At 49.9% G+C, this 144,179-nt stretch overlaps 3 protein-coding genes across 3 annotated transcripts; 1 reads left to right on the top strand and 2 right to left on the bottom strand.

The window, feature by feature from the left end:
- Positions 1-29,395: 29,395 nt before the first annotated feature.
- Positions 29,396-74,467, top strand: DDX24 (DEAD-box helicase 24). The gene is made up of 9 exons (XM_075331193.1): positions 29,396-29,521; positions 31,940-32,681; positions 36,603-36,995; positions 37,130-37,283; positions 39,414-39,929; positions 40,095-40,170; positions 40,990-41,178; positions 41,305-41,434; positions 73,922-74,467. Exons 2-9 carry the CDS (start codon positions 31,952-31,954, stop codon positions 74,155-74,157), a joined length of 2,424 nt encoding a protein of 807 aa, XP_075187308.1. The 5' UTR covers positions 29,396-29,521; positions 31,940-31,951; the 3' UTR covers positions 74,158-74,467.
- OTUB2 (OTU deubiquitinase, ubiquitin aldehyde binding 2) lies at positions 73,331-100,124 on the bottom strand. Its single transcript, XM_075331194.1, has 6 exons — positions 100,079-100,124; positions 91,985-92,080; positions 91,724-91,842; positions 91,564-91,648; positions 75,095-75,319; positions 73,331-74,757 (listed from the first exon to the last, which is right to left on the bottom strand). Exons 1-6 carry the CDS (start codon positions 100,079-100,081, stop codon positions 74,542-74,544), a joined length of 744 nt encoding a protein of 247 aa, XP_075187309.1. The 5' UTR covers positions 100,082-100,124; the 3' UTR covers positions 73,331-74,541.
- A 6,471-nt stretch (positions 100,125-106,595) lies between these two features.
- CCDC197 (coiled-coil domain containing 197) lies at positions 106,596-123,276 on the bottom strand (the record flags this gene model as incomplete). Its single annotated transcript, XM_075330621.1, has 9 exons — positions 106,596-107,426; positions 109,578-109,694; positions 110,028-110,138; positions 112,367-112,539; positions 113,941-114,023; positions 114,175-114,332; positions 118,275-118,451; positions 119,017-119,062; positions 123,038-123,276. Coding segments are annotated over 9 exons (1,275 nt in total), but the record flags the coding sequence as incomplete, so codon positions are not given.
- Between the last annotated feature and the right edge of the window lie 20,903 nt (positions 123,277-144,179).

Raw genomic sequence — 144,179 nt, 5'->3', positions numbered from 1 at the left:
GTCCCTGTATAGGGGTTCGCTCTGGTGGTCTCCCTGGGGGAGTCCGGTGCGTGGCCCCGGGAATTCCCTTCGTTCCGTTACGGGAAAGTATTTCGTGTGTTTGTTCTGCTGTGTTTTGTTCCGTTCTGTACCTACCGTGGTTACATATTATAAAACATCTTGTACCAAGAACTCGTCTCTGATTGTCATTGCCCTAACGCTATCGAAATCCTCAGAACATACAATAGTATTACATTATACTCAGGCCACAAGAGGATTTCGCTGGGGCAATGACTGAGACACGAGGAGTAGACCAGCTCTTTTCTATGATTAACTCCTTGCAGCAGGAGATGGAGGCGGTGCAGACTAAACTTAGAGATGTGGAGGCACAGCTGGGCCATGATCACCAGGTACTGGGTCCGGCTATACAGGACTTGCAAGTCAGAGTGGAGGCTCAGGAAGCCGGCCCCACTACGTCCGTACCAGCTGCCGGTATGCCTAGGTTACCCCCATTCCGTTTCAATGGTGATCGTAGTCAGTTTCGTGGATTTGTGAACCAATGTATACTGTTTTTTGATGTACATGCTAATTATTACCTTTCTGACCGGTCCAAAGTGTTATGTATAATCATGTTATTAACCTCACGAGCACTGGCTTGGGCTAATCCTATGATAGAGAATCGGGATATCCGTTTAAATCACCTGGATGACTTTCTGACCGCAATGGCGCAAATGTTTGATGATCCAAATCGCCGTGCTACCGCTGAAGCGGCTCTCCTTTCCTTACGTCAGGGAAAGCGGTCTGTCATTGAATACGCCACTGAGTTCCAGAGGTTAGTGGTAGACACCGACTGGGGAAACAATGCATTATTGTCTGTTTTCAGAAAAGGTTTGTCCGGTACCATCAAGGACGAGTTAGCCCGTTCCGAATCTCCAGGGGAATTTGAACTGTTTCTCCAACACTGTGTGCGTATTGATACCCGCTTGACGGAACGTAGACAGGAAAAATGGGCAGCTGTAAACCGTGTAAACAACTTTGCGTTTCCTTCCAGAGAACCCGCTCTCAGGACGCCACGGGAGGCCGAGGACGTTCCTATGCAAGTGGACTCTCTGCAAAAGCGAGAGACCAACGAACGTCGTGAACACCGGCTCCGTGAGCGTTTGTGTTTCTATTGCGGTCAATCAGACCATTTCTTGATCGACTACCCGAAACGTCCGAATCGCCCAAATAAGGTATTGGCAGCCATGGCAGAGTGTGACAACACGGACGCAGAGTCCGATATCTCTGAGGCAAGTGGACACCTGGATGCGGTATTTCCCTTGACTGTAATGTCCACCTCACCGAAGGACTCAGAAGGGAAATATACCCATTGCTCGCTCCCCATTCAGATCCGGTGGGAGGGACAGCTAATACCTACCTCTGCAATGATAGATTCTGGGGCAGGGGGAAATTTCATGGACTCCTCTTTTGCCAGGAAACACGGTATCCGGACTCAGCAAAGATCCTCACCGGTTACCATGGAGACGGTAGACGGATCTCCGTTAAGCTCTGGACCAGTGGATCGGGAAACAGTACCGCTAGAATGCGTGATGAAGCCAGGTCAGCAGGAGACCCTTGTGTTCATGATAATTTCTTCTCCTCATTTTCCGATTATTTTCGGTATTCCGTGGCTACGGTCTACAAATCCAGTCATCGATTGGGAGACTAAGGAAATATCCTTCCCACCACAGAGTGGTCCGACCATTAGTCCAACTGTTCCGGTTCCAGTAACACCGTCTGCGGAGGGCACTGTACAGGTACCTGTTCTGCCCCCGGTTTATGATGACTTTGCTGACATATGCGACAAAAGAAAAGCCGATCGGCTTCCCCCGCATAGACCGTATGATTGCCCCATAGATTTACTCCCAGGGGCGGAGATTCCGTTTGGCCATGTCTACCCGTTGGCGGCACCTGAGCTAGAAGCATTAAAAGAGTACATTGATGAAAGTCTAGCCAAGGGATTTATTCGCCCGTCTACCTCACCAGCAGGGGCACCCATCTTTTTCGTGAAAAAGAAAGAGGGGACTCTGAGACCCTGTATTGACTACCGGGAACTGAATAAAATAACCATCCGGAACCGGTATCCGTTACCGTTGATTCCTGAGCTATTGGAGAGGGTCCAACAGGCAAAAATATTCACCAAATTGGATCTCCGTGGGGCATATAATCTACTTCGCATACGTCCCGGAGACGAGTGGAAGACCGCGTTCCGATGTCGGTATGGACATTTTGAGTACCTAGTGATGCCTTTTGGACTTTGTAACGCTCCTGCAGATTTCCAACACCTAGTTAACGATATTTTTAGGGATATAATGGACCAATTCATGGTGATCTATCTGGATGATATCCTAATCTTTTCTGATTCCCTACAGGAACACCAGGAGCACGTCAAGACCGTACTTACCCGTCTGAGGGATAACCACCTGTACATTAAACTGGAGAAATGCGAGTTCCATTCCTCACAAATACAATTCTTAGGTTATGTCATCTCTCCTCAAGGACTGAACATGGAGTCTGGCAAGATACAAGCAATTCTAGACTGGCCGGAACCGGGAAACATCAAAGAGGTACAACGCTTTGTCGGTTTTGCCAACTTTTACCGACGCTTTATCTGTAATTTTTCAGAGATCGTTCGTCCCATCACTCTGTTAACCAAGAAAGGACAGAAGTTTGTGTGGTCCGCCCAGGCCCAGGAAGCTTTCCATCGTCTCAAGGTTTGTTTTACCTCAGCGCCTATATTGGTACATCCGAATCCCGCACTTCCCTTTATCGTGGAAGTCGACGCTTCCGACTACGCATTAGGGGCCATCCTTTCTCAAAGGACTGGGGACAAGAGTATCTTCCATCCGTGTGCTTTCTTTTCCCGCCGGTTGTCCCCTGCAGAAAGGAACTATGACATTGCGGACAAGGAATTGTTAGCGATTATTTCAGCTTTCAAGGAATGGAGACACCACTTACAGGGAGCCGCGCAGCAAGTGATAGTACTCACAGATCATCGTAATCTGGAATTTCTTAAGTCTGCCAGGTGCCTGTCTCCACAGCAAGCCCGTTGGAGTTTGTTCCTTAATCAGTTCAATTTTATCGTTACATACCGTCCAGGTTCACGTAATGGGAAAGCCGATGCCTTGTCCCGAATCCATGCCGTGGACTCCGTGCCTGGAACCCCGTCTCAGACCGTGTTATCAGATGCCAATTTCGTTGGAGTAATCCAGGACCAGGACTTGTGGAAGGACATCAAGCTGGCCTATGATGGTGACGTATTTCTTGCTGCCCCCCCGAATGATGTAACTCTTGTTCTTCGGAATGGTGTGTGGTTGAGAGAACGACGCATTTATGTCCCGGAGGCCGTAAGACTTTGGGTTCTCAAGTTGGTCCATGACTCCGTGTTGGCTGGTCATAGAGGGGTACAGAAGACGCAGGAATTTCTAAGCCGTTTTTTCTGGTGGCCTACCTGTGTAAAGGATGTAAAGGACTATGTCCACTCATGTGTGGTTTGTGCCCGGTGCAAGGTCCCTCGTGTGGCTCCTACGGGACTCCTCCAACCGTTACCCGTGCCATCTCGCCCTTGGGGGTCTATCTCAATGGATTTTATTGTGGAGTTGCCAGTCTCAGGCGGTCACAATACCATTTTGGTGGTGGTGGATCGGTTGACTAAAGCTGCTCACTTTATTCCGTGTACCGGTCTTCCCTCAGCCGCAGAGACAGTAGATTTGGTTATCCAGAACGTATTCCGATTGCATGGGGTACCAGACGAGATCATCTCTGACCGGGGCGTGCAGTTCACGTCTAGGTTCTGGAAGGGCTTTTGTACGGCACTCCAGATTGATGTCTGTTTGTCTTCTGCATACCATCCTCAGACGAATGGGCAAACCGAACGGACTAATCAAACCCTGGAACAGTACCTCCGATGTTATGTCAGCCATCTGCAGGACGATTGGTTGAAGATGCTTCCGTTGGCGGAGTTCTCGTATAACAACACTCAGAGCAGCTCCACTAAGGTAACGCCCTTTTTTGCTAACTTGGGTTACCATCCAACTATTTTGCCTAGGTCACCGGTTGCGGTTTCGGTGCCTGCGGTGGAGGACAGATTGACAGAGCTACGACAAAATCTGGAGGTTCTAAAGGACACTGTGGCTACGGCTCAGGAGCGTTACAAGAGGTCGGCAGACACTCACCGGAAACCGGCCCCCATGTATAAGGTAGGGGACTCTGTATGGTTATCCACCAAAAACCTGAGATTGGGTGTCCCTTCGCAGAAGCTGGGACAAAAATTCATCGGTCCATTTAAGATCACCGGGATCGTGAGCCCTGTGGCCTGTCGGCTGCGGTTACCGCACCATCTGAAGGTACACCCGGTCTTTCATGTTTCTCTCCTCAAACCCGTTTCTCCTAATACGTTTCGTGGTCGTGTCGTGCCTCCTCCTCCGCCTGTGATGGTCGACGGCGAGGAGCAGTTCGTGGTTGAGGACATTCTTGACTCCCGGCTCCATCGTCGTCGGCTTCAGTATCTGGTACGTTGGCAGGGGTACGCCCCCGAGGACGATTCCTGGGAACCGGTGGGTAACATTCGGGCACCCCGGAAGATTGCTCAGTTTCATCGACGGTACCCGGACAAACCAGGCCCTGATCCGTCCTGAGGCCGTTTCTGGGGGGGGAGTAATGTCAGGTTTCCGGGTTTTCCAGTTCTCTTTTGAAAGAGCTTGCCCTCAGTTAACATGGAGTTTAATGTTCTGTTGCCCTACTTCCTGTCCAGCTGCTTAAAAGGCCGCCTCTAAGCCTAGTCCAGTGCCTGAGTATACTGCTTGCTGTGTGCTCCTGCTTTACTGCTGCTGCTACTTGGATCCTCCTGAAAATCTACCGACCGACTCTGGACCATACCCGGTTTCTTCAAGCTGTGCCCAGACTCCGTCTGCCGCCTTTGGTCAGCACTTCTGCCCGGTTTCCTCTCGGTTTGTAACCACTCTGGACTTTCATCCCGTACGGACACTCCTGGACTTTTACCACTTGCCCCTTGTGTCCCGGCTGCTGCGCATTTAGGCCTTCCGGGGTGATTGCCGGACAGTCCCTGTATAGGGGTTCGCTCTGGTGGTCTCCCTGGGGGAGTCCGGTGCGTGGCCCCGGGAATCCCCTTCGCTCCGTTTCGGAAAGGTATTTTGTGTGTGTTCTACTGTATTTGTTCCGTTGTGTATCTACCGTGGTTACATGTTATAAACATCTTGTACCAAGAACTCGTCTCTGGTGGTCATTGCCCTAACGCTATCGAAATCCTCAGAACATACAATAGTATTACACTCTCAGTATATGAGACCTCCTAGAACATCAGCACACCCGTCTCCTGAAACACTCTGAGCTGCGGGGAGAACCTGCCCCTCCTCTATATAACTCTCAGTATATGAGACCTCCCAGAACATCGGCACACCCATGTCCTAAAACACTCTGTGCTGCATGGAGAACCTACCCTGTTCTCTATAAAACTTTCGGTATTTGTGATCTCCTAGAACATCAGTACACCCATCTCCTGAAACACTCTGTGCTGCGGGGAGAACCTGCCCCTCCTCTATATAACTCTCAGTATATTTGATCTCCCAGAACATTGGCACACCCGTCTCCTAAAACACTCTGTGCTGCGGGGAGACCCTGCCCCTCCTCTATATAACTCTCAGTATATGTGACCTCCCAGAACATCAGCACACCCGTCTCCTGAAACACTCTGTGCTGCGGGGAGAACCTGCCCCTCCTTTATATAACTCTCAGTATATGTGACCTCCCAGAACATCAGCACACCCGTCTCCTGAAACACTCTGTGCTGCGGGGAGAACCTGCCCCTCCTCTATATAACTCTCAGTATATGAGACCTCCCAGAACATCAGCACACCCGTCTCCTGAAACACTCTGTGCTGCAGGGAGAACCTGCCCCTCCTCTATATAACTCTCAGTATATGAGACCTCCCAGAACATCGGCACACCCATGTCCTAAAACACTCTGAGCTGTGGGGAGACCCTGCCCCTCGTCTATATAACTCTCAGTATATGAGACCTCCCAGAACATCAGCATAGCCATCTCCTGAAACACTCTGTGCTGCGGGGAGACCCTGTTCGTCCTCTATATAACTCTCAGTATATAAGACCTCCCAGAACATCGGCATAGCTGTTTCCTGAAACACTCTGTGCTGCAGGGAGAACCTGCCCCTCCTCTATATAACTCTCAGTATATGTGACCTCCCAGAAAATCGGCACACCCATCTCCTGAAACACTCTGTGCTGCGGGGAGAACCTGCCCCTCCTCTATATAACTCTCAGTATATGAGACCTCCCAGAACATCGGCACACCCATCTCCTGAAACACTCTGTGCTGCGGGGAGAACCTGCCCCTCATCTTATGCATTTCTCAGTCTGTAACCACATATAAAATGAAAACACCCAGATCCTGACATAGGCCGTGCAGTCTCCCCTGTATCCTCTCATCATATTCTGTAATACTCTGTGCTGCTGTGAACAAACTAAATCTTGCATTCAAAGACTTTCCAATGTGCCCTGATTGTCAGCCTCGGTCTGGCCCGTTATATAGCAGTCTCTGGTGGTCCGTACAGACGCAGGGAGGGTCCGACCCATCGATTCGGGTATCGGGCACTCCAGCATTTTAGTGCTCCCTCATTACTCATCCGTACAGACGCAGGGAGCGGCCACAGCTCAGTGATTGTGATGATTTCAGCTCTGCAGATTATAATGGTGGCCGCAGCTCGGTGATTGGGATGATTTCAGCTCTGCAGATTATGATGGTGGCTGCAGCTCGGTGATTGTGATGATTTCAGCTCTGCAGATTATAATGGTGGCCACAGCTCAGTGATTGTGATGATTTCAGCTCTGCAGATTGTAATGGTGGCCGCAGCTCAGTGATTGTGATGATTTCAGCTCTGCAGATTATGATGGTGCCTGCAGCTCGGTGATTGGGATGATTTCAACTCTGCAGATTATGATGGTGGCTGCAGCTCGGTGATTGGGATGATTTCAGCTCTTCAGATTATGATGGCAGCCGCAGCTCGGTGATTGGGATGATTTCAGCTCTTCAGATTATGATGGCAGCCGCAGCTCGGTGATTGGGATGATTTCAGCTCTTCAGATTATTATGGTGGCCGCAGCTCGGTAATTGGGATGATTTCAGCTCTGCAGATTATGATGGTGGCTGCAGCTCGGTGATTGGGATGATTTAAGCTCTGCAGATTATGATGGTGGCTGCAGTTCGGTGATTGGGATGATTTCAGCTCTGCAGATTATGATGGTGGCTGCAGTTCGGTGATTGGGATGATTTCAGCTCTGCAGATTATGATGGTGGCCGCAGCTCGGTGATTGGGATGATTTCAGCTCTGCAGATTATGATGGTGGCCGCAGCGCGGTGATTGGGATGATTTCAGCTCTGCAGATTATAATGGCAGCCGCAGCTCGGTGATTGGGATGATTTCAGCTCTGCAGATTATGATGGTGGCTGCAGCTCGGTGATTGGGATGATTTCAGCTCTGCAGATTATGATGGCAGCCGCAGCTCGGTGATTGGGATGATTTCAGCTCTGCAGATTATGATGGTGGCTGCAGTTCGGTGATTGGGATGATTTCAGCTCTGCAGATTATGATGGCAGCCGCAGCTCGGTGATTGGGATGATTTCAGCTCTTCAGATTATGATGGCAGCCGCAGCTCGGTGATTGGGATGATTTCAGCTCTTCAGATTATTATGGTGGCCGCAGCTCGGTGATTGGGATGATTTCAGCTCTGCAGATTATGATGGTGGCTGCAGCTCGGTGATTGGGATGATTTCAGCTCTGCAGATTATGATGGTGGCTGCAGTTCGGTGATTGGGATGATTTCAGCTCTGCAGATTATGATGGTGGCTGCAGCTCGGTGATTGGGATGATTTCAGCTCTGCAGATTATGATGGTGGCTGCAGTTCGGTGATTGGGATGATTTCAGCTCTGCAGATTATGATGGTGGCTGCAGTTCGGTGATTGGGATGATTTCAGCTCTGCAGATTATGATGGTGGCCGCAGCTCGGTGATTGGGATGATTTCAGCTCTGCAGATTATGATGGTGGCCGCAGCGCGGTGATTGGGATGATTTCAGCTCTGCAGATTATGATGGTGGCTGCAGTTCGGTGATTGGGATGATTTCAGCTCTGCAGATTATGATGGTGGCTGCAGCTCGGTGATTGGGATGATTTCAGCTCTGCAGATTATGATGGTGGCCGCAGCGCGGTGATTGGGATGATTTCAGCTCTGCAGATTATGATGGTGGCTGCAGCTCGGTGATTGGGATGATTTCAGCTCTGCAGATTATAATGGTGGCCGCAGCTCGGTGATTGGGATGATTTCAGCTCTGCAGATTATAATGGTGGCTGCAGCTCGGTGATTGTGATGATTTCAGCTCTGCAGATTATGATGGCAGCCGCAGCTCGGTGATTGGAATGATTTCAACTCTGCAGATTATGATGGCGGCTGCAGCTCGGTGATTGTGATGATTTCAGCTCTGCAGATTATGATGACGGTTGCAGCTCAGTGATTGTGATGATTTCAGCTCTGCAGATTATGATGGTGGCTGCAGCTCGGTGATTGGGATGATTTCAGCTCTGCAGATTATGATGGTGGCCGCAGCGCGGTGATTGGGATGATTTCAGCTCTGCAGATTATGATGGTGGCTGCAGCTCGGTGATTGGGATGATTTCAGCTCTGCAGATTATAATGGTGGCCGCAGCTCGGTGATTGGGATGATTTCAGCTCTGCAGATTATAATGGTGGCTGCAGCTCGGTGATTGGGATGATTTCAGCTCTGCAGATTATGATGGCGGCTGCAGCTCGGTGATTGTGATGATTTCAGCTCTGCAGATTATGATGGCGGCCGCGGCTCTGCTTCTTTTTATAACGCCTCTATATTTAGCAGCGGCGCAGCGATGAATCTCATCAGTGGATTTCTTCGGGATCCTCTCTCCGCAGGAGAAGCAGCAGCAATGTCCTCGGAAGGGCACGAAAACCTAAAAAATAGTTGTAAAACCTTCACACAGACGTGGAGATTCAAGTCCTCACATTTTACAAAACCCCTGCTTCCTGTCAATGAATGGAGACGGAAATCCCAGCCTGGCCTGCTCTTGCATACAGAGCTGGGGTTTTGGCACAATGTGTCAGTGAGAGGTGACTCCAGATGCGTTTATTTCCCAGAGAACTAAAGATAGTTTTCTTAAAGGGAGTGTGTCGGCTAAAATTAGGCACATGGGGTATATTGCACCGCCATTTTACATTCGTATCCTGGTGCAGTGAAGAAGACAGCTCTAATACCGCCTGGTGTAAACAGCTCTAATACTGCCTGGTGCAGTGAAGAAGACAGCTCTAATACCGCCTGGTGCAAACAGCTCTAACACCGCCTGGTGCAAACAGCTCTAATACCGCCTGGTGCAAACAGCTCTAACACCGCCTGGTGCAAACAGCTCTAACACCGCCTGGTGCAAACAGCTCTAACACCGCCTGGTGTAAACAGCTCTAACACCGCCTGGTGTAAACAGCTCTAATACCGCCTGGTGCAAACAGCTCTAACACCGCCTGGTGCAAACAGCTCTAACACCGCCTGGTGCAAACAGCTCTAACACCGCCTGGTGTAAACAGCTCTAACACCGCCTGGTGTAAACAGCTCTAACACCGCCTGGTGCAAACAGCTCTAACACCGCCTGGTGCAAACAGCTCTAACACCGCCTGGTGCAAACAACTCTAATACCGCCTGGTGCAAACAGCTCTAATACCGCCTGGTGCAAACAGCTCTAATACCGCCTGGTGCAAACAGCTCTAATACCGCCTGGTGCAAACAGCTCTAATACCGCCTGGTGCAAACAGCTCTAATACCGCCTGGTGCACACAGCTCTAATACCGCCTGGTGCACACAGCTCTAATACCGCCTGGTGCAAACAGCTCTAATACCGCCTGGTGCAAACAGCTCTAATACCGCCTTGTGTAAACAGCTCTAATACCGCCTGGTGTAAACAGCTCTAATACCGCCTGGTGCACACAGCTCTAATACCGCCTGGTGCACACAGCTCTAATACCGCCTGGTCCAAACAGTTCTAATACCGCCTGGTGCAAACAGCTCTAATATAGCCTGGTCCAAACAGCTCTAATACCGCCTGGTGCAAACAGCTCTAATACCGCCTGGTGCAAACAGCTCTAATACCGTCTGGTGCAAACAGCTCTAATACCGCCTGGTCCAAACAGCTCTAATACCGCCTGGTGCAAACAGCTCTAATACCGCCTGGTCCAAACAGCTCTAATACCGTCTGGTGTAAACAGCTCTAATACCGCCTGGTGCAAACAGCTCTAATACTGCCTGGTGCAAACAGCTCTAATACCGCCTGGTGCAAACAGCTCTAATACCGCCTGGTGCAAACAGCTCTAATACCGCCTGGTGCAAACAGCTCTAATACCGCCTGTTGCAAACAGCTCTAATACCACCTGGTGTAAACAGCTCTAATACCAGCTGGTGCAAACAGCTCTAATACCGCCTGGTGCAAACAGCTCTAATACCGCCTGGTGTAAACAGCTCTAATACCGCCTGGTGCAAACAGCTCTAATACCGCCTGGTGTAAACAGCTCTAATATAGCCTGGTCCAAACAGCTCTAATATCGCCTGATGCAAACAGCTCTAATACTGCCTGGTGCAAACAGCTCTAATACCGCCTGATGCAAACAGCTCTAATACCGCCTGGTGCAAACAGCTCTAATACCGCCTGGTGTAAACAGCTCTAATACCGCCTGGTGTAAACAGCTCTAATACCGCCTGGTGTAAACAGCTCTAATACCGCCTGGTGCAAACAGCTCTAATACCACCTGGTGTAAACAGCTCTAATACCAGCTGGTGCAAACAGCTCTAATACCGCCTGGTGCAAACAGCTCTAATACCACCTGGTGTAAACAGCTCTAATACCGCCTGGTGCAAACAGCTCTAATACCGCCTGGTGTAAACAGCTCTAATATAGCCTGGTCCAAACAGCTCTAATATCGCCTGATGCAAACAGCTCTAATACCGCCTGGTGCAAACAGCTCTAATACCGCCTGATGCAAACAGCTCTAATACCGCCTGGTGCAAACAGCTCTAATACCGCCTGGTGTAAACAGCTCTAATACCGCCTGGTGTAAACAGCTCTAATACCGCCTGGTGTAAACAGCTCTAATACCGCCTGGTGCAAACAGCTCTAATACCGCCTGGTGCAAACAGCTCTAATACCGCCTGTTGTAAACAGCTCTAATACCGCCTGGTGTAAACAGCTCTAATACCGCCTGGTGTAAACAGCTCTAATACCGCCTGGTGCAAACAGCTCTAATACCACCTGGTGCAAACAGCTCTAATACCACCTGGTGTAAACAGCTCTAATACCACCTTGTGTAAACAGCTCTAATACTGCCTGGTGCAAACAGCTCTAATACCGCCTGGTGTAAACAGCTCTAATATAGCCTGGTCCAAACAGCTCTGATACCGCCTGGTGCAAATAGCTCTAATACCGCTTGGTGCGAACAGCTCTAATACCGCCTGGTGCAAACAGCTCTAATACCACCTGGTGCAAACAGCTCTAATACTGCCTGGTGCAAACAGCTCTAATACTGCCTGGTGCAAACAGCTCTAATACCGCCTGGTGTAAACAGCTCTAATACCGCCTGGTGCAAACAGCTCTAATACTGCCTGGTGCAAACAGCTCTAATACCGCCTGGTCCAAACAGCTCTAATACTGCCTGGTGCAAACAGCTCTAATACCGCCTGGTCCAAACAGCTCTAATACCGCCTGGTGTAAACAGCTCTAATACCGCCTGGTCCAAACAGCTCTAATACTGCCTGGTGTAAACAGCTCTAATATAGCCTGGTCCAAACAGCTCTAATACCGCCTGGTGCAAACACCTGGTGCAAACAGCTCTAATATAGCCTGGTCCAAACAGCTCTGATACCGCCTGGTGCAAATAGCTCTAATACCGCCTGGTGCGAACAGCTCTAATACCGCCTGGTGCAAACAGCTCTAATATAGCCTGGTCCAAACAGCTCTGATACCGCCTGGTGCAAATAGCTCTAATACCGCCTGGTGCGAACAGCTCTAATACTGCCTGGTGTAAACAGCTCTAATACCGCCTGGTGCAAACAGCTCGAATACCGCCTGGTGCAAACAGCTCGAATACCGCCTGGTGCAAACAGCTCTAATACCACCTGGTGCAAACAGCTCTAATACCGCCTGGTGCAAACAGCTCTAATACCGCCTGGTGCAAACAGCTCTAATATAGCCTGGTCCAAACAGCTCTGATACCGCCTGGTGCAAATAGCTCTAATACCGCCTGGTGCGAACAGCTCTAATACCGCCTGGTGCGAACAGCTCTAATACTGCCTGGTGTAAACAGCTCTAATACCGCCTGGTGCAAACAGCTCGAATACCGCCTGGTGCAAACAGCTCGAATACCGCCTGGTGCAAACAGCTCTAATACCACCTGGTGCAAACAGCTCTAATACCGCCTGGTGCGAACAGCTCTAATACTGCCTGGTGCAAACAGCTCTAATACCGCCTGGTGCAAACAGCTCTAATACCGCCTGGTGCAAACAGCTCTAATACCGCCTGGTGCGAACAGCTCTAATACTGCCTGGTGCAAACAGCTCTAATACCACCTGGTGCAAACAGCTCTAATACCGCCTGGTGCGAACAGCTCTAATACCGCCTGGTGCGAACAGCTCTAATACTGCCTGGTGCAAACAGCTCTAATACCGCCTGGTGCAAACAGCTCGAATACCGCCTGGTGCAAACAGCTCTAATACCACCTGGTGCAAACAGCTCTAATACCGCCTGGTGCGAACAGCTCTAATACTGCCTGGTGCAAACAGCTCTAATACCACCTGGTGCAAACAGCTCTAATACCGCCTGGTGCGAACAGCCCTAATACCGCCTGGTGCGAACAGCTCTAATACTGCCTGGTGCAAACAGCTCTAATACCGCCTGGTGCAAACAGCTGTAATACCGCCTGGTGCGAATAGCTCTAATACTGCCTGGTGCAAACAGCTCTAATACCACCTGGTGTAAACAGCTCTAATACCGCCTGGTGCAAACAGCTCTAATACCGCCTGGTGCAAACAGCTCTAATACCGCCTGGTGCAAACAGCTCTAATACCGCCTGGTGCAAACAGCTCTAATACCGCCTGGTGCGAACAGCTCTAATACTGCCTGGTGCAAACAGCTCTAATACCGCCTGGTGCAAACAGCTCTAATACTGCCTGGTGCAAACAGCTCTAATACCACCTGGTGTAAACAGCTCTAATACCGCCTGGTGTAAACAGCTCGCCTCTAATACCGCCTGGTGCAAACAGCTCTAATACTGCCTGGTGCAAACAGCTCTAATACCACCTGGTGTAAACAGCTCTAATACCACCTGGTGTAAACAGCTCGCCTCTAATACCGCCTGGTGCAAACAGCTCTAATACTGCCTGGTGCAAACAGCTCTAATACCGCCTGGTGCAAACAGCTCTAATACCGCCTGGTGCATACTGGTGTAATGTAGCCTCGTGCATGTAGTCTAATTCTGCCTCTTCTCTACTTTTATTTTTCTTTCTGTGGGGTAAAACCATGAGGAGAGGATTAAATAGGGGCTGTGGACATGGCCGTGGTGCTGCTGGAGGTGGTGATGGAGCTGCTGCGGGGGGACGTGGTTGATCTGCGACTGTTATGCACCCAAATTAAACACCTTCCTCTGGTGCACGCAGGTGTCAGGACGCTCCTCAGCGCACCACATCATCCAGCAGCACCATCTGATATGCTCAATATTTGCAGGAGTCAGCGTTTTAACAACATGGTGGAAGAGCATGTGTCCTCACATCTCCACGTACGGAGTGATGGGTCATCACCATTTGGGTCCAGTTCCTTCTCTTCGGCTTCCTTCAGCTCCCCTCTTAATCACGGCCCCAACAACAAACAAACTAGAAACCGCGTCCTATCCCATTATTCCTTGCTGTATCATTCAGCCGTGGCTGTCTGCTTTGAACAATATTTTTTCAAACTAAATGCTTTGGGCCCCTGGGATACTCAGTCAAAACATCGGGAAGGCGCCTAAAGGCAAAGTGGCTGGGACTGGCGGTAGAAAGGCTAGCTGGCGGACCTCCAGCTCGATATCAAATCCAACTAAGAGCTTTTTAACTGCAGCAGCTGTAGTGTATCCTACTGGAGTTTAAATTTTGGCTCTGTAGGGGTAAACTCTGAAAACAGGCTCTGTAACAATCTTGACTGTGTAACTGAACTGGGAAAACAGGCTCTGTAGGGGCCTTTTTGAGAATTGTTGCTCTGTAGGAGAGCTCAAACAATCCTGACTATGTGGATGAACTGGGAAAATAGGTTCTGTAGGGGCCTTTTTGAGGATTGTTGCTGTGTGGTGGAACTGTAACAATCATGACTGTGTGGGTGAACAGGCAAAACGGGCCCTATAGGGGCTTTTTGAGAATTATTTCTCTATGGGGGAACTCTAACACTCTTGACTGTGTGAGTAGGCTCTGAACACAGGCTATGGAGGGGCATTTTTTGGGAATTGCTAATCTGTGGGTGAACTCTAACAATCTTGTGTGGGTAAACTGGGAAAACAGGCTCTATAGGGGCCTTTTTGAGAATTGTTGCTCTGTGTGGGAACTAACAATTTTGAATGTGTGGGTGAACTGGGAAAACAGGCTCTATAGGGGCTTTTTGAGAATTGTTGCTCTGTGGGATAACTCTAACAATATTGACTGTGGCTGAAATGGGAAACAAGCTTTCTTGGGGCTTTTTTGAGAATTGTCACTCTGTGAGGAAACTCTAAGGGGGCTTTACACGTTTCGAAATCGCTTCCGAAATATCGTCGGGGTCACGTCGTTAGTGACCCACATCCGGCGCCGGCAACGACCTTGCAACGTGTAAATCCTAGATGCACAGATAAACGATCGCAAAAGCATCGAAAATCGATGATCTGTGTAGCGTCGGTCATTTTCATAATGTCGGGTCGACCGCAGGTACGATGTTGTTTGTCGCTCCTGCGGCAGCACACATCGCTGTGTGTAAACCCGCAGGAGGGACAAACATCTCCTTACCTTACGGCAATGCGGAAGGGAGAAGGTGGGCGGGATGTTATGTCCCGCTCATCTCCGCCCCTCTGCTTCTATTGGCCGGCCGATTAGTGACGTCGCTGTGATGCCGAACGCACCTCCCCCTTGAAGGAGGGATTGTTCGGCGGTCACAGCGACGTCGCCGACCAGGTATGTGCGTGTGAAGCTGCCGTAGCGATAATGTTCGCTACAGCAGCAATCACCATATATCGCATGTGCGACGGGGTCGGGTACTATCGCGCTCGGCATCGCTAGCCGATGCTAGCGATGTCGCAACGTGTAAAGTACCCCTTACAATCTTGAATGTGTGGGTGAATGGGGAAAACAGACTGTCGGGGCCTTTTTAAGAATTGTTGCTCTGTGGAGAACTCTAACATTCTTGAATTTGGGTGAACTGGGAAAAACAGGCTCTATATGGGGCCTTTTGAGCATTGTTGCTCTGGGGGAACTCTAAAAATCTTGACTGTGTGGCTGAACTGTAAAAACATGCTCTATTGGAGCCTTTTTAAGAATTGTTGTTCTGTGGGGGAACTTTAACAATCTTAATTGTGTGGCTAAACTCTGAAAACAGGCTTTGTTGGGGCCTTTTTGAGAATTGTTACTCTGTGGGAGAACTCTAAAGGCCCCGTTACACGGGACGATATATCTAACGATATGTCGGCGGGGTCACGGAGTTTGTGACGCACATCCAGCATCGTTAGAGATATCGTAGCGTGTGACAGATGTGAGCGACTGTGAACGAGCAAAGATACTCACCTTATCATTGCTCGTTGACACGTCGTTCATTTTCATAATATCGTCCCACCTTCTCTGCGACGGTTGTTCATCATTCCCGAGGCAGCACACATCGCTCCGTGTGACACCCCGGGAACGATGAACACAGCTTACCTGCATCCCGCCGGCAATGCGGAAGGAAGGAGGTGGGCGGGATGTTATGTCCCGCTCATCTCCGCCCCTCCGCTTCTATTGGCCGGCCGCTGTGTGACTTCGCTCTGACGCCAAACGTCCCTCCCCCTTCAGGAGGAGGATGTTTGCCGCCCACAGCGACGTTCGGGAGGTAAGTACGTGTAACGGGGATTACCGACTTTGTGCGACACGGGCAACAAATTGCCCGTAACGCACAAATGATGGGGGCAGATGCGATCGCACATATGATCGCACGATAAATCGACAGGTGTAACTGGGCCTTAACATTCTTGAATGTGGGTGAACTGGGAAAACAGGCTCTATATGGGGCCTTGTTGAGCATTGTTGCTCTGGGGGAACTCTAACAATCTTGACTGTGTGGCTGAACTGTATAAACAGGCTATGTTGGGGCCATTTTAAGAATTGTTGCTCTGTGGGGGAATTATAACAATCTTGACAGTGTGGCTGAACTCTGAAAACAGGCTTTATTGGGGCCTTTTTGAGAATTGTTGCTCTGTGAGGGAATTCTAACAATTTTGGCTGTGTGAGTAGACTCTGAACACAAACTATGGAGGGGCCTTTTTTGAGAATTGTTGCTGTATGGGGGAACTCTAACAATCTTGAATTTGTGGGTGAACTGGAAAAACAGGCTCTGTTGGGGCCTTTTTGAGAATTGTTGCTCTGTGGAGCAACTGTGAAATTCATCTCTTTGGAAACACTTTATTTTATTTATGGTGACAGAACCCCTTTAAGTCATTTCCATATCCAAATTTGTTTGCAGGGTTATTGCACTCATTTTGCTTCCTATTGCAACCCCCCAGCTCTTACTACAATCATTTTACAGCACACAAGTTTGGGTCTCCATTGACTTATATAGGGTTCGGCATTCAGGGTCAAGTTCGGATTCTGAACCTGAACATTCACGGGTCCGCTCATCACTATTTATCGCCGCTAGGAAGATCTCACATTAGGATTTCTAATCACTGCTTCCATTTGGCAGAAAAGAAAGTTTAATAAAAAATGCTAATTAGGCTGCTGTGTGGTGCAGACTGGGCGTGGCCAGATGACTCAGCGCACTATCTGGGCCGCCCACTGGTGTTGCCTGTTCCGCCTCCCTCATTGATGAGTGACAGCTTGCCTGATCTTTTTCTGCTCCAGGTAAGCCAGTGCTGTCAATCAAAGTCAGAAGTGTTACGTCACCACCGGAGTCCGCTCCAGCGACTTCTGCTCCGATCGCCAGGTGACGCCGTGTTCCTGCCGTGGACGGTGCTGGTGATGGGAGAGGAGTCGATGCCAGCGGCACCGGTGGGCGCAGGCTCCGATCATCCACTGGGCTGGGTTATCTTGGGATCTGCAGTACCACTGCCTGACTGTAGGTGGCGTGTGTCTTCCAGCTGAAGTTGCCTGCGTTCAGCTACAGCCAATGGGAAGACGCCACACCCTTCTTACTCCCCTTCCTGTCACATGACCTCTGCCAGAGATAGTTCTGATTTCCTGGCTCCTGGTCCGCCCTATTCTGTTTTGTGATTCCTGTGTGCTGACTTCTGCGTGTTTCCTGACTACCCTTCTGCCTGCTGTTTTTGTACCTCGCTGCCCGATCCGGATTTGACCTCTGCTACATTTTCTGACTACGTCCTTGCCTGCCGATTCTGTCCCTGTTCTGCTATTCCTGGTTTGACCCTTCCTGACGACTACTCTCATCGGCCTGCTGCCTTCCACAGGTAGTGATCTCCAGGGCCCTGTATAATCCCAAATCCCTATATAGGGGTTAAAGGGTTTCAGGGTTCTGGGGGTCTTGCTTGGTGAGTGGCTTCCCTCTAGCCTGTCCATTACATCCCATCTGAGTCTGTTGATCCAGGCAGGTGTTACAAGGTGGAACACTGCCAGGAGCCTCTTAGTCATACCCAGGTTGCACTAAGCAAAAAATGGGTTCTCTTAAAGGGGCTGTCCCCATGTATTAGGGTGTGTGGTGAGGGGGTCCAAATGGAACAACCACCTTTAAAGGACCCAAAGTACTAGGTGCTCCCCATGTATTTTGTCCCTAACAGTTGGATAATTCGGCCACTAGGGGTCCCTGGTGCTTTCTTCTGTCTTAGCTTTCCACAATCTCTTGGTTTTGGGGATTTCGGCGTCTTCTTCAGGATCTGGTTCTGTGCTGCATCCAGCAGCGGTGCGGCGTCTTCTTCAGGATCTGGTTCTGTGCTGCATCCAGCAGCGGTGCGGCGTCTTCTTCAGGATCTGGTTCTGTGCTGCATCCAGCAGCGGTGCGGCGTCTTCTTCAGGATCTGGTTTTGTGCTGCATCCAGCAGCGGTGCGGCGTCTTCTTCAGGATCTGGTTCTGTGCTGCATCCAGCAGCGGTGCGGCGTCTTCTTCAGGATCTGGTTCTCTGCAGTATCCAGCAGCGGTGCGGCGTCTTCTTCAGGATCTGGTTCTGTGCTGCATCCAGCAGCGGTGCGGCGTCTTCTTCAGGATCTGGTTCTGTGCTGCATCCAGCAGCGGTGCGGCGTCTTCTTCAGGATCTGGTTCTGTGCTGCATCCAGCAGCGGTGCGGCGTCTTCTTCAGGATCTGGTTCTGTGCTGCATCCAGCAGCGGTGCGGCGTCTTCTTCAGGATCTGGTTCTGTGCTGCATCCAGCAGCGGTGCGGCGTCTTCTTCAGGATCTGGTTCTGTGCTGCATCCAGCAGCGGTGCGGCGTCTTCTTCAGGATCTGGTTCTGTGCTGCATCCAGCAGCGGTGCGGCGTCTTCTTCAGGATCTGGTTCTGTGCTGCATCCAGCAGCGGTGCGGCGTCTTCTTCAGGATCTGGTTTTGTGCTGCATCCAGCAGCGGTGCGGCGTCTTCTTCAGGATCTGGTTCTGTGCTGCATCCAGCAGCGGTGCGGCGTCTTCTTCAGGATCTGGTTCTGTGCTGTATCCAGCAGCGGTGCGGCGTCTTCTTCAGGATCTGGTTCTGTGCTGTATCCAGCAGCGGTGCGGCGTCTTCTTCAGGATCTGGTTCTGTGCTGTATCCAGCAGCGGTGCGGCGTCTTCTTCAGGATCTGGTTCTGTGCTGTATCCAGCAGCGGTGCGGCGTCTTCTTCAGGATCTGGTTCTCTGCAGTATCCAGCAGCGGTGCGGCGTCTTCTTCAGGATCTGGTTCTGTGCTGCATCCAGCAGCGGTGCGGCGTCTTCTTCAGGATCTGGTTCTGTGCTGCATCCAGCAGCGGTGCGGCGTCTTCTTCAGGATCTGGTTCTGTGCTGCATCCAGCAGCGGTGCGGCGTCTTCTTCAGGATCTGGTTCTGTGCTGCATCCAGCAGCGGTGCGGCGTCTTCTTCAGGATCTGGTTCTGTGCTGCATCCAGCAGCGGTGCGGCGTCTTCTTCCGGATCTGGTTCTGTGCTTCATCCAGCAGCGGTGCGGCGTCTTCTTCAGGATCTGGTTCTGTGCTGCATCCAGCAGCGTTGCGGCGTCTTCTTCAGGATCTGGTTCTGTGCTGCATCCAGCAGCGGTGCAGCGTCTTCTTCAGGATCTGATCTGTGCTGCATCCAGCAGCGGTGCGGCGTCTTCTTCAGGATCTGGTTCTGTGCTGTATCCAGCAGCGGTGTGGCGTCTTCTTCAGGATCTGGTTCTGTGCTGCATCCAGCAGCGGTGCGGCGTCTTCTTCAGGATCTGGTTCTGTGCTGTATCCAGCAGCGGTGCGGCGTCTTCTTCAGGATCTGGTTCTGTGCTGTATCCAGCAGCGGTGCGGCGTCTTCTTCAGGATCTGGTTCTGTGCTGTATCCAGCAGCGGTGCGGCGTCTTCTTCAGGATCTGGTTCTGTGCTGTATCCAGCAGCGGTGCGGCGTCTTCTTCAGGATCTGGTTCTGTGCTGTATCCAGCAGCGGTGCGGCGTCTTCTTCAGGATCTGGTTCTGTGCTGCATCCAGCAGCGGTGCGGCGTCTTCTTCAGGATCTGGTTCTGTGCTGTATCCAGCAGCGGTGCGGCGTCTTCTTCAGGATCTGGTTCTGTGCTGTATCCAGCAGCGGTGCGGCGTCTTCTTCAGGATCTGGTTCTGTGCTGCATCCAGCAGCGGTGCGGCGTCTTCTTCAGGATCTGGTTCTGTGCTGCATCCAGCAGTGGTGCGGCGTCTTCTTCAGGATCTGATCTGTGCTGCATCCAGCAGCGGTGCGGCGTCTTCTTCAGGATCTGGTTCTGTGCTGTATCCAGCAGCGGTGCGGCGTCTTCTTCAGGATCTGGTTCTGTGCTGCATCCAGCAGCGGTGCGGCGTCTTCTTCAGGATCTGGTTCTGTGCTGTATCCAGCAGCGGTGCGGCGTCTTCTTCAGGATCTGGTTCTGTGCTGTATCCAGCAGCGGTGCGGCGTCTTCTTCAGGATCTGGTTCTGTGCTGTATCCAGCAGCGGTGCGGCGTCTTCTTCTGGATCTGGTTCTGTGCTGTATCCAGCAGCGGTGCGGTGTCTTCTTCAGGATCTGGTTCTGTGCTGCATCCAGCAGCGGTGCTGCGTCTTCTTCAGGATCTGGTTCTGTGCTGTATCCAGCAGCGGTGCGGCGTCTTCTTCAGGATCTGGTTCTGTGCTGTATCCAGCAGCGGTGCGGCGTCTTCTTCAGGATCTGGTTCTGTGCTGCATCCAGCAGCGGTGCGGCGTCTTCTTCAGGATCTGGTTCTGTGCTGCATCCAGCAGCGGTGCGGCGTCTTCTTCAGGATCTGATCTGTGCTGCATCCAGCAGTAGGCGTCTTCTTCAGGATCTGGTTCTGTGCTGTATCCAGCAGCGGTGCGGCGTCTTCTTCAGGATCTGGTTCTGTGCTGCATCCAGCAGCGGTGCGGCGTCTTCTTCAGGATCTGGTTCTGTGCTGCATCCAGCAGCGGTGCGGCGTCTTCTTCAGGATCTGATCTGTGCTGCATCCAGCAGTAGGCGTCTTCTTCAGGATCTGGTTCTGTGCTGCATCCAGCAGCGGTGCGGCGTCTTCTTCAGGATCTGGTTCTGTGCTGTATCCAGCAGCGGTGTGGCGTCTTCTTCAGGATCTGGTTCTGTGCTGTATCCAGCAGCGGTGCGGCGTCTTCTTCAGGATCTGGTTCTGTGCTGCATCCAGCAGTGGTGCGGCGTCTTCTTCAGGATCTGGTTCTGTGCTGCATCCAGCAGCGGTGCGGCGTCTTCTTCAGATTCTGGTTCTGTGCTGCATCCAGCAGCGGTGCGGCGTCTTCTTCAGGATCTGGTTCTGTGCTGCATCCAGCAGCGGTGCGGCGTCTTCTTCAGGATCTGATCTGTGCTGCATCCAGCAGTAGGCGTCTTCTTCAGGATCTGGTTCTGTGCTGTATCCAGCAGCGGTGCGGCGTCTTCTTCAGGATCTGGTTCTGTGCTGCATCCAGCAGCGGTGCGGCGTCTTCTTCAGGATCTGGTTCTGTGCTGCATCCAGCAGCGGTGCGGCGTCTTCTTCAGGATCTGATCTGTGCTGCATCCAGCAGTAGGCGTCTTCTTCAGGATCTGGTTCTGTGCTGCATCCAGCAGCGGTGCGGCGTCTTCTTCAGGATCTGGTTCTGTGCTGCATCCAGCAGCGGTGCGGCGTCTTCTTCAGGATCTGATCTGTGCTGCATCCAGCAGTAGGCGTCTTCTTCAGGATCTGGTTCTGTGCTGCATCCAGCAGCGGTGCGGCGTCTTCTTCAGGATCTGGTTCTGTGCTGTATCCAGCAGCGGTGTGGCGTCTTCTTCAGGATCTGGTTCTGTGCTGTATCCAGCAGCGGTGCGGCGTCTTCTTCAGGATCTGGTTCTGTGCTGCATCCAGCAGCGGTGCGGCGTCTTCTTCAGGATCTGGTTCTGTGCTGCATCCAGCAGCGGTGCGGCGTCTTCTTCAGGATCTGGTTCTGTGCTGCATCCAGCAGCGGTGCGGCGTCTTCTTCAGATTCTGGTTCTGTGCTGCATCCAGCAGCGGTGCGGCGTCTTCTTCAGGATCTGGTTCTGTGCTGTATCCAGCAGCGGTGCGGCGTCTTCTTCAGGATCTGGTTCTGTGCTGCATCCAGCAGCGGTGCGGCGTCTTCTTCAGGATCTGGTTCTGTGTTGCATCCAGCAGCGGTGCGGCGTCTTCTTCAGGATCTGATCTGTGCTGCATCCAGCAGTAGGCGTCTTCTTCAGGATCTGGTTCTGTGCTGTATCCAGCAGCGGTGCGGCGTCTTCTTCAGGATCTGGTTCTGTGCTGCATCCAGCAGCGGTGCGGCGTCTTCTTCAGGATCTGGTTCTGTGCTGCATCCAGCAGCGGTGCGGCGTCTTCTTCAGGATCTGATCTGTGCTGCATCCAGCAGTAGGCGTCTTCTTCAGGATCTGGTTCTGTGCTGCATCCAGCAGCGGTGCGGCGTCTTCTTCAGGATCTGGTTCTGTGCTGTATCCAGCAGCGGTGTGGCGTCTTCTTCAGGATCTGGTTCTGTGCTGTATCCAGCAGCGGTGCGGCGTCTTCTTCAGGATCTGGTTCTGTGCTGCATCCAGCAGCGGTGCGGCGTCTTCTTCAGGATCTGGTTCTGTGCTGCATCCAGCAGCGGTGCGGCGTCTTCTTCAGGATCTGGTTCTGTGCTGCATCCAGCAGCGGTGCGGCGTCTTCTTCAGGATCTGATCTGTGCTGCATCCAGCAGCGGTGTGGCGTCTTCTTCAGGATCTGGTTCTGTGCTGTATCCAGCAGCGGTGCGGTGTCTTCTTCAGGATCTGGTTCTGTGCTGTATCCAGCAGCGGTGCGGTGTCTTCTTCAGGATCTGGTTCTGTGCTGTATCCAGCAGCGGTGCGGCGTCTTCTTCAGGATCTGGTTCTGTGCTGCATCCAGCAGCGGTGCGGCGTCTTCTTCAGGATCTGGTTCTGTGCTTCATCCAGCAGCGGTGCGGCGTCTTCTTCAGGATCTGATCTGTGCTGCATCCAGCAGCGGTGCGGCGTCTTCTTCAGGATCTGATCTGTGCTGCATCCAGCAGCGGTGCGGCGTCTTCTTCAGGATCTGATTCTGTGCTGTATCCAGCAGCGGTGCGGCGTCTTCTTCAGGATCTGATTCTGTGCTGTATCCAGCAGCGGTGCCGCCGTCCCTACATGTCGCTGCTGATACATATAATTAGGGTCATACGTGGGGCCGGGCTCAGGTCTCCTAGGTGCCTGCTACCAACAAACAGCCGGCATTCTCTGCTCAGATCAGGATATGAAAGGACGGACAATGTCTTATTGTTTGCTCTGTGTCCTATGAAAAGGAGACTCCGACTGATTCTGCCAACAACAGATCATATCTGGCAGCTCCAGAGATCAGAACCCTCCGGACTCCATCACAAGTGCGGCCCCTACCTCTGCTGTATGAGTGGCATATTCATAGCAAGAGCTGCACATTTCTAAGGTCATAACCATCGGGTGGGTGAGAGCAGCGCTCCCTGACGGCCCATACATATGCACGCTCAGCTCGGTTGAGCATGCGTGTGTTTTGTTTTTGACACAGTAGACTTGTGTAAACCACGACCAGAAGCCTCTGTCCCCTCCAGACCTCTCTGGCCCATCCAGACCTCTATGCCCTCCTATAGACCCCTCTATCCTGCTGCACTCTCTTCTGTCTTCTCTAGACTCTTCTGTCCTCTCCAAACTGCTGGGTTTCCTTCTGGCCCCTCCAGACTCCTCTGTCTTCCTCCAGCCACCTTTGTCCTCCTCCAGACATTTCAATTCTCCTCTATACCCTTTTGTCCTCCACCAGGCACCTTCTCTCTTTATCCAGACCCCTTTGTCCTCCTCCAGACCTCTTCATCCTCCTCCAGACCTCTTTGTCTTCCTCCAGACCCCTCTGTCCTCCTCCAGACCTCTTTATCCTCCTCCAGACCCCTTTGTCCTCTTCCAGACCCCTCTGTCCTCCTCCAGACCTCTTTGTCTTCCACCAGACCCCTCTGTCCTCCTCCAGACCTCTTTATCCTCCTCCAGACCCCTCTGTCCTCCTCCAGACCTCTTTATCCTCATCCAGACCTCTTTATCCTCCTCCAGACCCCTCTGTCCTCCTCTAGGCACCTTTGTCTTTTTCCTGACCCCTTTGTCCTTCTTCAAACCATTCTGTCTTCATCCAGACTCTTCTGTCCTCCAAGCACCTTTGTTGTCAACCAGACCCCTTTGTCTTTCTCTTGACCCCTCTGTTCTCCTCCAGACCCCATTGTGCTCTTCCAGGCACCTTTTTCCTCCTCCAGACCCCTCTGTCATCCTCCAGGCACCTTTGTCCTCCTCCAAACCAATCTGTCCTCCGCCAAACACCTTTGTCTTTCTCCTGATCCCTCTGTCCTCCTCAATACCCCTTTGTCCTTGTCCAGGCAGCTTTGTCCTCCTCCTCCAGACCCTGTTGTTATCTGCCACATCCCTCTGTCCTCTCCAGGCTTTAGGGGATCAGGCATGTTTGAAACAATATTTAATCAGGCAGGTCGGACGCTCTGATGGGCTCAACTTGAGTATCGAGCATAATGGAAGTCAATGAGGAACTCAAGCATTTTTCCAGCAGACCCTCCCACGAGGTCTGGGGGGCAGTAAAATTGCTGAAAAGGATGTAAACAGAGCTCAAATAAAATGGGAAGAGCATGGGGAAGACGCATGGATGCATCTCTGACTCCCAAGTTGCTGCCAGGAAGAAAATAAATAGATAATTTTAAAAAAATAACGGGGGATCACCCTCATTTTTGATCACCAGCCAATGTAAAGCAGACAGCTGGGGGCCGGTGTTATCAGGCTGGGAAGGTTTACGGTTGAGTTTAAGCTTTTATTCAAATAAACTATTTTGTCTTGTGTACCTGGTTTATTAACTCTATACTTGCTGGATTAGTATTGGGGGTGTCTGATAGACGCGTCTCCATTACTAACCCATGGGCTTGATGCAGTTGACACTACACAACTGAATTCAACTCCAAAAAGTATTACCCCGATTTCCACCGCAAACGCCAGAATTGGAGCATCTAATGTGATACTCCATTTCTGGGGCGGCTGCGGGCTGCTATTATTTAGGCTGGGAAGGGGACAATAACCATGGGCCTACACACCCTGATAATACCAGCCTCCAGCTGTCTGCTTTACCTTGGCTGGTTATCAAACATAGGGGGGAGATCCCACATGTTTTTGTTTTTTTTTAATTATTTATTTATTAGGGTAAACCAGGCTAAACGCCCTTTAGTGCCACATGAAAGGCAATATAGGGTGCAAGTGTACAAACCCTGCTCTAATCTAAGCTCTCCCTTATACATGAACTCTCCCTGACCTGCAGTGATCCGAGCATCGCACCCCATGGTCTCCTATAAGATCCAGTGACACGATGCAGCTGGCCAATCACAGTAATGCCAGTAGCCAACTTGTCCACAGCATTACCGTGCAAGGCAGGCAATCCCTGCATGTTGACTGGTTGTCAACAGCCACAAACATACAGACAGGGACTCAAGCATGGCGTCCGAGCACCCCGATGTTTGATTGGCTATGAAGCAGTGGCGAGCACGTTCACCTCTAATCACAATGTATTACTGGATCCCTCACAGAACAGGAACCAAAGGTACCGGAGATCTGCGGATCACATGTGACATCAGCACAAGACTTTAATAATCTGTGGCTAAAGTATAATACAGGAGGCAACTCAGGATCAGTAATGTAATGTATGTACACAGTGACTGCACCAGCAGAATAGTGGGTGCAGCTCTGGAGTATAATACAGGAGGCAACTCAGGATCAGTAATGTAATGTATGTACACAGTGACTGCACCAGCAGAATAGTGAGTGCAGCTGTGGAGTATAGTACAGGAGGTAACTCAGGATAAGTAATGTAATGTGTGTACACAGTGTCTGCACCAGCAGAATAGTGAGTGCAGCTCTGGAGTATAATACAGGAGGCAACTCAGGATCAGTAATGTAATGTATGTACACAGTGACTGCACCAGCAGAATAGTGAGTGCAGCTCTGGAGTATAATACAGGAGGTAACTCAGGATCAGTAATGTAATGTGTGTACACAGTGACTGCACCAGCAGAATAGTGAGTACAGCTCTGGAGTATAATACAGGAAGTAACTCAGGATCAGTAATGTATGTACACAGTGACTGCACCAGCAGAATAGTGAGTGCAGCTCTGGAGTATAATACAGGAGGTAACTCAGGATCAGTAATGTAATGTATGTACACAGTGACTGCACCAGCAGAATAGTGAGTGCAGCTCTGGAGTATAATACAGGAGGTAACTCAGGATCAGTAATGTATGTACACAGTGACTGCACCAGCAGAATAGTGAGTGCAGCTCTGGAGTATAACACAGGAGGCAACTCAGGATCAGTAATGTAATGTATGTACACAGTGACTGCACCAGCAGAATAGTAAGTGCAGCTCTGGAGTATAATACAGGAGGTAACTCAGGATCAGTAATGTAATCTATGTACACAGTGACTGCACCAGCAGAATAGTGAGCGCAGCTCTGGAATATAATACAGGAGGTAACTCAGGATCAGTAATGTAATGTATGTACACAGTGACTGCACCAGCAGAATAGTGAGTGCAGCTCTGGAGTATAATACAGGAGGTAACTCAGGATCAGTAATGTATGTACACAGTGACTGCACCAGCAGAATAGTGAGTGCAGCTCTGGAGTATAATACAGGAGGTAACTCAGGATCAGTAATGTAATGTATGTGCACAGTGACTGCACCAGCAGAATAGTGAGTGCAGCTCTGGGGTATAATACAGGAGGTAACTCAGGATCAGTAATGTAATGTATGTACAGAGTGACTGCACCAGCAGAATAGTGACTGCAGCTCTGGAGTATAATACAGGAGGTAACTCAGGATCAGTAATGTAATGTATGTACACAGTGACTGCACCAGCAGAATAGTGAGTGCAGCTCTGGAGTATAATACAGGAGGTAACTCAGGATCAGTAATGTAATGTATGTAGACAGTGACTGCACCAGCAGAATAGTGAGCGCAGCTCTGGAATATAATACAGGAGGTAACTCAGGATCAGTAATGTAATGTATGTGCACAGTGACTGCACCAGCAGAATAGTGAGCGCAGCTCTGGAATATAATACAGGAGGTAACTCAGGATCAGTAATGTAATGTATGTGCACAGTGACTGCACCAGCAGAATAGTGAGTGCAGCTCTGGAGTATAATACAGGAGGTAACTCAGGATCAGTAATGTAATGTGTGTACACAGTGACTGCACCAGCAGAATAGTGAGTACAGCTCTGGAGTATAATACAGGAGGTAACTCAGGATCAGTAATGTATGTACACAGTGACTGCACCAGCAGAATAGTGAGTGCAGCTCTGGAGTATAATACAGGAGGTAACTCAGGATCAGTAATGTAATGTATGTACACAGTGACTGCACCAGCAGAATAGTGAGTGCAGCTCTGGAGTATAATACAGGAGGTAACTCAGGATCAGTAATGTATGTACACAGTGACTGCACCAGCAGAATAGTGAGTGCAGCTCTGGAGTATAACACAGGAGGCAACTCAGGATCAGTAATGTAATGTATGTACACAGTGACTGCACCAGCAGAATAGTAAGTGCAGCTCTGGAGTATAATACAGGAGGTAACTCAGGATCAGTAATGTAATCTATGTACACAGTGACTGCACCAGCAGAATAGTGAGCGCAGCTCTGGAATATAATACAGGAGGTAACTCAGGATCAGTAATGTAATGTATGTACACAGTGACTGCACCAGCAGAATAGTGAGTGCAGCTCTGGAGTATAATACAGGAGGTAACTCAGGATCAGTAATGTATGTACACAGTGACTGCACCAGCAGAATAGTGAGTGCAGCTCTGGAGTATAATACAGGAGGTAACTCAGGATCAGTAATGTAATGTATGTGCACAGTGACTGCACCAGCAGAATAGTGAGTGCAGCTCTGGGGTATAATACAGGAGGTAACTCAGGATCAGTAATGTAATGTATGTACAGAGTGACTGCACCAGCAGAATAGTGACTGCAGCTCTGGAGTATAATACAGGAGGTAACTCAGGATCAGTAATGTAATGTATGTACACAGTGACTGCACCAGCAGAATAGTGAGTGCAGCTCTGGAGTATAATACAGGAGGTAACTCAGGATCAGTAATGTAATGTATGTAGACAGTGACTGCACCAGCAGAATAGTGAGCGCAGCTCTGGAATATAATACAGGAGGTAACTCAGGATCAGTAATGTAATGTATGTGAACAGTGACTGCACCAGCAGAATAGTGAGTGCAGCTCTGGAGTATAATACAGGAGGTAACTCAGGATCAGTAATGTAATGTATGTACACAGTGACTGCACCAGCAGAATAGGAAGTGCAGCTCTGGAGTATAATACAGGAGGGAACTCAGGATCAGTAATGTAATGTAATGTATGTACACAGTGACTGCACCAGCAGAATAGTGAGTGCAGCTCTGGAGTATAATACAGGATGTAACTCAGGATCAGTAATGTATGTACACAGTGACTGCACCAGCAGAATAGTGAGTGCAGCTCTGGAGTATAATACAGGAGGTAAATCAGGATCAGTAATGTAATGTACACAGTGACTGCACCAGCAGAATAGTGAGTGCAGCTCTGGAGTATAATACAGGGGGTAACTCAGGATCAGTAATGTAATGTATGTACACAGTGACTGCAGCAGCAGAATAGTGAGTGCAGCTCTGGAGTATAATACAGGAGGTTACTCAGGATCAGTAATGTAATGTATGTACACAGTGACTGCACCAGCAGAATAGTGAGTGCAGCTCTGGAGTATAATACAGGAGGTAACTCAGGATCAGTAATGTAATGTATGTACACAGTGACTGCCCCAGCAGAATAGTGAGCGCAGCTCTGGAATATAATACAGGAGGTAACTCAGGATCAGTAATGTAATGTATGTACACAGTGACTGCACCAGCAGAATAGTGAGCACAGCTCTGGAGTATAATACAGGAGGTAACTTAGGATCAGTAATGTAATGTATGTACACAGTGACTGCACCAGCAGAATAGTGAGTGCAGCTCTGGAGTATAATACAGGAGGTAACTTAGGATCAGTAATGTAATGTATGTACACAGTGACTGCACCAGCAGAATAGTGAGTGCAGCTCTGGAGTATAATACAGGAGGTAACTCAGGATCAGTAATGTAATGTATGTGCACAGTGACTGCACCAGCAGAATAGTGAGTGCAGCTCTGGAGTATAATGCAGGAGGTAAGTCAGGATCAGTAGTGATGACTTACTCTGCTGTATGTGACCTATAATTTGGTAATTGATCCTCTCTGGATATTTTATAAACAGGTATTTCATACATTTCTCCCTGTTGTAGCTGCAGATTGTGGGGAGATTCGGGAGCGCTGTATGGACAGGAGGCAGGAAGAGCGGCGGTGTCTCTCACTGTCCGGAACTTTTGCTGTTAATAAAGTTTTCTCCGTCCCTTACTGATGACGTCACACAATAATGGCGCCTTCCGTGTGAACAGCGTGTTCAGTGCTGCGGCTTCCTGTAACCTGGTGACCGAGTATTAATGCCGTCACAGCTCAGAGCGGAGGTAAGAATCAGCCAGTGACGGGGCAGAATGGAGGCTGGCGGAACTACAAGTACCAGCATATCGACCCGTCAGTGAATAGTAACCAGGTCACCTCAGGAGGCTTAGACCTGCCCTGAGCCGAGAGGGGGAGACGGCGGGGGGGCTCCGGGTAAACCAAGAGGAGAGACGGCGGGGGGCTCCGGGTGATCCGAGAGGGGAGACGGCGGGGGGCTCAGGGTAAACCGAGAGGGGAGACGGCGGGGGGCTCAGGGTAAGCCCAGAGGGGAGACGGCGGGGGGCTCAGGGTAAGCAAAGAGGGGAGACGGCGGGGGGCTCTGGGTAAGCAAAGAGAGGAGACGGCCGGGGCTCAGGGTAAACCAAGAGGGGAGACGGCGGGGGGCTCAGGGTAAGCCCAGAGGGGAGACGGCGGGGGGCTCAGGGTAAACCGAGAGGGGAGACGGCGGGGGGCTCAGGGTAAGCCCAGAGGGGAGACGGCGGGGGGCTCAGGGTAAGCAAAGAGGGGAGACGGCGGGGGCTCAGGGTAAACCAAGAGGGGAGACGGCGGGGGGCTCAGGGTAAGCAAAGAGGGGAGACGGCGGGGGGCTCAGGGTAAGCAAAGAGGGGAGACGGCGGGGGGCTCAGGGTAAACCAAGAGGGGAGAGGGCGGGGGGCTCAGGGTAAACCAAGAGGGGAGAGGGCGGGGGGCTCAGGGTAAACCAAGAGGGGAGAGGGCGGGGGGCTCAGGGTAAACCGAGAGGGGGAGACGGCGGGGGGGCTCCGGGTGAGCCCAGAGGGGCGGCGGCGGCGGGTGGCTCCGGGTGAGCCCAGAGGGGCGGCGGCGGCGGGTGGCTCCGGGTGAGCCCAGAGGGGCGACGGCGGGTGGCTCCGGGTGAGCCCAGAGGGGCGACGGCGGGTGGCTCCGGGTGAGCCCAGAGGGGCGACGGCGGGTGGCTCCGGGTGAGCCCAGAGGGGCGACGGCGGGTGGCTCCGGGTGAGCCCAGAGGGGTCACAGTGTGGTGCCCAGGCAGATTTGAGAGGGGTCACAGTTGAGAGCTCGGAGTGAGCTGAGAGGGGCAACGGCTGGGGGCTCTGGATGAGCCGAGGGGGCAACGGCTGAGGGCTGGCCTGGCCACAAAATTGGAGCGGGACGAGAATTTTAGAGAGCATAAGAGGTGCTGAATATGGCGGGGAGGGCAGCAGAGGGTGATATTAACCCCGTGCTGTTCTCTGAAGGACGAGTTGTAGTTTTGGATGACGCTGATCATTTTACCATGTAATGTGCAAAAAAATAGGAAGAAAAAATCCTGGTGCAGGGAGGATCCTGTACAAACACGTCATCTCGCCATCAGATTTTTGAAGTTTTGTTTTCTCCAATTTTTTTTGCGCAGTAAAAATGATCTGAAATCCACTTTCTCCCGGTTGCTGCCTTCACGCTCCAGACTTGTACTTTTCTTATTTTAGTGGTTTTGAAAAAAATGTAAAACTTTGTAAAACCAAACAAAATAAATGAATTTTGTTTTATGTCGCCATCATTTGAGTCCCTGAACTTAATTTTCTCCCTCAGTGGAACAGTGTGAGGGCTTTATTTTTTTAATTGCATCTTTTTAGGGATGGTGCATTGACCGAACAAACAGCAACTCTTTCGTTTTGACTTGTTTTTAGTGTTGAGCGGACCCGGACTGGAAAAATCCGGATCCGCGCAGTTTCAGCGGTACATCTGGGTGCACGATCCGGATTCGGCAAATTTTTTTTTTTTTCTCCCTTCCCTGTCCCTTCCCTGTCCCTTCCCTGTCCCTTCCCTGTCCCTTCCCTGTCCCTTCCCTGTCCCTTCCCTCTTCCCGGATTCCTCTTCTCATTGACATATATTGAGCCGGATTCCAGATCGGATCTCGGACCTCCTTGTCAACCCGCCACTGATCCGCCGGACCCGGATTATTACCAATCCGCTCAACTCTACTTGTTTTCTTATTTTTCTCTTTGTTTTTACCTTTATAGGTTTATTAATTTTGAACTTTTATGGATGCGCAGAAACGAATGGTTTTTATTTTTGAACTATGAAAAGTCTGCAGATTTGTAGTTTTCTTTTAATGTCTTTAACTTTTTTTTAACCCTTTCATCACACGTTGTTTCCTTTTTTCATTTTTGGCTGATCAGATCAGCCAACGTGTACAGGTAAAGGAGCGGGTTTAGCGTGTGACCCCCGCAATCAAAAGTAGGGACACCACCCTGGTTAATGTCTTCATAGGGATCTTGAACCTGTGGTCGCCCTATAAAGCTGTTCAGGTCCATGCATAGAATTTGCTGCCCGCTTGCAATGTTCCTTGTTTTGACTTTTGAGCTGAGCCATAAAGTGTCTATCCAGTATGGCGATCTCTCCGCTAACCCTGGGGTCCATCATGGCAATTATTACCCACTTATAGTTTGGTTTTTTTTTTCCAGGTTTGAAGGGAAATGAAGCCTCAGAAATCAAAGAAGAGTGGCCGAGCCCAGACAAAGCTACAGAGAAAAGGCATCAAAATAACCGGAAAATGGAAGCCTGTGGCGCTGGACCCCAGTCTTTTCGCAGAAGAAAACATGGATGAAATCATCTGCTTTGAGGAACTGACTGACTATACATTAGTGAAGACATCCAGCGAGTTGATCAAAGATATGCGAAAACGGAAACGCAGGCCTGACGAGGCGGAAGACGAGGGGGAGGGAAACGTTACCGGGAAGAAGAAAAACAAAAAATGTAAGAAGAACGTCGGAGCCAAGAAAGTGAGAGAAGAGTCAGACGATGAGATGGAGGAAGTAATATTTGGAGAAGAGGAGCAGGAGGATAATGACACGGCTGCTCCTGATGAAGCAGAGGCCGGAGCAGCAGAAGAAGACGACACTCCTAAGCCATCGAAAGCCAAGAAGAGAAAGAAGAAGAAAAAGCCGAAAGTTAAAGAGTCCAAGACGCAAGAAGAGGCTCCAGTTGCCAAACCTGCAAAGAAAATGAAGAACTGGGCAGCCAGGGCATTAACTGGAGCAGCTGGGAAGAACGTGGACATTTCGGCCTGGAAGGACCTCTACGTTCCACCTCCAGTCCTCCAAGCTCTCAGCTATTTAGGGTTTTCCTCTCCGACCCCAATCCAAGCGCTAGCACTGCCCTCTGCCATCCGCGACAAGATGGATGTTTTAGGTGCAGCAGAGACGGGTGAGTGTGCCAGACATATGTTATATCGAAGAGCATTTACAAGGAATATTTGCTGTCAGGGAATAGAAACCCTCTTGTTTACTGATGAAAAAACAATTCAGCAGATCCAGTCCAGATGATCCTCTTTGAGCGCATCGACAGCTGGTTTACCAACGGTTTGTATCAGTCTGAACACAGAGGATCATCTAGACTGGATGCAATTGTAACAAACCCTCAGCTGTAAAGGGTTTTTGTTCTGATAATTACAGTTTATCTGTCTACATTGCAGACTGTATCTCTTTAGAAAATCGTCCAGACCGGATTCAATTGTAAGAAACCCTGGTGTGGTATTAGAGATAATCAGGAATGTTTTATTCATTGACCACAAGCAGAGATCTTGAAAATAGAGATCATTAGCAAGACTAAGCATGCAAAGTGACTACATGGGTATCCCGGTCTGTGACATTATATCCCACCATTGGGACCCACATTTATCCCCATAATGCACATTCAGAAATGGAGGTGTCTGTGGATTTTCCAAAAAAAGGGCCAGATGGGGATAATTCCTTAAGGGTTAAAAAATGTATACTATCCTTAGATTACAGCAAAATGGCAGCATTATACAAAATCAGAGGTGACGTCAATGGTTCCCCGTGGAATAATAATACTATTTATATAGCGCCAACATATTCCGCAGCGCTATACAATTCAGGGGGGACTTGTACAGACAGTATTAGACAATACAAAATAACAACATTAAGATACCAGGAGGAGTGAGGCCCTGCTCGTAAGCTACAGTCTGAGGAAATAGGGGAGACACAAAAGGTGAATGGGGGGAGAAAAGCTTGTCATATATGGTCCAGCCATCGATTTAATAGGGGATTCAAAACCAGCTGCGTGGACCGGTCACCAGCCAGAAGTTATACAGGTACAGAGTGTAAAAAAGTTCATGAAGGAACCAGAAGATACAGGGGACAAGAATTGGAAGTAAATTATGAGGGGCAGAAATGGACTAGATTAGATCAGGGCGGTGAGGTGATAGGCTAGTCTAAAGAAATGGGTTTTTAGGGCCTGCTTAAAGGTGTGGATGTTGGGAATTAATCGGATTGCTCTTGGTAGTGTGTTCCAGAGCATAGGCGCAGCTCATGAGAAAAAGACGGGAGTGGGAGGTTCGAATTGTTGAGGATGTCAGTCTTAGGTCATTAGCAGAACGGAGGGCACGGTGTTGTGAATACATTTTCCAGTTTGGGTCTCCCTCTTGTGGTCAGTGCTGGCGGTGCAGTTGACTTGTTGAATGGGAGCCAGACACCTGTGGAGGACTGGCAATCAGGTCATTCAGATTGGGCCTATATAACTGAGTAGCTTTTTCCATTTCCTTGCCGGTGCTCAATGTATCTCCTGTGTGCTAAGGACATTCTGAAACCAGCTCTTCTCTCTACCAGAACTCCTCTCAGATAAGTGGTCTTTGTACCTCTGCTTATTGTTTCCACTTTCTTGTAGTTTTTTCTGTTTTGGTACTGTTGCTTGATTCCTATTTTGTCTGTGTGGAGTTCTTGGTGGAACTGAATCATTCCCTGCTGGGAGTGTCTGTGTACCTGTACCTTTCTCCATGTTCTGCTATGTATTGTGTTTTGTCATGCTTGGTATTAAATTCAGTTCCTCATCTATATTAGTGTTTTTGGATCCCAGTAACACCAGAGTACTGATTTAGTGGGGGAGAGCCTGTGTAGGCCCAGGGCTTTTCCATATCAGGAGTGCTGAGACTTATTAGGGTTTTTTTATGGCTGCAGACAGTTGCTCTTTCCTGTCCTTTCCTCTAAAGATAGTTTGGGCCTCATCTTTGCTGAATCTGTTTTCTAGCTTTGTATTGTTTTCCTTTTATAACTATCTGTCTTACTATCCTGCTGGTATATGTTGGTGTGCATTTTTCACCACTAGTGCCGTGTCCCCCATGTGTATTATTCCATCCGTCATCTGGGTGGTTCCATTTGATTCATTTTACCTAAATCTATTGTTAATAAAGCAATTTGAAGATTATACTGTGTATATTACTTGTTTTGGCTGTAAGATTGGTGTTATTTCCTTTATCACCGTAGTCTTTACATGTGGGGGACTACCTATCTATCTTTGGGGACTGCTCCAAGGCAGATCAGCTTTTCTTATATTTCTATCTGTGAGAATATTTAGTTCTCTGGCTGTGTCGAGGCGACCAGGTCATCGTAGGCTCGTCCCACGGCTACTTCTAGTTGTGTGTCAGGATTAGATCTGCAGTCCGTTAAGGTTCCAGCCACACTGGTTTCTTTTTGGGTTTCCGCATTTTTGTCCTTTTTTTTTTACTGATCCTCCTCGGTCACTGAATCATAACAGCATGGGTGGGGTGAAAGACGGAGATGTAGGGCGGTGCAGAACTGGGGAGAGGACGGGCAGGCGATAGACAGAGATGAGGAGGAGATGTAGGGCGGTGCAGAACTGGGGAGAGGACGGGCAGGCGATAGACAGAGATGAGGAGGAGATGTAGGGCGGTGCAGCACTGTGGAGAGGAAGGGTAGGGTGGTAGATATGAGGAGGAGATGTAGGGCGGTGCAGCACTGTGGAGAGGAAGGGTAGGGTGGTAGATATGAGGAGGAGATGTAGGGCTGTGCTGCACTGTGGAGAGGATAGGTAGGGTGGTAGATATGAGGAGGAGATGTAGGGCGGTGCTGCACTGTGGAGAGGATAGGTAGGGTGGTAGATATGAGGAGGAGATGTAGGGCGGTGCTGCACTGTGGAGAGGATAGGTAGGGTGGTAGATATGAGGAGGAGATGTAGGGCTGTGCTGCACTGTGGAGAGGATAGGTATTGTGGTAGATATGAGGAGGAGATGTAGGGCTGTGCTGCACTGTGGAGAGGATAGGTAGGGTGGTAGATATGAGGAGGAGATGTAGGGCGGTGCAGCACTGTGGAGAGGATAGGTATTGTGGTAGATATGAGGAGGAGATGTAGGGCAGTGCAGCACTGTGGAGAGGATAGGTAGGGTGGTAGATATGAGGAGGAGATGTAGGGCGGTGCTGCACTGTGGAGAGGACATGCAGGGTGGTAGACAGATGAGGGAGGAGATGTAGGGCAGTGCAGCACTGTGGAGAGGATAGGTAGGGTGGTAGATATGAGGAGGAGATGTAGGGCGGTGCTGCACTGTGGAGAGGACATGCAGGGTGGTAGACAGATGAGGGAGGAGATGTAGGGCTGTGCAGCAGTGTGGAGAGGATGGGTGGGGTGATGGAGATGAGGGGGGAGATGTAGGGCGGTGCTGCACTATGGAGAGGATAGGTAGGGTGGTAGATATGAGGAGGAGATGTAGGGTGGTGTAGAACTGTGGAGAGGACGGGTAGGGTGGTGTAGATCTGTGGAGAGCTTTGTGGGCGAGTGTGACAAGTTTATATTGGACTCTGTAGCGGATAGGCAACCAGTGCAATGACTGGCACAGAGCAGAGGCATCAGTGCAGCGGTTGTAGAGGAAAAGAACCTGGCAGCGGCATTCAGGATGGATTGGAGAGGGGAGAGTTTATGGATTGGAGAGGGGAGAGTTTAGTAACAGGGAGACCAATTAGTAAAGAATTACAATAATCCAGGCGAGAATGAATGAGAGCGACAGGAAGAGTTTTTGCAGAGTCAACGGTAAGAAAAGGCCGAATTCTAGAGATGTTTTTGAGGTGGAAGTGATTGAAGGAATGTGGGGAGCGTTGTGTGAGAACTCCAACCATCAGAAGTGTCTGGGTCTGTTGTGGGACTTTTCCTCTTTTGCTCCTGTCAGTATTTTCCTATAAATAAGCCGTCACCCACGTGTTTCATTGTCGTTCTTCTGCCATAAAATCCGGTGGGCCCTAGTCTTAATAACGGAGATCCAGAGGCCCCGTTACATCTTTTTTCTTCTGACATGAATCCTATGATTTTGTTTCATTTCAGGAAGCGGTAAGACCCTCGCCTTCGCCATCCCCATGATCCACTCTATACTGAAATGGAGGAAAGCTCAGGAAGACGGAGCCTCAGAAGAAGAGAAGGACGAGGAGACGGCGGAGGATGAGGAGACAGAAGTGACTGAGGACCCTGATACAGATGTGAAGGAGAAGACTGGAGAAGTGGACGATGACCATGAGGAGGAGGAGGAGGATGATGAGGATTCCTCCATGGGCTGCGTGAAGGTTGTGAAAGATGTCGATATTAATTTCAACTTTGCTCCCCTGGAAGCCGCCCCCCAGAGCAACACCAAACGACCGCTGCTCGGACTGGTGGTGACCCCGACTAGAGAGCTGGCCGTGCAGGTGAAACATCACATCGACGCCGTGGCGCAGTTTACCGGTGAGAGCTGAGTCTTTATATTCACTACATGTGAGGTCCTCTAAAGCCTTAAAGAATCGCCTCATTAGATAGAAGAAGCATCAAAGCTTTGTATTCTCTGAGACTTTATGACCTGACCCCGCTCCTCCTTCCAGGGATTAAAGCGGCTATAGTGGTCGGGGGGATGGCCCCCCAGAAACAGGAAAGGGTGCTAAATCGGAGGCCGGAGATCGTCATCGCAACCCCGGGGCGTCTGTGGGAGATGATTAAGGAAAGACACCCGCATCTGTGCAACCTGCGGAAGCTCCGGTGAGTGGGGGAGGGGGTTCCAGGTCCGGTCCCATATATTATTATAGCGCCATTTATTCCATGGCACTTTACATGTGAAAAGGGGATACACATAGTAGGGACAAGTACAATAATCATAAACAAAAGAAGTTACAGACTGGTACAGGAGGAGAGAGGACCCTGCCCGCGAGGGCTCACAGTCTACAGGGGGATAGAGATCCCTTCCCGCGAGGGCTCACAGTCTACAGGAGGATAGAGGTCCCTGCCCGCGAGGGCTCACAGTCTACAGGAGGATAGAGGTCCCTGCCCGCGAGGGCTCACAGTCTACAGGAGGATAGAGGTCCCTGCCCGCGAGGGCTCACAGTCTACAGGAGGATAGAGGTCCCTGCCCGCGAGGGCTCACAGTCTACAGGAGGATAGAGGTCCCTGCCCGCGAGGGCTCACAGTCTACAGGAGGATAGAGGTCCCTGCCCGCGAGGGCTCACAGTCTACAGGAGGATAGAGGTCCCTGCCCTCGAGGGCTCACAGTCTACAGGGGGATAGAGATCCCTTCCCGCGAGGGCTCACAGTCTACAGGAGGATAGAGGTCCCTGCCCGCGAGGGCTCACAGTCTACAGGAGGATAGAGATCCCTTCCCGCGAGGGCTCACAGTCTACAGGAGGATAGAGGTCCCTGACAGCGAGGGCTCACAGTCTACGGGGGATAGAGATCCCTTCCCGCAAGGGCTCACAGTCTACAGGGGGATAGAGATCCCTTCCCGCGAGGGCTCACAGTCTACAGGGGGATAGAGATCCCTTCCCGCGAGGGCTCACAGTCTACAGGGGGATAGGGATCCCTTCCCGCGAGGGCTCACAGTCTACAGGGGGATAGAGATCCCTTCTCACGACGACTCACAGTCTACAGGGGGATAGAGATCCCTTCCTGCGACAGCTCACAGTCTACAGGAGGATAGAGGACCCTGCCCGCGAGGGCTCACAGTCTACAGGAGGATAGAGGACCCTGCCTGCGAGGGCTCACAGTCTACAAGGGATAGGTGAGGATACAGTAGGTGAGGCTAGAGCTGATTGTGCGGCGCTGTATCAGACTGAGCGTTACGGCAGATTGTAGGCTTGTCGGAAGAGGTGGGTCTTCAGGTTCCTCTTGAAGCTTGTCAAGGTAGGTGAGAGTCTGATGTGTGGCAGAGCATTCCAGAGTATGGGGGAGGCACGGGAGAAATCTTGTACGCGATTGTGGGAAGAGGAGATGAGAGGGGAGTAGAGAAGGAGATCTTGTGAGGATCTAAGGTTGCGTGCAGGTAAGTACCGGGAGACTAGGTCACAGATGTAGGGAGGAGACAGGTTGTGCATGGCTTTGTATGTCATGGTTAATGTTTTCAACTGGAGTCGTTGGGCAATGGGAAGCCAGTGAAGGGATTGGCGGAGAGGAGAGGTCGGGGAGTAGTGGGGGGAGGGGTGGATGAGTCGGGCAGCATAGTTTAGAATAGATTGTAGGAGTGCGAGACTGTTAGAAGGGAGGCCACAGAGCAGGAGGTTGCAATAGTCCAGGCGGGAGATAATGAGGGCATGTACTAGGGTTTTTGCAGCTTTTTGGCAAAGAAATGTACGGATCCGGGAAATATTGAATGTCTGAAGGCTTCTATTCCCCATCCAGATCCCTGTTATTTAAAGAGCTTGAAAGGTAAAAAGTGCCCCCAATTATTATTATTTTTGATATAAAGCGGAGTAGTAGTAAATGTGGCCTCTGCTGCGGCTTTTGTTCTCCACTGATCGGATATTCTCACCCTGCAATCCCCTTAAAGACTCTTTCTGACATTTGTCAGTTTTGGGGAAAGCTGGGTGAATACGGTATGATGCCTGCACAGTGGGGTGCAGCGCTGCTCCTTTCCACCGCGGCCATGTCATTTCTGCAAATATCTGAGTCACCTGTGCAGTGGGCAGGTCTCGCAATGCCGTGCAGACATGTCACCCGCAGCGCTCGCCTCCTGACGAGGGAGGGATCGACGCCGGGGAACCCCTTAACTGTGGAGAAGGGGGGGTCATGCAGAAACGTTTTGTGTCAGTTGTTTCCTAAGCTGCATAATTATCACTATGGCTGATAGAACATTTCCCGGACGAGTTAGGACCTGAGTTCAGTCTTGTCTTGTCGCTACAGGTGCCTGGTCATCGATGAAGCGGACCGGATGGTGGAGAAGGGGCACTACGCTGAGTTGGCGCAGCTGCTGGAGATGCTGGGCGACTCGCACTACAACCGCAACAGACAGACCTTTGTGTTTTCCGCCACCCTGACCCTCATCCACCAGGCCCCGAGCCGCCTGCTGCAGAAGAAGAACTACAAGAAGATGGACAAGGAAGGCAAGCTGGAGAGTCTGATGGCCAAGATCGGCCTGAAGGGCAAACCCAAGGTGATAGACCTGACCAGGACGCAGGCCACCGTGGAGACCCTGACCGAGACCAAGATCCACTGCAGCAGCGACGAGAAGGACTTCTACCTCTACTACTTCCTGCTGCAGTACCCGGGCAGGACCATGGTGTTCGCCAACAGCATCGACTGCATCAAGAGGCTGACGTCGCTCCTCACCATCATGGAGTGTAACCCCATGCCCCTCCACGCCAACATGCACCAGAAGCAGCGGCTCAAGAACCTGGAGAGATTCGCAGAACGGGAAAGGTGACCATTCTCCGTGTATATATATAATGATTGAGACTAAAATTCACACAGAGGAAGGAGGAGGGTCCACAGCAGCACAGAGGATTGTAACCGACAAGTACGCTGACCTAGTGAGAAGTGACAGGGAAGCCATAATCACAACCTTCTCCTTCTTTCTCCTAACAGCTGTATTCTCCTCACCACCGACGTCGCTGCCCGAGGTCTCGACATTCCCAACGTCCAACATGTCCTGCATTACCAGGTACAGACCCTACACTGCAATATACAGATATTATACTCCAGAGCAGCACTCACTATTCTGCTGGTGCAGTCACTGTGTACATACATTACTGATCCTGAGTTACCTCCTGTATTATACTCCAGAGCTGCACTCACTATTCTGCTGGTGCAGTCACTGTGTACATACATTACATTACTGATCCTGAGTTACCTCCTGTATTATGCTGCAGAGCTGCACTCACTATTCTGCTGGTGCAGTCACTGTGTACATACATTACATTACTGATCCTGAGTTACCTCCTGTATTATACTCCAGAGCTGCACTCACTATTCTGCTGGTGGAGTCACTGTGTACATACATTACATTACTGATCCTGAGTTACCTCCTGTATTCTACTCCAGAGCTGCACTCACTATTCTGCTGGTGCAGTCACTGTGTACATACATTACTGATCCTGAGTTACCTCCTGTATTATACTCCAGAGCTGCACTCACTATTCTGCTGGTGTAGTCACTGTGTACACATATTACATTACATACATAGGCATTTCTAGAAGAAGGTTTTACTTAAAAAAATCTTTGTGGACTCAACAGAGTTTAAAAAAACGGCGTGTGTACATGCTCCACAAAAGTACTGCATAAAAAGCAGAGTCCTTGTGTACATTAATTACACCCATAATAAAACTGCAGAGCTGCACTCACTATTCTGCTGGTGCAGTCACTGTATATATACATTACATTACTGATCCTGTATTATACTCCAGAGCTGCACTCACTATTCTGCTGGTGCGGTCACTGTACATACATTGGGGCTGTATATGTACTGTCACGTCATTTGCAGATCCCCAGGACCTCTGAGACCTATGTGCACCGCAGCGGCCGGACAGCTCGAGCCTCCAGCGATGGCCTCAGTTTGCTTCTGATTGGGCCGGATGATGTGGTGAATTATAGGAAAATCCTCCGGACTCTGGAGAAGGATGACGAGATCCCACTGTTCCCGGTGGAAGAGAAAAGCATGGATGGAATTAAGGTACAGAGGCTGTCATCCATTCTGCAGCCACTGGAGGGCGATGTATCGGTGTGGTGCGTCCAGCATTTCTCCATCCTCTTCGTACGTGCACCCATTAGTGACGGCCGCCATTGCTTCTCTCACCAGGAACGCGTCAGTCTGGCTCGGCAGATCGAGAAGGTCGAGTATTTCAACAGTAAAGCCAAACAGCAGAACTCCTGGATCCAGCAGGCGGCAGAGGCCCTGGAAATGGATCTGGACGATGATGACTTAATAGGTAAAAAAACAAAGTACAGTCACCCCCAGAGCTGCATTCACAATTCTGCTCACTGATACTGGGAATCCCATGTAGGCTTTCCTCTTATTTATTGTACTTATTTATATATCGCCATCCTATAACACAGCGCTGTACAGACATCATCCTCACCACTGTCCCCATTAGGGCTCGCTATCTGCACATGCCTCGAGCTATTTCTTTGAGGGTCATTGGACAGGACTTGAGGAGCGGAGACCTGAGCGCGGGCAATGCGTCCTGACACCGTCCTCTGAGAACCACAGTGTTCTCTGAATGCATTGTCTATGAGCAAAACCTAAATTACATGCGTATCCTGATTGTGTTCCTCATACTGTGCCCCCCATTTTACTCCCCTTTTTCTTCGGCGCTCTATTGGGAGACCCAGACGATTGGGTGTATAGCTACTGCCTCCGGAGGCCACACAAAGCATTACACTAAAAAGTGTAAGGCCCCTCCCCTTCTGGCTATACACCCCCAGTGGGATCACTGGCTCACCAGTTTTCTGCTTTGTGCGAAGGAGGTCAGACATCCATGCATAAGCTCCACTGTTTAGTCAGCAGTAGCTGCTGACCATATCGGATGGAAGAAAAGAGGGCCCATACTAGGGCCCCCAGCATGCTCCCTTCTCACCCCACTTGCGGTTTGTAAGGTTGAGGTACCTATTGCTGGTACGGAGGCTGGAGCCCACATGCTGTTTTCCTTCCCCATCCCCCTGAGGGGCTCTGAGGAAGTGGGATCTTTCCGGCCACCAAGCCCTGAGGCCGGGCTCCATCCACAGACCCATAGAACCTGCTGGATGTGGAGCGGGAGTGCCGTTCAGGGACAAGGCCCTGCAACTTTCAGGTACTCTGTGTCCCCGTATGGCAGGCCACGCACACTCCAGGCTTGCTGGGTGTGCTAGTGCGCCGGGGACTGTAGCGCTGTGCGCTGGGCTTATAGTCCCTGCAGATTACTGGGGGACTTTACGTGTGGGGACCGCCGCGCCGACCGCCCCTGGAGCGGCGGCGCAGCTGCGACTTGTAGTGCGCCGGGGACGCGCCGACCGCGCTTTTACGGCGGCGGCGCTTCTAACTTTAGTCCCCGGCTTTTGCGGCCTAGCGCCGCTTCGTTCCCGCCCCCACCCTGTCACTCAGGGAAAGGGAGAGACGCTGTTCTATAGCAGCGCCGAGGGCTGGAGCCTTATTTGCATTCTCCAGCCCCCTTCACTAGACACAGTGGGCGCCGGGTTCCCGCTCTTGTCTCGGGCACGCCCTCGGCCCGCCCCTCTCCTCTGGACGCCGGCAGCCATTCCGGCACGCAGAGCGGGAAAACGGAGACAAGCGCTGAGCTACCAGCACAGGATTCCGGCGCCACACACCCGCTTTTGTGCGGGCGGTAAACGGCAACTAAAGTGCTGACCCACTAATGCCGAAGTGTCCTGTTGTACTTTTGTACGGTCGCTATTCAGGATGCAGACCTAGAAACAGCAGCAAAAGATCAGGGGTGCTAAAGCACAGACTCTATGTGCTGCTTGTCTTGCATGTGCTGCAGTGTCATGTGTCCTTTATGCTTGTATGCTTTACATTGCACTGTAAGGGCTATTCTTGGCTGTCTACCCGCCTAGATGGCTAGCCAGCGGCAGCAAACAGCAATGGTGCTAAGGCACAAGCTTTCAATGCTGCTTGGATTGCATGTACTGCAGAGTTTATTTTCATGCTTGTACATTCACTGCATGTCGCTATTCTTGGCTAATGCTCCTTGATGACCAGACAACAGCAGCAGAAAAGCAAGGGTGCTAAGGCACAAGCTTTCAATGCTGCTTGGATTGCATGTGCTGCAGTGGTTATTTTCATGCTTGTATGCTATACATTCACTGTATGTCGCTTTTCTTGGCTAATGCTCCTGAATAACTAGACAACGGCAGCAGAAAAGCAAAGGTGCCAAGGCACAGGCTTTCTATGCTCCTTGTACTGCATGTGCTGAAGTGTTTATTGTACTTCATGCTTGTATGCCATACATTGCACTGTACGGTCGCTATTCTTGGCTAATGCTCCTAGATGGCTAGACAGCAACAGCAAAAAAAAAAAAAAAGCATGGGTGCCAAGGCACAGGCTTTCTATGCTGCTTGTACTGCATGCGATACTGTTCCAGGACCCCCAGTGTGTGCAATTACTCAACGGGGTCTCTGCTACAGGTGGCCAAAAGAACCACCTGTGATCCCTGTCCAGGGACAGGGACGGAGTTGCAGTTTCCGCTGATATATTGTCTGTGACTATGACTAACATCTTACAGACTTTGCAGTCCAGACAGACCTTGGGCAATGTTGATTCAATGCCCCTGGCCACCCTGATTTCGAAACAAATCATGGCTCCAGGAGGGTCCCATGCATCCCAGGGTGCAGGCTCTGACACGGACGACAGTCCCAGACGGCCTAAGCGAGCTCCCTAAGAACGGCCCTCGACTTCATCACAGTACTCTCTGTATGATGATGCAGACGTAGCTGTTCAGGACTCTGATCCTGAGACCGCTCTCAATCCGGATACACCGGATGGTGACGCTATAGTGAATAATCTTATAGCGTCCATCAATGGAAGGTTGGGTATTTCTCCCTCAACTCCTCCAGTGGAGGGGTCAGCTTCACAGCAGAAGAAATCCCTATTTCGGTATCTCAAGCGTATATTGAGTACTTTTCTGGTCACTCTGACTCCAGAGAAGCAGTCCAGGAACACCACGCTTATCCCGATAAGCGTTTCTCCAACCGTATTGAGGATACGCGTTGTCTCTTTCCCCCCTGACGTGCTCAAGCGCTCCAAGGGTGGATCCCCCAATCTCCAGGCTTGCGGCTAGATCTATAGTTGCAGTGGAAGATGGGACTTCACTTAAAGATGCCATTGCCAGACAGATAGCCCTATCGGCGGGTCGGTTGCCCCGGCATTCGCAGCCATAGAGGCACTCCAAGCTATTTCAGCTAGTATTGCGCAGAGGGACGCGGTCACATGTACATCTTGGCCGCAGTAGCGTCCTTCACCTCGCAATGTCGGCATTGCGACTCTAGCTGTTTATGCTGTCCTGGACTCTACGAGCCGTACGTCAGTGGCGTCCGCCAACTCCGTGTTGTTACGCTCCTAGTGTTAAGGGATTGGAGCAGATGCTGCTTCCACAAAAGTGCTTAACCAGATTGCCTTTATCTGGTGACAGACTGTTTCGTGAGCGGTTGGATTAAATCATTCAACTGTCCAAGGGTACGGATTCTTCCTTACCCCAGCTATCAAACAAGACCCATCAGGAGAAGGGACAGTCGAGGTTTCGGTCCTTCCCAGGCTCGGGCACGTCCCAATTGCCCTCGTCCAACAGGACTCAAAAGGCTCAGAGGGGCGCAGGTTCCTGGCGGGCTCAATCACGCCCGGAGAAGGCAGCCGGAGGAACCGCTACCAAGGCGGTTTCCTCATGACTTTCAGCCCTCTCTCTCCGCGTCCGCGGTCGGTGGCAGACTCCCCCGCTTTAGCGACATTTAACTGCCACAGGTCAATGGCCGGTGGGTGAGAGACAGTTTGTCGCAAAAAACTTCCTCACCGGCCGAGCCGAGGCTCTTCTGTAGGCAGTAGGAGTCGTAATCCCGGTTCCTCCTCAGGAACAAGAGACACTTTTTACTCCGATCTGGTCGGGGTGACAAAATAGGACGACTCCTTCCGTTCCGTTCTGGACCTTAAACTGCTCAACAAGCACGTGAAAACCAGGCGGTTCCGGATGGAATCCCTCCGCTCCGTCATTGCCTCAATGTCTCAAGGAGATTTCCTAGCATCAATAGACATCAGGATGCTTATCTCCACGTGCCGATTGCTCCAGAGCACCGGCGTTTGCTACGATTCGTTATTGAAGACGAGCATCTTCGGTTCGTAGCCCTACCCTTCGGTCTGGCGACAGCCCCACGGGTTTTCACCAAGTTCATGGCAGCAGTGGGACCACTCCCGCACTCTCAGGGTCACCCTGTGATCCCTTACTTAGACCATCTACTTGTCAAGGCACTCTTTTAAGAGGCATGCCAACACAGCCTGAACATGGCGCTGGAGACTTCCCAGAGTTTCGGGTGGGTCCTCAACTTTTCAAAGTTAAACCCAATCGCTGGCATATCTTAGCTTGGGGTTTCACACTCTCTCAGCGATGGTGAAGCTTCCACTGGACAAACAGCGGTCACTACAGACGGGGGTGCAGTCTCTCCTTCAAGGAGACACCTCATCCAGAGGCAGTCCCTTTCACGCAGTTTCATCTGCGTCCACTTCAATAGAACATTCTTCGCTAATGGGAGGGGAAGTCGATGTCCCTACACAGGAACGTCCCCCTTTCTCAGACGATCAAGGACTCTCTTCAGAGGAGTCCACTCTTCAGATCAATTGTCTGGAGCTCTGGGCAGTGTATATTGCCCTGCAAGACTTCCTGCAGTGGCTGGAAGGCAAACAGATCCGAATTCAGTCGGACAATCCACAGCGGTGGCATACATCAACCACCAAGGCGGACTACGCAGTCGGCGAGCCTCCCAGGAAGTCCGCCGGATTCTGCTAGGGGTGGAAGACAGAGCATACGCCATATCCGCAGTTCACATCCCGGGCGTAGAAAACTGGGAAGCAGACTTCCTCAGTCGCCAGGGCGTGGACGCAGGAGAATGGTCTCTGCACCCGGACGGGTTTCACGAATCGGCACAACAGCAAGGTCCCGGTTTTCATGACGATCAAAGAGCTCTGGCGACAGGCATCTCACGGTCGGTCAACCGTGGGCACTACCAGACCGGCCAGACTTACTGTCCCAAGGGCCGTTTTTCCATCTGAATTCTACGGCCCTGAACCTACTGTGTGGCCATTGCGTCCTAGATCCTAGTGTCCTCAGGATTATCCCAAGGGGTCGTTGCCACCATGAGACAGGCTATGAAGCCCACGTCTGCTAAGATCTACCACGGAAGTGGAAGATTTTCTTTTACTGGTGCTCTGTACAAGGAGTGTCCCCCTGGCCATTGGCATTGCCTACTTTTCTTTCCTTCTTGCAATCTGGGTTGGAAAAGGGCTTGTCGCTCGGCTCCCTTAAAGGGCAAGTCTCGGCGCTATTGGTGTTTTTTCAGAAGCGTCTAGCACGACGTCCGCAGGTACGCACGTTCCTGCAGGGGGTTTGTCATATCGTCCCCCCGTACGAGCGGCCGTTAGATCCATGGGATCTGAACAGGGTACTAGTTGCTCTCCAGAAGCCGCCTTTCGAGTCTCTGACGGATGTTTCACTCTCTCGACTATCACGGAAAGTGGCCTTTCTGGTAGCGATCACGTCTCTTCGGAGAGTGTCTGAGCTAGCAGCGCGGTCATCCAAGGCTCCCTTCCTGGTGGTCCACCAGGACAAGGTAGTGCTGCGCCCCATTCAGGAGTTTCTCCCTAAGGTAGTATCCTCGTTTCATATTAATCAGGATATCTCCTTACCTTCCTTTTGTCCTCATCCGGTTCACCGGTATGAAAAGGATTTACATTTGTTAGATCTGGTGAGAGCACTCAGAATCTACATTTCCCGCACGGCGCCCCTGCGCCGCTCTGATGCACTCTTTGTCCTTGTCGCTGGCCAGCGCAAGGGGTCGCAGGCTTCTAAAGCCACCCTGGCTCGATGGATCAAAGAACCAATTCTGGAAGCCTACCGTTCTGCGGGGCTTCCGGTTCCTTCAGGGCTGAAGGCCCATTCAACCAGAGCCGTGGGTGCGTCCTGGGCATTACGACACCAGGCTTCGGCTCAACAAGTGTGCCAGGCAGCTACCTGGTCGAGTTTGCACACTTTCACCAAACATTATCAGGTGCATACCTATGCTTCGGCGGACGCCAGCCTAGGTAGAAGAGTCCTGCAGGCGGCAGTGGCCTCCTCGTAGAGGAGGGCTGTCTTGCAGCTCTAACTTGAGGTATTTTGTTACCCACCCAGGGACTGCTTTTGGACGTCCCAATCGTCTGGGTCTCCCAATAGAGCGCCGAAGAAGAAGGGAATTTTGTTACTTACCGTAAATTCCTTTTCTTCTAGCTCTTATTGGGAGACCCAGCACCCGCCCTGTTGTCCTTCGGGATTTTTGGTTGTTTGCGGGTACACATGTTGTTCATGTTGAACGGTTTTCAGTTCTCCGATGTTACTCGGAGTGAATTTGTTTAAACCAGTTATTGGCTTTCCTCCTTCTTGCTTTAGCACTAAAACTGAGCAGCCCGTGATCCCACGGGGGGTGTATAGCCAGAAGGGGAGGGGCCTTACACTTTTTAGTGTAATGCTTTGTGTGGCCTCCGGAGGCAGTAGCTATACACCCAATCGTCTGGGTCTCCCAATAAGAGCTAGAAGAAAAGGAATTTACGGTAAGTAACAAAATTCCCTTCTTTTTTTTTAAACTCGTTTTATTGAAAGTTAAGTAAAACATTACATAAAAGAATAAATCAGCAAATTGTTCAGTGAGACAGTGTACATGTAACTGGTTGGTCTTCAGGATAATAAAATAACAACAATCAAATCAGCGTCCATTATTTCAGCATATCCAAAGAGCATCAAACATAGCAAAGGTGTTAGCTCGCGAGATACATCCAATTCAAGGCAAAAGAACTCATATTGTCAAGGAGAGTGCAACCCAAGTTTCGGGGAACTCGTGGTATCCCTGATATAGTGTATCATGAATCACATGTGTCTCCTTTCTGCCTACCGGGCCACTACTGGCTATTATTGCGATAATACTGCCTGTAGGTTATCCGCAAGAGAACCAGGAGATCCGCCAGTCAAGGGCGACCTCATCCATCTACCCCAGATTTTGTCAAATTTAGTTGAGGAGCCTCTTGTCTTGTAAACAAATTGTTCAGACGGGATTATAGCATTTACCAATGCAATCCAAGAGGCTCTAGTTGGGGAATGAGTGCTCATCCAATTTAGTATAATGCCCTTCCGGGCCAGAAAAAGAACCTTCTTTATTAATAGATTCTCATCATGGGACCAGGAGTGTACATCTACCACCCCAAATAGACACAGGACTGGGCACATAGCAACCGCTTTTTGAAATATGGCGGAAAGAGTCGTTACAATCTCACTCCAATAGGAGAGAATGACTCGGCAATCCCATATCATGTGCCAGAAATCAGCACCGTCTCTCCCGCATCTCGGACAGCCCATCCCCACCGAATTATTCAGCTTTTTCATCTTGTTCAGTCTCTGTGGAGTAATATAACTTTGGTGTATTATATATAATTGGATCAGTCTATTGTTAACAGCGGGAGAGACCAATGTGTGGGATTCGACAATGTCGTCCCACACTACATCATCAATTTCAGGGATCCTGGCACTCCACTTCTCACGGACAGAAAGAGGATTATTCATGGCCTTGGCCCGAATGAGGGAGGAATATAGTTTAGAAATAAGACCACCAGGGCCCTGTGATCTAATAATTCCAATGACTGGGAAGGAAGAGAATCTAACCCCACGACCAGAGAACTGAGCTCGAAAGGCGTGCCTAATCTGGAGATACTGAAACCCATGAGATTCCGGCAAATCGAATTCTGTCCGCAGTTGTGCAAAGGGGCGGAGTTCAGCGTCCCGGACCAGTGATCCCAGGGAGATTATTCCGCGATTCCTCCATTCACCAAATCCCGGCAACCCACAAAAATGTGGGAGGTCCAAGTTATCCCATAAGGGCGTCTCAGTTGGTACATCATGGAATCCAAATACGGCTTTAGCCTCTTTCCAGATCCTGGCCCCCAATTTATGTATCGGGAGGACACGACCCTCAGGGGACCTCCTGTGATCCGTCAGTAACGGCCACAGGAGATCCACACCTGTGAACTCTGCCAGGAGCCCCTCCGGAGAACCCCCAACTCGGGGAAGTGTCCATGGACCCAAATATTTCAATTGTCCGGCCAGATAGTAAATATAAAGATCAGGAAGGGCCATACCCCCCATATCCTTGGGTCTTTGTAATTTGGCCAATTGGACCCTTGATCTGGACGAGCCCCAGACAAAGGTAATCATTAGAGATTCCAAGGACCGGAAGAAAGAGCGAGGAATCTGCACGAATACATGCTGGGTAATATAGAGACACTTTGGTTGCACTATCATTTTAAGGAGATTAATCCTTCCCGCCACTGACAGTGGGAGTTGGCTCCATCTATTAAATTTCTCCCCGAAGTACGCTAGTAAGGGGGCTATATTTCTCGCTATCATCTCCGCAGGGCTTCCCGCCAGTATAATTCCGAGATATTTGAAATGATCCACCACCGGAACCCTGCATATGTGGTTGTACACCAGATCCTCTCTGTTCCGAGACAGAAAGAGGAGGTACGATTTTGACCAGTTTATTGACAGACCGGAGAACTCCCCAAATCGATCAATCAATTGCACAGCTCTGGGAATGGAGGAATCCGGATCAGATGCAAACAGTAACAAATCGTCTGCGTACAAAGATAAACGTTCATCTCCCTTACTATGTCTCACCCCCCGGTAGACTGGGTCTGCCCGAATGCGCACCGCCAGCGGTTCCATGGCAAGGGCGAACAGGAGAGGGGATAGGGGACATCCCTGTCTGGTTCCCCTCCCCAAAGGGAAAGTTTCCGACACACCACCGCCCACCTGAATATTAGCAGATGGAGCTTTATATATGATCTCAATCCATCTGATAAATTCGTTGCCGAAACCAAATGCCCGCAGCACCTCCAGCAGGTATGGCCATTCTATAGAGTCGAAGGCTTTGGCTGCATCCAGGGAGACCAAAGCCCAATCCTCCTCTAACTTGGTGCCCATCTGTAAAACCACCTGCGCCCTCCTCAAATTATCCGAGGTACTCCTACCCGGGATGAATCCTGACTGATCCTCATGTACTATAGAGGAGACCACTTTTCTTTGTCGCTCTATTGGGAGACCCAGACAATTGGGTGTATAGCTACTGCCTCCGGAGGCCACACAAAGTATTACACTTAAAAGTGTAAGGCCCCTCCCCTACTGCCTATACACCCCCCGTGGGATCACGGGCTCCTCAGTTTTCATGCTTTGTGCGAAGGAGGCACACATGCACGCATAGCTCCACTGTTTAGTCAGCAGCAGCTGCTGACTTTGTCGGATGGAAGAAAAGAGGGCGCATACTTGGGCCCCCAGCATGCTCCCTTCTCACCCCACTTTTGTCGGCGGTGTTTGTTAAGGTTGAGGTACCCATTGCGGGTACGGAGGCTGGAGCCCACATGCTGCTTTCCTTCCCCATCCCCTTAGGGCTCTGGGTGAAGTGGGATCCTATCGGTCTCCAAGCACAGGAGACCGTGCTCCGTCCACAGCCCCTGGGAATCTGCTGGACATGGAGCTGAGTATCGTCAGGGACAGGGCCCTGCTACATTAAGGTACTCTGGGTCCCCGTACAGATCGCGCACACACACCAGCATTGCTGGGTGTGTTAGTGCGCCGGGGACAGCAGCGCGGCGCGCTGGTGCTTTACTCACTGCAGCTTTGCTGAGTGAGTCTCTGTATTAGGAACTGCCGCGCCGGCCGCGGCTGGCGGTTTTTTACACTGCGCGCGGCTGGGACGTGTGGTGCGCCGGGGAACTTCCGCGCTGGCCGTGCTTATACGACGGCCGCGCTTATAAATCGAGTCCCCAGCTTTTGCGGCCTAGTTCCGTTTCGTTCCCGCCCCCAGGCCTGCCAGTCAGGGGAAGGGCGGGACGCTGGTCAGAACGTCAGCGGTGAGGGCTGGAGTCTGCTTAGCATACTCCAACCCCCCTCACTAGGCACAGTGGGACGCTAGTTTCCCGCACTTTGTCTGGGGCACGCCCACGGCCCGCCCCTCTTCACAGGACTCCGGCAGCCATTCCTGTTTGCAGTCTGAGTGGAGAAGGGACACGAGCTCTGGGAGACCCAGGCACGGGATTCTGGCGGTCACACACCCGCTTTTCAGCGGGCGGTAAGCAGCCCTCGAGGGCTCACCCCACTAGTGCCGCAGTGTTCATTTGTACTTTATGCTTGTATGCTATACATTGCATTGTACGGTCGCTATTCTTGGCTATATACCCTCCTAGATTGCTAGACAACAGCATGTCGTCCGCAAACAGCAAAGGGGCCAAGACACAGGCTTTCTATGCTACTTGTACCGCATGTAAGGCTGTTCTACCTGCAGGTGCCACTGACCCCCATTGTGTGCAATGTTCGGCCCCTGTAACACTTGCTCAGTCGGGGCCTCTGCTAGAGGTGGCCCAAGGAGAACCACCTGTGAACACTGTCCAGGTGACAGGGACGGAGTTTGCAGTTTTTGCTGATAAACTGTCGGTGACTATGTCTAAAATCCTTGAGACTTTGCAGTCCAGACCGGTAACTCAGACCATGGGCACTGTTGATTCAAGGCTCCCTGGTTCCCCTCTTTTGGAACACATCCGTGCTCCGGGGGGGTCCCATGCATCCCGGGGTGATGGCTCTGACACGGACGACAGTCCCAGACAGCCTAAGCGAGCTCGCTATGAGCGACCCTCGACTTCATCACACTGGTCAGGGTCCCAGCAGGAGGACTCTCTGTATGATGAGACAGAGGTTGCTGATCAGGATTCTGATCCTGAGACCGCTCTCAATCTGGATACTCCTGATGGTGACGCCATAGTGAATGATCTTATAGCGTCCATCAATAAAATGTTGGATATTTCTCCCACAGCTCCTCCAGTGGAGGAGTCAGCTTCACAGCAGGAGAAATTCCATTTCAGGTATCCTAAGCGTAAATTGAGTACTTTTCTGGACCACTCTGACTTTAGAGAGTCAGTCCAGAAACACCACGCTTATCCAGATAAGCGTTTCTCCAAACGTCTTAAGGATACACGTTATCCCTTTCCCCCTGACGTGGTCAAAGGCTGGACCCAGTGTCCCAAGGTGGATCCCCCAATCTCCAGGCTTGCGGCTAGATCCATAGTTGCAGTGGAAGATGGGGCTTCACTTAAGGATGCCACTGACAGACAGATGGAGCTCTGGTTGCAATCCATCTATGAAGCTATCGGCGCGTCGTTTGCTCCAGCATTCGCAGCCGTATGGGCACTCCAAGCTATTTCAGCTGGTTTGGCACAGATTGACACTGTCACACGTACATCTGTTCCGCAAGTAGCGTCCTTAACCTCTCAAATGTCTGCATTTGCGTCTTACGCTATTAATGCTGTCCTGGACTCTACGAGCCGTACGGCAGTGGCGTCCGCCAACTCCGTGGTTTTACGCAGAGCCTTGTGGTTAAGGGAATGGAAGGCAGATTCTGCTTCCAAGAAGTGCTTAACCAGTTTGCCTTTTTCTGGTGACAGACTGTTTGGTGAGAGATTGGATGAAATCATTAAACAGTCCAAGGGTAAGGATTCATCCTTACCTCAGCCCAGACCAAATAAACCCCAACAGAGGAAGGGACAGTCGAGGTTTCGGTCCTTTCGAGGCTCGGGCAGGTCCCAATTCTCCTCGTCCAAAAGGACTCAAAAGGATCAGAGGAGCTCAGATTCTTGGCGGGCCCAGTCACGCCCAAAGAAAGCAGCCGGAGGAACCGCTACCAAAGCGGCTTCCTCATGACTTTCGGCCTCCTCTCTCCGCATCCTCGGTCGGTGGCAGGCTCTCCCGCTTTGGCGACATTTGGCTACCACATGTCAAGGACCGTTGGGTGAGAGACATTCTGTCTCACGGGTACAGGATAGAGTTCAGTTCTCGTCCTCCAACTCGATTCTTCAGAACTTCTCCGCCTCCCGGCCGAGCCAATGCTCTTCTGCAGGCGGTGTGCTCTTTAAAGGCAGAAGGAGTGGTGATCCCTGTTCCTCTTCAGGAGCAAGGTCACGGTTTTTACTCCAACTTGTTTGTGGTGCCAAAAAAGGACGGATCTTTCCGTCCTGTTCTGGACCTAAAACTGCTCAACAAGCATGTGAAAACAGGCGGTTCCGGATGGAATCCCTCCGCTCCGTCATCGCCTCAATGTCTCAAGGAGATTTCCTAGCATCAATAGACATCAAAGATGCTTATCTCCACGTGCCGATTGCTCCAGAACACCAGCGTTTTCTACGCTTCGTTATAGGAGACGAACACCTTCAGTTCGTAGCCCTGCCTTTCGGTCTGGCGACAGCCCCAAGGGTCTTCACCAAGGTCATGGCAGCAGTAGTAGCAGTCCTGCACTCTCAAGGTCACTCTGTGATCCCTTACTTGGACGATCTACTTGTCAAGGCACCCTCTCAAGAGGCATGCCAACACAGCCTGAACGTTGCGCTGGAGACTCTCCAGAGTTTCGGGTGGATCATCAACTTTTCAAAGTCAAATCTGACCCCAACCCAATCGATAACATACCTTGGCATGGAGTTTCATACTCTATCAGCGATAGTGATGCTTCCGCTGGACAAACAGCGTTCACTACAGACAGGGGTGCAATCTCTCCTTCAGGGCCAGTCGCATCCCTGGAGACGCCTCATGCACCTCCTGGGGAAGATGGTAGCAGCAATGGAGGCAGTCCCTTTCGCGCAGTTTCATCTGCGTCCATTACAATGGGACATTCTCCGCCAATGGGACGGGAAGTCGAAGTCCCTGGACAGGAACGTCTCCCTTTCTCAGGCGGCCAAGGATTCTCTTCAGTGGTGGCTTCTTCCCACCTCATTGTCAATAGGAAAGTCTTTCCTACCCCCATCCTGGGCGGTGGTCACAACAGACGCGAGTCTATCAGGGTGGGGAGCAGTTTTTCTCCACCACAGGGCTCAAGGTACGTGGACTCAGCAAGAGTCCACCCTTCAGATCAATGTTCTGGAAATCAGAGCAGTGTATCTTGCCCTACAAGCCTTCCAGCAGTGGCTAGAAGGCAAGCAGATCCGAATTCAGTCGGACAACTCCACAGCGGTGGCATACATCAACCACCAAGGAGGGACACGCAGTCGGCAAGCCTTCCAGGAAGTCCGGCGGATTCTGACGTGGGTGGAAGACACGGCATCCACCATATCCGCAGTCCACATCCCGGGCGTAGAAAACTGGGAAGCGGACTTCCTCAGTCGCCAGGGTATGGACGCAGGGGAATGGTCTCTTCACCCGGACGTGTTTCAGGAAATTTGTCGCCGCTGGGGGAGGCCGGACGTCGACCTAATGGCGTCCCGGCACAACAACAAGGTCCCGGCCTTCATGGCACGGTCTCACGATCTCAGAGCTCTGGCGGCGGACGCCTTAGTTCAAGATTGGTCGCAGTTCCGGCTGCCTTATGTGTTCCCACCTCTGGCGCTGTTGCCCAGAGTGCTACGCAAGATCAGGTCCGACTGCCGCCGCGCCATCCTCGTCGCTCCAGACTGGCCAAGGAGGTCGTGGTACCCAGATCTGTGGCATCTCACGGTAGGACAACCGTGGGCAATTCCAGATCGGCCAGACTTGCTGTCTCAAGGGCCGTTTTTCCATCAGAATTCTGCGGCCCTGAGCCTGACTGTGTGGCCATTGAGTCCTGGATCCTAGCGTCTTCAGGACTATCTCAAGAGGTCATTGCCACCATGAGACAGGCTAGGAAACTATCCTCTGCCAAGATCTACCACAGGACGTGGAAGATATTCTTAACTTGGTGCTCTGCTCAGGAAGTTTCTCCCTGGCCATTTGCTTTGCCTACCTTTCTTTCCTTCCTGCAATCCGGGTTGGAAAAAGGTTTGTCGCTCGGCTCCCTTAAGGGACAAGTCTCTGCGCTATCTGTATTTTTTCAGAAGCGCCTAGCACGACTTCCTCAGGTACGCACGTTCCTGCAAGGGGTTTGTCATATCGTCCCTCCTTACAAGCGGCCGTTAGAGCCCTGGGATCTGAACAGGGTTCTAATTGCTCTCCAGAAGCCGCCTTTCGAGCCTTTGAGGGATGTTTCCCTGTCTCGCCTTTCACAGAAAGTGGCCTTTCTAGTAGCGGTCACGTCTCTTCGGAGAGTGTCCGAGCTAGCAGCGCTGTCATGCAAATCTCCCTTCCTGGTGTTTCACCAGGACAAGGTGGTTCTGCGCCCGATTCCGGAGTTTCTCCCTAAGGTGGTATCCCCCTTTCATCTCAATCAGGATATCTCCTTACCTTCTTTGTGTCCTCGTCCAGTTCATCAATGTGAAAAGGATTTGCATTTGTTGGATCTGGTGAGAGCACTCAGAATCTACATTTCCCGCACGGCGCCCCTGCGCCGCTCGGATGCACTTTGTCCTTGTTGCCGGCCAGCGTAAAGGGTTGCAGGCTTCCAAATCTACCCTGGCTCGGTGGATCAAGGAAACAATTCTTGAAAGCTACCGTTCTGCGGGGCTTCCGGTTCCATCAGGGCTGAAGGCCCATTCTACCAGAGCCGTGGGTGCGTCCTGGGCATTACGGCACCAGGCTACGGCTCAGCAAGTGTGCCAGGCGGCTACCTGGTCGAGTCTGCACACTTTTACCAAGCATTATCAGGTGCATACCTATGCTTCGGCGGACGCCAGCCTAGGTAGACAAGTCCTTCAGGCGGCGATTGCTCACCTGTAGGAAAGGGCCGTTTTTTATGGCCCTATCACGAGGTATTCTTTTACCCACCCAGGGATTGCTTTTGGACATCCCAATTGTCTGGGTCTCCCAATAGAGCGACAAAGAAGAAGGGAATTTTGTTTACTTACCGTAAATTCCTTTTCTTCTAGCTCTAATTGGGAGACCCAGCACCCGCCCCTGTTTTTTTGTATACACATGTTGTTCATGTTGAATGGTTTCAGTTCTCCGATATTCCTTCGGATTGAATGTGCTTAAACCAGTTTATTGGCTTTCCTCCTTCTTGCTTTTGCACTAAAACTGAGGAGCCCGTGATCCCACGGGGGGTGTATAGGCAGTAGGGGAGGGGCCTTACACTTTTAAGTGTAATACTTTGTGTGGCCTCCGGAGGCAGTAGCTATACACCCAATTGTCTGGGTCTCCCAATTAGAGCTAGAAGAAAAGGAATTTACGGTAAGTAAACAAAATTCCCTTCTTTTAAGTCTGTTTGCTAGAATTTTGGTGAGAATTTTATAATCTGAGTTCAACAAAGAGATCGGTCTGTACGAGCCACAATCCAATGGGTCCTTATCAGGTTTCAATAGCAGGACAATGGTTGCCTCATAGAAGGAATCAGGCAACCGTCCTTTGCTGAACGAGGCTTCAACCGTTTCCAGGAGGGCTGGGGCCAGCTCCCCCTGATATTTGTCAAAGATCTCAATAGGGAGTCCGTCTGGCCCGGACGCCTTACCCCTATTGAGGGTCTTCATCGCCTCCACCATCTCTTCCATGCTAATGGGCTCATCCAAGGCCGATCTCTGAGCCAAAGTCAACCTGGGAAACTCCAGATCTCGTAAGTACTCAGCAATCTCCTCCCTTGACACGGTCAGCCTGGACTCATACAGGTTCCTATAGAAGTCCAAAAATACCTCCAATATACCATTGACGGAAGTAACTGTTTCTCCACGAGGGTCTCTAATCTTAAGGACAGCAGGTGAGCTATTGGATTGACGCACCAGGAACGCCAGTAAGCTACTGGACTGGTTCCCTTGCTCAAAATACCTCTGGTTCGTGAAGAATACATGTCTCTTAGCCTTGTCTTGCAAATACAATAGATATTTCCTCCCAGCCTGAAGCCAATGAGATCTATTTTCCTCAGAGGGGTCCGAGGTGAATCTATGTTCAAGCACTCTATTTTGGGTGGCCAGTTCCTCCTCCTCCCTGGCCGCCTGTTTCTTGATATAGGAAATAGAGGAGTGACAGCATCCCCTCTGATACGCCTTAAGCGCGTCCCAATAAGCCGAGTGATTCTCTTCCACGGAGTTCATTTCCGTGTATGCCCCAAGCTGATCAGGAATCCTGTCATTGGCTCCAAAGAGCGACAGCCACCAAGGGTTAATTTTCTTTGACAATTTATGAGATTTACATCCTTCCCATTTAATGCCTACCAATACCGGAGAGTGATCTGATACTGATCTGGGGAGATGACATACCGATTGTATATGGGCACAGACTCTTTCATTTCCACAGATATAATCAATTCGAGATAATGAGTTTTTCCCGGGAGTATAACATGTATATTCTCTCAGTGCTGGGTTAAAAAACCGCCACATGTCGTACCATCCCACTTCCTGTAAGAATATACTCAATCTAGTTTGTATCGTGGGGGAGATCGGGACCTGTCGGGTGTTGAATCTGTCCAGTCCCGTGTTATTAATCAAATTGAAGTCCCCCATGCAGAGCACTAAGGCTTGTGGAAATTGTGAGGCGAACTTAGCCGCCTCATATAGAATCGAGATTCCCGTTGCAGGGGGAATGTATATGGCCAAGAACACTATCATGACCCCATCGATGTGAGCCTGGATAAACACATACCTCCCTTCAGTGTCCTTTAAAATTTTACCCGGGTCCCACCGCAGAGCTTTGTGGACCAGTACCGATACTCCCCTAGAATATGAGGAATGAACAGAGTGAGCTGACCATTGAACCCAAGGCTTCTGAAGCACTCTAGTGATATCCAACAATAAATGGGTCTCTTGTAAACATACAATCTGAGCTTTGGATCTTTTGATATGAGCAAATACTGCCGCCCGTTTCCTGGATGTGCCCAGTCCCCGAACATTCCATGTCATCAAGCTTAAAGCCATTAAGATATGCCACTTGCTGAGTTGATAGAAGAATATCAAGAACTTAACCTACAGTAGAACTTGGGTAAACGTACCCTTAAATACAAAATGTCGGTTGCACACACACAATCGACAAGAACTGGTCCAGTAGTGCGACCAGGAAAGATTCACCCTAGCAACGACTAGGGTGAACCAACGTGGCTAGATGGTGTACTTGGTATGGGGGTGTCCTCAAACAAGGACTTGAGCTTCTCCTGCAGTCCAATAAATGACTTACCCTGCAACTTAGCCTTTAATCGTGCATAAGTGAGGGGACCAAGAATAGATGGGAAGGAAGTGAGAGAGAGAGAGGGAGAAGAGAATAGAGAGAGAGAAGCAGAGAAGGGAGAGAGAAGGAGAGAGAAGAAGAGGAGAAAAAGAGAGAAGAAAAAAAAAAGGGGGGGGGGGAGGGAGGAGGAGAAGAGATGGTATGAAGGGAGAAAGAGAAATAATGTAGAAGAGAGAGGAGTGGGATTAGAATAGAAGATAAAGCAGGAACAAGAGAAAGAATATAGAGATATGAGAGGTAGAAAAAGTGGGGGACTGAAGGAAGAGGAGAAAGAACAATGAAGAAGTAAGGGGACGAGGTGAAGAGGGATGAGGAATAAGCTGATAGGGGGTTAGAAGGGGAGAAGAGAAGAGGTGGGAGTGTAAAGAAGATAGAAGAAGGAATGGCAGGAAATCTTAGACTGTAGAATATTATGACATATGGTAACCTCAGAACTTAATATAGCACTAATAGAGCAAAATTCAACATTATGAACTGAAGTGCGTTGCCAAAAACTGCGAGCCCAAAGTAGAGTTCCAATTTGGATCCAAAAAGGTATAGGATAAAACAGGATCGCATGAAGGAGTTCAGAGCGTCGCAACAGCGGTCTGACCCATGTCCCGTCTGATGTCACCTAGGTCCGGTCCCATCAGCGACGAGAAATCCGGAGCACATGCCAGGCTAAGCAAAGATCCCGGAGAACGCAGCAGCCGTCCCATACGCAGGCGCGGCCCCAGGCCACCCGCCTTCGTCGAAGGCCAAACCCGGAGGCCGGATCATTGGGAAACCAATAATGGACGCATCCGGAAACTCTCATGCCTCCAGGAAGGCCACTGGCGCACCAGCGCCTCCAGATGAGATCACTAGCGTCTCAACCGACAGGGACCATAAGATCAGGATCAGGACGCGAACGCAATTGCGGTCCCGCTCCACTCACATGCCAGAAGGGATGAAACAAACAAGAATCTTTCGCGCCTTCAGAATCGAGGGACGCCGAGTACCTGCATAGGATGATCCTGAAGCGATCTCAACAGTGATTTCAAACACAACGTCCCAAGGATTGGAGTCGCGTCACCGACCTTGCTCCAAAGAGACTGAAATAAGTGAATCAGAGCCGCGACGCTATCACAACCGCGACCCGTCAGGCAGCGCCCAGACCGTGACGCATCAGCGTTTCCTCTTCAATGTGTTGATCCAGTCCTCCGCCTCCGCAGGAGAAGTAAAGAACAGGGATCGCTCTTGATGAACCACTCTAAGACGGGCTGGGAAGATCATGGAGTAAACAATTTCATGCTCTCTGAGACGTTTCTTCACCTGAATGAAGGAAGCCCTCGTTTTCTGGAGCGACGCAGAGAAATCAGGGAAGATCAATATGGTGGCGTTGTTGTGTAGGATCGGGCCCTTGCGCCGCGCCGCACCAAGGATCGCATCTCTATCCCTGCTGCTCAACAGTCGGGCCAGGAGAGGTCTAGGCTGCGCTCCCGGGGGAGGAGGTCTGGCCGGTACCCGGTGGGCTCTTTCTATAACGAATGCCGCTGACAGCGTCGCATCAGGGAAAGTTTCGGAGAGCCACTTTTCCATGAACTTACATGGGTCACTCCCTTCTGCCCTCTCCGGCATCCCCAGAATTCTCAAATTATTGCGACGCAGGCGATTTTCCAGGTCGTCAGCCCTCTGCGCCCAGTTGTTTGCCGCGCTTTCCAGAGAGGCCAGTCTGCCCGGCGTCGCTCTTGCGTCGTCTTCCAGCGTGGAGATCCGCTGCTCGGTCTCCTTTACCCGCTCTCTCAGGTTTTGCAAGTCCAGCCGGAGGAGACCCACATCGATCTTAACCTCCTCAATTTTACCCGTCAGCGACACCTTTGAATCCTGGATCGCTGCAAGCAACTGCGACGTAACCTGCTGTAAGGTTAGCTCCTGCGATTCCTTGGATCCGGCCTCCATGCTCTCCTCCTCCTCCGCCTCGCTGGATTCCCGCTCTGCCTGCTTGCCGGCGCCATCTTGCTGGGAGTCCCGGGCAAACTTCTTCAGCTTCTCAGCTGCTGCTGCGCTGCGACCTCTGCTCATGGTACCGATCCAAATGCTCACCGCACCACAGGTAATCCAAAGGTGTATTTAGGCACCAATTTCGGCAGGATTAATAACTTATATCAGCTTTGGACTGCGGAGCTGCTCTCAGATGCGACCGCTCATGCTGCCTGCTGGCCACGCCCCCCCCCATTTTACTCCCCTTTTTATGTATGGGGTCCACATATACACTTTCTCTGAGCACGGTGTGTACATTGGGGTGCATTAGTGGCAATTAGTCCTTTATATCCTTAGGAGCGCACTATATGGCACCAGTATTTGTATCAGTGGGTGAGATTGCGGCAGTCACATTTGGCACCACATTTATCATCCACCTGATGTGGTTTCATTTTTTGCTTTTGTTTTTTTTCTTCTCCCTCCTGGGGTTGCCCGTCCTTATGATGGTGCAGGTGCACACGCTGCTGAGTTTGTTTGCTGATGTGTCCCCATGGTCACGTCATCGCTGTGCCTACTATGACGTGCTCTTTCGGCCTCACGCCGTGACGTCCACCTGTGATGTGATGGGATAACTGCCCCTGTTCCCGCTGTACAGTGACCACCCCCTTAAGATGAAGCGGTTCCACATGTGATACATGCTTGGCGCACCCTGCAGACCTGATATAATAGGATCCTCAGGCGTCTGCACCACATGCGCTATTACTAGACACGTGAACACTAAGCAGCCATTTTTCCTGAGATCCTCTGACCATTGTATCATGTGATTGTCCTGCACTGTTTGGATTTGAGGCTTGTGCATTACTTAGTAAAACAAAAAAAAAAAAAGGCAAGAAAAAGAGGGATAAAATCTTCTCAGCATTTACTTACAGCAAAGAGAGGGCAGCAGTTATAACCTGCCCAGGCCAAGAAACTAATGTACTGGCAGGATGCAGCAAAACCCCTAAAGAGGTGGAGGCGTCTCAGGTGCAAAAGAAGCAAATCACTCACACACTTCCAATTCATGGAGGGGCGATTGCTGGATGATAAAATTGCACATGTGGCTTGTATAGGGTGCCGTTCACACACGTAGGTGCACAGAATCTGGTTAGCAGCCAGTACTATTTAAGTGCACCATACCGGGATGGGAACTCCATAAGGGGCCGGGCTGCATCCTTTATAAAATGTTATGTGCAAAAAACATATATATAATATGAGGTAGTGTAGGGACCCACAAACATGAGGACCCGTGACGTGGGTTATGGCCTACCGTATTTTAGCCATAATACCAACCAATACCTCATATATATTTTATATATGTTTTTTGCACATAACACTTTATACAGATGCAGCCCGGCCCTTTAGGCCATGTGTGCGCTTTGCACTGCAGCGTAAACACATGCGTTCTGCGTCCCCAGAAAAGTCTATGTATCTTGTGCAAATTCTGCACGTTGTGTTTTAGAACGCAGCGATTTTCATGCTGAAATTTGTGGCCGAATTACTGCGTTCTAAAAAGCAACATGTCACTTCTTTTGTGCGTTCCGGATGCTTTTCCCACTCTGTCTGTGGCAGCGCAAGCATCCACAACGCATGAATTCTGCATTCACAATGCATCCAAAACGCAGCTTTTCGGCAGCATTTTGAAACGCACATGCAATGACAAAACGCTGCGGAATATTTGTCACGGCAGAACGCAGACGTGCGCACATAGCCTTAATGTTAGGCCTTGTATATTGGAGTTCCCGTCCCGGTATGGTGCACCTGGATAGTACTGGCAGCTAACCAGTTACTGCGCACCTATGTGTGTGAACGGCGCCCTATACAAGCCACTTGTGTGCAATTTTATCATCCTCCATGGATTGGAAGTGTGTGAGTGATTTTGCTTCTTTTGCACCTGAGACGCCTCCACCTCTTTGGGGGTTTTGCTGCATCCTGCCAGTGCATTAGATCCTTGGCCTGGGCAGGTGATCACTGCTGTCTTGTGCGTTACGTACTATAGGTGCAGGTCTAACTAGAGATATCTATGTTCCCACTGCCCCTGGAATGTGTATAATCGAGTATTTCCCTTCTGTATATATACATTTTGTCCATTAGTTCTGCTGACGGACCCCCCCGTTGCTTGTAGTGTACGTCCCTGTCACTTCTTGTGACGTACACTTATATTTTATGCATTTTCTGACTCGTACGTGTGTATATGTCGTCAGTCTTCTTTTAATTCATATCTAAAAAAATAATTGTTTTTATCTACATAGAAGGGAGATTTCCCTCCTATTATACTGTGTACGTTTGGTGAGAATATACCCAAAAAGTGACCCCATTCTAAAATACTGCATCCAAGAAGTTTATTAACCCTTTAGCTGCTTCACAGGAATTAAAAGCAACATGGAAGGAAAAAATGGAAAAGTTTACTTTTCCCACAAAATTGTTACCTTATCTCCAAATGTTTTCATTTTCACAAGGGTAACAATAGAAAAGGCACCATACAGTTTATTGTGCAACTTCTCCTGAGTACACGGATACCTCATACGTGGTGGAAATCTACTGTTTGGGCGCTCGGCCGGGGTCTGAAGGGAAGGAGCGCCATTTGACTTTTTGAACTCAAAATTAGCTGGAATTATTTGCGGATGCCATGTCTCGTTTGGAGACCCCTGCGGTGCCTAAACAGTGGAGCTCCCCACAAGTGACCCCATTTTGGAAATTAGACCCGTGAACTAATTTATATAGATGTTTGAGCACCTTGAACCCCCAGGGGCTTCACAGAATTTTATCACGTTGAGCCATGAAAATGAAAAAAAACATATTTACTACAAAAATGTCACTTTAACCCCAAATCTGTCATTTTTACAGGGTAAACAGGAGATAATAAACCAGTCAATTAGTTGTGCAATTTCTCCTGAGTACACCAATGCCCCATATGTGGTTGAGAACTACTTTTGAGGCACAGTATAAAGGGAAGAAGAGCGGGAGCGTCATATTGGAGTGCAGATTTAGTTGTAATTGTTTGTGAGTGCCATGTCACATTGGCAGAACCCCTGAGGGGCCAGAACAGCAGAAACCCCCCCACAAGTGACCACATTTCTTCATCGTTCCTTATGGGAGACCCAGACCATGGGTGTATAGCTTCTGCCTCCGGAGGACACACAAAGTACTACACTAAAAAGTGTAGCTCCTCCCTCCGAGCATATACACCCCCTGGATGACCATATCTAGCCAGTTCAATGCTTTGTGTTCAGGAGGTCACACACACACATGCATTCTCATCTGATTTTTGATTTTTGATTTCAAAGAGTTTGAAGAAAAGCGGGTCCAAGCTGGACTCCCGGCATGTCCCTTCTCACCCCAATGTGTCGGCAGTGTTGTTAAGGTTGACTTTACAAGGCTGGAGCCTTACATGCCGCGCTCCTTCACCATCCCTCGAGCTCTGGCTTGAAGTGGGTGCCAGCACGGTTCTCACTGCTTTGCAGGAGACCGGTCTCCATCCACAGCCCTTTCAGGACCCTGCCGGACGGAGCGCTCACCCCTCAGGGACCTGGCCCTGCGTCTCATAAGCTAAGTATTGAGACGTTATTGAGGGGTCCCTTGTACATTTATTGTGGGGAGAGTGTGTTATTTAACTTTGCTGTGATTTCCGGCCGGTTCTCTGGTTTTCTCCTGAGAACCGCGCCGAGGGTGCCTGCTCGTCGGCCGCATGGAAAAATTTAGGCCCCGGCTTCGGCTGCGGCCTACTTTCGGTTTCACTGCCCCTGCATGTCAGTCATGCAGAGGGACAGTGCGGCACCGCCCACTGGCCGTTCAGCACAGGGGAGGACACTCCTCTCTGAGGAGATGTTTCCCTCCCCTGTATTTCTCCTTGGCCCTCCGGTTCCCGCTCTTGGACTAAACCCCGCCCCCCCTCCTCACTCCGGCGCCATTTTATCAGCGTTTACACACTGATCGGCGCTGGCTGCTGCATCTCTGCAACCTGTCTGGGGGTCCGAGCTGTGGAATCTGGAGGGCACACAAGAATCGGTCTGGTAAGCCACAACCTCTGGTTGTGGACTTTCTTGTACACTCTCTGGGGGTCATTCTGAAGGAGTGTGTTCTTTACTGCAGAGCCTCCTCCTCAGCAGCATGTCTCACACTAGGAGCAAGGCTGCAAGGCTTTACTCTATATGCACTGCATGTAAGCTCATACTGCCTGAACCGAGCACATATCCTCATTGTGATGCCTGCTCTAACATGGTGGTGCCTCAGCCTGGAGTCTCCCCAGTGGTCCCTCCGGCTGCTCCAGCCCCGGTGGCTGAACCACCGGCTTGGGTAGCATCGTTTTCTAAAGCTATCTCCCAGTCCTTTGCCGACTCCATGGGACAGCTGTCCCGGACTCTGCTGACCATGCATCAGCCGCCTTCTCAGGGTGCCTCTGCTGTTCCGACTCGCTCTGCAGAGCTCACAGAGGATTTTTCATCTGTTCCCAGACCCCGTCCTCCTAAACGGAGACGCAGGGACTCTTCTCCTTCCTCGTCCCACGGCTCTGATTCACGAGCTGAATCGCAGCGCGAGGAGGATGCCTTTACGGTGGGCTCGGACGCTACCTCTATGTACCCCATTGATTTATCTGAAGGGGATGCGGATGTTAGTGACTTGATTGCGTCCATTAACTCCGTACTGGACCTCAATCCACCAGTGTCAGAGGAACAAGCCTCTCTGGTAGAAAAACACCAGTTTACCTCGCCTAAGAGAGCAAGGAGTATGTTTTTTAACCACTCCAGTTTTCAGGCCGCTGTGACCAAGCCCAGGGCCTGTCCTGACAAACGCTTCCCAAAGCGTGGTTCTGATGACCGTTTTCCCTTTCCACCAGAGGTGGTCAAGGAGTGGGCTCATTTACCAAAGGTAGACCCTCCGGTGTCTAGAATCTCAGCCCGGACAGTTGTATCTGTGGCGGATGGCACCTTACTTAAGGATTTCACTGACCGCCAGGTTGACCTTCTGGCCAAATCTGTATATGAGGCGGCAGGGGCCTCGTTCTCCCCATCTTTTGCGGCAGTGTGGGCTCTCAAAGCCATCTCTGCTTCTCTAGAGGAGATGCATTCCCTCACCAGGGACTCTATGCCCGAAATGGTTGCCTTAACTTCCCAGGCTTCGGCTTTTTCATCCTATGCCATGTCTGCCATGCTGGAGGCTTCTCACCGCACGGCGGTGGCTTCCGCTAATTCCCTCGCGATCCACAGGATCTTGTGGCTTCGAGAGTGGAAAGCAGATGCTTCTTCCAAGAAGTACCTTGCTGGGCTCCCTTTGCTGGGTCCCGGCTATTCGGTGAACAATTGGATGAAATTATTAAGGAAGCTACTGGCGGAAAGAGTACTTCCTTGCCACAAACTAACACCAGGAAACCTGTCCAGGGCAGGAACCAGTCGAGGTTTCGTTCCTTTCGTTCCTCTAACTGGTCGTCCTCTAAGCCCTCGGCCTCGTCCACTAACTCAGCCAAGGATCGAAAACCCAGCTGGCGCACGAAGCCGCGTCCTCAGAAGAACGGAGGAGCCGCTGCCACTAAGGCAGCCTCCTCTTGACTATCTGGCTGCGCCAGCAACGTCCTTAGTCGGTGGCAGGCTCTCCCACTTTGGCGACGTGTGGTTTCAACACGTCTCCGATCAGTGGGTGAGGGATATCATCTCCCACGGCTACAGGATAGAATTTTCTTCCAGCCCGCCAAACAGATTTTTTTGTCCACTCCCCCCTGCGCCAAAGCCGCCGCCTTCTCTCAGGCCGTGGCATCCCTGCAGGCCAACGGAGTAATTGTACCGGTTCCCGCCCGGGAACGGTTCAGAGGTTTCTACTCAAACCTCTTCCTAGTCCCCAAGAAGGACGGTTCCTTCCGGCCCATCCTGGATCTCAAGCTTCTCAACAAGCATGTTCAGGTGCGGCACTTTCACATGGAGTCTCTGCGATCAGTTATTGCCTCTATGACCCAAGGAGATTTTCTGGCATCCATCGACATCAGAGATGCCTATCTGCATGTGCCAATTGCAGTTTCACACCAGCGTTGGCTACGTTTTGCAATCGGAGAGGAACATTTCCAATTCGTGGCTCTCCCCTTCGGGTTAGCCACGGCCCCTCGTGTATTCACTAAGGTCATGGCAGCAGTGGTTGCGGTTCTGCACCTCCAGGGGTTGGCAGTGATTCCTTACCTGGACGACCTTCTAGTCAAGGCTTCATCCAGCGCAGACTGTCAGCGGAGTGTCTCGCTCACTCTCGCCACGCTTGTTCATTTCGGGTGGCTTGTCAATCTGCCCAAGTCCACTCTGACCCCGACCCAGAAACTTACGTACCTAGGGATGCAATTCGAGACTCTGCCGGCACTTGTGAAGCTGCCCTTAGTCAAACAGCAGTCCCTCCATCTGGCGGTGCGCTCTCTGTTGAAGCCCCGCCGTCATTCCATCAGGCACCTCATGCAGGTGCTGGGTCAGATGGTGGCGTCAATGGAAGCGGTTCCCTTTGCCCAGTTCCATCTGCGTCCTCTGCAGCTGGACATTCTCCGCTGTTGGGACAAGCGTCCCTCCTCCTTGCACAGGTTGGTGGCTCTGTCGCCACAGACCAGGAGCTCTCTTTAGTGGTGGCTTCGGCCCCTCTCTCTGTCCCAGGGACGCTCCTTCCTGGCCCCGTCCTGGGTGATCCTCACCACGGACGCCAGTCTATCCGGCTGGGGAGCGGTATGTCTCCACCACCGAGCACAGGGCACTTGGACTCCGTCCGAATCAGCCCTCTCGATGTGCTGGAAATCAGAGCTGTGCTCCTAGCTCTCATAGCCTTTCACCACCTGTTGGCGGGCAGGCACATTCGAGTCCAGTCAGACAACGCGACAGCAGTTGCCTACATCAATCACCAGGGCGGGACTCGCAGCCGCCTGGCAATGTTGGAAGTTCAACGTATCCTTCAGTGGACGGAAGACTCCAAGTCCACCATATCCGCAGTCCACATCCCAGGCGTGGAAAACTGGGAAGCAGATTATCTCAGCCGTCAAACCGTGGACAGCGGCGAGTGGGCCCTGCATCCGGCAGTGTTCCGGTCAATCTGCCGCAAGTGGGGCACTCCGGAAGTGGATCTAATGGCATCCCGGCACAACAACAAGGTTCCGGTTTACGTGGCTCGCTCCCATGATCCTCAAGCCTTTGCAGCGGACGCTCTGGTTCAGGATTTGTCCCAGTTTCGTCTGGCTTACGTGTTTCCCCCTCTAGCTCTCTTGCCCAGAGTCCTGCGCAAGATCAGAAGGAAGGGCCGTCGGGTCATAATCATTGCTCCAGACTGGCCCAGGTGAGCTTGGTACCCAGACCTGCTCCGTCTGTCCGTAGAGGTGCCGTGGCATCTCCCGGACTGCCCAGACCTTCTCTCACAAGGTCCGTTTTTCCGCCAGAATTCTGCGGCTCTCAGATTGACGGCGTGGCTCTTGAGTCCTGGATCCTGACGGCTTCAGGCATTCCTTCCGAGGTCATCTCCACTATGACTCAGGCTCGGAAGTCTTCCTCGGCCAGGATTTACCACAGGACTTGGAGAATTTTCCTGTCCTGGTGTCGCTCTTCCGGCCATGCTCCTTGGCAGTTTTCCTTGCCGACCATCCTGTCCTTTCTACAGTCCGGCCTGCAGCTAGGACTGTCCCTCATTCCCTCAAGGGACAGGTTTCGGCTCTGTCAGTGTTGTTCCAGCGGCGTATCGCCCGACTGGCCCAGGTGCGCACCTTCATGCAGGGCGCATCTCACATCATTCTGCCTTACCGGCGGCCTCTGCATCCCTGGGACCTTAATCTGGTCCTCACGGCCTTACAGAAACCCCCCTTTGAGCCTCTTAGGGAGGTTTCTTTGTTTCGACTTTCACAGAAAGTGGTCTTTCTGGTGGCCATAACCTCTCTCAGGAGAGTCTCTGATTTGGCTGCGCTCTCTTCGGAGTCACCCTTTTTGGTTTTTCACCAAGACAAGGTGGTTCTCCGTCCGACTCCGGACTTTCTGCCTAAGGTGGTGTCTCCTTTCCACCTTAACCAGGACATTTCATTGCCTTCCCTTTGTCCGGCCCCTGTGAATCGCTTTGAGAAAACGTTGCATACTTTAGATTTGGTGCGGGCGCTCCGGATCTATGTGTCACGCACCGCTGCTCTTAGGCGGTGTACCTCTGTTTTTGTGCTGACCACAGGTCAGCGCAAGGGTCTCTCGGCTTCTAAACCGACCCTAGCTCGTTGGTTTAGGTCGGCCATATCCGATGCCTACCAATGTTCTCAGGTGCCTCCCCCGCCGGGGATTAAGGCGCACTCGACCAGAGCTGTCGGTGCCTCTTGGGCTACGGCTCAGCAGGTCTGTCAGGCTGCCACTTGGTCTAGTCTGCACACCCTTTCGAAGCACTACCAAGTGCATGCTCTTGCTTCGGCAGATGCGAGCTTGGGCAGACGCATCCTTCAGGCGGCTGTCGCCCATTTGTGAAGTTAGGTTTTGCCTACTTCTCAGTTTTCTGTTTATTTCCCACCCATGGACTGCTTTGAGACATCCCATGGTCTGGGTCTCCCATAAGGAACGATGAAGAAAAAGAGAATTTTGTTTACTTACCGTAAATTCTTTTTCTTATAGTTCCGACATGGGAGACCCAGCACCCTCCCTGTTGCCTGTTGGCAGTTCTTGTTCCGTGTGTTTTCACCGGCTGTTTTTGTAGTCAGAGGTTCCGGTTATTCCGAGTTTTACTCTATCTCTACTTGTGGGTGGATGTCCTCCTTCAGCTTTTGCACTAAACTGGCTAGATTTGGTCATCCATGGGGTGTATATGCTCGGAGGGAGGAGCTACACTTTTTAGTGTAGTACTTTGTGTGTCCTCCGGAGGCAGTAGCTATACACCCCATGGTCTGGGTCTCCCATAAGGAACTATAAGAAAAAGAATTTACGGTAAGTAAACAAAATTCTCTTTTTTACAAACTGCACCCCTCGAGAATTCATCCAGGGGTGCAGTGAGCATATTGACCCTACAGGTGTGTCTTAAAATGTTATACTATTGGGTGGTGAAGAAAAAATAATCACATTTTTACAACTAAAATGTTGTTTCAGCCCCAGATTTCCAATTTTCACAAGGGGAATAGGTAAAAAGACCCCATAATGTGTTACACAATTTCCTGAACGTGGCAATACCCTACATGTGACTGTACAGCACTGTTTGGCCGCACCTCAGGAGGGAAGGAGCGCCATTTGACTTTTGAAGGACAGATTTTTCTAGAATAGTCTACAGACTCCATTTGCACAGCCCCTAAGTGTGAGAACAGAAGAAACCGCTGCAAGTGACCAATTTTTGGCAATTACACCCCTCTGGGAGTTCATCTATTGGTGTGGGGACAATTTAGTCTCTCGAAAACTTCCATGGTGTCAACCACAGTGAATTATTGCAGAATTAAAAACTGCAAATAATCCCTTGTAGTGCCCAGTACATTGTAGTGCCCATACATTGTGCCCAGCTTGTGCTTCTGTAAACCTGCACCCCGTAAATTAAGCGGGCTCTCAACACTACAGCCATACCATACGTGGATGCTAACTTTCGTTTAGGCACATTGTGGGGCTCAGAAGACAGGGGGACATTTGGATTTGGGAGCACAGATTTTTTTTGAGGGGGGGGAGCCATAGTGGGTTTTTTGAGAGCCTTTGTGATATCAGTAATGTGCAAGCCCCCTATATCTCAGTTAACAGAAGACGGACCTGAGTAGGGACTTGTGTTTTTTTGGGTTGAGGTGAATGCTTTTGTGGTTATTTGGGTACAGAACATTTTGGATCAGGTCACATTTATCCTGTGATCTATGCTGAGCTCTTACATCAGGGTTTCCATCTACATCTCTGAAATATGTGACTCGGGTGAAATTCCCAACGGATCCATTCACTAATGATAGAGCAGTTATACTGGACTCTGTTTGGCCTCAGTTCAGAGGTGTCAGCCTTTAAAAAGGTGAACAAAAAGTGATGACTGCAGTTTTGTGCACTCCCAAAAAGAGGCGTAAAAAGATGCACGCCGCCGGACCACAGGCCAGACGTGAGGACAAAGTGACCCCCTCTGCCTCATTACAGGGAATGTTTTATTGGGAATGTCCGATTCTCGTTTTTCAGAGATTTACATGTAAGCGCCCAGTGTAGAGCGCAGGATAAATGTGATCCGCACCGTACTGCGAGTTTTTAAAGGCAGAAAGAACAAATCAAGAGCAGGTGAAGATTTGGCTTTATTTGTTTTAGGCCGTTCTTCGTGCAGTATAAGTGATTAGGCGGCTTTATTCTGTACAATTACAGCGATACCAGATTTAGTCTATTTAGGTTTGCCGACTCTCAAACTAAAAACACTACAAAGGTTTTTGAAGGCTATATTTTTTTTATTTTTTTTTTTAATTTTTCTACCAATAGTCATGTGGGGGCTTTTTTTTGTGGGATGAATTGGAGTTTTTATTGATATCGTTTTGGGCCACAAGAATTTTATTTTTTTTTTGTTCGCTTTCTATTTTACTTTTTGTGAGGCAGAATCATGAAGAAAAAACAATTCAGGAATAGTTTTGGGTTTTTTTGTTTTGTTTTTTTTTTTTACGCTGTTCACTGTCAAAAAAGTGACCTGACAGCTTTTACTCCTCAGGTCGGTGCGATTACTGGGATACCACATTTATCTGTTTTTGCTACTTTTACACTATAAAACAATATTATAGAAAACAAAACATTTTTTGCATTGCCGTATTCTGAGAGTTATATTGTCTTTTTCGCTGGCGGCTTGTTTTATTGCGAGACCATTTCTATTCATATTTGACTTTTTGATCTTGTTTTATTCTTTTTGTCAGCTGTATGAGGAAAAGACAGTCTTTGATACTTTTATTTTTTTACGGTGTTAACTACTGTGACCGTTGTATAGATTGGATGATACCAAATGTGTGGGGGGGGGGTTGTATATTTTTACATACTGTGCCTTGCGAAAGTATTCAACCCCCTTGAATTTTTCAACCTTTTCCCACATTTCAGGCTTCAAACATAAAGATAAAATGTTAATGTTCTGGTGAAGAATCAACAACAAGTGACACAATTGTGAAGTTGAACGAAATGTATTGCTTATTTTAAACTTTTGTAAAAAATAATTAACTGAAAATTGGGGCAAGCAATATTATTCATCCCCTGTAAGTTAATACTTTGTAGCGCCCCCTTTTGCTGCGATTACAGCACAAGTCTCTTGGGGGATGTGTCTATCAGTTTTGCACATGGAGAGACTGAAATTCTCGCTCATTCTTCCTATGTAAACAGCTGGAGCTGAGTGAGGTTGGATGGAGGCGTTTGTGAACAGCAGTTTTCAGCTCTTTCCACAGATTCTCAATTGGGTTCAGGTCTGGACTGTGACTTGGCCATTCTAACATCTGGATACGTTTATCTGTGAACCATTCCATTGTAGATTTTGCTTTATGTTTGGGATCATTGTCTTGTTGGAAGACAAATCTCCGTCTCAGTCTCAGGTCATTTGCAGACTCCAACATGTTTGACAGTGGGGATGGTGTGTTCAGGGTGATGAGCTGTGTTGCTTTTACGCCAAACATATCATTTGGCATTGTACCCAAATAGTGTGATTTTTGGTTTCCTCTGAGCAGAGCCCCTTCTTCCACATGTTTGGTGTCTCCAGGTGGCTTGTGGCAAACTTTAAACAACACTTTCTGGATATCTTTGAGAAATGGCTTTCTTCTTGCCACTCTTCCATAAAGGCCAGATTTGTGCAGTGTACGACTGATTATTGTCCTATGGACAGACTCTCCCACCTCAGCTGTAGATCTCTGCAGATCATCCAGAGTGATCATGGGCCTCTTGGCTGCATCTCTGATCAGTCTTCTCCTTGTGTGAGATGATAGTTTGGATGGACGGCCGGGTCTTGGTAGATTTGCAGTGGTATGATTCTCCTTCCATTTCAATATGATCGCTTGCACAGTGCTTCTTGGGATGTTTAAAGTTTTGGAAATCTTTTTGTAACCAAATCCGGCTTTAACCTTTTCCACAACAGTATCACGGACCTGCCTGTTGTGTTCCTTGGTCTTCATGATGCTCTCTGCGCTTTACACAGAACCCTGAGACTATCACAGAGCAGGTGCATTTATACGGAGGCTTGATTACACACAGGGGCTTATATTTATCATCATCAGTCATTTAGGACAACATTGGATCATTCAGAGATCCTCAATCAACTTCTGGAGTGAGATTGCTGCACTGAAAGTAAAGGGGGTGAATAATATTGCACGCCCCAATTTCTAATCATTTTTTATAAAGGTTTAAAATAAGGAAATTTCATTCACAATTGTGTCCACTTGTTGTTGATTCTTCACAAGAACATTAACATTTTTATCTTTGTTTGAAGCCTGAAATGTGGGAAGAGGTTGAAAAATTCAAGAGGGCCGAATACTTCCACAAGGCACTGTATATGAATCTATTGGTATAATCACTTTTTTCATTTTTATTTATTGTAAATATTTTTTTTTTTTTTTTTTTTTTCATTTTTAACTTTTTTACTTGCTCCCTATATGGGATGTTACGTGGTATAATGTAAGGCCATGCACCAGTATTGCAGTACATTATATTATATTGGTCAGTGCTGCACTTACAGAAGCCTCGTTGACCCCGCTCCTGGCCTCATCTCAGAGGCTTGCTGAAGCTGGGGGACCTGGAGGTTGCTTTGGCAATGATTGTGTCCCCATTAACATATCACGGGGGTCTCGATCTCTTAGTAGAGGCAGCTCCCTCCCTCTCCATGCCCCTAAATGCTATGATCAGTAATGGTCGCAGCATTTAGGGGGTTGACCAGCCCTGCGTGCTGCGGTGTGGTGCAGCCATTGCTCCTAGCTCTTAGAGCCTGTGCTGAGCAGTCACATAAGCCAAACTCCCGGAGGTGATCGCTTGGACTCAGCCTGTGGCCCCCTCAATCGCCGTGACGTACCCGTGCGTCAGGAATCCCTTCCCAACTGTGACACATGGGTACGTCCTAGACTGAATGGGTTAAAGTAACCTTGTTAATTTTATTTTATTGACATGTTTGAGAACTTTCACCATTTTGATCTTTTTTATCACACGTTAGAGGGAATTGCATCAACAAAATAAAAGAAACTTTGGACGTTGATATTTTTACTCATTTTACTACATTGATAAATTCTGTAAATATTGTTATAAATTAGATACAAAATGTTTTATGGGAACTTCAGATTAGGAAAAACAGGATCATTTTAACTTCCCCTTTTCAATGTTTCAGTTGGTTGTTTTTTTTTTTTTAAATATATAAAAATTAATAAAATATAGTAAAAAAAAAAAATAAAATCCTGGTTTTCTCTAAAGCACACACCGTACTTTATGGGAGACCAAAGCGGATGCTCCATAGTTGCCACAGTAGTGACATGTCCGCAACATTTATTGGACTGTCCACCTTTGATGGTGGCAGAGTGAGCTATCTGAGGATCAGTCAGTGAGCGCATTCTGCACGGAGCGTTTAGAGCTCCGATCTGTGCTTTCTGAGCTCCTCTCTTCTAATTTAGGATACAATAAAGTAGAATGGACTCTGGAAACAAAGAGCCTTGACTGATACATTGTAACAAACCAGCAGGATGAGATGTAATAATTAACTCGTCGCTTTCCTGCTCATTTCTAGGGGGAAAACGGGATGAACAAGAAGATCACCAGCAGCAGAAAGCCCTGAAGATGATGAAGAAGCAGCTGAAGAGACTCTTGTCTCAGCCCATATTCAGGAACGTCATGAAAACCAAGTACCCGACGCAGAGCGGCCGCCTGCCCCTGCCCAGCCTGCCCCTCAGCACTGCGCAGAGCGCCCTGCACACAGTGTCCGAGGCCAGGGCCAAGGAGAAGCCGAAAAAGCACAAATCCTGATGGGAATCCTCCCTGTACAGACACTGCAGCTGCGGGGAGCGGCCACCGGGTGGAGCTGATCCTGCAGAATGGGGGGCAATGGGCAGACTGGACACTTGAGAATTAGTTGGGGGTATGTGGGGGGCTTTGTGCTGCCCCTGCCTCATGCAGATATGTCTGCCCCATCTCATGTAACAATCACTGCGCTTTATACAACCATGGAAAGTAACGTTCAGGCAGGTGGGGACCTAATGAGACCCTCAGAGATGTCCCCTCTCCTCATAGCCAGACCTGGAGGCTAGAGGGTTAATAAATTGAGGTGTAGATTGGATCCCATGGTCACAGTTTTGCGCCATATACACAGATCTACAGACGCCCGAACATTTCAGTCCTGGGCAGTGACCCCTATACCGGGGTGACCCCTTCCTCCTTGTACAGCAGGGTGTAATGGTCGTTGTGGTACAGCATATAGACGCAGGGGTGGGATCCCTCCGGGAACACGTGGCGGGTTATCACAGTGTCTCTGGAGTCCACGTATTCCACCTGCAGCGGGATATCCAGCGCCCGGGTCACAGCCGCGATCTGGATGTGGTCGCACACCGCCGTCATGGGCTCCACCTTCTAGAAGGAAGTGATAAAACATACAAGAGGTTCTGCTACTAGATAATGATTGGATCCCATACACATGCATGCTCATTTTGGCTGAGTGTGCGTGTGATTTTTTTTTTTATTTATTGATTAAAGGGGTAGTGTCCTCTGAGGATAAGCGCAGAGCTGTCTGATTGATGGTTGGATATAGTTATGATAAATTCTGTGCAGGAGAGGGATTGGATTGTCCCTTTAATGGGAAGAGGGAACAAAGGATTGGACATATTGCAGTCTATCTGCCCTGACATCTGCTCTCGGCAAAAAGTAGTGAGACCCCTCCCCCCCCCCCATACATGTAATGAGCCTGGACCTGAGCACAGAAGTCCTCCATGCAGCTGGTGTCCTCCAAAAATGGCAGATAGAAGTCGGCTCTGCTCCGGAGGAAGGCGGAGGTGACGAGTCTCAGGTACTGGATGGCGCTCCCCGAGATGTCCGGATGGTTGAAAGCCGTCATGAGGCTGCCCGCTGCCTCCTTCCCCGCTGCCTCCTTGTCTGCCGCCTCCTTGTCCGCCGCTGTATCTACAAGGCTGAGAAACTGAGATCCAACAAGTCACAATATCAACTGAATTAACATGGCGCGGTGCCCTCAGTATTTGGGGCCGGACGCCCACCATTCCCTAAAATATTGCCATTCTTAAAGGAGCGATTCTAAACGCTAACATTTATGCATCATCTCCCCCCTCCTCTGCCCGCTAGCGCACCCTTAGGGTGTTCCAGATCTCGGTCACTGCGCGGTGCCGGCTTCGGCTCATCCTTACAGACTTTGTTACAATCTCATCTTTTTCAAGGTCACAGAATGTTTCATTACACAAAATGTTACAAAGAAGCCATAATCCGCCCTCGGCAGCCGGAGAGGGGAATTATATTGTACAGAATTAGAAACAGATGTCAGTTTTCTTCCCCAAACAGCGCCACCTCTGGCTACAGGCAGTGTGTGGTATCACAGTCTAGCGCCATTAAAGTGAATAGTACTGAGCTGCCCTCTCACATCCTGTGCACGAGGCGACGCTGATACTGGAAGAAAGCGCTTATGTTACAATTCAGGAAAAACGGTTCAAATGTATATCACCTCTCTATAAACTTCCTGAGGGGGCGGGGCCTTCCTGGTGTGATGTCAGATGGGCTGTGAGTTCTAAGCCAATAAGATCTCCATTCCTCCTGCTGCTCCTCCCCTCTTACAGCATGCAGTCTCACACACAAAAGCTGAAGCTGCATCCCCCTCACCTCCCTCTACTCCTCTCAGGTACGCAGTCACACAGAAGCTGCATCCCCCTCACCTCCCTCTGCTCCTCCTCTCAGGTATGCAGTCACACACAGAAGCTGCATCCCCCTCACCTCCCTCTGCTCCTCCTCTCAGGTGTGAAGTCACACACAGAAGCTGCATCCCCCTCACCTCCCTCTGCTCCTCTCAGGTATGCAGTCACACACAGAAGCTGCATCCCCCTCACCTCCCTCTACTCCTCCTCTCAGGTATGCAGTCACACAGAAGATGCATCCCCCTCACCTCCCTCTACTCCTCCTCTCAGGTATGCAGTCATACACAGAAGCTGCATCCCCCTCTGCTCCTGCTCTCAGGTATGCAGTCACACACAGAAGCTGCATCCCCCTCACCTCCCTCTGCTCCTCCTCTCAGGTATGCAGTCACACACAGAACATGCATCCCCCTCACCTCCCTCTGCTCCTCCTCTCAGGTATACAGTCTCACACGCAGAGAAGCTGAAGCTGCATCCCCCTCACCTCCCTCTGCTCCTCCTCTCAGGTATGCAGTCACACACAGAAGCTGCATCCCCCTCACCTCCCTCTGCTCCTCCTCTCAGGTATGCAGTCACACACAGAAGCTGCATCCCCCTCACCTCCCTCTGCTCCTCCTCTCAGGTATGCAGTCACACACAAGCTGCATCCCCCTCACCTCCCTCTGCTCCTCCTCTCAGGTATGCAGTCTCACACACAAAAGCTGAAGCTGCATCCCCCTCACCTCCCTCTGCTCCTCCTCTCAGGTATGCAGTCACACACAGAAGCTGCATCCCCCTCACCTCCCTCTGCTCCTCCTCTCAGGTATGCAGTCACACTGAAGCTGCATCTCCCTCACCTCCCTCTGCTCCTCCTCTCAGGTATGAAGTCACACACAGAAGCTGCATCCCCCTCACCTCCCTCTGCTCCTCCTCTCAGGTATGCAGTCACACACAGAAGCTGCATCCCCCTCACCTCCCTCTGCTCCTCTCAGGTATGCAGTCACACACAGAAGCTGCATCCCCCTCACCTCCCTCTACTCCTCCTCTCAGGTATGCAGTCATACACAGAAGCTGCATCCCCCTCTGCTCCTGCTCTCAGGTATGCAGTCACACACAACATGCATCCCCCTCACCTCCCTCTGCTCCTCCTCTCAGGTATACACTCTCACACGCAGAGAAGCTGAAGCTGCATCCCCCTCACCTCCCTCTGCTCCTCCTCTCAGGTATGCAGTCACACACAGAAGCTGCATCCCCCTCACCTCCCTCTGCTCCTCCTCTCAGGTATGCAGTCACACACAGAAGCTGCATCCCCCTCACCTCCCTCTGCTCCTCCTCTCAGGTATACAGTCACACACAGAAGCTGCATCCCCCCTCACCTCCCTCTGCTCCTCCTCTCAGGTATACAGTCACACACAGAAGCTGCATCCCCCTCACCTCCCTCTGCTCCTCTCAGGTATGCAGTCACACACAGAAGCTGCATCCCCCTCACCTCCCTCTACTCCTCCTCTCAGGTATGCAGTCACACACAGAAGCTGCATCCCCCTCACCTCCCTCTACTCCTCCTCTCAGGTATGCAGTCACACACAGAAGCTGCATCCCCCTCACCTCCCTCTGCTCCTCCTCTCAGGTATGCAGTCACACACAGAAGCTGCATCCCCCTCACCTCCCTCTGCTCCTCCTCTCAGGTATGCAGTCACACACAGAACATGCATCCTCCTCACCTCCCTCTGCTCCTCCTCTCAGGTATGCAGTCACACACAGAAGCTGCATCCCCCTCACCTCCCTCTACTCCTCCTCTCAGGTATGCAGTCACACACAGAAGCTGCATCCCCCTCACCTCCCTCTACTCCTCCTCTCAGGTATGCAGTCACACGCAGAAGCTGCATCCTCCTCACCGGTATGCAGTCACACACAGAACATGCATCCCCCTCATCTCTCTCTGCTCCTCCTCTCAGGTATGTAGTTTTACACACAGCAGCTGTATCTCCCTCACCTCACTTTGTGCTCCTCTCAGGTATGCAGTCACACACAGAAGCTGCATCCCCCTCACCTCCCTCTGCTCCTGCTCTCAGGTATGCAGTCACACACAGAAGCTGCATATCCCCCTCACCTCCCTCTGCTCCTCCTCTCAGGTATGCAGTCACACACAGAAGCTGCATCCCCCTCACCTCCCTCTGCTCCTCCTCTCAGGTATACAGTCACACACAGAAGCTGCATCACCCTCACCTCCCTCTACTCCTCCTCTCAGGTATGCAGTCACACACAGAAGCTGCATCCCCCTCACCTCCCTCTACTCCTCCTCTCAGGTATGCAGTCACACACAGAAGCTGCATCCCCCTCACCTCCCTCTGCTCCTGCTCTCAGGTATGCAGTCACACACAGAAGCTGCATCCCCCTCACCTCCCTCTGCTCCTCCTCTCAGGTATACAGTCACACACAGAAGCTGCATCCCCCTCACCTCCCTCTACTCCTCCTCTCAGGTATGCAGTCACACACAGAAGCTGCATATCCCCCTCACCTCCCTCTGCTCCTCCTCTCAGGTATGCAGTCACACAAGATGCATCCCCCTCACCTCCTCTCAGGTATGCAGTCACACACAGAAGCTGCATCCCCCTCACCTCCCTCTACTCCTCCTCTCAGGTATGCAGTCACACACAGAAGCTGCATCCCCCTCACCTCCCTCTACTCCTCCTCTCAGGTATGCAGTCACACACAGAAGCTGCATCCCCCTCACCTCCCTCTGCTCCTCCTCTCAGGTATACAGTCACACACAGAAGCTGCATCCCCCCTCACCTCCCTCTGCTCCTCCTCTCAGGTATACAGTCACACACAGAAGCTGCATCCCCCTCACCTCCCTTTGCTCCTCTCAGGTATGCAGTCACACAAGATGCATCCCCCTCACCTCCCTCTGCTCCTCTCAGGTATGCAGTCACACACAGAAGCTGCATCCCCCTCACCTCCCTCTGCTCCTCCTCTCAGGTATGCAGTCACACACAGAACATGCATCCCCCTCATCTCTCTCTGCTCCTCTCAGGTATGCAGTCACACAGAAGATGCATCCCCCTCACCTCCCTCTGCTCCTCCTCTCAGGTATGAAGTCACACACAGAAGATGCATCCCCCTCACCTCCCTCTGCTCCTCCTCTCAGGTATGAAGTCACACACAGAAGCTGCATCCCCCTCACCTCCCTCTGCTCCTCTCAGGTATGCAGTCACACACAGAAGCTGCATCCCCCTCACCTCCCTCTACTCCTCCTCTCAGGTATGCAGTCACACACAGAACATGCATCCCCCTCATCTCTCTCTGCTCCTCTCAGGTATGCAGTCACACAGAAGATGCATCCCCCTCACCTCCCTCTGCTCCTCCTCTCAGGTATGCAGTCACACACAGAAGCTGCATCCCCCTCACCTCCCTCTGCTCCTCCTCTCAGGTATGCAGTCACACACAGAAGCTGCATCCCCCTCACCTCCCTCTGCTCCTCCTCTCAGGTATGCAGTCACACACAGAAGCTGCATCCCCCTCACCTCCCTCTGCTCCTCCTCTCAGGTATGCAGTCACACACAGAAGCTGCATCCCCCTCACCTCCCTCTGCTCCTCCTCTCAGGTATGCAGTCACACACAGAAGCTGCATCCCCCTCACCTCCCTCTGCTCCTCCTCTCAGGTATGCAGTCTTACACACAGAAGATGCATCCCCCTCACCTCCCTCTGCTCCTCCTCTCAGGTATGCAGTCACACACAGAAGCTGCATCCCCCTCACCTCCCTCTGCTCCTGCTCTCAGGTATGCAATCACACACAGAAGCTGCATCCCCCTCACCTCCCTCTGCTCCTCCTCTCAGGTATGCAGTCACACTGAAGCTGCATCCCCCTCACCTCCCTCTACTCCTCCTCTCAGGTATGCAGTCACACACAGAAGCTGCATATCCCCCTCACCTCCCTCTGCTCCTCCTCTCAGGTATGCAGTCTTACACACAGAAACTGCATCCCCCTCACCTCCCTCTGTGCTCCTCCTCTCAGGTATGCAGTCTTACACACACAGAAGATGCATCCACCTCACCTCCTTCTGCTCCTCCTCTCAGGTATGCAGTCACACACACAGAACATGCATCCCCCTCATCTCTCTCTGCTCCTCCTCTCAGGTACGCAGTCACACACAGAAGCTGCATCCCCCTCACCTCCTCCTCTCAGGTATGCAGTCACACAGAAGATGCATCCTCCTCACCGCCTCCTCTCAGGTATGCAGTCACACAGAAGATGCATCCCCCTCACCTCCTCCTCTCAGGTATGCAGTCACACAGAAGATGCATCCCCCTCACCTCCATCTGCTCCTCCTCTCAGGTATGCAGTCACACAGAAGCTGCATCCCCCTCACCTCCCTCTGCTCCTCCTCTCAGGTATGCAGTCACACAGAAGATGCATCCCCCTCACCTCCCTCTGCTCCTCCTCTCAGGTATGCAGTCTCACACAGAAGCTGCATCCCCCTCACCTCCCTCTGCTCCTCTCAGGTATGCAGTCACACACAGAAGCTGCATCCCCCTCACCTCCCTCTGCTCCTCCTCTCAGGTATGCAGTCACACTGAAGCTGCATCCCCCTCACCTCCCTCTGCTCCTCCTCTCAGGTACGCAGTCACACTGAAGCTGCATCCCCCTCACCTCCCTCTGCTCCTCTCAGGTATGCAGTCACACAGAAGCTGCATCCCCCTCACCTCCCTCTGCTCCTCCTCTCAGGTATGCAGTCACACTGAAGCTGCATCCCCCTCACCTCCCTCTGCTCCTCCTCTCAGGTACGCAGTCACACTGAAGCTGCATCCCCCTCACCTCCCTCTGCTCCTCCTCTCAGGTATGAAGTCACACACAGAAGATGCATCCCCCTCACCTCCCTCTGCTCCTCCTCTCAGGTATGCAGTCACACACAGAAGCTGCATCCCCCTCACCTCCCTCTGCTCCTCCTCTCAGGTATGCAGTCTTACACACAGAAGATGCATCCCCCTCACCTCCCTCTGCTCCTCCTCTCAGGTATGCAGTCACACACAGAAGCTGCATCCCCCTCACCTCCCTCTGCTCCTGCTCTCAGGTATGCAATCACACACAGAAGATGCATCCCCCTCACCTCCCTCTACTCCTCCTCTCAGGTATGCAGTCACACACAGAAGCTGCATATCCCCCTCACCTCCCTCTGCTCCTCCTCTCAGGTATGCAGTCTTACACACAGAAACTGCATCCCCCTCACCTCCCTCTGTGCTCCTCCTCTCAGGTATGCAGTCTTACACACACAGAAGATGCATCCCCCTCACCTCCTTCTGCTCCTCCTCTCAGGTATGCAGTCACACACACAGAACATGCATCCCCCTCATCTCTCTCTGCTCCTCTCAGGTACGCAGTCACACACAGAAGCTGCATCCCCCTCACCTCCTCCTCTCAGGTATGCAGTCACACAGAAGATGCATCCCCCTCACCTCCTCCTCTCAGGTATGCAGTCACACAGAAGATGCATCCCCCTCACCTCCATCTGCTCCTCCTCTCAGGTATGCAGTCACACAGAAGCTGCATCCCCCTCACCTCCCTCTGCTCCTCCTCTCAGGTATGCAGTCACACAGAAGATGCATCCCCCTCACCTCCCTCTGCTCCTCCTCTCAGGTATGCAGTCACACACAGAAGCTGCATCCCCCTCACCTCCCTCTGCTCCTCCTCTCAGGTATGCAGTCACACAGAAGATGCATCCCCCTCACCTCCATCTGCTCCTCCTCTCAGGTATGCAGTCACACAGAAGCTGCATCCCCCTCACCTCCCTCTGCTCCTCCTCTCAGGTATGCAGTTACACAGAAGATGCATCCCCCTCACCTCCCTCTGCTCCTCCTCTCAGGTATGCAGTCTCACACAGAAGCTGCATCCCCCTCACCTCCCTCTGCTCCTCCTCTCAGGTATGCAGTCACACACAGAAGCTGCATCCCCCTCACCTCCCTCTGCTCCTCCTCTCAGGTATGCAGTCACACTGAAGCTGCATCCCCCTCACCTCCCTCTGCTCCTCCTCTCAGGTACGCAGTCACACTGAAGCTGCATCCCCCTCACCTCCCTCTGCTCCTCTCAGGTATGCAGTCACACAGAAGCTGCATCCCCCTCACCTCCCTCTGCTCCTCCTCTCAGGTATGCAGTCACACTGAAGCTGCATCCCCCTCACCTCCCTCTGCTCCTCTCAGGTATGCAGTCACACACAGAAGCTGCATCCCCCTCTGCTCCTGCTCTCAGGTATGCAGTCACACACAGAAGCTGCATCCCCCTCACCTCCCTCTGCTCCTCCTCTCAGGTACGCAGTCACACACAGAAGCTGCATCTCCCTCACCTCCATCTGCTCCTCCTCTCAGGTATGCAGTCACACACAGAAGCTGCATCCCCCTCTGCTCCTCCTCTCAGGTATGCAGTCACACACAGAAGCTGCATCCCCCTCTGCTCCTCCTCTCAGGTATGCAGTCACACACAGAAGCTGCATCCCCCTCTGCTCCTGCTCTCAGGTATGCAGTCACACACAGAAGCTGCATCCCCCTCACCTCCCTCTGCTCCTCTCAGGTATGCAGTCACACACAGAAGCTGCATCCCCCTCTGCTCCTCCTCTCAGGTATGCAGTCACACACAGAAGCTGCATCCCCCTCACCTCCCTCTGCTCCTCCTCTCAGGTATGCAGTCACACACAGAAGCTGCATCCCCCTCACCTCCCTCTACTCCTCTCAGGTATGCAGTCACACACAGAAGCTGCATCCCCCTCACCTCCCTCTACTCCTCTCAGGTATGCAGTCACACACAGAAGCTGCATCCCCCTCTGCTCCTCCTCTCAGGTATGCAGTCACACACAGAAGCTGCATCCCCCTCACCTCCCTCTGCTCCTCCTCTCAGGTATGCAGTCACACACAGAAGCTGCATCCCCCTCTGCTCCTCCTCTCAGGTATGCAGTCACACACAGAAGCTGCATCCCCCTCACCTCCCTCTACTCCTCCTCTCAGGTATGCAGTCACACACAGAAGCTGCATCCTCCTCACCGGTATGCAGTCACACACAGAACATGCATCCCCCTCATCTCTCTCTGCTCCTCTCAGGTATGCAGTCACACAGAAGATGCATCCCCCTCACCTCCCTCTACTCCTCCTCTCAGGTATGCAGTCACACACAGAAGCTGCATCCCCCTCACCTCCCTCTACTCCTCTCAGGTATGCAGTCACACACAGAAGCTGCATCCCCCTCTGCTCCTCCTCTCAGGTATGCAGTCACACACAGAAGATGCATCCCCCTCACCTCCCTCTGCTCCTCCTCTCAGGTATGCAGTCACACACAGAAGCTGCATCCCCCTCACCTCCCTCTGCTCCTCCTCTCAGGTATGCAGCCTTACACACAGAAGCTGCATCCCCCTCACCTCCCTCTGCTCCTCCTCTCAGGTATGAAGTCACACACAGAAGATGCATCCCCCTCACCTCCCTCTGCTCCTCCTCTCAGGTATGCAGTCACACACAGAAGCTGCATCCCCCTCACCTCCCTCTGCTCCTCCTCTCAGGTATGCAGTCACACACAGAAGCTGCATCCCCCTCACCTCCCTCTGCTCCTCCTCTCAGGTATGCAGTCACACACAGAAGCTGCATCCCCCTCACCTCCCTCTGCTCCTCCTCTCAGGTATGCAGTCTTACACACAGAAACTGCATCCCCCTCACCTCCCTCTGCTCCTCCTCTCAGGTATGCAGTCTTACACACACAGAAGATGCATCCCCCTCACCTCCTTCTGCTCCTCCTCTCAGGTATGCAGTCACACACACAGAACATGCATCCCTCTCATCTCTCTCTGCTCCTCCTCTCAGGTACGCAGTCACACACAGAAGCTGCATCCCCCTCACCTCCTCCTCTCAGGTATGCAGTCACACAGAAGATGCATCCCCCTCACCTCCTCCTCTCAGGTATGCAGTCACACAGAAGATGCATCCCCCTCACCTCCTCCTCTCAGGTATGCAGTCACACACAGAAGCTGCATCCCCCTCACCTCCCTCTGCTCCTCCTCTCAGGTATGCAGTCACACAGAAGATGCATCCCCCTCACCTCCCTCTGCTCCTCCTCTCAGGTATGCAGTCTCACACAGAAGCTGCATCCCCCTCACCTCCCTCTGCTCCTCCTCTCAGGTATGCAGTCACACACAGAAGCTGCATCCCCCTCACCTCCCTCTGCTCCTCCTCTCAGGTATGCAGTCACACTGAAGCTGCATCCCCCTCACCTCCCTCTGCTCCTCCTCTCAGGTACGCAGTCACACTGAAGCTGCATCCCCCTCACCTCCCTCTGCTCCTCTCAGGTATGCAGTTACACACAGAAGCTGCATCCCCCTCACCTCCCTCTGCTCAACTCAGGTATGAAGTCACACACAGAAGCTGCATCCCCCTCACCTCCCTCTGCTCAACTCAGGTATGAAGTCACACACAGAAGCTGCATCCCCCTCACCTCCCTCTGCTCCTCCTCTCAGGTATGCAGTCACACACAGAAGCTGCATCCCCCTCTGCTCCTGCTCTCAGGTATGCAGTCACACACAGAAGCTGCATCCCCCTCTCCTCCCTCTGCTCCTCCTCTCAGGTACGCAGTCACACACAGAAGCTGCATCCCCCTCACCTCCCTCTGCTCCTCCTCTCAGGTATGCAGTCACACACAGAAGCTGCATCCCCCTCTGCTCCTCCTCTCAGGTATGCAGTCACACACAGAAGCTGCATCCCCCTCTGCTCCTCCTCTCAGGTATGCAGTCACACACAGAAGCTGCATCCCCCTCACCTCCCTCTACTCCTCCTCTCAGGTATGCAGTCACACACAGAAGCTGCATCCCCCTCACCTCCCTCTACTCCTCCTCTCAGGTATGCAGTCACACACAGAAGCTGCATCCCCCTCACCTCCCTCTACTCCTCCTCTCAGGTATGCAGTCACACACAGAAGCTGCATCCCCCTCTGCTCCTCCTCTCAGGTATGCAGTCACACACAGAAGCTGCATCCCCCTCTGCTCCTCCTCTCAGGTATGCAGTCACACACAGAAGCTGCATCCCCCTCACCTCCCTCTACTCCTCCTCTCAGGTATGCAGTCACACACAGAAGCTGCATCCCCCTCACCTCCCTCTACTCCTCCTCTCAGGTATGCAGTCACACACAGAAGCTGCATCCCCCTCTGCTCCTGCTCTCAGGTATGCAGTCACACACAGAAGCTGCATCCCCCTCTGCTCCTGCTCTCAGGTATGCAGTCACACACAGAAGCTGCATCCCCCTCACCTCCCTCTGCTCCTCCTCTCAGGTATGCAGTCACACACAGAAGCTGCATCCCCCTCTGCTCCTGCTCTCAGGTATGCAGTCACACACAGAAGCTGCATCCCCCTCTCCTCCCTCTGCTCCTCCTCTCAGGTACGCAGTCACACACAGAAGCTGCATCCCCCTCACCTCCCTCTACTCCTCCTCTCAGGTATGCAGTTACACACAGAAGCTGCATCCCCCTCTGCTCCTCCTCTCAGGTATGCAGTCACACACAGAAGCTGCATCCCCCTCTGCTCCTCCTCTCAGGTATGCAGTCACACACAGAAGCTGCATCCCCCTCACCTCCCTCTACTCCTCCTCTCAGGTATGCAGTCACACACAGAAGCTGCATCCCCCTCACCTCCCTCTACTCCTCCTCTCAGGTATGCAGTCACACACAGAAGCTGCATCCCCCTCTGCTCCTGCTCTCAGGTATGCAGTCACACACAGAAGCTGCATCCCCCTCACCTCCCTCTACTCCTCTCAGGTATGCAGTCACACACAGAAGCTGCATCCCCCTCTGCTCCTCCTCTCAGGTATGCAGTCACACACAGAAGCTGCATCCCCCTCACCTCCCTCTACTCCTCCTCTCAGGTATGCAGTCACACACAGAAGCTGCATCCTCCTCACCGGTATGCAGTCACACACAGAACATGCATCCCCCTCATCTCTCTCTGCTCCTCTCAGGTATGCAGTCACACAGAAGATGCATCCCCCTCACCTCCCTCTGCTCCTCCTCTCAGGTATGCAGTCACACACAGAAGATGCATACCCCTCACCTCCCTCTGCTCCTCCTCTCAGGTATGCAGTCACACACAGAAGCTGCATCCCCCTCACCTCCCTCTGCTCCTCCTCTCAGGTATGCAGTCTTACACACAGAAGATGCATCCCCCTCACCTCCCTCTGCTCCTCCTCTCAGGTATGTAGTTTTACACACAGAAGCTGCATCCCCCTCTGCTCCTCCTCTCAGGTATGCAGTCACACACAGAAGCTGCATCCCCCTCACCTCCCTCTACTCCTCCTCTCAGGTATGCAGTCACACACAGAACATGCATCCCCCTCATCTCTCTCTGCTCCTCTCAGGTATGCAGTCACACAGAAGATGCATCCCCCTCACCTCCATCTGCTCCTCCTCTCAGGTATGCAGTCACACACAGAAGCTGCATCCCCCTCACCTCCCTCTGCTCCTCCTCTCAGGTATGCAGTCACACACAGAAGCTGCATCCCCCTCACCTCCCTCTGCTCCTCCTCTCAGGTATGCAGTCACACTGAAGCTGCATCCCCCTCACCTCCCTCTGCTCCTCCTCTCAGGTACGCAGTCACACTGAAGCTGCATCCCCCTCACCTCCCTCTGCTCCTCTCAGGTATGCAGTTACACACAGAAGCTGCATCCCCCTCACCTCCCTCTGCTCAACTCAGGTATGAAGTCACACACAGAAGCTGCATCCCCCTCACCTCCCTCTGCTCCTCCTCTCAGGTATGCAGTCACACACAGAAGCTGCATCCCCCTCTGCTCCTGCTCTCAGGTATGCAGTCACACACAGAAGCTGCATCCCCCTCTCCTCCCTCTGCTCCTCCTCTCAGGTACGCAGTCACACACAGAAGCTGCATCCCCCTCACCTCCCTCTGCTCCTCCTCTCAGGTATGCAGTCACACACAGAAGCTGCATCCCCCTCTGCTCCTCCTCTCAGGTATGCAGTCACACATAGAAGCTGCATCCCCCTCTGCTCCTCCTCTCAGGTATGCAGTCACACACAGAAGCTGCATCCCCCTCACCTCCCTCTACTCCTCCTCTCAGGTATGCAGTCACACACAGAAGCTGCATCCCCCTCACCTCCCTCTACTCCTCCTCTCAGGTATGCAGTCACACACAGAAGCTGCATCCCCCTCACCGGTATGCAGTCACACACAGAAGCTGCATCCTCCTCACCGGTATGCAGTCACACACAGAAGCTGCATCCCCCTCACCTCCCTCTACTCCTCCTCTCAGGTATGCAGTCACACACAGAAGCTGCATCCCCCTCTGCTCCTCCTCTCAGGTATGCAGTCACACACAGAAGCTGCATCCCCCTCTGCTCCTCCTCTCAGGTATGCAGTCACACACAGAAGCTGCATCCCCCTCACCTCCCTCTACTCCTCCTCTCAGGTATGCAGTCACACACAGAAGCTGCATCCCCCTCACCTCCCTCTACTCCTCCTCTCAGGTATGCAGTCACACACAGAAGCTGCATCCCCCTCTGCTCCTGCTCTCAGGTATGCAGTCACACACAGAAGCTGCATCCCCCTCACCTCCCTCTGCTCCTCCTCTCAGGTATGCAGTCACACACAGAAGCTGCATCCCCCTCTGCTCCTGCTCTCAGGTATGCAGTCACACACAGAAGCTGCATCCCCCTCTCCTCCCTCTGCTCCTCCTCTCAGGTACGCAGTCACACACAGAAGCTGCATCCCCCTCACCTCCCTCTACTCCTCCTCTCAGGTATGCAGTCACACACAGAAGCTGCATCCCCCTCTGCTCCTCCTCTCAGGTATGCAGTCACACACAGAAGCTGCATCCCCCTCTGCTCCTCCTCTCAGGTATGCAGTCACACACAGAAGCTGCATCCCCCTCACCTCCCTCTACTCCTCCTCTCAGGTATGCAGTCACACACAGAAGCTGCATCCCCCTCACCTCCCTCTACTCCTCCTCTCAGGTATGCAGTCACACACAGAAGCTGCATCCCCCTCTGCTCCTGCTCTCAGGTATGCAGTCACACACAGAAGCTGCATCCCCCTCACCTCCCTCTACTCCTCTCAGGTATGCAGTCACACACAGAAGCTGAATCCCCCTCTGCTCCTCCTCTCAGGTATGCAGTCACACACAGAAGCTGCATCCCCCTCACCTCCCTCTACTCCTCCTCTCAGGTATGCAGTCACACACAGAAGCTGCATCCTCCTCACCGGTATGCAGTCACACACAGAACATGCATCCCCCTCATCTCTCTCTGCTCCTCTCAGGTATGCAGTCACACAGAAGATGCATCCCCCTCACCTCCCTCTGCTCCTCCTCTCAGGTATGCAGTCACACACAGAAGATGCATCCCCCTCACCTCCCTCTGCTCCTCCTCTCAGGTATGCAGTCACACACAGAAGCTGCATCCCCCTCACCTCCCTCTGCTCCTCCTCTCAGGTATGCAGTCTTACACACAGAAGATGCATCCCCCTCACCTCCCTCTGCTCCTCCTCTCAGGTATGTAGTTTTACACACAGAAGCTGCATCCCCCTCTGCTCCTCCTCTCAGGTATGCAGTCACACACAGAAGCTGCATCCCCCTCACCTCCCTCTGCTCCTCCTCTCAGGTATGCAGTCTTACACACAGCAGCTGTATCTCCCTCACCTCACTTTGTGCTCCTCTCAGGTATGCAGTCTTACACACAGAAGCTGCACCCCCCTCACCTCCCTCTGTGCTCCTCCTCTCAGGCATACAGTCACACACAGAAGATGCATCCCCCTCACCTCCCTCTGCTCCTTCTCTCAGGTATGCAGTCTTACACACAGAAGATGCATCCCCCTCACCTCCCTCTGCTCCTTCTCTCAGGTATGCAGTGTTACACACAGAAACTGCATCCCCCTCACCTCCCTCTGTGCTCCTCCTCTCAGGTATGCAGTCTTACACACACAGAAGATGCATCCCCCTCACCTCCTTCTGCTCCTCCTCTCAGGTATGCAGTCACACACACAGAACATGCATCCCCCTCATCTCTCTCTGCTCCTCCTCTCAGGTATGCAGTCACACAGAAGATGCATCCCCCTCACCTCCTCCTCTCAGGTATGCAGTCACACAGAAGATGCATCCCCCTCACCTCCATCTGCTCCTCCTCTCAGGTATGCAGTCACACAGAAGCTGCATCCCCCTCACCTCCCTCTGCTCCTCCTCTCAGGTATGCAGTCACACAGAAGATGCATCCCCCTCACCTCCCTCTGCTCCTCCTCTCAGGTTTGCATTCACACAGAAGATGCATCCCCCTCACCTCCCTCTGCTCCTCCTCTCAGGTATGCAGTCACACACAGAAGCTGCATCCCCCTCACCTCCCTTTGCTCCTCCTCTCAGGTATGCAGTCACACAGAAGATGCATCCCCCTCACCTCCTCCTCTCAGGTATGCAGTCACACAGAAGATGCATTCCCCTCACCTCCATCTGCTCCTCCTCTCAGGTATGCAGTCACACAGAAGCTGCATCCCCCTCACCTCCCTCTGCTCCTCCTCTCAGGTATGCAGTCACACAGAAGATGCATCCCCCTCACCTCCTCCTCTCAGGTATGCAGTCACACAGAAGATGCATCCCCCTCACCTCCATCTGCTCCTCCTCTCAGGTATGCAGTCACACAGAAGCTGCATCCCCCTCACCTCCCTCTGCTCCTCCTCTCAGGTATGCAGTCACACAGAAGATGCATCCCCCTTACCTCCCTCTGCTCCTCCTCTCAGGTATGCAGTCACACAGAAGATGCATCCCCCTCACCTCCCTCTGCTCCTCCTCTCAGGTTTGCATTCACACAGAAGATGCATCCCCCTTACCTCCCTCTGCTCCTCCTCTCAGGTATGCAGTCACACAGAAGCTGCATCCCCCTCACCTCCCTCTGCTCCTCCTCTCAGGTATGCAGTCACACAGAAGATGCATCCCCCTCACCTCCCTCTGCTCCTCCTCTCAGGTATGCAGTCACACTGAAGCTGCATCCCCCTCACCTCCCTCTGCTCCTCCTCTCAGGTATGCAGTCACACACAGAAGCTGCATCCCCCTCACCTCCCTCTGCTCCTCCTCTCAGGTTTGCATTCACACAGAAGATGCATCCCCCTCACCTCCCTCTGCTCCTCCTCTCAGGTATGCAGTCACACAGAAGATTCATCCCCCTCACCTCCCTCTGCTCCTCCTCTCAGGTATGCAGTCACACAGAAGATTCATCCCCCTCACCTCCCTCTGCTCCTGCTCTCAGGTATGCAGTCACACACAGAAGCTGCATCCCCCTCACCTCCCTCTGTGCTCCTCAGGCATGCATCCTTACACACAGATGCTGCAGCTGCATCCCCCTCACCTCCCTCTGCTCCTCAGGCATGCTGTCTTAGGCCCCTTTCACACGTCAGTGATTCTGGGACGTTTGTGTGTTTTTTTTTCTACGTACCAGAATCACTGACATACGCAGACCCATTATAATGAATGGGTCTGCTCACACATCAGTGATTTTTCACTGCACGTGTCTCCGTGCGGCGTACCCGCGTGTGCGTGATTGCCGCATGGAGACATGTCCATTTTTTTCTGGCATCACTGATGTCCCACGGACCACGCAGTGGTGTGGTCCGTGAAACACGTGCCAGAAAAAAACGTGCTTTTAAAATAAAAATCATTTTTACTCACCCGGCGTCCAGCGATGTCCTCTGCAGCCCGTTTTCCCTGCTCCTTCTGAGCCGGCTCATTACTGTTGCGCATATTCATTATGCGCGACACAGCCGACCCGGAAGCAGCTGCTGCGGGGGTCAGCGCCGGCCGGATGCTGCACCGCGGGAGCGATCAGCACCATGGAGAGCGGGAGCGGGCGCAGGTGAGTTAATCTCTTAAGTGCAATCACGGGGCACGGAGAACGGAGCCCGGATTGCACTTAGACAACACACGTGTGCCGAAATTCACGGCACACGCAGGGACATGTGAGTGTTTTACACATCAGTGAAAAACGTCAGTGTTTTTCACTGACGTGTGAAACGGGCCTTATACAGAGAAGGTGCATCCCCCTCACCTCCCTCTCTGTGCTGCTCCTCTCAGGCATGCATCCTTACACACAGAGATGTTGCAGCTGCATCCCCCTCACCTCCCTCTCTGCTCCTCCTCTCAGGCATGTATCCTTACACACAGAGATGTTGCAGCTGCATCCCCCTCACCTCCCTCTCTGCTCCTCCTCTCAGGCATGCATCCTTACACACAGAGATGTTGCAGCTGCATCCCCCTCACCTCCCTCTCTGCTCCTCCTCTCAGGCATGTATCCTTACACACAGAGATGCTGCAGCTGCATCCCCCTCACCTCCCTCTCTGCTCCTCCTCTCAGGCATGTATCCTTACACACAGAGATGCTGCAGCTGCATCCCCCTCACCTCCCTCTCTGCTCCTCAGGCATGATGTCTTACACATAGAGATGCTGCATCCCCTTCACCTTCCTCTCTGTGCTCCTTGTCTCAGTCTCACACACAGATTCTGCAGCTGCATCCCCCTCCCGTCCCTCCCAGCTCAGACTTACTGTCTCATAGTGCTGTTTATATACATAATCCTGGAATCCGGCAGCGAGGAGATCCTGTTCGCTCTGCATTACCCGCGCTCTAAACCTGTGGAGAAGAACACAGCTGAAGATGGACCCTACAACTACCCATGGGGGTCAGTGACTAATGACATCCCCTCACCAGAGCAAGTCCTGGGGTTTACCACGCAAAGACTCCAGGAAAGCGAAGCCCAGACCCCTATAGAAGCAGCTGCCGTCAGCACAGATCCTGCGGACGGCACAATACTGCCCCTGCAGACCCTGAGGAAGAGGAAAAGACTGAGCTGGGGGACTACAACTCCCAGCATGCCGCGGGAGACCTAGAACCCACCCCCCCTAATTAATTACTTTTATAGTTAAGACAGTGATCAGCGGCGCCAAAAGTGTTTAACAAGAGACCCACCTTCAGTCTGTGCTGCTCCGAGGGCTGCTCGCGGTGCTCGTCTATATACAGCGCGATGGCGGACGTCTCCGATATCAAACCAGACGTGACCGCGGCCTGCAACACAAGAGCCACAGTCACTGACAGCAAGCAGAGATCCATCATCGTCTTTACGCCATTTATCGGTTCTAAGCGTGATTTTATTGTAATTTACATCTTTACCGTTACTGGGCCGCGGTTTTCTTTTTGTTTTTTGTGGCCGCGGTTTTCTTTTTGTTTTTTGTGGCCGCGGTTTTTTTTTTTTACAGATGTTTTAGGCCAATTCATTATTTGTGACTGTTCCCAATGCCTCAGTCTTTGCACAAATGTGGAGGCCAAAATCTGCCGAATTTTATTTTGCACCAATCTAACGTGTGGAATTGTAAAGGATCGTACAAACCTTAACACTAAAAAAAATAATTTTGCACAAAAAATGTCAAACACCAGAGAAAAAAAAGGAAAAAACATACAAGTAAGGAATCGGGGCCATGAAGTGATAGACGGGGGCTCGATATTTGATTCTACAAGGACTAAAGCAGCGGCAGCACCCGGAGAATAATCTGCGTCTTGTGTTATTACCTTTACACCACCAGGGGGCAGTCTATTCATGAGTCATCACCAGCGGCTCCACCTGTGCTGATGTTTCTTACCTTCTTTACAAGGAGCCATGAATAACCAGCGGGAGGATGATGCTGGGACCCCATGAATGTCCTGCAACCTCCACTCACCCCTAGAACTGACACTGCTCCCCGATTCCTCCGCTCGCCCCTAGAGCTGACACTTCTCCCCGCTTCCTCCGCTCGCCCCTAGAGCTGACACTTCTCCCCGATTCTTCAGCTCGCCCCTAGAGCTGACACTTCTCCCCGATTCCTCCGTTCGCCCCTAGAGCTGACACTTCTCCCCGATTCCTCCGCTCGCCCCTAGAGCTGACACTTCTCCCCGATTCCTCCGCTCGCCCCTAGAGCTGACACTTCTCCCCGATTCCTCCGCTCGCCCCTAGAGCTGACACTGCTCCCCGATTACTCCGCTCGCCCCTAGAGCTGACACTGCTCCCCGATTACTCAGCTCGCCCCTAGAGCTGACACCTTCCCGATTCCTCCACTCACCCCTAGAGCTGACACTTCTCCCCGATTCCTCCGCTCACCGCTAGAGCTGTCACTTGTCCCCGATTCCTCAGCTCGCCCCTAGAGCTGACACCTTTCCCGATTCCTCCGCTCGCCCCTAGAGCTGACACTTCTCCCCGATTCCTCCGCTCACCGCTAAAGCTGACACTTGTCCCCGATTCCTCAGCTCGCCCCTAGAGCTGACACCTTTCCCGATTCCTCCGCTCGCCCCTAGAGCTGACACTTCTCCCCGATTCCTCCGCTCACCGCTAGAGCTGACACTTGTCCCAGATTCCTCAGCTCGCCCCTAGAGCTGACACTTCTTCCCGATTCCTCCACTCACCCCCTAGAGCTGACACTTCTCCCCGATTCCTCAGCTCGCCCCTAGAGCTGACACTTGTCCCCGATTACTCAGCTCGCCCCTAGAGCTGACACTTCTCCCCGATTCCTCCGCTCACCCCTAGAGCTGACACCTCCCCGATTCCTCCGCTCGCCCCTAGAGCTGACACTTCTCCCCGATTCCTCCGCTCACCCCTAGAGCTGACACTTCTCCCCGCATCCTCCGCTCACCCCTAGAGCTGACACTTCTCCCCGATTCCTCAGCTCGCCCCTAGAGCTGACACTTCTCCCCGATTCCTCCGCTCACTCCCTAGAGCTGACACTTCTCCCCGATTCCTCCGCTCACTCCCTAGAGCTGACACTTCTCCCCGATTCTTCAGCTCGCCCCTAGAGCTGACACCTCCCCGATTCCTCAGCTCGCCCCTAGAGCTGACACTTCTCCCCGATTCTTCAGCTCGCCCCTAGAGCTGACACTTCTTCCCGATTCCTCAGCTCGCCCCTAGAGCTGACACTTCTTCCCGATTCCTCAGCTCGCCCCTAGAGCTGACACTTCTTCCCGATTCCTCAGCTCGCCCCTAGAGCTGACACTTCTTCCCGATTCCTCCGCTCGCCCCTAGAGCTGACACTTCTCCCCGATTCCTCCGCTCGCCCCTAGAGCTGACACTGCTCCCCGATTACTCAGTTCGCCCCTAGAGCTGACACTTCTCCCCACTTCCTCCGTTCGCCCCTAGAGCTGACACTTCTCCCCACTTCCTCCGTTCGCCCCTAGAGCTAACACTTCTCCCTGATTCCTCAGCTCGCCCCTAGAGCTGACACTTCTTCTTGATTCCTCCACTCACCCCTAGAGCTGACACTTCTCGATTCCTCCGCTCACCCCTAGAGCTGACACTTCTCCCCGATTCCTCAGCTCGCCCCTAGAGCTGACACCTTCCCGATTCCTCCGCTCGCCCCTAGAGCTGACACTTGTCCCCGATTCCTCAGCTCGCCCCTAGAGCTGACACTTCTTCCCGATTCCTCCACTCACCCCCTAGAGCTGACACTTCTCCCCGATTCCTCAGCTCGCCCCTAGAGCTGACACTTCTCCCCGATTCCTCCGCTCACCCCTAGAGCTGACACTTATTCTCGATTCCTCCACTCACCCCTAGAGCTGACACCTCCCCGATTCCTCCGCTCGCCCCTAGAGCTGACACTTCTCCCCGATTCCTCCGCTCACCCCTAGAGCTGACACTTCTCCCCGCATCCTCCGCTCACCCCTAGAGCTGACACTTCTCCCCGATTACTCAGCTCGCCCCTAGAGCTGACACTTCTCCCCGATTCCTCCGCTCACTCCCTAGAGCTGACACTTCTCCCCGATTCTTCAGCTCGCCCCTAGAGCGGACACCTCCCCGATTCCTCAGCTCGCCCCTAGAGCTGACACTTCTTCCCGATTCCTCAGCTCGCCCCTAGAGCTGACACTTCTTCCCGATTCCTCAGCTCGCCCCTAGAGCTGACACTTCTCCCCGATTCCTCAGCTCGCCCCTAGAGCTGACACTTCTTCCCGATTCCTCAGCTCGCCCCTAGAGCTGACACTTCTTCCCGATTCCTCAGCTCGCCCCTAGAGCTGACACTTCTTCCAGATTCCTCAGCTCGCCCCTAGAGCTGACACCTCCCCGATTCCTCAGCTCGCCCCTAGAGCTGACACTTCTCTATGATTCCTCCGCTCGCCCCTAGAGCTGACACTTTTTCCCGATTCCTCCGCTCACACCTAGAGATGACACTTTTTCCCGATTCCTCCGCTCACCCCTAGAGCTGACACTTTTTCCTGATTCTTCAGCTCGCCCCTAGAGCTGACACTTCTTCCCGATTCCTCCGCTCGCCCCTAGAGCTGACACTTCTCCCCGATTCCTCCGCTCACCCCTAGAGCTGACACTTCTCCCCGATTCCTCCGCTCACCCCTAGAGCTGACACCTCCCCGATTCCTCCGCTCGCCCCTAGAGCTGACCCTTCTCCCTAATTCCGCCATTCGCCCCTAGAGCCGACACCTCCCAGATTCCTCCGCTCACCCCCTAGAGCTGACACTTCTTCCCGATTCTTCAGCTCGCCCCTAGAGCTGACCCCTTCTCCCCAATTCCTCCGCTCGCCCCTAGAGCTGACCCTTCTCCCCAATTCCTCCGCTCGCCCCTAGAGCTGACCCTTCTCCCTAATTCCGCCGTTCGCCCCTAGAGCTGACACCTCCCCAATTCCTCCGCTCACCCCCTAGAGCTGACACTTCTCCCCGATTCCTCCGCTCGCCCCTAGAGCTGACCCTTCTCCCCAATTCCTCCGCTCGCCCCTAGAGCTGACACTTCTCCCTAATTCCGCCATTCGCCCCTAGAGCCAACACCTCCCAGATTCCTCCGCTCACCCCTAGAGCTGACACTTTTTCCCGATTCCTCCGCTCACAACTAGAGATGACACTTTTTCCCGATTCCTCCGCTCACCCCTAGAGCTGACACTTTTTCCCGATTCCTCAGCTCGCCCCTAGAGCTGACACTTCTTCCCGATTCCTCCACTCACCCCTAGAGCTGACACTTCTTCCCAATTCCTCCGCTCGCCCCTAGAGCTGACACCTCCCCAATTCCTCCCCTCGTCCCTAGAGCTGACCCTTCTCCCTAATTCCGCCATTCGCCCCTAGAGCCAACACCTCCCCGATTCCTCCGCTCACCCCTAGAGCTGACACTTTTTCCCGATTCCTCCGCTCACAACTAGAGATGACACTTTTTCCCGATTCCTCCGCTCACCCCTAGAGCTGACACTTTTTCCCGATTCCTCAGCTCGCCCCTAGAGCTGACACTTCTTCCCAATTCCTCCGCTCGCCCCTAGAGCTGACCCTTCTCCCCAATTCCTCCGCTCGCCCCTAGAGCTGACCCTTCTCCCTAATTCCGCCGTTCGCCCCTAGAGCTGACACCTCCCCAATTCCTCCGCTCACCCCCTAGAGCTGACACTTCTCTAGGATTCCTCCGCTCGCCCATAGAGCTGACACTTTTTCCCGATTCCTCCGCTCACAACTAGAGATGACACCTCCCCGATTCCTCCGCTCACCCCTAGAGCCGACACTTCTCTATGATTCCTCCACTAACCCCTAGAGCTGACACTTCTTCCCGATTCTTCAGCTCGCCCCTAGAGCTGACACTTCTCCCTAATTCCGCCATTCACCCCTAGAGCCGACACCTCCCAGATTCCTCCGCTCACCCCTAGAGCTGACACTTCTTCCCGATTCTTCAGCTCGCCCCTAGAGCTGACCCCTTCTCCCCAATTCCTCCGCTCGCCCCTAGAGCTGACCCTTCTCCCCAATTCCTCCGCTCGCCCCAAGAGCTGACCCTTCTCCCTAATTCCGCCGTTCGCCCCTAGAGCTGACACCTCCCCAATTCCTCCGCTCACCCCCTAGAGCTGACACTTCTCCCCGATTCCTCCGCTCGCCCCTAGAGCTGACCCTTCTCCCCAATTCCTCCGCTCGCCCCTAGAGCTGACACTTCTCCCTAATGCCGCCATTCGCCCCTAGAGCCAACACCTCCCAGATTCCTCCGCTCACCCCTAGGGCTGACACTTTTTCCCGATTCCTCCGCTCACAACTAGAGATGACACTTTTTCCCGATTCCTCCGCTCACCCCTAGAGCTGACACTTTTTCCCGATTCCTCAGCTCGCCCCTAGAGCTGACACTTCTTCCCGATTCCTCCACTCACCCCTAGAGCTGACACTTCTTCCCAATTCCTCCGCTCGCCCCTAGAGCTGACACCTCCCCGATTCCTCCGCTCGTCCCTAGAGCTGACCCTTCTCCCTAATTCCGCCATTCGCCCCTAGAGCCAACACCTCCCCGATTCCTCCGCTCACCCCCTAGAGCTGACACTTCTTCCCAATTCCTCCGCTCGCCCCTAGAGCTGACCCTTCTCCCCAATTCCTCCGCTCGCCCCTAGAGCTGACCCTTCTCCCTAATTCCGCCATTCGCCCCTAGAGCCGACACCTCCCAGATTCCTCCGCTCACCCCCTAGAGCTGACACTTCTCTATTTTTCCTCCACTCACCCCTAGAGCTGACACTTCTTCCCGATTCTTCAGCTCGCCCCTAGAGCTGACCCCTTCTCCCCAATTCCTCCGCTCGCCCTTAGAGCTGAACCTTCTCCCCAATTCCTCCGCTCGCCCCTAGAGCTGACCCTTCTCCCTAATTCCGCAGTTCGCCCCTAGAGCTGACACCTCCCCAATTCCTCCGCTCACCCCCTAGAGCTGACACTTCTCTATGATTCCTCCGCTCGCCCCTAGAGCTGACACTTTTTCCCGATTCCTCCGCTCACAACTAGAGATGACACTTTTTCCCGATTCCTGCGCTCACCCCTAGAGCTGACACTTTTTCCCCGATTCCTCAGCTCGCCCCTAGAGCTGACACTTCTTCCCGATTCCTCCACTCACCCCTAGAGCTGACACTTCTTCCCAATTCCTCCGCTCGCCCCTAGAGCTGACACCTCCCCGATTCCTCCGCTCGTCCCTAGAGCTGACCCTTCTCCCTAATTCCGCCATTCGGCCCTAGAGCCGACACCTCCCCGATTCCTCCGCTCACCCCCTAGAGCGGACACTTCTTCCCAATTCCTCCGCTCGCCCCTAGAGCTGACCCTTCTCCCCAATTCCTCTGCTCGCCCCTAGAGCTGACCCTTCTCCCTAATTCCGCCGTTCGCCCCTAGAGCTGACACCTCCCCATGATTCCTCCGCTCGCCCCTAGAGCTGACACTTTTTCCCGATTCCTCCGCTCACAACTAGAGCTGACACCTCCCAGATTCCTCCGCTCACCCCTAGAGCTGACTTCTCCCCAATTCCTCAGCTCGCCCCTAGAATTGACACTTCTCCCCGATTCCTCCGCTCACCCCTAGAGCTGACACTTCTCCCCGATTCCTCCGCTCACCCCTAGAGCTGACACCTCCCTGATTCCTCCGCTCGCCCCTAGAGCTGACACTTCTCCCCGATTCCTCCGCTCACCCCTAGAGCTGACCCTTCTCTATGATTCCTCCACTCACCTCTAGAGCTGACACTTCTTCCCGATTCTTCAGCTCGCCATAGAGCTGACCCCTTCTCCCCAATTCCTCCGCTCGCCCCTAGAGCTGACCCTTCTCCCCAATTCCTCCGCTCGCCCCTAGAGCTGACCCTTCTCCCTAATTCCGCTATTCGCCCCTAGAGCTGACACCTCCCCGATTCCTCCGCTCGTCCCTAGAGCTGACCCTTCTCTATGATTCCTCCACTCACCTCTAGAGCTGACACTTCTTCCCGATTCTTCAGCTCGCCCCTAGAGCTGACCCCTTCTCCCCAATTCCTCCGCTCGCCCTTAGAGCTGAACCTTCTCCCCAATTCCTCCGCTCACCCCTAGAGCTGACACTGCTCTATGATTCCTCCACTCACCCCTAGAGCTGACACCTCCCCAATTCCTCCGCTCACCCCCTAGAGCTGACACCTCCCCATGATTCCTCCGCTCGCCCCTAGAGATGACACTTTTTCCCGATTCCTCCGCTCACTCCTAGAGCCGACACTTCTTCCCAATTCTTCAGCTCGCCCCTAGAGCTGACCCTTCTCCCCAATTCCTCCGCTCGCCCCTGGAGCTGACCCTTTTCCCCAATTCCGCCGTTCGCCCCTAGAGCTGACACCTTTTCCTGATTCCTCCGCTCACCCCTAGAGCTGACACTTTTTCCCGATTCCTCCGCTCACCCCTAGAGCTGACACTTTTTCCCGATTCCTCCGCTCACCCCTAGAGCTGACACTTTTTCCCGATTCCTCCGCTCACCCCTAGAGCTGACACTTTTTCCCGATTCCTCCGCTCACCCCTAGAGCTGACACTTTTTCCCGATTCCTCCGCTCACCCCTAGAGCTGACACTTTTTCCCGATTCCTCCGCTCACCCCTAGAGCTGACACTTTTTCCCGATTCCTCCGCTCGCCCCTAGAGCTGACACTTTTTCCCGATTCCTCCGCTCGCCCCTAGAGCTGACACTTTTTCCCGATTCCTCCGCTCGCCCCTAGAGCTGACACTTGTTCCCGATTCCTCCGCTCGCCCCTAGAGCTGACACTTGTTCCCGATTCCTTCGCTCGCCCCTAGAGCTGACACTTGTTCCCGATTCCTCCGCTCGCCCCTAGAGCTGACACTTGTTCCCGATTCCTCCGCTCGCCCCTAGAGCTGACACTTGTTCCCGATTCCTCCGCTCGCCCCTAGAGCTGACACCTCCCCGATTCCTCCGCTCGCCCCTAGAGCTGACACCTCCCAGATTCCTCTGCTCACCCCTAGAGCTGACACTTTTCCCCGATTCCTCAGCTCGCCCCTAGAGCTGACACTTCTTCCTCCAGCAAGTTATTACCTATTAAATGATTTTTCAGGAATGTCCCATTAATGCCCCCAGAGACCCTGTGTGACCCTCGTCCTCACATTACATAGGTTCAGAGCTATGAAGTGACACAATGTAACACTGATCCCCTGCCCCTGCAGCAGTGCTGCCCCTGACTGATACCAGAGGACAATAGCACTCCATGATTAATGCAGAAGATAACAATCTGCAGCTAGACTACTACTCCCAGCAAGCTTGCATTCCCAGCTGTCATGCTGGGACTTGTAGTGTCTGACTAATGTGCGCCCCCAGCCCGCACCAACCATAATGTCACCCCTCTTCCTGCAGAAATCAGCCTCTGCCCTAAATAAAGTCTCCGCCCGCTGCAAGTGACGTCATCCAGTGCAAAGTCTGCAGGAAGGAAGCACAGGCCGCTGCACTACAAGCCCCAGCATGCCTCAGGTCAGGGAATTCTGGGAATTGTAGGCTCAGGTGGAAAGTTTCTATGAGGGGTAGAAGCTGAGAATGGAAAGGCGTCTGCTGTGAGGTTTACACTTCCGCGTCACTATAGGTTTCCGGGTCCCCCCCAAAAAAAAATAAAAATTAAAACCACAGGTAAACTAAACTGATTACATAGACTTTAAAAAAGGAGCAAATGCAAAATGGTAGTAAATTAAGGGGGGAAAAGCAGAAATGCGCTAATAAATCGGGCCAAAGCTTATAGAGAGGAGCAGAGAGTTCACTTTGTTTATAGAATATTGGAAAACAATGCAACAATAATAAATAAACAGAAAAAGGAAGAGAAAGCAGGAGAGATTCCCAGCAAGGAAGAGCGGCCGGTCCTGGTGGGCAGGGGGCGGCCACCTCCATAGAGCAGCTCATATTCACCATTAATACCACCAAGTCTATTGAGGATGGAGATATATATATATATATATATACATATTAGAGGAGTGAGCCCTAAGTACCTGGTGCCTCCCAGTGATAGGCTGGGGACACCTTTGCAAAGTGCACACACTTCCACTTAAAGGGACAGGAAGCACGCTCGCGCCCCCCAAGTTGGAGATCATGAAACCCCTCGCAGCAGGGCCTAGGTGGACACAGACTGAAAAAGTGCCCCTGTGCAAGAATAATATATGGGCCTTTTGCAGCCTAAAAGCTCAACAAAAAGCAGAATTCCACTGACTGTGAAGGTAGATGTGGCCCCCAGCCTCTTGGCTGCACCAATGATATGTCCGCCCCTGTGTGGGGGTCCGTGGGGGAGCAGGGGACAGCACCACACGTGAGCGGCAACAAAGGGACGCAGAGGGTCAGGCGACACGAGGACATCCAGAAGGGAGCGCAGAGGACGACGCACCACGTGTGCGGCCACGCAGGTAAGCAGAGGACGCGCAGCACCGTGTAGTGACAATGGAGCCAGGATGCCCAGAGCACCGCTGTACCTTTGTTTCCTATCTTTTAGCCAATTCCTTACCCAGTTGCATATTGTGTCCCCTAGTCCTTGCTTCTGGAGCTTTAGTATAAGGCTATTATGTGGTACAGTATCAAATGCCTTTGCAAAGTCCAAATAAATCACATCAGCTGCATTACCAATATCCAGATCTGCACTTACCCCCTCATAGAACCCTGTCACAAACCACCGGGGGGGTCACTCAGAAATCCCCCGCGCTGGCTACCAGTACGTCACAATCGGGGGGTAACAAGTGGGGGTCACCCCTCCTTTATACCTCCCGACCGACAGACAGAGCACGTGACGCGCTCTCTAGCGCCCCTCTTATAGTCAGGCCAATTATGGAATTGCCCGACCATAAGCAAGGAGGCCGCTATACTACTTATGCCGATTATTGAAGGGTCCCCGGTGAGAGTAAGGTATATATTCCCCCGACCTCCGCGGGCGGAATATATAAAACCTCCCCGGATCTCACTGGCCTCCCCACAATAATCCTTGGCACAACTCGCTGCCACCAACCGCTTCACGGTAACTATTAGCCGAACACACAGACGTGGGATTCAAGATCGAGATAACAGAACAGCCCAAGATTAATTATATAATTTAATCAGCCTAAAGCACACTAGAAACTACAATATATACAATAGGGAATCTACAGAATATACATATGTCAGAGTACAGTTACAGATAAAGCATGGTTTACAAACAGGTATGCAATTCAATCAGTTACCTTGTGCGTCTGGCCACAGGGGGGCGCTGTAGACCAGGTTTCTAGGAACTCCCACAGATGTTTCCTGCACGTGACCCCCAGCGAAAGAACCCTGGAAAATGGCCGAAGTAGGGTTATCAACCTGGGCAAATCCAGGTCCCCTCCTACCTTAGTGACCTCAGAGGGAGCACTGCTCCACCCCTGGCTGGAGTTATGGACAAAATCCACAACATGGAATATGGCCATAACTTGGCCTGGGAGCGTCGTAGGCGGACGCCGACGCTCTCATTGTGACAGTTATGAATTTAGCTACAGAATGAGAGGACTCATGACTTGTCTACTAGTTCCACATTGGCTGATATCACGCCTGGGGTATTTCCCAAGCTCCCGCTCCCATAAAAAGGGTGTGCCAGCATCGTCCGCATGCGGAGACACCATTTTTATGGTTGCCATATTTATCGGAAATATGGCTTGCGAGATATGAACCATTTTTTACTGGAGTCGTTCTGTCTGGATACTTCCAAGCTTGCTAATTAGATAGCAGCTCCTACCACAGGGTCACGGCAGGGAGTCATCCTGTGTCCATTGTTCCCACATCACCTAATTTCCATATCATAGGAGATGGCCATGGGATGTGACACCTTCACAGATGCTGGACATTGAGGACAAGAAGGGAGGGGGGCACTGCCAGGGAGTGATGAGCGATTATGACTGGAAGTCATAATTCATCTTCATATCCCGGGATTTGCCTCACAAACCCCAACAAGTTGGTCAGACACGACTTATCTTTCATGACTCCATGATCACCCCCATCTGTCTGCCCCAAATTATAGAGCCCCCGACCACCAATATCTGTAATGTACACCGCTGTTGTGGTGCAAGTTGTTCTGCCTTCAATTCTCCCAAATGGGGAAAGTTAATAGAAGTGCAGTACCAGAGGCGGCCACCGGAGAGCACAATGCTGGATCTCATTTCAGCCATTGATGTTAATTACCATAAGACGTCACCGCTGACATCTCGTGACCTCCGAGGAGTATAATAATAATAATTTTATTCATTTATATAGTGCTATTAATTCCACAGCGCTTTACATACATTGGCAACACTGTCCCCATTGGGGCTCACAATCTAGAGTCCCTATCTGTATGTCTTTGGAGTGTGGGAGGAAACCGGAGAACCCGGAGGAAACCCGAGCAAACACGGGGAGAACATACAAACTGCTTAAGCCAGCTTTACACCTTACAATTAGGTGTGCGATCGCATTTGTGATGTGACACGCCCAGGTCGCATATGCGATCTAATGAGATTGCACGTAGGTCGTTCATTTGCTGTCACACGTGCGTTAGCAGTCTATGTTAAATTGATCAATTTTGTGTGCGATCCTTTAGATCATGTGTTCTGTGACGTATGCATTGGGCACCTTTTTTTTTTTTATTTTTTTTATTTATTGACTTGCCAAGCGTGTGTAATGTGTAGGGATGCGTTTTTACTATGTCATCTGCCATTCAGCTCTGCTACATGGCCGCTAACAGCAGACACAGACAGCCATGTAGCAGAGCTGAATGGCAGATGACAGCAGACACAGACAGCCATGTAGCAGAGCTGAACGGCAGATGACAGCAGACACAGACAGCCATGTAGCAGAGCTGAACGGCAGATGACAGCAGACACAGACAGCCATGTAGCAGAGCTGAACGGCAGATGACAGCAGCCACAGACAGAGCTATGTAGCAGAGCTGAATGGCCGCTAACAGCAGACACAGACAGCCATGTAGCAGAGCTGAACGGCAGATGACAGCAGACACAGACAGCCATGTAGCAGAGCTGAACGGCAGATGACAGCAGACACAGACAGCCATGTAGCAGAGCTGAATGGCAGATGACAGCAGACACAGACAGCCATGTAGCAGAGCTGAACGGCAGATGACAGCAGACACAGACAGCCATGTAGCAGAGCTGAATGGCAGATGACAGCAGACACAGACAGCCATGTAGCAGAGCTGAATGGCAGATGACAGCAGACACAGACAGAGCCGCACTGTCAGAATGAACTCGGGTGAACTTCACCCGACTTCATTGTCATGCTGTGGCTCTGTCTGTGTCGCCCTGATTAGCGGTCACCAGTGAAGGACTCACCGGTGACCGCTAATCCCCTGAGTAAGTGAATTGAGCAGCCCTCTCTCATACTCACCGTTCCCCCGATCCCCGGTGCGGAGCTGCACGGCGTTCACACTGCTCCGGCGGCTTTTACTGTTTTGAAAAAGCCGGCCGCCCATTAAACAATCTGGTATTCCCTGCTTTCCCCGCCCACCGGCGCCTATGATTGGTTACAGTGAGACACGCCCCCACTCTGAGTGACAGGTGTCACACTGCACCCAATCACAGCAGCCGGTGGGCGTGTCTATACTGTGTAGTGAAATAAATAATTAAATAATTAAAAAAAACGGCGTGCGGATCCCCCCCAATTTTAAAACCAGCCAGATAAAGCCATACGGCTGAAGGCTGGTATTCTCAGGATGGGGAGCCCCACGTTATGGGGAGCCCCCCAGCCTAACAATATCAGCCAACAGCCACCCAGAATTGCCGCATACATTAGATGCGACAGTTCTGGGACTGTACCCGGCTCTTCCCGATTTGCCCTGGTGCGTTGGCAAATCGGGGTAATAAGGAGTTATTGGCAGCCCATAGCTGCCACTAAATCCTAGATTAATCATGTCAGGCGTCTCCCCGAGATACCTTCCATGATTAATCTGTAAGTGACAGTAAATAAACACACACACCCGAAAAATCCTTTATTAGAAATAAAAAACACACACATATACCCTGGTTCACCACTTTAATCAGCCCCAAAAAGCCCTCCATGTCCGGCGTAATCCAGGATGGTCCAGCGTCGCTTCCAGCTCTGCTGCATGGAGGTGACCGGAGCTGCAGAATACACCGCCGCTCCTGTCACCTCCACACAGCAACTGAAGACAGCCGTGCGATCAGCTGAGCTGTCACTGAGGTTACCCGCGGCCACCGCTGGATCCAGTGACAGCGGGTAACCTCAGTGACAGCTCAGCCGATCGCGCGGCTGTCTTCATTAGCTGCGTGCAGGTGACAGGAGCGGCGGTGTATTCTGCAGCTCCGGTCACCTCCATGCAGCAGCACTAGATGCGACGCTGGACCATCCTGGATTCCGCCGGACATGGAGGGCTTTTTGGGCCTGATTAAAGTGGTGAACCAGGGTATATGTTTGTGTTTTTTATTTATAATAAATGATTTTTCGTGTGTGTGTGTTTATTTACTATCACTTACAGACTAATCATGGAAGGTATCTCGGGGAGACGCCTGACATGATTAATATAGGATTTAGTGGCAGCTATGGGCTGCCATTAACTCCTTATTACCCCGATTTGCCAACGCACCAGGGCAAATCGGGAAGAGCCGGGTACAGCCCCAGAACTGTCGCATCTAATGTATGCGGCAATTCTGGGCGGCTGTTGGCTGATATTGTTAGGGTGGGGGGCTCCCCATAACGTGGAGCTCCCCATCCTGAGAATACCAGCCTTCAGCCGTATGGCTTTATCTGGCTGGTTTTAAAATTGGGGGGGACCGCACGCCGTTTTTTTAAATTATTTAATTATTTATTTCACTACACAGTATAGACACGCCCACCGGCTGCTGTGATTGGGTGCAGTGTGACACCTGTCACTCAGCGTGGGGGCGTGTCTCACTGTAACCAATCATAGGCGCCGGTGGGCGGGGAAAGCAGGGAATACGAGATTGTTTAATGGGTGGCCGGCTTTTTCAAAACAGTAAAAGCCGCCGGAGCAGTGTGAACGCCGTGCAGCGCCGGGGATCGGGGATCGGTGAGTATATGAGAGAGGGGGATAGACTGACATGGACAGAGAGTGAGGGACAGAGATAGTGACCGACTGACAGAGATTAGTGCATGACAGACATTGTGAGGCTTTTCAGCTGCGCTCTGAAGCAGACCTTTTTTAAGCTGCGGTGCAGAGCGCACACCTGCGCACATAGCATCAGACAACAAAATCGTATGAGGGATGTCACACGTTACAATTGACTAGGTTCATACAACAAAACGTCCAATGTATGAGGAATAAACGACGTGTATGCGATCACCGTATTTGCGTTCAATCCTGATCGCACGTAGGTGTCACACGCAAACATGTCACGAACGATGCCGGATGTGCGTCACTAACAACTTGACCCCGACGACGGATTGAAAGATTTATTGAAGCGTGTAAACCAGGCATTACAGATGGTATCCTTGGTGGGATTTGAACCCAGGACCCCAGCGCTGCAAGACTGCAGTGCTAACCACTGAGCCACCACAAGACTGCAGTGCTAACCACTGAGCCACCACAAGACTGCAGTGCTAACCACTGAGCCACCACAAGACTGCAGTGCTAACCACTGAGCCACCACAAGACTGCAGTGCTAACCACTGAGCCCCCACAAGACTGCAGTGCTAACCACTGAGCCCCCACAAGACTGCAGTGCTAACCACTGAGCCACCACAAGACTGCAGTGCTAACCACTGAGCCACCACAAGACTGCAGTGCTAACCACTGAGCCACCACAAGACTACAGTGCTAACCACTGAGCCACCACAAGACTACAGTGCTAACCACTGAGCCACCACAAGACTACAGTGCTAACCACTGAGCCACCGTGCCGCCCGAGTATCAGCCCAATCAATCCGAAAAGGGCTTTGACTACATCAATTTCCCACTTTAATACCCCTCCCCCCTTTTTTCTATAGGTTTCTTTTATCAAGTCTCTGACATTTATTACTATTGATACTGATAATCTGGAACGCTTCGGATCACTGAGGTGCTGGATTATTGAAAATTCTGGACTATTGGAAGTGACATATACCATATAGTGATGTATATACACAAAGTTTCTAGATTACCAGGTGCCGGATTAAAGGAATCTTTTGCATTATTCCAATTCTTATTTATTTAGAATTATTATTGTATGTCATATTTTGAACCAAAACTATAAGAAAATAATGATGACTCCGTGTCCTCGCAGTCAGCCCCGTCCTTCATGTTACAAGGAGATCCACAAGACTCCACTGTCCGAGCCTCGGAGATTCTGGACCATCAGCTGATCCCGGGGCCATATTTCCCGGATGCCGGTCTGTTGGAAGTGTCTGGATTATTAAATGTCAGAATAAAGGGAGTTTCACGCAGTCACACTTGTCTGCCCCTACACATCTGTCTGGGGGCCTCATATATACAGGAGGTTTACCCCTGGAGGTGCCGGATGGTTTTTGGCGTCGTTTCCCGCAGGAGCAGAGCATTGTTCCGGCCGCTCCTCATCACTGGGGTCATTGGCTGGATTTGGCGCTGGACGTGCGCTGCTTGTTCTGAAGTTTCTTGTTCCCTGCCGTCTTCTTCCGCTGGCGGGCGCCGGGATCCTCCGTAAGTGACAGAAGCTGAAGATCCTCGTAAGGAGATTTCACCAATTTTTCAATTTCTATTTTTTCCAGAATGTATTCCTGAGAAGAGACAGGAAACGATTAGGAAGTGGTTGGTTGGATGTGGATTGGTGTAGTGGCTGGTTAGTTGCATGGTTGGTTGCTGAAGTGGTTGGTTACATGGTTGGGTGGTGAAATGGTTATGTGGTTGGTTGGTTAGATGGTGAATTGGTTGGTTGGATGGTGAAATGGCTAATTAGTTGCATGGTTGGTTAGTTGAGTGGTGAAATGGTTGGTTGGTTGGATGGATGGATTGGGAATTGGTTGGTTGGTGAAGTGGTTGTTTGGTTGGGTGATGAAGCCGTTGGTTGGTTGCATGATGCAGTGATTAGTTGATTGGTTGGTGCAGTGGTTGGTTGGATGGTGCAGTGGTTGGTTGGTTAGTGCAGTGGTTGGTTGGATGGTGCAGTGGTTGGTTGGATGGTGAAGTGGTTGGATAGTGCAGTGGTTGGTTGGATGGTGCAGTGATTGGTTGGTTGGATGGTGCAGTGATTGGTTGGTTGGATTGGTGCAGTGATTGGTTGGTTGGATGGTGCAGTGATTGGTTGGTTGGATGGTGCAGTGATTGGTTGGTTGGATTGGTGCAGTGATTGGTTGGATGGTGCAGTGATTGGTTGGTTGGATGGTGCAGTGATTGGTTGGTTGGATGGTGAAGTGATTGGTAGGTTGGATGGTGAAGTGATTGGTTGGATGGATGGTGCAGTGATTGGTTGGTTGGATGGTGCAGTGATTGGTTGGTTGGATTGGTGCAGTGATTGGTTGGTTGGATTGGTGCAGTGATTGGTTGGTTGGATTGGTGCAGTGATTGGTTGGTTGGATGGTGCAGTGGTTGGTTGGATGGTGCAGTGATTGGTTGGTTGGTGCAGTGATTGGTTTGTTGGATGGTGCAGTGATTGGTTGGTTGGATTGGTGCAGTGATTGGTTGGTTGGATTGGTGCAGTGATTGGTTGGTTGGATGGTGCAGTGATTGGTTGGTTGGATGGTGCAGTGGTTGGTTGGATTGGTGCAGTGATTGGTTGGTTGGATGGTGCAGTGATTGGTTGGTTGGATTGGTGCAGTGATTGGTTGTTTGGATGGTGCAGTGATTGGTTGGTTGGATGGTGCAGTGATTGGTTGGTTGGATGGTGCAGTGATTGGTTGGTTGGATGGTGAAGTGATTGGTTGGTTGGATGGTGAAGTGATTGGTTGGATGGATGGTGCAGTGATTGGTTGTTTGGATGGTGCAGTGATTGGTTGGTTGGATGGTGCAGTGATTGGTTGGTTGGATGGTGCAGTGATTGGTTGGTTGGATGGTGAAGTGATTGGTTGGATGGATGGTGCAGTGATTGGTTGTTTGGATGGTGCAGTGATTGGTTGTTTGGATGGTACAGTGATTGGTTGTTTGGATGGTGCAGTGATTGGTTGTTTGGATGGTGCAGTGATTGGTTGGATGGTGCAGTGATTGGTTGGTTGGATGGTGCAGTGATTGGTTGGTTCACTGATTTATTTTTTTCATAGCTTTATTTAGTAAGTGTTTGCTAGTTGACAGATTGGTTGACTGATTGGCTCATTAATTTATTAATATGTTGGTTGTGCAAGTTTTCTGTTGGTTGATTGGGTGGGTTATGGATTTATTGATGGGTTCAGTTGACGGTTGATTCATTAGTTGATTTAGAAATTGGTTGATTTATTGGGCTCTAGTTGCTTGATTGATTGTCTGTGGTTGATAGTGGTTGGTTGGGTGAATGATTTGTCCAATTTATCATTATCATGAGTTAATGGTTGCTCTGTTGGTATATATTTCATCCTGAGTGTTTGGTGGATTTGGCAGAATGAAGGAGTAGTTGATTGAGGCTGTGTTCACACCTTGCAGCCACACAAGTATCGCTGCCGGCTTTCCATTGATTTCCTGCAGATGTGACCCCGGGCGATCGTAACGTCTGCGCAGCTTTACCGGAGACGGACGCTTCCTGACAAGAACAAGTGATTGTGCGGTGGCTCCGTGCAGAGTCTGCAGCGGAGCAGGGTACAAAGTGACCGCAACGTGTGAACACGGCCTTACTGATTGGGAGCACTATATGGAGTGATGCCTCCGAAAATTGTCTATGTGCGGAAGAAAGTGCGGTCGTAACAATCCGCCGTCCGTTCTGCGGATTAAACAGCGTTCACCGTGGAATATGCGGGACACTTCACCTTGATCATATCCAGTTTGTGGCCGAGCTCCACCTCCGCCAGCGGCCCGTAATGCTTCATGTGGCAGTGCTCGGCCAGGTTCATCACCGCCAGCAATAAGCTGCCGATCTCCACGCTCTGCGGAGACACAAGAGACCGGCACGTACCGAAATCAGCTACACCTATCACAAGGTATCGCAGCAGATCCACAGGAAACAGCAATTATCAGTGCTAGAAACTATTGTCCCCCATGCTTTACACTACAGCTCCGCTCCATCAGGCACAATTATGATTAATGAATTCATCTAAAATTTAAAACTGCACCAGACTCTGGTGGCAGACCAGTTATTCCCTGATTCACAGAATCCGACTGATCCACCATGCTTTATACTGCAGCTCTGCTTCTGTTATCTTCTAAATCCCTTGTCCCAACTACAACCCCCATTCTCCATGCACTCGGGCCGCTCTCACCTGGTTCCGGAACTGCCCCTTCTCCAGGTTAAAGGTCATTTCCAGCTGCTTGTTCCGTTCCTGCAGGCGGTCGTACTGCAGCTGCAGCTGGGACAGTTCACTGGTCATCGTCTAAGGGACACAGAGACATGTGACACCACACCGAGCATGATGGGAGTTGTAGTCCAATAGATTTACAGGGGGCGTCCAGCCTTCATTATAGGGAATGGAAAATGTTTAAAGTGCAACTTCACCCCGGTCCTGTCCCTACATCCAGCCCCTGACACAGGCTGAGATACATCCTGCTGGAGAGTGCATCTAACACACTTAGATACACAATAGAAGAGGTGCGATGAAGACTGGGCTGTAATCAGCCCCACGGTCAGGTTAGATACAGCCTGGGATAGAGTGTATCTAACTCATCCGTATCTAAACTCATGGGTATCTAACTCATCCGTATCTAACTCATCCATATCTAACTCATCCGTATCCTCACACCTGAGATATTATAGAGGGGCGGTTTCATCCTCGATACATTTGAAACATTGTGTTTAACAATCAATTAAGTAACAAAGAATCCCCCAGTGACTGACTCCACAACGAGCACGAAAAGACACCCCTCAGAGTGAAGACTGCGCCCCAAGACTGGATCCGGGGCCTGTACTTGTGCCCCCCCTCCCGGTCCCATCAGATCCCTGTCGCAGATTATCGGTCACGTTACAGACGACATTGTTCTCTGATGTTTCAGAATTCAGTTGTTCTAATTCCAAAACATCCATTGTGCAGCGAGCGGCGGAGTCTGAGCAAACGGCAAATAATCCGGTGTCATGTCACCGCGTGCACAAAAGCCGAGATTACTCACTGCTGGCAGAACGCCACCGCAAGGAGCGCAGCTCCGAGGAGATCACATTCAGGAGCGCAACCCGAAACCAGCAACATCTTATCTGTCACAGCAGGTGCCTGCAATCTACACAGTGACTGCACCAGCAGAAGACAGAGCGCAGCTCTGGAGTATAATACAGGAGGTAACCCAGGATCAGTAATGTATGTACACAGTGACTGCACCAGCAGAATAGTGAGTGCAGCTCTGGAGTATAATACAGGAGGTAACTCAGGATCAGTAATGTAATGTATGTACACAGTGACTGCACCAGCAGAATAGTGAGTGCAGCTCTGGAGTATAATACAGGAGGTAACTCAGGATCAGTAATGTAATGTATGTACACAGTGACTGCACCAGCAGAATAGTGAGTGCAGCTCTGGGGTATAATACAGGAGGTAACTCAGGATCAATAATGTAATGTATGTACACAGTGACTGCACCAGCAGCAGAGTGAGTGCAGCTCTGGGGTATAATACAGGAGGTAACTCAGGATCAATAATGTAATGTATGTACACAGTGACTGCACCAGCAGAATAGTGAGTGCAGCTCTGGGGTATAATACAGGAGGTAACTCAGGATCAATAATGTAATGTATGTACACAGTGATTGCACCAGCAGAATAGTGAGTGCAGCTCTGGAGTATAATACAGGGGGTAACTCAGGATCAGTAATGTAATGTATGTACACAGTGACTGCACCAGCAGAATAGTGAGTGCAGCTCTGGAGTATAATACAGGAGGTAACGCAGGATCAGTAATGTAATGTATGTACACAGTGACTGCACCAGCAGAATAGTGAGTGCAGCTCTGGAATAGAATACAGGAGGTAACTCAGGATCAGTAATGTATGTACACAGTGACTGCACCAGCAGAATAGTGAGTGCAGCTCTGGAGTATAATACAGGAGGTAACTCAGGATCACTAATGTAATGCATATACACAGTGACTGCACCAGCAGAATAGTGAGTGCAGCTCTGGAGTATAATACAGGATGTAACTCAGGATCACTAATGTAATGTATGTACACAGTGACTGCACCAGCAGAATAGTGAGTGCAGCTCTGGAGTATAATACAGGATGTAACTCAGGATCACTAATGTAATGTATGTACACAGTGACTGCAGCAGCAGAATAGTGAGTGCAGCTCTGGAGTATAATACAGGAGGTAACTCAGGATTAGTAATGTAATGTATGTACACAGTGACTGCACCAGCAGAATAGTGAGTGCAGCTCTGGAATAGAATACAGGAGGTAACTCAGGATCAGTAATGTAATGTATGTACACAGTGACTGCACCAGCAGAATAGTGAGTGCAGCTCTGGAGTATAATACAGGAGATAACTCAGGATCAGTAATGTACGCACATATTGTAGATTTTCTATAGGTCTCCTGCAGTGTGATGATCCAAGGTGAAGAATGGATTTATTCCTTCTACATTTATGCACAGAGGGGGGTCAGGGGTGTGGAGATTTATTCACCAGTTTGGTCGTGTCGTGCTGTCTCTTTATTGCTTCCAGTCTGAGTTGAGAACTTTCCTGTTCATCGGCGAGGATCGTGAGATTATTCACCAAATTCTCATTGGTGAGAGACAGCGTCTCGTGGCGTCTGATGATGGCCTTCACCGGAGAGTCGATGCCGTATTCTAGATAATCTACAGAGAAGAGAAAACAGGTTGGAATATCCTGGCGCCCTGCACGGCACCGCTATATACAGGCTGGGGTCTGCACAGGTATATACCCTGAGTGGTATCTATAGGGTTAAGCCCCTGAATGGATTGTGTAGTCTCATATCCATGGATGGAGAGAACGTGGTAAGGCCCCAATATGGCGGGTGCACACGGGATTTTTATGGGGTCCCCTCTCACTGTCTGCTGCTCTCGGGCGGCCTGCCTTGGGAGGATGCTCAGTGTTTGGAGACGTTTCTGTGGTCGCTCAGTGGTTGGAGACGTTTCTGTGGTTGCTCAGTGGTTGGAGACGTTTCTGTGGCCGCTCAGTGGTTGGAGACGTTTCTGTGGTCACTCAGTGGTTGAAGACGTTTCTGTGGTCGCTCAGTGGTTGCTCAGTGGTTGGAGACGTTTCTGTGGTTGCTCAGTGGTTGGAGACGTTTCTGTCGTCGCTCAGTGGTTGGAGACGTTTCTGTGGTTGCTCAGTGGTTGGAGACGTTTCTGTTGTTGCTCAGTGGTTGGAGACGTTTCTGTGGTCGCTCAGTGGTTGGAGACGTTTCTGTGGTCGCTCAGTGGTTGGAGACGTTTCTGTGGTCGCTCAGTGGTTGGAGACGTTTCTGTGGTCGCTCAGTGGTTGCTCAGTGGTTGGAGACGTTTCTGTGGTTGCTCAGTAGTTGGAGACGTTTCTGTGGTCGCTCAGTGGTTGGAGACGTTTCTGTGGTCGCTCAGTGGTTGCTCAGTGGTTGGAGACGTTTCTGTGGTCGCTCAGTGGTTGCTCAGTGGTTGGAGATGTTTCTGTGGTCGCTCAGTGGTTGCTCAGTGGTTGGAGACGTTTCTGTGGTCACTCAGTGGTTGGAGACGTTTCTGTGGTCGCTCAGTGGTTGCTCAGTGGTTGGAGACGTTTCTGTGGTCGCTCAGTGGTTGCTCAGTGGTTGGAGACGTTTCTGTGGTTGCTCAGTAGTTGGAGACGTTTCTGTGGTCGCTCAGTGGTTGCTCAGTGGTTGGAGACGTTTCTGTGGTCGCTCAGTGGTTGGAGATGTTTCTGTGGTCGCTCAGTGGTTGCTCAGTGGTTGGAGAAGTTTCTGTCGTCGCTCAGTGGTTGGAGACGTTTCTGTGGTCGCTCAGTGGTTGGAGACGTTTCTGTGGTCGCTCAGTGGTTGGAGACGTTTCTGTCGTCGCTCAGTGGTTGGAGACGTTTCTGTCGTCGCTCAGTGGTTGGAGACGTTTCTGTGGTCGCTCAGTGGTTGGAGACGTTTCTGTGGTCGCTCAGTGGTTGGACACATTGGGAGGATATTATATACTGGTCACTATATATTGGGAATGTGCCTCTTACCAGTCTGACCGGTGCTTACTGGTATATTCCCAGTAGGGGAGACCCTGGTGACTTACTATCCGGGACCCTCTCCACCATTTTTATCAGGAAGTCCTCGTAGATCTTGTGCGTCTTCATCCTCTCATGAAGCGTCTTCTGTCTGTGAATAGAATCAGATTGTGATGAGTTCTGTCCACCACTGAGCCGGCGCGGCACTACAACTCCCATCCAGCTGTGGTGCCCAGTACAAGCCCCACACATGGACTGTGCAGGAGCCCGCGCTCGGGGCCGGTGGAGATGACTCCCGCTACCTCTTCCTCTTCCGCTCCAGCTGCGCCTCCAGCTCCGCGATCTCGTGCTGCCGCTGCTCATTCTGCCGCGATTCTGTCTGGTATTTCGCGATCGCCCGTCTTCTCTTCGCTTCACTGTCCTTCAGGAACCTCTCAAACTTCACGGCTTTCTCCGAGTACTGAGACCAAAAGACAAATCATATACAGAGATCTCCCCAATCATCAGTGCCGGACCCTCCACCGCCCTCCTCCCCAATCATCAGTGTCGGACCCTCCACCGCCCTCCTAACCAATCATCAGTGCAGGACCCTCCGCCGCCCTCCTCCCCAATCATCAGTGCCGGACCCTCCACCGCCCTCCTCCCCAATCATCAGTGCAGGACCCTCCGCCGCCCTCCTCCCCAATCATCAGTGCCGGACCCTCCGCCGCCCTCCTCCCCAATCATCAGTGCAGGACCCTCCGCCGCCCTCCTCCCCAATCATCAGTGTCGGACCCTCCACCGCCCTCCTAACCAATCATCAGTGCAGGACCCTCCGCCGCCCTCCTCCCCAATCATCAGTGCAGGACCCTCCGCCGCCCTCCTCCCCAATCATCAGTGCCGGACCCTCCGCCGCCCTCCTCCCCAATCATCAGTGCAGGACCCTCCGCCGCCCTCCTCCCCAATCATCAGTGCTGGACCCTCCGCCGCCCTCCTCCCCAATCATCAGTGCTGGACCCTCCGCCGCCCTCCTCCCCAATCATCAGTGCCGGATCCTCCACCGCCCTCCTCACCAATCATCAGTGCCGGACCCTCCGCCGCCCTCCTCCCCAATCATCAGTGCAGGACCCTCCGCCGCCCTCCTCACCAATCATCAGTGCAGGACCCTCCGCCGCCCTCCTCACCAATCATCAGTGCAGGACCCTACGCCGCCCTCCTCCCCAATCATCAGTGCTGGACCCTCCGCCGCCCTCCTCACCAATCATCAGTGCTGGACCCTCCGCCGCCCTCCTCACCAATCATCAGTGCCGGACCCTCCACCGCCCTCCTCACCAATCATCAGTGCAGGACCCTCCGCCGCCCTCCTCACCAATCATCAGTGCAGGACCCTCCGCCGCCCTCCTCACCAATCATCAGTGCAGGACCCTCCGCCGCACTCCTCACCAATCATCAGTGCCGGACCCTCCACCGCCCTCCTCACCAATCATCAGTGCAGGACCCTCTGCCGCCCTCCTCACCAATCATCAGTGCAGGACCCTCTGCCGCCCTCCTCACCAATCATCAGTGCAGGACCCTCTGCCGCCCTCCTCCCCAATCATCAGTGCAGGACCCTCTGCCGCCCTCCTCCCCAATCATCAGTGCAGGACCCTCTGCCGCCCTCCTCCCCAATCATCAGTGCAGGACCCTCCGCCGCCCTCCTCACCAATCATCAGTGCAGGACCCTCTGCCGCCCTCCTCACCAATCATCAGTGCAGGACCCTCTGCCGCCCTCCTCACCAATCATCAGTGAAGGACCCTCCGCCGCCCTCCTCACCAATCATCAGTGCAGGACCCTCTGTCGCCCTCCTCACCAATCATCAGTGCAGGACCCTCCGCCGCCCTCCTCACCAATCATCAGTGCAGGACCCTACGCCGCCCTCCTCCCCAATCATCAGTGCTGGACCCTCCGCCGCCCTCCTCCCCAATCATCAGTGCAGGACCCTCTGCCTCCCTCCTCACCAATCATCAGTGCAGGACCCTACGCCGCCCTCCTCACCAATCATCAGTGCAGGACCCTACGCCGCCCTCCTCACCAATCATCAGTGCAGGACCCTCTGTCGCCCTCCTCACCAATCATCAGTGCAGGACCCTCCACCGCCCTCCTCACCAATCATCAGTGCAGGACCCTCCGCCGCCCTCCTCACCAATTATCAGTGCAGGACCCTCCGCCGCCCTCCTCACCAATCATCAGTGCAGGACCCTCTGTCGCCCTCCTCACCAATCATCAGTGCAGGACCCTCTGCCTCCCTCCTCACCAATCATCAGTGCAGGACCCTCTGCCTCCCTCCTCACCAATCATCAGTGCAGGACCCTCTGTCGCCCTCCTCACCAATCATCAGTGCAGGACCCTCCGCCGCTCTCCTCACCAATCGTCAGTGCAGGACCCCTCTGCCGCCCTCCTCACCAATCAGTGCCGGCCCTCCGTCGCCCTCCTCACCAATCATCAGTGCCGGACCCTCCGTCGCCCTCCTCACCTTTTTCCCTTAGTACAGGACCCTCCGCCGCCCTCCTCACCTTTTTCCCTTAGTACAGGACCCTCCGCCGTCCTCCTCACTTCTTGTCTCAGTAGAGGATTCTCTGCCGCCCTCCTCACCTTGTTCCCTCAGTACAGGACCTTCCGCCGCCCTCCTCACCTTGTTCCCTCAGTACAGGACCTTCCGCTGCCCTCCTCACCTTGTTCCCTCAGTACAGGACCCTCCGCCGTCCTCCTCACCTTGTTCCCTCAGTACAGGACATTCCGCCGCCCTCCTCACCTTGTTCCCTCAGTACAGGACCTTCCACCGCCCTCCTCACCTTGTTCCCTCAGTACAGGACCCTCCGCCGTACTCCTCACTTCTTGTCTCAGTACAGGACCCTCCGCCGCCCTCTTCACCTTGTTCTCTCAGTGCAGGACCCTCCGCCGTCCTCCTCACTTCTTGTCTCAGTACAGGACCTTCCGCCGCCCTCCTCACCTTGTTCCCTCAGTACAGGACCTTCCACCGCCCTCCTCACCTTGTTCCCTCAGTACAGGACCCTCCGCCGTCCTCCTCACTTCTTGTCTCAGTACAGGACCCTCCGCCGCCCTCCTCACCTTGTTCTCTCAGTGCAGGACCCTCCGCCGCCCTCCTCACCTTGTTCCCTCATACAGGACCCTCCGCCGCCCTCCTCACCTTGTTCTCTCAGTGCAGGACCCTCCGCCACCCTCCTCACCTTGTTCCCTCAGTACAGGACCCTCCGCCGTCCTCCTCACCTTGTTCTCTCAGTACAGGACCTTCTGCCACCCTCCTCACCTTGTTCCCTCAGTACAGGATCCTCCGCCGTCCTCCTCACCTTGTGCTCTCAGTACAGGACCCTCTGCCACCCTCCTCACCTCTTGTCTCAGTGCAGGACCCTCCGCCGTCCTCCTCACCTTGTTCCCTCAGTACAGGACCCTCCGCCACCCTCCTCACCTCTTGTCTCAGTGCAGGACCCTCTGCCGCCCTCCTCACCTTGTTCCCTCAGTACAGGACCCTCCGCCGCCCTCCTCACCTTGTTCTCTCAGTGCAGGACCCTCCGCCGCCCTCCTTACCTTGTTCCCTCAGTACAGGACCCTCCGCCACCCCCCTCACCTTGTTCCCTCAGTACAGGACCCTCCGCCGTCCTCCTCACCTTGTTCCCTCAGTACAGGACCCTCTGCCACCCTCCTCACTTCTTGTCTCATTACAGGACCCTCCGCCGCCCTCCTTACCTTGTTCTCTCAGTACAGGACCCTCTGCCACCCTCCTCACCTCTTGTCTCAGTGCAGGACCCTCCGCCGCCCTCCTTACCTTGTTCCCTCAGTACAGGACCCTCCGCCGCCCTCCTCACCTTGTTCCCTCAGTACAGGAACCTCCGCCGCCCTCCTTACCTTGTTCCCTCAGTACAGGAACCTCCGCCGCCCTCCTTACCTTGTTCCCTCAGTACAGGACCCTCCGCCGCCCTCCTTACCTTGTTCCCTCAGTACAGGAACCTCCGCCACCCTCCTCACTTCTTGTCTCAGTGCAGGACCCTCCGCCGCCCTCCTTACCTTGTTCCCTCAGTACAGGACCCTCCGCCGCCCTCCTTACCTTGTTCCCTCAGTACAGGAACCTCCGCCGCCCTCCTTACCTTGTTCCCTCAGTACAGGACCCTCCGCCGCCCTCCTTACCTTGTTCCCTCAGTACAGGAACCTCCGCCGCCCTCTTTACCTTGTTCTCTCAGTGCAGGACCCTCCGCCGTCCTCCTCACCTTGTTCCCTCTGTACAGAACCCTCCGCCGCCCTCTTTACCTTGTTCTCTCAGTGCAGGACCCTCCGCCGCCCTCCTTACCTTGTTCTCTCAGTGCAGGACCCTCCGCCGTCCTCCTCACCTTGTTCCCTCAGTACAGGACCCTCTGCCGCCCTCCTCACCTCTTTTTGTCTCAGTGTAAACTCCTCCTTCTGCTCCTCCAGCGCGCGCAGGCGTTCCCCGTACTCCTCCCGTTTTTGGACCAGCTCTTGGCTCACGCGGTCGTACTCCACCTCCTTCTTCAAAACCAATGTGTTCTGTAAAGTGTTTTCACTGGTGTCCAGTATCTTACCAGCGGCCTCGAGGGAAACCGTAGAAGAGCACAGTGTAATGGAGGAATTCATAGCGAAAAGTTCTGCCCTCTCTAACAAACGTCAGGTCCGATTCATTATCATATTTTACCCTTTTTTTAATGATTTTTTTAGGGTTTTTCAACTATGTTTGATTTGCACCAAATTCTCCTTTATTCTCTGCCTTGATGAAGTCTATTTTGTGCTCCGTAGTTTTTTTTCATCTTCACTATAGTAGGACGGGGTTAATTTTCTAGATCATTACGGAATATTCATCACTTACAAAGTTTAAAAACAAATTGCTACATTATTGCACTTGATCCTCTGCCCAGTGCCCCCCAGTACAGTATCCGCAGCAGAAATGAAGGGAATAGGGGGGCCCTGGACTGCACTGAGGTCAATAGAAGCAGTGAACAATCGCTGATTGCCATGAACATTTACACAAAAGCTCCACTGTAAACCGGAGGCGGGGGGCTCCCAGCAGTGGACCCCGTAATCAGACTGACCAATAGGAAAGAGGGTTTTCTTAATCATACAAGCCCCTAATAACAATAAAACCAAACCAGAATCTCACCTCCTTTATGATTGGGATCTGAGTGATGTCCTCGTCCTCATAATCCCTGAAAAACAAGTCACAACTTCGTCGTAAACTCCGCTCCGCACACGGATCTCACACTGGGAAAGGTCAGGTCTTGTCTTTATACTGACAGGGCACAATGCCCGCTGTGCCCGACCTGGACTCAGCTACAACTGTGCCCCGAGCTCCAACCACACAACTGCTAGAGGGGCACAATGAGTATACAGATACAATTATATACAGGAGATACCCGGGTTATACCGGCTGTACAGATACAATTATATACAGGAGATGCCCAGGTTATACCAGCTGTACAGATACAATTATATACAGGAGATACCCGGGTTATACCGGCTGTACAGATACAATTATATACAGGAGATACCCAGGTTATACCGGCTGTACATATATAATTATATACAGGAAATGCCCAGGTTATACCGGCTGTACAGATACAATTATATACAGGAGATACCCGGGTTATACCGGCTGTACAGATACAATTATATACAGGAGATACCCAGGTTATACCGGCTGTACATATATAATTATATACAGGAAATGCCCAGGTTATACCGGCTGTACAGATACAATTATATACAGGAGATGCCCAGGTTATACCGGCTGTACAGATACAATTATATACAGGAGATGCCCAGGTTATACCGGCTGTACATATATTATTATATACAGGAGATGCCCAGGTTATAGTGGCTGTACATATATAATTATATACAGGAGATGCCCAGGTTATACCGGCTGTACATATATAATTATATACAGGAGATGCCCGCGTTATTCCAGCTGTACATATATAATTATATACAGGAGATGTCCAGGTTATACCAGCTGTACATATATAATTATATACAGGAGATGGCCAGGTTATACCGGCTGTACATATATAATTATATACAGGAGATGCCCAGGTTATACCGGCTGTACATATATAATTATATACAGGAGATGCCCGGGTTATTCCAGCTGTACATATATAATTATATACAGGAGATGTCCAGGTTATACCAGCTGTACATATATAATTATATACAGGAGATGCCCAAGTTATACCGGCTGTACATATATAATTATATACAGGAGATGTCCACGTTATACCAGCTGTACATATATAATTATATACAGGAGATGTCCAGGTTATACCGGCTGTACATATATAATTATATACAGGAGATGCCCAGGTTATACCAACTGTACATATATAATTATATACAGGAGATGTCCACGTTATACCAGCTGTACATATATAATTATATACAGGAGATGTCCAGGTTATAGCAGCTGTACATATATAATTATATACAGGAGATGCCCAGGTTATACCGGCTGTACAAATACAATTATATACAGGAGATGCCCAGGTTATACCGGCTGTACATATATTATTATATACAGGAGATGCCCAGGTTATAGTGGCTGTACATATATAATTATATACAGGAGATGCCCAAGTTATACCGGCTGTACATATATAATTATATACAGGAGATGTCCACGTTATACCAGCTGTACATATATAATTATATACAGGAGATGTCCAGGTTATACCGGCTGTACATATATAATTATATACAGGAGATGCCCAGGTTATACCAGCTGTACATATATAATTATATACAGGAGATGTCCAGGTTATACCAGCTGTACATATATAATTATATACAGGAGATGCCCAGGTTATACTGGCTGTACATATATAATTATATACAGGAGATGTCCAGGTTATACCGGCTGTACATATATAATTATATACAGGAGATGCCCAGGTTATACCAACTGTACATATATAATTATATACAGGAGATGCCCAGGTTATACCGGCTGTACATATATAATTATATACAGGAGATGTCCAGGTTATACCAGCTGTACATATATAATTATATACAGGAGATGCCCAGGTTATACCAACTGTACATATATAATTATATACAGGAGATGTCCAGATTATACCAACTGTACATATATAATTATATACAGGAGATGCCCAGGTTATACCGGCTGTACATATATAATTATATACAGGAGATGCCCAGGTTATACCGGCTGTACATATATAATTATATACAGGAGATGCCCAGGTTATACCGGCTGTACATATATAATTATATACAGGAGATGCCCGGGTTATACCGGCTGTACATATATAATTATATACAGGAGATGCCCAGGTTATACCAGCTGTACATATATAATTATATACAGGAGATGCCCAGGTTATACTGGCTGTACATATATAATTATATACAGGAGATGTCCAGGTTATACCGGCTGTACATATATAATTATATACAGGAGATGCCCAGGTTATACCAACTGTACATATATAATTATATACAGGAGATGCCCAGGTTATACCGGCTGTACATATATAATTATATACAGGAGATGTCCAGGTTATACCAGCTGTACATATATAATTATATACAGGAGATGCCCAGGTTATACCAACTGTACATATATAATTATATACAGGAGATGTCCAGATTATACCAACTGTACATATATAATTATATACAGGAGATGCCCAGGTTATACCGGCTGTACATATATAATTATATACAGGAGATGCCCAGGTTATACCGGCTGTACATATATAATTATATACAGGAGATGCCCAGGTTATACCGGCTGTACATATATAATTATATACAGGAGATGCCCGGGTTATACCGGCTGTACATATATAATTATATACAGGAGATGCCCAGGTTATACCAGCTGTACATATATAATTATATACAGGAGATGCCCAGGTTATACCGGCTGTACATATATAATTATATACAGGAGATGCCCAGGTTATACCAGCTGCACATATATAATTATATACAGGAGATGCCCAGGTTATACCGGCTGTACATATATAATTATATACAGGAGATGCCCAGGTTATACCGGCTGTACATATATAATTATATACAGGAGATGCCCAGGTTATACCAGCTGTACATATATAATTATATACAGGAGATGCCCAGGTTATACCGGCTGTACATATATAATTATATACAGGAGATGCCCAGATTATACCAGCTGTACATATATAATTATATACAGGAGATGCCCAGGTTATACCGGCTGTACATATATAATTATATACAGGAGATGCCCAGGTTATACTGGCTGTACATATATAATTATTATTATACTAGCTGTACTACCTGGCTTCGCCCGGGTTAATAACTGCTGTTAACAAAATAGAATGTATTAACAAAAATGTATTCTGCACACAAAAACCACAAAACAAATAGATATAAATGTAATTATGTCTGTCTCCCCGTCTGTATATATCTGTCTCTCTCTTTGTCTGTCTGTCTCTTTTCTTTCCCTGTCTGTCTGTTTCCCTGTGTCTGTCTCTGTCTCGTTGTCTGTCTCTTAACCTGTCTCTCTCTTTCCCTCTCTTTCCCTGTCTGTCTCTTTCCCTGTCAGTCTGTCTCTTTGTCTGTGTCTGTCTCTTACCCTGTCTGTATCTGTCTCTTTCCCTGTCTGTGTCTGTCTCTTACCCTGTCTGTATCTGTCTCTTTCCTTGTCTGTGTCTGTCTCTTTCCCTGGCTGCATTTTGACACGGCAACATTCCATATAAGGGCGTGGCTGCGCATTCTTCTGAAGTTCTGGCTGCACTGTGGCTCCCAGCTCCATTCGCTTTAATGGAGGCAGGTTTTTTGGCGAATAACTGTAAATAGTGGGGTTAAAATTTCCCCTCAAAACATAGCCTATGACGCTCTCGGGATCCAGACGTGTGAGTGTGCAATAGTTTGTGGCTGTAGCTGCGACGGTGCAGATGCCAATCCCGGATCTATATATCTATGTCTATATGTATATATGTATATATATATATATACACACACACACACACACACACACTCACACTCACACTCACACTCACACTCACACTCAGCTTTATATATTAGATACCAGTGAGTTCCTCTGGTTTCTGGTCACATGACTGATTGCTTTGAGTCTGTCCACCTCCCCGCACACTAGGGGTTAATCTCACCTGCCCTCCTCCAGCTGAGTGACAAACACGTTCCTCTTCCTGACCTCCAGGCTGAGCTCGTATTTCGGGGGGTCTCTGGGGGGCCGCAGCTGCTCGTATTTCGGGGGGTCTCTGGGGGGCCGCAGCTGCTCGTATTTCGGGGGGTCTCTGGGGGGCCGCAGCTGCTCGTATTTCGGGGGGTCTCTGGGGGGGCCGCAGCTGCGCGCACTCCGCCATTGTTGTTGCAGGAGGATCCCCAGTTACATTGTATCCTGCAGCGGAATCTCGGAGCGGTCAGCGTTCTATCTCCATAGTAACCGCTCATCACCCCGGCCCCGCCTCCTCCGGCCCCGCTCCGCCCACACCCCGGGTGCGCTGTGTTCCGGGGGCCGGGGGTGTTTATATACGGGGAGGGGTCGTTACAGCTTCTGTAGTAACAGGGGCCGGTGCACAGGAGCCAAACGCCTGCACTGAATGGCGCGGATTGTGCTTGCTCCATTTCTTCTGAGCTTCTCTCTAGATTTTTTTTTGGGGGGGGTGTCTATATGACCCGCTGCAATGTCCCCCCTCCGGTGTACGGGCCCCAGCACTGCAGGAGTCAGGGCAGCTAGTGCTGCATTATGCCAGGTATGGGTAAGAGCATGTTCAGACGCAGCAGATTTCTCAGAAATGCCAGAGACCCTCATTATACCTGAGCGCAGCGCCGGGAGGAGGCCAAGAAACCGCAGCCGGAAACCGAATCCGCAGCAGCTCAGGTCACTGATCACTTATTAACGAGGAGCAGCGGCCAGAGAATAACAGACCTCAGAATTTACTCCCAGCACATCATTAACCTGCCAGCAAATCCTGAGAGTGTAACCTCCTGTATTATACTCCAGAGCTGCACTCACTATTCTGCTGGTGCAGTCACTGTGTACATACATTACATTACTGATCCCGAGTTACCTCCTGTATTATACACCAGAGCTGCACTCACTATTCTGCTGGTGCAGTCACTGTGTATATACATTACATTACTGATCCTGAGTTACCTCCTATATTATACTCCAGAGCTGCACTCACTATTCTGCTGGTGCAGTCACTGTGTACATACATTACATTACTGATCCTGGGTTACCTCCTGTATTATACTCCAGAGCTGTACTCACTATTCTGCTGGTGCAGTCACTGTGTACATACATTACTGATCCTGAGTTACCTCCTGTATTATACTCCAGAGCTGCACTCACTATTCTGCTGGTGCAGTCACTGTGTACATACATTACATTACTGATCCTGAGTTACCTCCTGTATTATACTCCAGAGCTGTGCTCACTATTCTGCTGGTGCAGTCACTGTATACATACATTACATTACTGATCCTGAGTTACCTCCTGTATTATACTCCAGAGCTGTACTCACTATTCTGCTGGTGCACTCACTGTGTACATACATTACTGATCCTGAGTTACCTCCTGTATTATACTCCAGAGCTGCACTCACTATTCTGCTGGTGCAGTCACTGTGTACATACAATACATTACTGATCCTGAATTACCTCCTGTATTATACTCCAGAGCTGCACTCACTATTCTGCAGGTGCAGTCACTGTGTACATACATTACATTACTGATCCTGTGTTACCTCTTGTATTATACTCCAGAGCTGCACTCACTATTCTGCAGGTGCAGTCACTGTGTACATACATTACATTACTGATCCTGGGTTACCTCCTGTATTATACTCCAGAGCTGCACTCACTATTCTGCTGGTGCACTCACTGTGTACATACATTACTGATCCTAAGTTACCTCCTGTATTATACTCCAGAGCTGCACTCACTATTCTGCAGGTGCAGTCACTGTGTACATACATTACATTACTGATCCTGAGTTACCTCCCGTATTATACTCCAGAGCTGCACTCACTATTCTGCTGGTGCAGTCACTGTGTACATACATTACATTACTGATCCTGAGTTACCTCCTGTATTATACTCCAGAGCTGCACTCACTATTCTGCTGGTGCAGTCACTGTGTACATACATTACATTACTGATCCTGAGTTACCTCCTGTATTATACTCCAGAGCTGCACTCACTATTCTGCAGGTGCAGTCACTGTGTACATACATTACATTACTGATCCTGAGTTACCTCCCGTATTATACTCCAGAGCTGCACTCACTATTCTGCTGGTGCAGTCACTGTGTACATACATTACATTACTGATCCTGAGTTACCTCCCGTATTATACTCCAGAGCTGCACTCACTATTCTGCTGGTGCAGTCACTGTGTACATACATTACATTACTGATCCTGAGTTACCTCCTGTATTATACTCCAGAGCTGCACTCACTATTCTGCTGGTGCAGTCACTGTGTACATACATTACATTACTGATCCTGAGTTACCTCCTGTATTATACTCCAGAGCTGCATTCACTATTCTGCTGGTGCAGTCACTGTGTACATACATTACATTACTGATCCTGAGTTACCTCCTGTATTATACTCCAGAGCTGCATTCACTATTCTGCTGGTGCAGTCACTGTGTACATACATTACATTACTGATCCTGAGTTACCTCCTGTATTATACTCCAGAGCTGCACTCACTATTCTGCTGGTGCAGTCACTGTGTACATACATTACATTACTGATCCTGAGTTACCTCCTGTATTATACTCCAGAGCTGCACTCACTATTCTGCTGGTGCAGTCACTGTGTACATACATTACATTACTGATCCTGAGTTACCTCCTGTATTATACTCCAGAGCTGCACTCACTATTCTGCTGGTGCAGTCACTGTGTACATACATTACATTACTGATCCTGAGTTACCTCCTGTATTATACTCCAGAGCTGCACTCACTATTCTGCTGGTGCAGTCACTGTGTACATACATTACATTACTGATCCTGAGTTACCTCCTGTATTATACTCCAGAGCTGCACTCACTATTCTGCTGGTGCAGTCACTGTGTACATACATTACATTACTGATCCTGAGTTACCTCCCGTATTATACTCCAGAGCTGCACTCACTATTCTGCAGGTGCAGTCACTGTGTACATACATTACATTACTGATCCTGAGTTACCTCCCGTATTATACTCCAGAGCTGCACTCACTATTCTGCTGGTGCAGTCACTGTGTACATACATTACATTACTGATCCTGAGTTACCTCCCGTATTATACTCCAGAGCTGCACTCACTATTCTGCTGGTGCACTCACTGTGTACATACATTACATTACTGATCCTGAGTTACCTCCTGTATTATACTCCAGAGCTGCACTCACTATTCTGCTGGTGCAGTCACTGTGTACATACATTACATTACTGATCCTGAGTTACCTCCTGTATTATACTCCAGAGCTGCACTCACTATTCTGCTGGTGCAGTCACTGTGTACATACATTACATTACTGATCCTGAGTTACCTCCTGTATTATACTCCAGAGCTGCACTCACTATTCTGCTGGTGCAGTCACTGTGTACATACATTACATTACTGATCCTGAGTTACCTCCTGTATTATACTCCAGAGCTGCACTCACTATTCTGCTGGTGCAGTCACTGTGTACATACATTACATTACTGATCCTGAGTTACCTCCTGTATTATACTCCAGAGCTGCACTCACTATTCTGCTGGTGCAGTCACTGTGTACATACATTACATTACTGATCCTGAGTTACCTCCTGTATTATACTCCAGAGCTGCACTCACTATTCTGCTGGTGCAGTCACTGTGTACATACATTACATTACTGATCCTGAGTTACCTCCTGTATTATACTTCAGAGCTGTCGTTCCTGTTCTTCACTATTGCTGTATTAGTTTCTTTATGTGACATGGGGTTGTGATGTAAATATTTGTGCTTTCTGTGGATTGTTGATATAGAGTCTTGAGTCTTGAGTCTTGAGTCTTGAGTCTTGAGTCTTGAGTCTTGAGTCTTGAGTCTTGAGTCTTGAGTCTTGAGTCTTGAGTCTTGAGTCTTGAGTCTTGAGTCTTGAGTCTTGAGTCTTGAGTCTTGAGTCTTGAGTGGTCTTCAGTGATATAGGGTGGGACACACAATACAAAACAAGGGTCTTTATTTCGCAGTTTGGAGGCTTCTGTGCAAATCACCTTTTATCTCAGACTTATATTTGGCCGAGTGAAATCTGACATTCCTTTCTGCTAAACTTAGAGGCTGCTGACCCGGAGGCGGCTGAAATGTCATATCTGGAGCGGAGCCTTGTGCACGCTCCTGGAATCTGAGTCTCCAGACCTGCTGCTGTCAGGGGTGAATAGTGTGGATAATGGCTAAAAATCAAATCAGAACCCCCAAATGCTGGGTCATGCCCCTCATCTGCTCATCCCAGGACACGGGGTGACATGGCAGCGATAACCTCCAGGTCCTGGAGTCTGTGTGAGTCGAAAGTCTTCTCTGCCAGTGAACTATTAGCTGGGCCCATTTTTTAATGCAGTTTTTTTGCAGATTTGTCACAAATCTGAATAACTATCCTTATGCCAGTAAAGGTAATGAGAATTGTGAAGTGTTGCGCGCACGTTGCTTATTTTTTTTTTTGCATATTTTGTGCAAGAAATAATCTACAGAAGATCAATTGTTGGGACGTTTTTTTCCTGCATTTTTTAGCCCTTCCACCCATTGACGTCATTAAGAAAAACACATGACAAAATCGCACCAAAAACTCATGCAATTTTTGGTGCATTTTTCTGCCAGAAGAGGTGCAGATTTGATGCAGAAAATTTCTGAACCAAATACTCAACATGAGCACATCACCTAAGTGGCATATGATGGTGGGGGGCTGGTAACATGTTTACATTGGAGTCCTTGCTCCATTTTCCATATATTATTTTTTTTCCTGTCTTGCTGTTTCTTGCCCAGTTTCATACCTCTGGTATGGACGTACGCTGACTCAGGTGATAATCTGATCCAGGATCTTTCCATACACAGATAATAAGGCTTTTCCACCTCCATAGGTACAGTCATATGAAAAAGTTTGTGCACCCCTATTAATGTTAACCTTTTTTCTTTATAACAATTTGGGTTTTTGCTATTTCAGTTTCATATATCTAATAACTGATGGACTGAGGAATATTTCTGGATTGAAATGAGGTTTATTGCACTAACAGAAAATGTGCAATCCGCATTTAAACAAAATTTGACCGCTGCAAAAGTATGGGCACCCTTATCAATTTCTTAGTTTGAACACTCCTAACTACTTGTTACTGACTTACTAAAGCACTAAATTGGTTTTGTAACCTCATTGAGCTTTGACCTTCATAGGCAGGTGTATCCAATCATGAGAAAAGGTATTTAAGATGGCCACTTGCAAGTTGTTCTCCTATTTGAATCTCCTATGAAGAGTGGCATCATGGGCTCCTCAAAACAACTCTCAAATGATCTGAAAACAAAGATTATTCAGCATAGTTGTTCAGGGGAAGGTACAAAAAGTTGTCTCAGAGATTTAAACTGTCAGTTTCCACTGTGAGGAACATAGTAAGGAAATGAAAGAACACAGGTACAGTTCTTGTTACGCCCAGAAGTGGCAGGCCAAGAAAAATATCAGAAAGGCAGAGAAGAAGAATGGTGAGAACAGTCAAGGACAATCCACAGACCACCTCCAAAGACCTGCAGCATCATCTTGCTGCAGATGGTGTCAATGTGCATCGGTCAACAATACAGCGCACGTTGCACAAGGAGAAGCTGTATGGGAGAGTGATGCGAAAGAAGCTGTTTCTGCAAGCACGCCACAAACAGAGTCGCCTGAGGTATGCAAAAGCACATTTGGACAAGCCAGTTACATTTTGGAAGAAGGTCCTGTGGACTGATGAAACAAGGATTGAGTTGTTTGGTCATACAAAAAGGCGTTATGCATGGAGGCAAAAAAACACGGCATTCCAAGAAAAGCACTTGCTACCCACAGTAAAATTTGGTGGAGGTTCCATCATGCTTTGGGGCTGTGTGGCCAATGCCGGCACCGGGAATCTTGTTAAAGTTGAGAGTCGCATGGATTCAACTCAGTATCAGCAGATTCTTGACAATAATGTGCAAGAATCAGTGACGAAGTTGAAGTTACGCAGGGGACGGATATTTCTGCAAGACAATGATCCAAAACACCGCTCCAAATCTACTCAGGCATTCATGCAGAGGGACAATTACAATGTTCTGGAATGGTCATCCCAGTCCCCAGACCTGAATATCATTGAAAATCTGTGGGATGATGTGAAGCGGCTGTCCATGCTCGGCAACCATCAAACGTAACTGAACTGGAATTGTTTTGTAAACAGGAATGGTGAAATCTACCTTCATCCAGGATCCAGGAACTCATTAAAAGCTACAGGAAGCGACTAGAGGCTGTGATTTCTGCAAAAGGAGGATCTACAAGATATTAATGTCACTTTTATGTTGAGGTGCCCATACTTTTGCACCGGATTGCACATTTTCTGTTAGTACAATAAACCTCATTTCAATCCAGAAATATTCCTCAGTCCATCAGTTATTAGACATATGAACCTGAAATAGCAAAAACCCAAATTGTTATAAAGAAAAAAGGGTAACATTAATAGGGGTGCACAAACTTTTTCATATGACTGTATAACCTGAAATTTTTGGGCCTCAATGCAAAATCTGTAGAGACCCAACACGCCATGTGCATTTTGTAACACTGGAGTCTTCTTTTTTGGCAGAGGTCTTGATGTCCCAAGCACACCAGAGAAGAAACCGATGTGACCTGAGGGTCTCGGCGATGGCCTCCGTGGGCTCGGTGTCACGATGCAGCTGGATTTTGCAGAAAGTGAGTTATTTTTACTGTCGCTTATTTTATGTATAGAAATGCCCAAATCAGCAGTGACATTGACCTCCAGCTCTAGATTATAGTATTAAAGGAGGAAAGTTCTAACTACACAATGTTCCTTCCTGACACTGAAGCAGATCCTTGCCTGACTATATCTGCCCTTTATTCACGAGTCAAAAATACCAAAATCCAACATATTTAACAATAGTCTCTGTGCAAGAAGTTATACAATGTATCTCTGTATTTATCCCTTGTTGCAGTTATTGTTCATAACTGTCCTTCTTTATAACCTTTCCTACAAGGACACTGGACGCCCCACCATTCCTCTGTTATATTTGGTTACATCGCTGAGACAATGCAGTGTTTCCGGTATTAGTCTATTGTGTCTTCGAGAGCAGCTGCTGTGGATCATCTGTCCTCAGAGGAATCAGGTTCTTCAAACAATAGATATTGTCACCAGAAGTGAATGACTTTCAGCAGCCAGGAATAATTCACACATAACAGACACAAGTTTTAATTAACCTGCAACAATCCTAAATAATATCAGTATTGTAACATTGGAGAAAAAAAACCTACTATAATACTGCCCACCATGTACAAGAAGATAACTACTATAATACCGCTCCCTATGTACAAGAATATAACTACTATAATACTGCCCCCTATGTACAAGAATATATCTACTATAATACTGCCCCTATGTACAAGAATATAACTACTATAATACTGCCCCTATGTACAAGAATATATCTACTATAATACTGCCCCTATGTACAAGAATATAACTACTATAATACTGCCCCATAGGTACAAGAATAGAACTACTATAATACTGTCCCCTATGTACAAGAATATAACTACTATAATACTGTCCCCTATGTACAAGAATATAACTACTATAATACTGCCCCTATGTACAAGAATATATCTACTATAATACTGCCCCTATGTACAGGAATATAACTACTATAATACTGCCCCATAGGTACAAGAATATAACTACTATAATACTGCTCCTATGTATAAGAATATAACTACTATAATACTGCTCCTATGTATAAGAATATAACTACTATAATACTGCCCCATAGGTACAAGAATATAACTACTATAATACTGCCCCATAGGTACAAGAATATAACTACTATAATACTGCCCCATAGGTACAAGAATATAACTACTATAATACTGTCCCCTATGTACAAGAATATAACTACTATAATACTGTCCCCTATGTACAAGAATATAACTACTATAATACTGCCCCTATGTACAAGAATATATCTACTATAATACTGCCCCTATGTACAGGAATATAACTACTATAATACTGCTCCTATGTACAAGAATATAACTACTATAATACTGCCCCATAGGTACAAGAATATAACTACTATAATACTGCCCCCTATGTATAAGAATATAACTACTATAATACTGCCCCTATGTACAAGAATATAACTACTATAATACTGCCCCTATGTACAAGAATATAACTGCTATAATACTGCCCCCTATGTACAAGAATATAACTACTATAATACTGCCCCCTATGTACAAGAATATAACTACTATAATACTGCCCCCTATGTACAAGAATATAACTACTATAATACTGCTCCCTATGTATAAGAATATAACTACTATAATACTGCCCCCTATGTACAAGAATATAACTACTATAATACTGCTCCTATGTACAAGAATATAACTACTATAATACTGCCCCTATGTACAAGAGTATAACTACTATAATACTGCCCCTATGTACAGGAATATAACTACTATAATACTGCCCCTATATACAAGAATATAACTACTATAATACTGCCCCTATATACAAGAATATAACTACTATAATACTGCCCCATAGGTACAAGAATATAACTACTATAATACTGCCCCTATATACAAGAATATAACTACTATAATACTGCCCCATAGGTACAAGAATATAACTACTATAATACTGCCCCCTATGTACAAGAATATAACTACTATAATACTGCTCCTATGTACAAGAATATAACTACTATAATACTGCCCCTATGTACAAGAGTATAACTACTATAATACTGCCCCTATGTACAGGAATATAACTACTATAATACTGCCCCTATATACAAGAATATAACTACTATAATACTGCCCCTATATACAAGAATATAACTACTATAATACTGCCCCATAGGTACAAGAATATAACTACTATAATACTGCCCCCTATGTACAAGAATATAACTACTATAATACTGCTCCCTATATATAAGAATATAACTACTATAATACTACCCCCTATGTACAAGAATATAACTACTATAATACTGCCCCCTATGTACAAGAATATAACTACTATAATACTGCTCCCTATATATAAGAATATAACTACTATAATACTACCCCCTATGTACAAGAATATAACTACTATAATACTGCTCCCTATATATAAGAATATAACTACTATAATACTACCCCCTATGTACAAGAATATATCTACTATAATACTGCCTGTATGTACAAGAATATAACTACTATAATACTGCCCCATAGGTACAAGAATATAACTACTATAATACTGCTCCCTATGTATAAGAATATAACTGCTATAATACTGCTCCCTATGTATAAGAATATAACTACTATAATACTGCCCCTATGTACAAGAATATAACTACTATAATACTGCCCCTATGTACAAGAATATAACTGCTATAATACTGCCTCTATGTACAAGAATATAACTACTATAATACTGCCTCCTATGTACAAGAATATAACTACTATAATACTGCCCCCTATGTACAAGAATATAACTACTATAATACTGCCCCCTATGTACAAGAATATAATTACTATAATACTGCCCCTATGTACAAGAATATAACTACTATAATACTGCCTTCTATGTACAAGAATATAACTACTATAATACTGCCTCTATGTACAAGAATATAACTACTATAATACTGCCCCTATGTACAAGAATATAACTACTATAATACTGCTCCCTATATACAAGAATATAACTACTATAATACTGCTCCTATGTACAAGAATATAACTACTATAATACTGCCCCCTATGTACAAGAATATAACTACTATAATACTGCCCCCTATGTACAGGAATATAACTACTATAATACTGCCCCTATGTACAAGAATATAACTACTATAATACTGCCCCAATGTACAAGAATATAACTACTATAATACTGCCCCTATGTACAAGAATATAACTGCTATAATACTGCTCCTATGTACAAGAATATAACTACTATAATACTGCCTCTATGTACAAGAATATAACTACTATAATACTGCCCCTATGTACAAGAATATAACTACTATAATACTGCTCCCTATATACAAGAATATAACTACTATAATACTGCTCCTATGTACAAGAATATAACTACTATAATACTGCCCCCTATGTACAAGAATATAACTACTATAATACTGCCCCCTATGTACAGGAATATAACTACTATAATACTGCCCCTATGTACAAGAATATAACTACTATAATACTGCCCCAATGTACAAGAATATAACTACTATAATACTGCCTGCTATGTACAAGAATATAACTACTATAATACTGCCTGCTATGTACAAGAATATAACTACTATAATACTGCCCCTATGTACAAGAATATAACTACTATAATACTGCCCCAATGTACAAGAATATAACTACTATAATACTGCCTGCTATGTACAAGAATATAACTACTATAATACTGCCTGCTATGTACAAGAATATAACTACTATAATACTGCCCCTATGTACAAGAATATAACTACTATAATACTGCTCCTATGTACAAGAATATAGCTACTATAATACTGCCCCCTATGTACAAGAATATAACTACTATAATACTGCCCCTATGTACAAGAATATAACTGCTATAATAGTGTTCCTTTTGGACAGGGCTTAGACCCTTAGTGCTGGGTTAATCTCTGATTTGGGCATTACATGGGGCAGTAACATTGTAGTCTCCTTCTCTGATATTGCGCGGTGGTTTCTTGTTTCCAGTGATTTCTCTTCTGTACGGTGTGACGTTCTCAGATTCGTGTTCTCAGTGGGGATTTGGACAAATAATTGCCAAGAGGCAGCAAAAAACCCTAAACTAAAGACTAAAATTAAAAAGTAACTTCATTTTAAATGGAATCTGTCCCCCCGTGTGACGTATCTAGCCTGTTAATATGGGCCTACAGGATATAGGATGGTGACAATGATCCTACCTGTCGCCTCATATCAGATTCCTTGTTGTGTATAAATCATGTTTTATCACGTTATTAGAGCTTCCAGGCTATGGGGCGGATGCTGCCTGGAAGATAACTCCGCCTCCAGAGATTATTTTAAGTAAAAAGGGCGTTACCAGTGTGATGTGTGACGGCCGCTCTCTGCAGAGCTGTGTGTAATTGTCACTGACACTTCTGCAGGTTCCTCTCGCTTCTGCCTCCAGCTCACAGGCAGATGGTGCTGCAATATTGTTGCAATGAAGCAGAGCTCACGGAGCTGCAAAAAATGTGCAAGGAGTCAAATTTAATTTCTCCCGTTCTGTGTCAGTTACTGGTGACGCCCTTTTATTTAAAATAAGCTCTGGAGGCGGAGTTATCTTCCCGGCTGCATCCGCCCCATAACCTAGAAGAGCTCATTTACATAAAGTGATAATGATTTCTGAACACCGGGTCTCCTGATATGAGGCGGACAGGACTTTTTCAGCATTCTATAACCTGTTTGTCCATATTAATAGGTCAGGTAGGTCAAAGCGATGACAGATTCCTTTAAGTATTAATATTTAAGTAATGGTGCTCTCTTTCCCCTGATCAGGCTGAGTCTATACATACAGTGCTAAACTGGCACTTTCAGGCTGATTCTATACATACAGTGCTATACTGGCACTATCAGGCTGATTCTATACATACAGTGCTATACTGGTACTATCAGGCTGATTCTATACATACAGTGCTATACTGGCGCTGTCAGGCTGATTCTATACATACAGTGCTATACTGGTACTATCAGGCTGATTCTATACATACAGTGCTATACTGGTACTATCAGGCTGATTCTATACATACAGTGCTATACTGGCACTATCAGGCTGATTCTATACATACAGTGCTATACTAGCACTATCAGGCTGATTCTATACATACAGTGCTATACTGGCGCTATCAGGCTGATTCTATACATACAGTGCTATACTGGCACTATCAGGCTGATTCTATACATACAGTGCTATACTGGCACTATCAGGCTGATTCTATACATACAGTGCTATACTGGCACTATCAGGCTGATTCTATACATACAGTGCTATACTGGCACTATCAGGGTGAGTCTATACATACAGTGCTATACTGGCGCTATCAGGCTGATTCTATACATACAGTGCTATACTAGCACTATCAGGCTGATTCTATACATACAGTGCTATACTGGCACTATCAGGCTGATTCTATACATACAGTGCTATACTAGCACTATCAGGCTGATTCTATACATACAGTGCTATACTAGCACTATCAGGCTGATTCTATACATACAGTGCTATACTAGCACTATCAGGCTGATTCTATACATACAGTGCTATACTAGCAATATCAGGCTGATTCTATACATACAGTGCTATACTGGCACTATCAGGCTGATTCTATACATACAGTGCTATACTGGCACTATCAGGCCGATTCTATACATACAGTGCTATACTGGCACTATCAGGCTGATTCTATACATACAGTGCTATACTGGCACTATCAGGCTGATTCTATACATACAGTGCTATACTGGCACTATCAGGTTGATTCTATACATACAGTGCTATACTGGCACTATCAGGCTGAGTCTATACATACAGTGCTATACTGGCACTACCAGGCTGATTCTATACATACAGTGCTATACTGGCACTATCAGGCTGAGTCTATACATACAGTGCTATACTGGCACTACCAGGCTGATTCTATACATACAGTGCTATACTGGCACTATCAGGCTGAGTCTATACATACAGTGTTATACTGGCACTATCAGGCTGACTCTATACATACAGTGCTATACTGGCACTATCAGGTTGATTCTATACATACAGTGCTATACTGGCACTATCAGGTTGATTCTATACATACAGTGCTATACTGGCACTATCAGGCTGATTCTATACATACAGTGCTATACTGACACTATCAAGCTGATTCTATACATACAGTGCTATACTGGCGCTATCAGGCTGATTCTATACACACAGTGCTATACTGGCGCTATCGGGCTGATTCTATACATACAGTGCTATACTGGCACTATCAGGCTGAGTCTATACATACAGTGCTATACTGGCACTACCAGGCTGATTCTATACATACAGTGCTATACTGGCACTATCAGGCTGAATCTATACATACAGTGCTATACTGGCACTATCAGGCTGACTCTATACATACAGTGCTATACTGGCACTATCAGGCTGAGTCTATACATACAGTGCTATACTGGTACTATCAGACTGATTCTATACATACAGTGCTATACTGGCACTATCATGCTGATTCTATACATACAGTGCTATACTGGCACTATCAGGCTGATTCTATACATACAGTGCTATACTGGCACTATCAGGCTGATTCTATACATACAGTGCTATACTGGCACTATCAGGCTGATTCTACACATACAGCGCTATACTGGCACTATCAGGCTGATTCTATACATACAGTGCTATACTGGCGCTATCAGGCTGATTCTATACATACAGTGCTATACTGGCGCTATCAGGCTGATTCTATACATACAGTGCTATACTGGCACTATCAGGCTGATTCTATACATACAGTGCTATACTGGCGCTATCAGGCTGAGTCTATACATAAAGTGCTATACTGGCACTATCAGGCTGATTCTATACATACAGTGCTATACTGGCACTATCAGGCTGAGTCTATACATACAGTGCTATACTGGCGCTATCAGGCTGATTCTATACATACAGTGCTATACTGGCACTATCAGGCTGATTCTATACATACAGTGCTATACTGGCATTATCATTTTGATTCTATACATACAGTGCTACACTGGCACTATCAGGCTGATTCTATATATACCTGTAGTTGTCAGCTCGTAAGTTTAGGTTTTGAAACACAAGTAAGTAAAGTTTGTAAAAAAGGGCAGCTTGTTGAATTTCAGCAGCTGCCGATCAGCTGATAGCTGAGGTGGGTATTCATAGTTATCCCCTCCCCTTGTTATTTATGCTAATTCTATTATAGAATTGTTTTACTAAGTGACTAGAAGGACCTGTGCTGATGTCATACCCATGTGACCAGAAGGGGCGGGGCCTCAGCCAACATAGGTGATACCAGGAAGCAACATTATTTTTCTTTTTGCTGAGGCCCCGCCCCTTCTGGTCACATGGGTATGACATCAGCACAGGTCCTTCTAGTCACTTAGTAAAATGCTTCTATAATAAATAACAGGGGGACGGGATAACTATGAATACCCAAGAACTATCAGCTGATCGGCAGCTGCTGTCATTCAGGAAGCTGCTACTTGCTTGTGTTTCAAAACCTACATCCGAGCTGACCACTAAAGGTATGTATAGACTCAGCCTGATAGTGCCAGTATAGCACTGTATGTATAGAATCAGCCTGATAGTGCCAGTATAGCACTGTATGTATAGAATCAGCCTGATAGTGCCAGTATAGCACTGTATGTATAGACTCAGCCTGATAGTGCCAGTATAGCACTGTATGTATAGAATCAGCATGATAGTGTCAGTATAGCACTGTATGTATAGACTCAGCCTGATAGTGCCAGTATAGCACTGTATGTATAGAATCAGCATGATAGTGTCAGTATAGCACTGTATGTATAGAACCAGCCTGATAGTGCCAGTATAGCACTGTATGTATAGAATCAGCCTGATAGCACCAGTATAGCACTGTATGTATGGAATCAGCCTGATAGTGCCAGTATAGCACTGTATGGATAGAATCAGCCTGATAGTGCCAGTATAGCACTGTATGTATAGACTCAGCCTGATAGTGCCAGTATAGCACTGTATGTATAGAATCAGCCTGATAGTGCCAGTATAGCACTGTATGTATAGAATCAGCCTGATAGTGCCAGTATAGCACTGTATGTATAGAATCAGCCTGATAGCGCCAGTATAGCACTGTATGTATAGAATCAGCCTGATAGCGCCAGTATAGCACTGTATGTATAGAATCAGCCTGATAGTGCCAGTATAGCACTGTATGTATAGAATCAGCCTGATAGTGCCAGTATAGCACTGTATGTATAGAATCAGCCTGATAGCGCCAGTATAGCACTGTATGTATAGAATCAGCCTGATAGCGCCAGTATAGCACTGTATGTATAGAATCAGCCTGATAGCGCCAGTATAGCACTGTATGTATAGAATCAGCCTGATAGCGCCAGTATAGCACTGTATGTATAGAATCAGCCTGATAGTGCCAGTATAGCACTGTATGTATAGAATAAGCCTGATAGTGCCAGTATAGCACTGTATGTATAGACTCAGCCTGATAGTGCCAGTATAGGACTGTATGTATAGACTCAGCCTGATAGTGCCAGTATAGCACTGTATGTATAGAATCAGCCTGATAGTGCCAGTATAGCACTGTATGTATAGAATCAGCCTGATAGTGCCAGTATAGCACTGTATGTATAGACTCAGCCTGATAGTGCCAGTATAGCACTGTATGTATAGAATCAGCCTGATAGTGCCAGTATAGCACTGTATGTATAGAATCAGCCTGATAGCGCCAGTATAGCACTGTATGTATAGAATCAGCCTGATAGCGCCAGTATAGCACTGTATGTATAGAATCAGCCTGATAGCGCCAGTATAGCACTGTATGTATAGAATCAGCCTGATAGTGCCAGTATAGCACTGTATGTATAGAATCAGCCTGATAGTGCCAGTATAGCACTGTATGTATAGACTCAGCCTGATAGTGCCAGTATAGGACTGTATGTATAGACTCAGCCTGATAGTGCCAGTATAGCACTGTATGTATAGAATCAGCCTGATAGTGCCAGTATAGCACTGTATGTATAGAATCAGCCTGATAGTGCCAGTATAGCACTGTATGTATAGACTCAGCCTGATAGTGCCAGTATAGCACTGTATGTATAGAATCAGCCTGATAGTGCCAGTATAGCACTGTATGTATAGAATCAGCCTGATAGCGCCAGTATAGCACTGTATGTATAGAATCAGCCTGATAGCGCCAGTATAGCACTGTATGTATAGAATCAGCCTGATAGCGCCAGTATAGCACTGTATGTATAGAATCAGCCTGATAGTGCCAGTATAGCACTGTATGTATAGAATCAGCCTGATAGTGCCAGTATAGCACTGTATGTATGGAATCAGCCTGATAGTGCCAGTATAGTACTGTATGTATAGAATCAGCCTGATAGTGCCAGTATAGCACTGTATGTATAGAATCAGCCTGATAGTGCCAGTATAGCACTGTATGTATAGAATCAGCCTGATAGTGCCAGTATAGCACTGTATGTATAGAATCAGCCTGATAGCGCCAGTATAGCACTGAATGTATAGAATCAGCCTGATAGTGCCAGTATAGCACTGTATGTATAGAATCAGCCTGATAGTGCCAGTATAGCACTGTATGTATAGAATCAGCCTGATAGCGCCAGTATAGTACTGTATGTATAGAATCAGCCTGATAGTGTCAGTATAGCACTGTATGTATAGAATCAGCCTGATAGTGCCAGTATAGCACTGTATGTATAGAATCAGCCTGATAGTGCCAGTATAGCACTGTAGATATAGAATCAGCCTGATAGTGCCAGTATAGTACTGTATGTATAGAATCAGCCTGATAGTGTCAGTATAGCACTGTATGTATAGAATCAGCCTGATAGTGCCAGTATAGCACTGTATGTATAGAATCAGCCTGATAGTGCCAGTATAGCACTGTATGTATAGAATCAGCCTGATAGTGCCAGTATAGTACTGTATGTATAGAATCAGCCTGATAGTGTCAGTATAGCACTGTATGTATAGAATCAGCCTGATAGTGCCAGTATAGCACTGTATGTATAGAACCAGCCTGATAGTGCCAGTATAGCACTGTATGTATAGAATCAGCCTGATAGCGCCAGTATAGCACTGTATGTATGGAATCAGCCTGATAGCGCCAGTATAGCACTGTATGGATAGAATCAGCCTGATAGCGCCAGTATAGCACTGTATGTATAGAATCAGCCTGATAGTGCCAGTATAGCACTGTATGCATAGACTCAGCCTGATAGTGCCAGTATAGCACTGTATGTATAGAATCAGCCTGATAGTGCCAGTATAGCACTGTATGTATAGAATCAGCCTGATAGCGCCAGTATAGCACTGTATGTATAGTATCAGCCTGATAGCGCCAGTATAGCACTGTATGTATAGAATCAGCCTGATAGCGCCAGTATAGCACTGTATGTATAGAATCAGCCTGATAGTGCCAGTATAGCACTGTATGTATAGAATCAGCCTGATAGTGCCAGTATAGCACTGTATGTATAGAATCAGCCTGATAGCGCCAGTATAGCACTGTATGTATAGAATCAGCCTGATAGCGCCAGTATAGCACTGTATGTATAGAATCAGCCTGATAGCGCCAGAATAGCACTGTATGTATAGAATCAGCCTGATAGCGCCAGAATAGCACTGTATGTATAGAATCAGCCTGATAGTGCCAGTATAGCACTGTATGTATAGAATCAGCCTGATAGTGCCAGTATAGCACTGTATGTATAGAATCAGCCTGATAGTGCCAGTATAGCACTGTATGTATAGACTCAGCCTGATAGTGCCAGTATAGCACTGTATGTATAGAATCAGCCTGATAGTGCCAGTATAGCACTGTATGTATAGAATCAGCCTGATAGTGCCAGTATAGCACTGTATGTATAGAATCAGCCTGATAGTGCCAGTATAGCACTGTATGTATAGACTCAGCCTGATAGTGCCAGTATAGCACTGTATGTATAGAATCAGCATGATAGTGTCAGTATAGCACTGTATGTATAGACTCAGCCTGATAGTGCCAGTATAGCACTGTATGTATAGAATCAGCATGATAGTGTCAGTATAGCACTGTATGTATAGAACCAGCCTGATAGTGCCAGTATAGCACTGTATGTATAGAATCAGCCTGATAGCACCAGTATAGCACTGTATGTATGGAATCAGCCTGATAGTGCCAGTATAGCACTGTATGGATAGAATCAGCCTGATAGTGCCAGTATAGCACTGTATGTATAGACTCAGCCTGATAGTGCCAGTATAGCACTGTATGTATAGAATCAGCCTGATAGTGCCAGTATAGCACTGTATGTATAGAATCAGCCTGATAGTGCCAGTATAGCACTGTATGTATAGAATCAGCCTGATAGCGCCAGTATAGCACTGTATGTATAGAATCAGCCTGATAGCGCCAGTATAGCACTGTATGTATAGAATCAGCCTGATAGTGCCAGTATAGCACTGTATGTATAGAATCAGCCTGATAGTGCCAGTATAGCACTGTATGTATAGAATCAGCCTGATAGCGCCAGTATAGCACTGTATGTATAGAATCAGCCTGATAGCGCCAGTATAGCACTGAATGTACAGAATCAGCCTGATAGCGCCAGTATAGCACTGTATGTATAGAATCAGCCTGATAGTGCCAGTATAGCACTGTATGTATAGAATCAGCCTGATAGTGCCAGTATAGCACTGTATGTATGGAATCAGCCTGATAGTGCCAGTATAGTACTGTATGTATAGAATCAGCCTGATAGTGCCAGTATAGCACTGTATGTATAGAATCAGCCTGATAGTGCCAGTATAGCACTGTATGTATAGAATCAGCCTGATAGTGCCAGTATAGCACTGTATGTATAGAATCAGCCTGATAGCGCCAGTATAGCACTGAATGTATAGAATCAGCCTGATAGTGCCAGTATAGCACTGTATGTATAGAATCAGCCTGATAGTGCCAGTATAGCACTGTATGTATAGAATCAGCCTGATAGCGCCAGTATAGTACTGTATGTATAGAATCAGCCTGATAGTGTCAGTATAGCACTGTATGTATAGAATCAGCCTGATAGTGCCAGTATAGCACTGTATGTATAGAATCAGCCTGATAGTGCCAGTATAGCACTGTAGATATAGAATCAGCCTGATAGTGCCAGTATAGTACTGTATGTATAGAATCAGCCTGATAGTGTCAGTATAGCACTGTATGTATAGAATCAGCCTGATAGTGCCAGTATAGCACTGTATGTATAGAATCAGCCTGATAGTGCCAGTATAGCACTGTATGTATAGAATCAGCCTGATAGTGCCAGTATAGTACTGTATGTATAGAATCAGCCTGATAGTGTCAGTATAGCACTGTATGTATAGAATCAGCCTGATAGTGCCAGTATAGCACTGTATGTATAGAACCAGCCTGATAGTGCCAGTATAGCACTGTATGTATAGAATCAGCCTGATAGCGCCAGTATAGCACTGTATGTATGGAATCAGCCTGATAGCGCCAGTATAGCACTGTATGGATAGAATCAGCCTGATAGCGCCAGTATAGCACTGTATGTATAGAATCAGCCTGATAGTGCCAGTATAGCACTGTATGCATAGACTCAGCCTGATAGTGCCAGTATAGCACTGTATGTATAGAATCAGCCTGATAGCGCCAGTATAGCACTGTATGTATAGAATCAGCCTGATAGCGCCAGTATAGCACTGTATGTATAGTATCAGCCTGATAGCGCCAGTATAGCACTGTATGTATAGAATCAGCCTGATAGTGCCAGTATAGCACTGTATGTATAGAATCAGCCTGATAGCGCCAGTATAGTACTGTATGTATAGAATCAGCCTGATAGTGTCAGTATAGCACTGTATGTATAGAATCAGCCTGATAGTGCCAGTATAGCACTGTATGTATAGAATCAGCCTGATAGTGCCAGTATAGCACTGTAGATATAGAATCAGCCTGATAGTGCCAGTATAGTACTGTATGTATAGAATCAGCCTGATAGTGTCAGTATAGCACTGTATGTATAGAATCAGCCTGATAGTGCCAGTATAGCACTGTATGTATAGAATCAGCCTGATAGTGCCAGTATAGCACTGTATGTATAGAATCAGCCTGATAGTGCCAGTATAGTACTGTATGTATAGAATCAGCCTGATAGTGTCAGTATAGCACTGTATGTATAGAATCAGCCTGATAGTGCCAGTATAGCACTGTATGTATAGAACCAGCCTGATAGTGCCAGTATAGCACTGTATGTATAGAATCAGCCTGATAGCGCCAGTATAGCACTGTATGTATGGAATCAGCCTGATAGCGCCAGTATAGCACTGTATGGATAGAATCAGCCTGATAGCGCCAGTATAGCACTGTATGTATAGAATCAGCCTGATAGTGCCAGTATAGCACTGTATGCATAGACTCAGCCTGATAGTGCCAGTATAGCACTGTATGTATAGAATCAGCCTGATAGTGCCAGTATAGCACTGTATGTATAGAATCAGCCTGATAGCGCCAGTATAGCACTGTATGTATAGAATCAGCCTGATAGCGCCAGTATAGCACTGTATGTATAGAATCAGCCTGATAGTGCCAGTATAGCACTGTATGTATAGAATCAGCCTGATAGTGCCAGTATAGCACTGTATGTATAGAATCAGCCTGATAGTGCCAGTATAGCACTGTATGTATAGAATCAGCCTGATAGTGCCAGTATAGCACTGTATGTATAGACTCAGCCTGATAGTGCCAGTATAGCACTGTATGTATAGAATCAGCCTGATAGTGCCAGTATAGCACTGTATGTATAGAATCAGCCTGATAGTGCCAGTATAGCACTGTATGTATAGAATCAGCCTGATAGTGCCAGTATAGTACTGTATGTATAGAATCAGCCTGATAGTGTCAGTATAGCACTGTATGTATAGAATCAGCCTGATAGTGCCAGTATAGCACTGTATGTATAGAATCAGCATGATAGTGCCAGTATAGCACTGTATGTATAGACTCAGCCTGATAGTGCCAGTATAGTACTGTATGTATAGACTCAGCCTGATAGTGCCAGTATAGCATTGTATGGATAGAATCAGCCTGATAGCGCCAGTATAGCACTGTATGTATAGAATCAGCCTGATAGTGCCAGTATAGCACTGTATGTATAGACTCAGCCTGATAGTGCCAGTATAGCACTGTATGTATAGAATCAGCCTGATAGTGCCAGTATAGCACTGTATGTATAGAATCAGCCTGATAGCGCCAGTATAGCACTGTATGTATAGAATCAGCCTGAT

The sequence above is a fragment of the Anomaloglossus baeobatrachus genome, chromosome 12 (genome assembly GCF_048569485.1).
Source record: "Anomaloglossus baeobatrachus isolate aAnoBae1 chromosome 12, aAnoBae1.hap1, whole genome shotgun sequence".
In the NCBI taxonomy this organism is placed as follows: Eukaryota; Metazoa; Chordata; class Amphibia; order Anura; family Aromobatidae; genus Anomaloglossus; species Anomaloglossus baeobatrachus.
Note: the sequence above shows the minus strand (reverse complement) of the source record. Positions and strands in the feature narration are given on the sequence as shown.

Bases quoted from the DNA above. Each gene is read 5' to 3' on its own strand.
- DDX24 (XM_075331193.1), top strand. From the start codon at position 31,952: ATGAAGCCTCAGAAATCAAAGAAGAGTGGCCGAGCCCAGACAAAGCTA. The intron at 39,930-40,094 runs GTGACCATTCTC...TTCTCCTAACAG, and splicing joins AGATTCGCAGAACGGGAAAG to CTGTATTCTCCTCACCACCG. The intron at 41,179-41,304 runs GTACAGAGGCTG...TTCTCTCACCAG, and splicing joins AAAGCATGGATGGAATTAAG to GAACGCGTCAGTCTGGCTCG.
- OTUB2 (XM_075331194.1), bottom strand. The intron at 91,843-91,984 runs GTGGGTCTCTTG...CCTCTTCCTCAG, and splicing joins CGGAGCAGCACAGACTGAAG to GGTCTGCAGGGGCAGTATTG. The intron at 91,649-91,723 runs GTGAGGGGATGT...TCTTCTCCACAG, and splicing joins AAACCCCAGGACTTGCTCTG to GTTTAGAGCGCGGGTAATGC.